Below are 144,179 nucleotides of genomic sequence, written 5' to 3'. Positions count from 1 at the left end.
TTTGAAAAAGGCAATGTAGGAGTTACGCCACCCAGTGGAACAACTACGAAAAAAATACTGTGTACAGAAAGTTCTACAGTGCTTAAGCTGCAGAGTACTTTCCATGGTATCATTCAGACCATGGCTGTTAATTCAACTCTATTATTTATTGTTCTTCCGTAAACTCAGTGGGAGCTGCCAATACTTCTTTGCCAAAGTAGAGAAAATAAGACTTTAAGCAGTATACAGAAAGCTAGTTGATGGGAGGTGTGCTCCTTTACCTTATTCTGTATCTTTCATGGGTGTATATAGATTTGAGTTCTGAAAGATTCCCTTGTAATAAATTAAAATGTTCTGCCTCAGCCATGTAACTTCTCTCTTGCTATTTGGCAGTTTATTCATTTCTACAAAGTATTTCTACAAGAGATTAATTGGGGCTGCCACTGAGAAGCCAATGAGTAAACACTATAGCTCTGGTCTCAGCAAATAACTGTAATTCTATTATGCAAAGTGCGAGCAATCTCAGTCCCCATACCCAACAATCAAACTAGCACAGGGGGACTGTCTGACCGGGAAACACTCATTAAGGATGTCTAGCAAGAGCAGGCTCAGGAGGTGCATTTCAAACAAAAGTCTCTAACCTTGGGGCAAGAACTTAAGTGAATAAGCTGTACTTAACCTGTGCTTGTGGTAAAGTCTTTTCCTATCCTACTATTTAGCAAGACATCCTCTGCCCCACTCATTTGAGAAAATGGTTTGGGGAAAAAAAAAACTGAGAAAGGCATTCTAAATCTCTTACAGGCATTTTCAGGTAAAAGCAAACCGTGACTCCCTTTAAGCCTCCTTACTGTAAACTGAAGGACTGGGAGAACCTAAGCAAAGGTGCAGCATGGGAAAAATGCCTTCTGTCTTGCATGGGGTATCAAAGTGGGAGCCAGTCAATGCTTTAGCAAGTGCCAAGGGTAACACTCAGAATCCTTCTGCTGTGGAGACAATAAATGGCTAGAATCCCTCTCTCCAACAGCTATCAAAGCCCAAACTCCAATATCTGCTGATGCGTGGTAATAAGCTAACACTATATTTGTCAATGTGCACATTTGGTATGAGGTAGAGCCTTCTACATAAACATTAAATGCTTGTTATAGTCAATGTCAATTTCTGATGTAACCCTCTAAGTCATCTTAGTGATGAACATCAGGATGGGACAGTTTTGCTTAAATAATGATAGGTCTTTGTTTTAAAAGGCCTCCAAATACAATGCCATAACACCAGGCACAGAGGAACACTAGGCCTTTTTTCAGAATCCTTGAGAAGCATGTTAAATTATCTTATTCTTGGTACATTAAACAAGTTGCCATACTGCCATGTGACCTTTCATTTGCAAATCTCTTTTCAAAACTGGTTTTTCTTGCATCAGTTATTCAGTACGTTCTCAGAATGCAGACATTTGTCTTGATTCCCTTATCATTTGATAGTCATCACAAAACATAGGATAAAAAGGACCATGTTTATTAAGATGAAAGGTAATGTGAATGTGTTCCTTTTCGGTATGTATCTAAATATTCACTGTCAAATACGAGACTAACATCTAGCTTCAAAAACTGTAAGCTTTGCATTTTGGGGGCTTTCCATAAGTGCATTTAAGCTTTGCATGTATTTGTGTGCATGCATCCACCAACACAGGACAAAAATACATCAAGAAAAACATCCAAATACATGCAAATATTTTTTGAATGAAAGCATCAGCCTGATTTAATGAGCACATTTGTAACAGCGGTATCTTCCCCTCTTTCAGTATAGATAAGGATCCTGTCATGAGGAGGGGCCCAGTTACAGAGATGAAATCACCAGCTGCTCTTCTCAGCCTTTTCACTGCTTATGCAAGACAAGTAAAAAATAGCAGAAGGATCCATGATGATAAATACACTGTCAGTGACCACTGTCTTATTCTTAAACTTTCACCTGTATGATGATTTCAGGGCTCCTGAGACCTCATGTAACTTGCAAATATACACATAGCTATGATCACATAAGAGGTAGTAAGTTTTCAGATTGTGCCCATGATGAAAAAAATCTGAAGATGGTTAAATATCAGAAGTATAGAGCATTTTTTGTTTATTTTTACTTCACAATTATGAGTTCAAACATAGGAAGTATATTCTTTCAGGACAGAGGTTTCCTTAGCAGACTCACTGGAAATACTGAGGATTGCAAATACAAGTGATCAAAGACACAGGAGAATTTCATTTTGGACAATCCATATGTAATTTACATAGACAGTTTATGCATTTATGGACAAGTTAGAATTATGTATTTGCAAATAGGTTGTTATGCCTTTCACTTCTGAAAAAAAGTCAAACAGTTGGCAAAAATCATTTGTTACTAATCCATTCTTTAGACACATTACCTTCATTCCAATATTACCCCTGTAGCTTTCAATTTAAACCATGCATCTTTCATCTTCATATACAAAGTCTTAAATGTTTTGCATTTTTTTTGTTCAAAAAATTACCAGTCTTTCAAAGCTGCATGTTACCAGCATGTTCAAGTGTCTGTGCACTGACTCTAATGAACCTTGGCAATATTACAGCCAACAGAAATGGATTTTTCTGTTTACACGGTGTTAGCCAAGAGAAGTTGTTGGGCTGACTCAGATGTTTTGTATTATTATCTTGCAAGAGAGTTATGAATCTCAATTAAAGGAGCTTGTATTCTAGAAAACAGCTAGCATAGATTCCAGGCTAAGGTCACACATATGTGTAGATTGTCTGCTTGGAGGAAGAGCCAACAGGAAACAGCCAGGCAGCAGCGACCATCTTAGAAAGACCATGCCAGAGATAGTTGGACCGTAGAACTTTCTCTGGGAACATCCTCTTAAGTCGCGTATTAGGAGTTACTTGGAGTGATACAACCAAATTTTGCTCTAATGTTTCATATTTGTGAGAGAGGGATATTGGGGTGACTACTCTAGAATCTTCCATTTCTATTCACCTAGCTCAAAATATCCTTGGTCTTACTGAATTATTAAGGTGGTACTAAGTGGTTCTGACTAAGTGACTCGGAACTCAGCAGTTAGTCTGGTTTTCTGTGATCTGCTAGTCTCTTCCTCCAGTATCTGCTACCCACACTCCTCTTTATCTCAGCCCTTGAAGAGCGAAGAGACGGTTGGCTGAATTTAGCATCTTACAAGTGTGATTATGCACTGGAGCATGCTTACGTGAATCTGACTTGGTGAGCTGGTAGAAGAGTGCAGCTGGTTTAGCAATCGCAACAAAATAATCTTTCAAGTCAACCATGCTGTTCCTCTAGGCTCCTATTTCCAGAGGATCCCAACTAGAGGGTTGGCAACAAAACCAAAGCAAATGTGCATTGCCAGGAAGCAAAGCAGAACACCTTAATGTGGGTCAGTACACCCACCACCTCATGACCGAGCTGGGGCTCTCACTGCTTGAAAGCATGTATCCTTTCAACTACCAACAGCTACTTCGATTAGATATTCTACCTTGTGCTGCGATCTTGATTTTCTTATAGTCTCCAGTTGCATTTTCACATTTTCTTTGGAGCATCTGGGAGAAGGAAGGGGTAGAATAACCACTGTTAAAAGCAAAGTTTGGAGTGAAACTTTATGAAAAATTATTTATTTTTCAGATCTGCCAGGTAAGACAAATAGCAGACTGTCACTCCTGTTAAAACCATATAGCATCCCATCACCAACTGTCAGCATGAATAATTAAGGAAGTGCTCTTCCAACCACATAAATTGGGCTGGAATCATGTCCTAAGCTCATTTAACTACATTTCTACATGAAACTAAGCACACCTTTTAGTCTGTTCAGGGCTTGGGCTGAAATTGCAACCTTAGATTTTTCATTTGTTTTTCTCTTTTTAATGAAATAATGGATAACAATGGATAAGCCAGAAGGAACACAGACTTCCAGATCTGAAATTCACCTGGCAATACTGGCAGCTCAAGACTAAACATGATTCTGCTTGAAAACTGACTAGCTTTTACAGTTCTTTACTCAGATTTCTGTAAGGTAGGAAAAGACCTCTGTCCCAAGGCTCCTTATACACTAAGAATAAAAAATGAGCAAAGCAGCTGCCCTTTATCAGAGAAGGAGAAATAACTCCTTTATTCCAGCCAATGATTTACATAATAATCATGGATTCTTCTTTTTTTTCACATTATATAGGATTCTTCTTTTTTCACATTATATAGAGGCTTAACTTACTCTATACTTTCAAGTACTTTGAGGACCCTTTTGGAAAGACAGCTGGTATTTATTGTGAAATACTGATGTATAGAAATAGAGGGGTGGGGAAGAGCTGATCATAACTTAAAAGTAGTTTTCATTTTACTGTGGAAAGACATGGTTCCTCAACTGGAAGAGAACATCTCCTCTTTCTGTTTTAGTCCAGGTATACTTCCTACCTACGTATGCTCCCCTGTGCTCTCAGCCCTCCAAGGTATATAGTGCTGCTTTAAGCAGGAGGCTGGACTAGATGACCTGCGGGATCCCTTCTGACCACCATTTCTGTGATTCTGTCTCTCATTTCTATCATAGTATTCCTTGCCCTCTCCACCCCACCCAAGCTTCTATGGCAGATATTTAATTTTTAAATTGTCCTAGAGCAATTTCCTTTGCTTGCAACTATTGTCAGCTAGCTATGTCCAGCTGTGCCAATATGTCATAAACTGGCCATTCAGCAAGAGCAGAAGCAACGATCTGCACTAAGGTTCTGTTCAAGAGAGAAGACCAGGAGGCACACACAGAAAAAAAATTTAAGATCTCTACCACAAGGCCAAAAAGAGAGGTCTGCTCTAATTCATGAGGGGCCTTGTGCAGTCCACCTGCCCTTGCTAGCAAAAGCCTAAGGAATGATGTGACAACAGCCAGCCAACATTAAGACATCGCGAAGTAACTAAGGTCAAGAGGCATCTACGGTCACATCTGTTATCATGATAAACTAACTAGAATAAACTCACTTAGATAAGTGTGTTTGTGCCAAGAAAACTGATCTGACAGCAATCCCAGTTACTGTACAGAACCTCACCATTAGTCTATGCAATAAAAAATGTAACTTACTAGTCACTGTCCTCCCTGCTCCAGAAGTGACCAGTGTAAATCAAGAGCTTGCTGTATCACAGATGAGCTGAGTGACTTTAATGAGAAATCTCATCCTTACGGATTACTGTTCCCTTGCCACATCTTGTCAGCAATTCTTCAGAAAATTATTCTACCATTCCCAATTGCAAGGAAACAGATGGCGCATGGAGGGAACCTCTCTGATGTGTAGTCTCTTGGTAAAACAAGAATAAATAAATTAAAGACCAGAGGCCAACACTAATATTGTCTTCTACCAAAATGCTGCTTAACTAGGCTACATTTATTTTCTGTTTAGCAGTCAGATAGGACAGTCATCATTTGATCTGCATTTAGTTGATTCCTGCAATAACTGCCTAAGCAATACACACTGTTTTCACAATGTGGAATACCAACAATAAAACAATCTACTGTAAGGCATAGAAACAGGTGAAGTAATATCACTAGGAATACATGATTTTCCTTGGATTTCCAAGTATCTGAACAAATATCAGGGCATCTATACTTTAGTCATAATTTATACATAGGCATACTGCATATGCATCTATGCATATGAAATCCATACAAGAGGTAATAAATACTCAGTAAAGCACATTTATAACAACTCTTGCTAGTACAATGAATCCCAACCCTTAAGAATTAATGTGGCATGTAACAAAAATGAATATCTGAGTAGCAGTGAATGGATACAAAATGTATTCTTCATTTGTTTCCATGGTTCTTAGCTATGTAACAGAAAAAAGAGGGGAAAATTTTCCTAAGGGCAAGAGTTATACACAAACTTGCAAATAACATCTTTAGCAACTTACAGTTGGAGAACAAGCAGAGAAATAGCATTTTTTTCTTATTGAGGTATTATGGGAAAGTTTGGTTCAATTCTTGCATATAAATAACAGAGATGGCTCCCTGAGAGAAAGTAATTCATTCGAACATACTTGGCATAATGTTCAACAACCTTTACTTCTGCAAGCTGCAGCCAAGTAAAGTCACTGAGTAAAGCAACTGGATAGATATGTAACTCGTGAACATACTACTAAAGCCATCAAAAATTTGCCATCAAAAATAGTAAGCTCCTGGAACTGTTTCTATACTAGTATGCTATTCCTTTGGTCAAAAGCACGGTGCTGTGGAGGGAGACTGGGTGCTGTTTATAGGGCAAGGAATAATTCAGAGGATGCCCTAAGAACCTGCACCATTGACTATTATGTGGCTGGTCTTTGGCTGTTGTTCTGAAAAACTCTACACTCGTGTAGAAAATTAAAGCAAATCAAGTACTGGTTCAGCCTTGCAGACCTTCACTCCCTCTCCAAGGACTCTCTGCTGCAGAGCATAAAGTTGGGATAAATGACTGATTTTCCTGTTAGATGAAATTCCTTTTAAAGTACTGAGGAGATTTTCACACAATGTTGAGTTCCCAGCCCCACTATGCAAGCCTCTCAGGCAGGTGCAGCCAACAGCCTCCCGCCGACATAGCTGTCACTGGAAGAGTTCAGGTTCCCCAGCCAGTGGCAAGAAAAACAAAACAGAGAATACATAAAAATTTAAGAAACAAAAGCCAAAAATGGGATACAAAGAGCTATCTGAAGTCTGTCTGAACAGTGTTTATCTCATTGACAATGCCATGAAGGCCAACAGCCACTAAACCATCCATGCCACCATGAAAAAGAACTTCTCTGGAAAAACTCCTGGATCTGCAAATCATACACAAAAGAACAAGACATAGCTTTTGCTAGAACCAGCCCAGTAGCCTAGCAGTTGGCATTAAGTGTATGAAAGTTTTGATGAAGGCAGACTGAGAACGTTTGCTGTTTATAGAAAATGAACAGCTTTGATGTTACCTTTCATATTTCATAAGCTTTAAATAAATAATCTAAATAATTACATCCAGTCTTGCCTTCCGTGTCACAATCTGTTACTTTTCACCTAAACACAGCTCTGCTGACACCTTCAGCCCATCAAAAAAACCCACTATTCTGGTGGCAGTTAAGATGACCAATTTGTACCTTCTCTTATTTTGTGCTGGCTATATGGTAGCTGCTATGATGCAAACAACCACTTATCTTGCAGAGCTAAATGGAGAGGCTATGACTCACATGTTCTGATACAGGTTGTTTATTAGTCATGACCACAAGACCATGGTTTTGTGCTACGATAAGCTCTGACTCCTGCTATTCCTATTAAGCCCATGAGTTTTTGATGATGATACATGGGAACATTCAGTTGTGAATGAGAACAAGGTGGCCTGTACTGCGATATTATCTGCTGTACTACTGTGCATTTTTACAGATGCTGATGGATTTCCAGGAACAACTGAGCAAACAAACCCAGAGCTGTGATCAAATTTGCTGCTGCATATGCAGCTGCCCCAGTTCTAAGCCATGCAGAACTGTCTGAATGTGGATTTCAATACCTTTTGTAAGGCAAAAAGGATAGCTGGATGTTCTACAACTTTTTCATCCTACTTTCAGCCAGTAATTCTCCAGCCACTGTTCTTAAGGCTGTCATTGCTACAGTTGATGCCATTTTCAAGCAAGGAGATGGACCCCATGTCACTATCAAACCCATCTTTTATTTTCTGTAGTCTGTGAAGGAAACTAGAGACAGCAAGCAATTATACAACTTCCATGAACCTGGCATGGGACTGCTGCCCATCAGACTACAACGAGTCAGATGTGTAATGCTTTAAGACAAACATACCATAAACACAAATGGCTACTCTGAAAATGTAAGGCCTGACAGTGGTTTGTAAATCCTGAGCTATAAGATTTTATCGCTGATGGCTCACCACTGCAGGTTCTCCAGAACCTGCAGAATCTTCAGGTGCATAAGGGATATCTACACCGTATTTGGGGCATGAGTTCCAACTCACACCCATCCCTGAGCTTAAGCTCTTCTCCCGCCTCTGTTATTTCAGTGATGTCCAAGGCATGCTGTGTCCTGTTCTACCCTGGAGGTGAGCCCAGAAGCACATTTTATGCAGTGTGAATGTAGGGGCACACTGTGCCCAGTCCCATTTCTCCTATCTACCCTTGCTGCGTTGTGACACGGTCACTGGCAGGCACCTGAGTCTGCCACAGAACTCTTCACTGAAGAGATAGTGGGGTTTTGAAGGCTTTCAGTGCTTTTATAATTTTATGGCCTTGTATCACTTAGTCACAAGCATTTTACATGTAGCAATATGGATAAAAATAGCCAGATGAATTTTAACTTATTCTTTGACCTGATGTATATAATGTTCATGACTGCAGGAGCCAAAGATCATTTAATATGGTCTCTGAAATAAACATCATATAGTTCCCCATCCTACTACTATATTGCTGACAACATTGCTGTTTGTCCAAATATTTTTCAGAAGGCACCCAGACAAGATTAAATACACCAAGAGGTAGAGAATCCATCACTTTACTTAGTATTTTACTGTAACAGGCTCACTTTCATTTTCGAAGTTTGTTTCCAGCTCACCAAGTCATTGATTCTTACATCTTTCCTCATCAGACTTGGATGAAGATTCTGGATAACAATAGCTTCAGTGTCACTGTTGAGTTATCTTCTACTGTCAGTAGATCAGAGAAATACATTTGTTCCCATCTTCCAGGAGCAGAACCTCATTGAAGACTCCTAGGTTTTAGTTGATACATTTGTTACCAAGAAATTGCAATACGAGATAAAGGTCTTACTTGTGCTAATGGATATTTATGACATAAAAAGTATTAGTAGCCACTACATTTATACCAGTTATCATACTTTTCAAGCATTCTAAAATGTAAAATAACTTACATATGTGTGTGTATATATATGAATGTAAAAATATATATATGAAAAACACATTAGTTGCACGATAAAGGCCTGATTCTGCAGAAACTCAAACTTTCTGTTCAACTTTACCCTTTGTAAACAGGACCATGGATTAGAAGGAAAGTGCATTAGATCAAGTGCTCACATAGCTCTTTAGGGGCTATGAGCAGATTATGTGTTAGCATCATTTGGCCATTGGTCTAATTTGTAACTTCTCCCAAAGACAGCAAATTAACATTACCTAAGCAATACACAACCCATGTCAATACTTCTGCAGATTTCACTGTATTGTCTGACTGAGGTCACTGGGTAAGCGTTCAAAACAAAAATCTGACGAAGGTTTACATATATGCAATGAAAAACTGTTATTCCAGTTGTTTTTAACTTGCTTGAACTGCTAGTTTAACACATTCAGATACAAGTAGCAGATTTTCCAGGGTTACGCTATATATATATTGCCATATAATGCAAATAGTCATACCATCCTTGGATCAAAACTTACTGATTTTTATAACATAAACTGTATGAGCACAGTCACTACTCAGTGGTTTGACCTCTTCCTGCCACAGCAAGTCTGCACTATACTTGTTCCCCATGTAGAAGTGGCCTTTTAGAGTGGCTGTACATAAATTCTCATGCCCTGATATAGTTTTTCCTGACATCTTGAAGCACTACAGCTACATGCTCAAGGAAAGACTTCAGAAAGGCAACATTCTTTGAAAAATCAGTGAGATCAGACGTCCCGGCTTGAGAAAGCAAGGAAGTAATAACAAGACCAGAAAACTTACATCATGGTTTTATTATTCAAAGCATTATGTATTATTGCACCTAAACCATTTTTGTACATTACTGTTTTTAATGAATTTGTAAGACTTTTCAGATGCACAGCACTGATCTCACCTGAAAAGCTTACATGTTAAAGATATATCACTTTTCTCAAATTTTTTTCCACAGCGGGGATTGTTCTCTAAGGGTTGTACTTGAGATATGGTGACAAGCTCTCTTCTATGGAAACAGCAATATAAATAAATATAAATAGCCATGTAAATAGCCAGATAAAAAATAATAAACAATGTTTTATTTTACGGCAGATTTTAGGGAAGTAATATTTTCTTTAACATGCCATATGTTGTTCTCTCAATTGCATGTTTCTACTGCCCTCAAAGATACAGCGCATAAGGCATACTCATACTTTCCATTTATTATTTAAAATGGAAATTATTATAGCTTTTATACTTTTCAAAGCAATCTCTGAATTTCTCCGTTTCACAGAACTGAACCAATTTTGTAATTGATCTGTTATCTAAACAATTAACCTTTTAATACATACAAGTGTTAATCTGAACCTCAGCCTTAACCGAATCAATCTATCAGGCCTAAGTTTGCTTGTGTGTGGGAAAACAGTCTTTCAGCTGCAGCATTTGAATGTACGAATTGACAGAAGAAATTCTTCAAATGATAATAAACTGAAAGAACTAGGATATGAAGATGGAGAATGAGATCATAAAACATTTGGTCATGTTCTAATCCAAGATTTCTCAAGTGTGAGAACATGTTCTACTGAATCTCTCAGGACATAATAGTCCTCAAATAATCCATATCCACTTTTTTGTAAAGTTACAATTTTCTAAAACATAAACCTTTCTTTAAGGGACTAGCTGAATCAGGCTAAGATAATTTTATTCACTGAAATTAAAAATAAAAGTCAGGTATTTGAGAGCTCTGAATAAAATAAATTTCAGCTTTTTCACTTCTCTATTTGTTTCCAGAAGAAGTTACATAAAAAAATTTATCAACCGTTATTTTCTGCAAACTTACCTTTCAAGGAATGTGGAACGTCATAGATCTCAGCACAAGTAGTATCAGATTGTTCTAATTTTATGATCATCATAAAAAATGTAGCACTTTGTGAAACAGGAACTAATCAATTCATACCTAATGTACAAAATTACTTTGTGAGGACATGCCTCAACATTTCTGTGTATTCAAAGCTGACAAAACAAACATCTGTACTTTTGGAAAACATTGGTAGCTAAGGAAAAGTGCTTGAAAGTTTTTATCAAGATGACATCACATACCTTATCAGTAACATACATTGTTGGATCATGCATTATAGAAATCCTTCAGACTGAGATCTGCAATGGAAACAAACATTAATCAACAGTTACTTTGCTTAGTATGGCAAGGAACATTATGTTGCCTTGATAATTAATTAATTCAGTATTCCCAGGGGAACCTTCAAAATAAGGAATTATGGTTAACCTTCTCTCTGTAATAGTCCTTTAAGTACACAGAGTCCTGGGATGCCAAACGGCCTATCGAAACAGTGGTCCTGTGCAGTCACCGACGTCTCTCACACACTGGCGGCTATGGCCCAGCTCTGAAGTAAGTTCCAGGGGATTCTGCAGATCTTTCATTCCTATTTGTTCGGACCCTACAGCCTGTGCAATAGGAGATCTCTTACCTAGCCGCATCATTAGTACCTCAACGGAAGAATATGGCATGAAATCCTCAAAGAAGTCCTCAGACAAGACATTTCCAGCAGACTGTATCCTATCTCATCTGTTACTTACCTTATACACTTTGACACTTTATTAATAAATCCTAGTATTAGTTGACTATGATTTTTCAACAGCAGATAATGTCATAAGTTCATTTTAACAAAACAAATTATGTTTTCCAGCCTTTCCACAGCACATAAGTAACTGAGTTCATGGTTCAAAATGTTCTTCACCCTGTGGTCCAGAGATAACTGGCAGACCTTAACCCGTCATAAAGTAGTCTATGAAAAGAATACAAAAGAAATCCAACAAAGAAACTATGCATACATATTCCCACATGTGCAAGGAAGCAACCAAAGAAGTACAGGGAAGAAACAAATGTAACAAATATTCAGAGTTCAGCAGGTTGTGGCCATTATACACAAGATTTTCCAGTACTAAGGGAATAACATTATCATTGCATGTATTTAAAATAGCAAAGTCAAAATACCAACGTCAAAACAACCAAGGGGCAGGAAATCACGTTAGATCCCAAACCCAACAGACAGTTATTAAGCCACTTACACGCCGATCAAACCTCATTTTAACGTCTAATATCCTACAGATGGCTTTGTACAGGCTTTTCTCACTGTTGTAGGATGAGCCTCACCACGTAATGCTTTCAGTCTCTTCAGTGGCAAATTCTTTATTGGCAGATCTAATCCAAAAGCTGGTCACTTATCTCCTATAAAATTTATTTTTAAAAAAGTCCCTAAGCTTTTAAATTCAAAGCCAAGAAATATATTTGCTTCCACTCTCATTTTGTTTCAAAATGCCAGAATCCCCTAAAACTACCGTGAGGGATTCTGTATCAGTAGTGATGCCTGAACATTTAAAAGGGCAAACAAAGGTGATATAAAATTAAGCAAGGAGTTATATTTGTATAATTGGGAAAGTTCCAGTTTTGGACTTTATTATGCTTTGCACTCCACGGGCCTCCACTTGCACCATAAGACAGTGTAGGGACTGTTCTCTTGTACGAGATGTGTGTGTTCACCCTGCATCCTGTGTGAATCTGTCGGGATATATGACAGTGACATAAATAGTGCTTTTCTCCCTCTTGGAGCTTTGTGCTGAATAACTTGGCCAAACCTCAGAATCGTGCCGTTGGCGTTCAAATAGCACTGGAAACTGTATCACACTAAACTCCACTGCTGTGTTTCCTGTGCTGCTTTAGAACATCAAAGGAATCTTTTTATCATTTTGAGTCTAATTGAAGTGAGACAGGGACAACTCTAAAGGTTATATCTTGTGTTCTGTTCACAGTCCTGACCTCCTTACCTCATTTCCACTATTAATAGATTTGCATTCCTTAAGACAGTAATAAATGAGGCTAGTCTTGTGAGGGGAGTAGTATCTTTTAATAGCTCCACTGAAGTAATGGAAGAAAACAGAAGCTTGCAGAACCTAAAGGAGTGGGTTGTGTGCTGAATGCTCTTCCATTTTCTCCTGCTAGAGTAGCAAGTCTAATGAAAGGTAATATAATGTTACCTGTCACAAATCATGCTTCATTTGTATCCCCAGACCATCACAACTGCAACAAATCTACTTTAGACAGGTGACAGTTAACAAGCCAGTTTAAAACTGAGAGGAATGGCTTAACATGAGAAGATATATGTATATCTTCCAGTAGCACTGTGGAATAAAGTTGCCCTGGTTGATTAAACAAATAAAAGCCTTTCTGTATTTCTTTAAATACCAACTAATTCTAGGAAAAAAGTTATAATTCAGCTTTTCAGTTGCATCTTTAATTCACATGAGTCTTAGCTAGTTTCGTCCTCAGGACTTCCTACAGTTCATCTATAAGTGATAAATCTCAGCAACACTATTAAATCAAATTCTTTATATTAAAAGCCCATAATTTCCGTATTTTTTTGTTCACAAAGGACAAGATTCACCACAACTCACTTCTGCTGTCCACAGATTAGAATCCTAAACTTACCTTGTCACCTGGGCTCCCTGGTAGAAGAAGAGACAAAGACTTTGAGGGGATGACTGACTTGTCTAGATGCCTAAGACAGACATGCACAACCATCTTCTGAAGGAGCCAACCTCTCTCTTCTCTGACCACACAAGGAGCCAAGATAATTTGTTTAGGCTATGGTCTAAATGCAAGGGTCTAGTCCCATGTGAGATGCCCTAGCATAACCACTACTGCTCCAGAAGAGCAAAGATTTGCCTTAAGTCCTGTGTCATACCTGCCAGCCCTATGTCAGTATCTTACAAAATGTAGGGCATCTGAAATGTCACTATATGCCTTTGTTTAGGCAACTGATTCCTGCTATAGACATCTAACCAGAAGCAGCTAAAATTAAACGAGAAATTTCAGCCACAGGAAAAATAGTGAACTATGTAACGTTAAAAGATTTTCAGGTTAGCGGTGTAAAGATGAGACACAGAAAAGGACAGAAAGCAATGAAGGTAACTCCTTTTTTTCTGCTAAGGCAAAAGGAGGCCTTTTTCTCCTACCACTTCTATGCTCAAACCTGCCTTTCTCCCCAGCATTCCCTACTTTGGATGCTAAGGAAAGAGATTGCCTCATTTCTATCTACTTTAACCAGGGTCAAAACAAACTTATGTGAAAGCTGAGGAACGCATTAATTTTCACAGGGGTAGAACATAATTTGTGTTTGTGTCCTGCAGCAGTCTCGCTGTCACTAAAAGTGGTTTCAAACACTTGCATTTGCAAATCCACAAAGCCACACAAAGCCTTCATGAGGTCTAGCTTTCCACCACAATCGAAAGCATGTTTATAATTACTCATAATCAGCTGACTTGATGTGAATGGATAGCACATGAGATGGCACGTTTGTGTCTGCACTTGCAATTGCTTTCAATGTTTACTTTTAAAGCAGGATTTTGCAAAAACACAGCATTTGCATACTGTTAGAATTTTAAATATCTCACATTTTCTCTGCCCACTAAAAGAAGGAAATCTGGGTTGTACGTTGCTTTATTTGAGAGCTTCATGGATGTGCATTTCCTGAACGCAAGAAGTTGGATTCAGCATAGATTTCATTCCATACTTTGGACATACATCTTGATTAGATTATTCTGCATCTACCTCATTTTAAAAGAGGTGTTAAAAACCACTATCAGATTTCCAAATCTGGTTCACACCCTTTGGTATGCTAAGAATTTTAATATGTCTCACACTCTACTGTAAGAGTTATGAATTTCACATTCACAATCTATGCTTGTTACTAGGTATGTGATTTAATAGTTAAAAAGAGAATTGCTCTATATCATTTTATACAGTATGAGCCATGTAACAACCATTTCTGCCCTGCAAAATGCATCAGGAAAGTCTGCTTTTATTTATTGCAACATGAGTGTTTGAAGGCCCTGGAATTATAATCCCATTTTAAAACCACGTTTGTCTGAAAATATGTTTCTTTTCTAATATATGGTAAGAATGCAGTAAATCTAACAGACGGTAAATAAAGCAGATGTGAAGCATGAACACTTACTTAGAAAATGTGGGATGAGGTAGGATGAGATGATGCTATCTTTCAAGCTTCACGGACACTTGCCCCAGCTCAAGAATAGATGTTTTAAAATGCAAGTATTTATTCTGAATTGGTTGGTCCTCCTTGACTCTCAGACCCATTCAGCTGTAGTACAAGCCTTTCATATAGAATCATAGAATCATATGCCTCCATATGCTCATTTTAAATCAGCTTTGCATCTGATGAATGGTACAAAACAGCTCCATTTGCACAGTTGGAACTCCTTAAATTTGAAGATGCACGTTCGAAAGTAACAGGACATGTCTTTTTTGCCAAGAACAAGGGGAGTCTTATTTGAAATAACTCATGTGATGAAAGGGTCACAGGAAGGCACACCACACCAGTTTAGCCAGGCCACATTTTCCTTCCAGAATCACATCTCCCAAGGTGAAACCAGAGCGGATTGGTCTAGACCACAACTGCGCTCTAGAAGCAATAACCAGTACAGACCAAATTGACATTGGCAATACACATATGGGTTGTTATCTTGTCAGCGAATATATTCAAAGCTAGCGCCAATCCATCAAATACCTTCAGGCTCCATTACCCTTTCCTTTCACCCAGCTGCTGTTCACAGACAAAAGGAATCCATTCTGTTTTGCTGAGCAGATCAAAGTGTAACAGGCTATATATGGCCTGCAGTGGAGGAAAACAGCGTGGCATGCCATACTGCTACACTGACGTAAGGTAATTACAGGCATCAACAGTGACACATTGACTTTTGCACCTACTGCAATATTTTAAGCCTCTTTCCACCATGTCATCAAGTACAGAGTTCAGCCACCAGCAGCCCCAGGCAAAATGTGCCAGTGCCAGCCAAAGCAGGCTGGGACACAGAGGACAACTCTAGACATCTACTGGCAAGTTAAGGTCTGACTCAGCACTAAGCCTCCTGGGCAAGTGACTGACAGGCAAGGGTGTGCTAGCAAAGAAGATTCAGTACCCAGCAGGAGACAGAAAGGAGAAATAGCAGCTTTCAACCATAGATAACAGTTGATAGAAAACTTGTGGAAGCTGCTCCCCTTGCTAATGGATTCTTAAAACGCATTTATTGCAGAAGAGTTTTTAATTACTCTCTAAAATCCTTGATTTCTGAATTTAGCTAGTTTGGGTACTGCCAACATAGAAAGAGAACTGTGCTCAACTCTCTGCCAGGCTATGTGAGCACAGAGGAGGAGGAGGTGGTTTATCCCAGTCCCCATATTCTCATCCTGAAAGCAGAGAAGAGAATTCCAAGCTCTCTACCAGGTCTTGCAAAGCACAGGAGCAGACACGTGGTTCTTCATGAAGAATCTACTGCTCCATCAACTATTGCCAGTCTCCTTCAGAGAAATACAGCCAGAGAGATTTTGTCCATGGACTACTTCAAACTAGTTTCTGTAGTCCTGTGGGATAAACAGCACAGCTTGGGAGGACCTGCTGTGGAAAGTGAAGTGACATTTTAGAAAATTCACAGTAGCAAAGAATTTTGACCTGCAACCTTTCTGTCATCAAAGCATCATGAAGCACCTGGACTGGAGAACCTGGCCCCTACACAGTATAAACTCCATAGGGGTGGGTTCACATCTTTGCCTATTTTGTAACTCAAAGCTGGCACAGTAGTCACAAATAAAGTATCATTGCACTGCAAAATGGAATTCTCCTCTTCCTTTCTTAAGGTGTTAATCCAATCACTGAGACACGTGACACTCATTCCCTTCAGTATAATTCTGTGCATGAATTATGGAAACAGTTTGGTCGTAGTCATGAGTATCATTAAAAAAAAAGTGTAACTGTTTTGCACTTAATTTCATTTTCACTGGCAAGCCCCAATTCCTGGGGTCTACAGATTTAATAAAACGTTATTTTGTTCATCCAGTCCTTTTTTTTTTCTCCACATCCGACATGTCTTCTTGGCTTATAAGGCTGTAACAGAATATCATAATATGAAGCTCTCTTTAACAGTCGGACCTATTAGTCCTCCACTCAGACTACTGTACAGGTTCAGCATGATGCACAATACAAACCTTGCTCCTCATCTGACAATGGCAGAAAGCATGCACAGCCACTGTGCATAAAGAGGGTACATTGTACTATTCTTTTGCAATTACACCTGGTCCCTTCCTGACCAGCATAAAGAAAAGTATTGCTGGCTTTGGAGAAGCCCAAATATGTATAAAGGGATAGGACTATATCAATGAGGGTATGTACAGATCTGTCTAGAAATGGCTGGAATATTTTAAACCACTTTAAACTTATCTGAAATTTTTTTTTGCATAACCATTGAATCTAAAAGGAAGACAAGATTTTTGGCCATGACATCAGTAAATATAGAAACAGTTACTATCTAACGAGGTTCACATCAGCACATACAGGTTGTTAGGAACTGATCCAGACCACTCTTATGTATTTCTCACGATTCCCTATATTGTAAGGTACCATACTATCGTACTGTAACATGCATGGTAGTTTGTAACAGTACACAGTTTGTTCTTTTGCTTTCCATAAACATGATATAACAGTTACCTACAGTAGGACAAGTATGTCAAAAGAGCAGAAAAAAGATGCAATAAAACAAAAGATGTGATGCGATAAACACACCTCTTGGAATGAAATAGGCATTACTTGAAGATTTATATCACTGGAGAATCTAAGCTAGGCTAAAAACAGTGAAATTGCAAGCTAGCTAGCATACCCCATGCAGAGAAACATAATATTGTTTTATAGACTGGCTTATGATTAATAACACTATGGGAATGGTACACTCCAGCTGACATGCGCAACTTCAGCTTAAAAGATTACCTTTTTTTCCCAGTCATCATTATAGTAAAAGTTTGTGTTAGTCAAGCTAACAAAAAGGAAAGAGGATTTGTTTTAAGGGAGAAAACATCTCTCACAATGAATGTTTAAGAACATTTTAGCTTTCTGGTTTTGATCTACATGGCTGGGTTATAAACTGCTTTTAAAACTGACATAGCAAACAAATCTTGTCAGAGAATAATACAACACACCACTAAGCTGTAGCAAATGATTTCCCTTAGGGTTAGGTTTTGCCATGTGTCCAGAAAAGACCAAATAAAAACATGTCCTCGCTAAAATAAAGTAGTTTTTCAAAATTCAGCATCCCTCCCATATACAAAGCTTTTATTTCTGAAGCAAGGTTTTGCTCTCTTCTTGGTTTATGTGCAGAGTACGGCTTTCAACAAATGTCAGTAAGAACAGAGCAACTTCACCAGACTCCTCAGACGATGTTTCATCTGGCTGTATAACAGCTGTATATGCTATTTAAAGCTGAGAAGCCAGAGGTTTATGATTAACAATTTAATGTAAGTTACATCATGGGAGAGGCACCTTGTGCAATCTTCTTACATAATTTACTGTACACGGTATTCGTTCCAATGTGAGTTATAAGTCATCCATGAATAAGTCCTGAAGAATTACAGGAAGCTGTAAGCAATACACAGGGAAGCCTGACAACAATGAGCATTTGTGATTCGTTAATAACTTGGTATTAACCTTTAAGTTTTGGGTTTCCAAACTTCCAGAAACCTCAGAAATCTCCAGACTGATGTAATGTCTCACATTCCCAAGACACAGAATGAGCCTTTCAGCCAAATTTTTTCCAAACTGCTGTTTTTGTTAGTGCTTGCTGCAGAAAATTACTATGGATGCATTCATAGCTTTTGATGGCAGAACAATGAACTCCTGACAAAGCTGGGCTTGTGCATGATCATGATCATGATCACGTTCACTCTTTATGTGTGAATGACCTCACTAGACTCTTATCTTTTATGACTTCTTATTTTCACTCAACTGGGACTACTTTTGTCTTATATCTATAAGGTTGCTAATGCATTTGAACGATTGAGGGTTTCATCGAAATTAGTAGTTTGCAGTAACATTCGTAATACTGTAGCTACTTCCTAAGCATACCAGCAACAGTCTACACTCAGTGGAGTTAAGTGTTAGGCAACAGTACAAATAGAGGTAGAGAAAAGAAAAACAAAATATCCATAAATGCAGCAGTTGTGTCAGAGGCTTTCAGGGGGCCTTTTAAATGGAGGGTTGTTGATGAACTGAGGGAGAATGAACCATGCTTGGGGGCTACGGTAACGAGACACAAATATTTGCCATCAGTAATAAATCCCGTAAATGTACCATTCAGTAAAGATGGGCATCACTAATACAAGTGCAAAGCTTTCTCACTCACCTCATTTGAAAAAAAATGAAAAATTCTCAAATCCTATCCCATGTGTGGAGGACACATGCCTACAGCTACTCTCCACTCATAGGCCTGTGAATTTTTTTTGCTCTTGGTTTTTGGACACTCTTTGAATTAGAAGCCTGATGGGAGTAGGAACTTCCTTTATTTAGCTCTGCATACAAAAGGTGATTTACACATAACAGTATCAGCAATGCATTGTATGCCTACTATATATTATGTATTAAGCGTTATGCTACAGCAGAGAAAGGAGATCTTTCCATTTAAAACCTGCAGGCGGACTCCAAATATTACTGCAGTTTCTTAATGGAAGCAGGAATAGCCAAAGTTGTTTTGAGCTGTTGTGCCCCCTTCATCCATAAAATGCTTAATTCAAACATCTCTTTTCACACCAAATTTATCAGGCCCCAGGGATTCCCTTGGCATCAGGAATTCTGGCTCTATAAAGCAATCAAATGGAATGGAAGAACTGGGTCACTGATCAATTTGTTCTCTGGGATGCTCAAAGCATCCTTTAGTCTGCTGAATTTGACTATGTGAGTGATCTTTGTTGTACAGAGGAAATTCTCAGAGGGCATGGAGCTGCCAGAGCAGCTTCTTTCACCATATCCTCCAATGGCCCTCTTTTATTGCGAGAGGCACAGATAGGAGAAGGCGGTGTGCACTCTCTGCTGGTACAGATCCCAAGGGCCAGGGCTGTTATCACGTGTGCTAGTGACCAGCCTGACATGGGGATGGCTGCAGCTCTGCAGCCACAAAGTGGAGCTTTCTACCAGCCTCAACAAGACTGTGGACTACCCTGCTGCAATGTTTGTGCAAATTGCCAAATAACCAGTTCTCCTTTATACTCAGTTGATATTAATCATAGTAGGTGGGATTGTCAGGAATGATTTATGGCACACCTGCACAGCCAGAGTACAGTGATAGAAATCTGCACATGAAAAGTGTGGCATTGCTGGTGGTTTTTTTTCCAGGAAGCAACTGATTCTCTGTGCATGGATCTATTTTTCCTTTACATAATTACTTTAAATGTAGGGGGGTTTGGCTGAAGTTGCCATCTGCAGCTATACACTATATTTCACAAAACCCAAATTCTGATCTGATAATTTAGCTCAATTTTCCACTGCCTGTTCACTGACCTATGTCTTCCACATCATTTCCCTTAAAGGCTTAATGTAGTTGTGATCTTACGGTATAAGATCACATAACATAACAGTGTATGTAGTGGAACCACAAATGAATACAGCAGGATATTGCATACAGACATACATAGAACTTGTATGTACATATACGAAGACTGACAGAGCCAGGTATATAGGATAAACCCTAAGAATCACAGCCAGGAATTAGGATTGTATCAGTATCAAGGGATCGCACAGCCAGGCGTTGTGGTGGAGGAAAATTTTATGACCACATTCAGAGTTCTTCTTTCAAATGGCCTGTTCACTATGGCAGAGATGGAAGATGGTCATCTTAAGTCCTAACAGAATTAGATGCAAGACCTGCATCTCGAGGAAAGTATAAGCTATCTTCTTCTCAGTCTGATATTCCTGTTACCAATGGATCCCAAGGACCATAGTTTATTGGAGTAGGACTGTATTTCACTCATTCTGCTCCTGGGCTCAAAGTAATTCCCTATTTTGCATAAAAAATTGTATTTGTGAGTCCGAAGGATTATACTGTAGTATCAGTAATTAAGCAAGTGAGGTGCTAGGTAAGGCTACTAAAGGTACAAGACATATGTGTGTTCTATATATCTCCAGTGCACCTAAGATATTTAATTAGCTTTAACCAGATTAATAATGCTGAGAAAAAAATAAGGTTGGTAAGAGATCCCCACAGCCACAAATGTTTTCTGACCTATTACTACAAGAGTTCCTTTCCTCATTATTCTGAAGTACGTTCTTTCCAGGTAACATTATTTCTGCCTGGGATCACAAAGTACAAAGTATGTAAGTAAGGAAATTACATGCTGTTTTATAGAATAACATTTGGGAAAAATTGGATTTGGAATGTAATTTCAAGCTTATGGAGTCAAACTGCCATGTTCATTCTGGATTCATGAGCACTGCCTTAGGTTTGGCTAATGTGGTTTTGTATTTTAATACGGAATAGAACAATAGTAACAGCTCTGCCTGAGAGAGATTTAAGACTTAACCCGAAATTCATGATAAGGAAATTCCCCATGGTGCAATGTGTGGTCACCTGGGCTGAGTAAAGATAATAGCCAGGATTCTGAAGAGTACCTTAATTTTGGGATGTCAAATTTGAGACATCTTGAAAAGACTGGGTTGTCAAAAGACAGGTGTTCCACACTTTTCAGAAAGAAGGCAGCATGAGTGCCACTAAAAGCAATGAGCCAGTAAATCCTGGAAAAAGTGCTTTATTCAAAGAAGAAAGACTGTTTACATTAAGGGCAAATGTCCTTTTTCCATTTTGCATTAGGCATTTGAAAACCCTGCCAGCATCTGCAAAACATATGTGTTTTAATGATTGTACGGGAAGAGGCAGCTGTAAGGAAACTGATGGCTATGAAATCCTAAATTAAATTCTACATAAGATACTTTTATTAGTGGCTGGAAGCTTCTGTATTTAGAGGAAATTCTCTCCCTTGCTGTGTCCATTGGAGTAGACAACTTTTCATAAAGCTGCCTTAGAATCATGATACAGCAACAACTAGAGCAGATGTCACTAGACCTACACAGAGGAGGATTATGTTATTTCCCTAGTTAGTTTATATCTGCTTTCTGCTGTGCTGCACCCAGTTATTGTGTGCAACTAAAAAAATGTAATCAAAGACCTCCCTCTGTGATGGTACATGGTGCTAAAAAGGTATGTGGTTTATTGGAGGGTGGGGAGGGGCAGGGCAGGTTGAGGGGTGCAAGCCACCTTTAATGTCTTTCTAAGATAAACTGTATTTACACTTCCCTAGCTTCTGGTGTGCAATGACCTCAGAGCCCGACTGTTCTCTCAGTAACTGTCTGTCAGTTGTGAAGGCTAAGTACTCAGGTAGCTGCACTCTCTGCTGCAGCAAGCTAGAAAGCAAAGGAGAACACAGGCTATCCTTCACTCTTGAAGAGGATAATGTACCAGATTATACATCCCTTTGCCTGTGTGCCTTTCTTTTTGTATCTCTTACTCCTTGTACAGAACTGCAGAACTGCTTAGGAATGCATTGCCATCCACAGCTGCCTCATTGCCTCTGTGTCCCACCTCTCCTCAGATTCTAAATCACTCTTGGAATCCCTCCAAAGGCCTATGGAGACATGAAGTTCCATGTCCCATGCCCCTTCTATTAACGTCCTCCACTACCTCCTCTCCCTCAGAAAGAGTTGGGGGTTTTTTTGCAATCGGGTATACATTTGTAAACATTAGTTGTACAAAACTACTTGATCTGCTCCTTTCTACCATGCTGTTTTTAATGTGTAACTGCCCAGTTGCACAAACATCATATATCCCAAATGTCCAAAAGAAAGAATTTATACCTAGGTATCTTCTATATATGACACGACATGCAATTCCTGTCCCCTGATGACAGACATTCCTTTATCATATGAAATAGCCTAGATATTCAAGACTTTGAATATCACTAATATCACTAACTCCAAGATAGCAGAAATTGGCATTCACCTATATATCTTGGATGTACAAGACTACAAAAAGGGATATTGCTTTCCAATTTTACGTGAAGGGCAGCCAGAAAGAACAGAAATTGGGTGAAGCCCAGTCATTTCAGGAAAACCAATGTTCTAGCACCACAAGAAAACATTGATAGTGAGCCAGCAAATGTGGTTTGTGGATGAACTTGTAATTGGAAGTGCACTTGACTGAGTGCTTCTCAGGAACATCATATACAAAATAAACAACAAAAGATTTCCAATCGTAATGGCAAGAATATGAACTTTGGGCAAACCATTAAGTAGCTACCAATATGCTGAGAGCACTTCATTGACTGAAACAGGAACTGAAGAAGAATGCAAAGAGGTTCTCTGCTTCCCAGCTTAAGGTTTAAACTAATTTCTTTTAACTACTGTACAATGATACTTGTGTGGATATCATTGCTAGAACTGGCCCATTAAACCCCGAGTTCCATGCTGAAAAGAATCTCTAAATCACCCTTATCATCATCTTTGGACTATCTAAACATTGGCTATCTTGTGTATTTATGAACATCAAAATTTTTGACACATTTCAGCATCTTACTGCAGACAAAGGAACAGATTTTCTTTCTTGTTAAACTCTCTTGCTTTGCTACACAAGTATGAAATGCATAAAGCAAATATATCTGGCCCTTCTATGATGATGCAAGGAAACAGTCACTATTTTACAGGATACAGGCAAGGTCCCAGCTCTGACCATCTGCCTGCCACCTCAGGAAGAGTATGAACAGAGAGATTCTGGGTTCCAGCCCTTGCCTTCCTGAACAATTGGACGAGCACTCAGCCCATCCTCATACCTGCTAGGGACCCAGCTGCAGCTAAGAATCAAAGCCCAGGTCTTTTTTTTCTAATGCAACATTGGAAGACACATTCAAGAGCCTCGCCTTCACCTTCCCCCTCCCTTTTCTTCTTCCCATGACTGTCAACTCTTTTGACTGAGTATGGTATCACTGAGATTGATTGCACAAGACTCACCTGAATGCCAGTCAAAATGTTTAACCTTCCATTCACCCACACACTCTGAGACACGTGATCTTCTTCAAACAGTCACCCTATGATTTGCAGGTACGGAAAAAGCGAACAGTGAGGCAGCAAAGTAAGTACAGGGCTTAAAATGAACTGAACTGAAATGTTCCATATATGCAGGCGTTGCTAAACAGCATATGATACACCTTATTTTACCTTCAACCCACAGTGACTTTATCACACCTCATTTGTAAAGTCTGGGTATGAATTCTTACAAACTCAATGTATTTCATTTATTCATATTGGTAAATCTTTCCTTAAGGAAGCTGTTCTGCTAAATATGTTAGGGCTGAGACAATGCCTGTAACTGTGCATCAGTATAAATAAAGGCCCTAAGAATGCGCCAGTTATTCCCACAGAACATGGACAAGAGATGAGCACCACACATAGCCAGGAAGCCTACCCTGCCCCAGAACCAAAAGCAATGTAACCACATTGGCCCAAAACAGCATTTGAGCTAATGGCAATTTGAGCCTATGGCAATACCCTTATTGATACCTAAACTATTTGGCAGGCTGCTGCTGCTGCTGCATTATACCAGGGGACAAAAAAAAAGGGCTTTAGTTCAGAAGCCCCAATCCATTGCACAGCAGAGAAGTAAGACACAGCATATTTTACAGAAAACCAGGCTAGTAAGAAAAGAATCCCTTAAAAAACAATTACTCTTACGGCATGACACTTTCTTTATGTGCACACACCCAGTCCCATTGTAATATCTAGCCAATTTCAGCCAATGAATATCCCAACTGTGGGGAAAATTTTGGTCATGGTGCAGACACTATTAGATCCCCAGAAGATGCAAATGTGAAATTGGATCTTCCTCAGTCCTACTACTCACAGAACTATTTGTAATTCAAGAGAGAGACATAAACTAGACAAGGTGTCCTGGCAGATCCACAAAAATGCTCACTTACTTCCTTTCCTGGTAGCCTTCTAGTTGCAAAAATGACAGCTCTGTTTTCCAGGCATGTGATACAGCAACTGCTGAAGACATTGAGTTTACCAAAGATACTCATTCCAGACAAAAAATCTCCATGCTACAGAATTTCTCAGATTTCCACCAATTCGTGCCATGGGCTTTTTCACTTTCATTGTCTCATTCTGCCACTAAAAAGTAGATATGAATCCATATTATTCTCACTATCCAGTTAGCAGTGCTCCTTGCTTTTAATTCCCAGCAGGATCAATTATCAATGAATAATTAACAAGAGTGCTTGAAAGCTCAGAAATACAGCCTAAGAACTCAAACGTTTTCAGATGAATGTATGTGCTTTATTAATCAATTTTACAGTGGCCAATCACAAACTACTTAGTTCTCTTTCTAATGGCCCAGATTAATACCAAAATATAAATGCCCTTGACAAATAATTCAGAAAGCCAATCATGTCACTGAGGCTACAGCTTTTTTTACCTCAGGATCAGCTTCAGCCTAAAAAATTAAGAAGTCATATATTTTCCACAAAACAACCCCAAAATTTAAAAATAACCTGGCTTTTAACTATGGATTTTGTCAAGTTTTTCCACTGTATTTTCTGTTCTTCGGAGCCACAATATGTAACAGTAGAAGTGATATGATAGAACAGATGACAGGACAGATTGCCATGTTATCTTTCAAAGAGCCAAAATAGATTCAGGGGTGGAAAGGAAGGAAACTTTCTACAGTCAGAAGTACTGACACTGATTTCCTATCTATGACTTACTTGGTAGGGTAGGTCCTTGTAACTGACTTGCTACCAGTAACATGGTCTATGACCTGCTGATGAGTAGTCTTAAAATAAGACCCTGCAGAAGTGCTCCTTCTCTGTACTAGGTAGGGAAAGTGCGTGTCACTGTACAGCTGCAAGTTCAAATCCCTTTTGATGGAACTGAATCTTGACGCCCTGTAGGCTCCGCTGGTGACTGTAGTACGAGGGTTGCCAGGCCTTCAACCCTGAAGCTGGAAGTCTGACTGTTTATTGAAGATGCACTGACAGCCTTAAACCCTCCCCGCCGGCCTTGTGTCTCAGAAGTTTTCTTTAGGGAAATTGAGAATAACTGAGGTTTATGCAGATAACTTGTAACAACTTCTCTTAGCAACTCCAGCTGCTGCCATCTAAACTGGCAGGACTCTTCTTTTAGATTATTTTGCTGTTTCAGCATTTGTGGCCAGATTTGATTCTTCAGTTTCCCCTGTATCTTCTGTGTATCGGCTAGTGGTTTTGTGTACCGTCCCAGCTGAACGAAATGGTGCATACTTGTGTTGAGAGACACAAGCATCAGTTGATCCCTTCTAGTGCTGGTGGATTGTGTTAACCCTAACCACTGACAAGTTCCAGGGTACAAATAGTGAGTCACATCATAAATGTTGTTCTGCAGTTTCAGAACATGGAAATACTGTCAAGAATTTTTTTCAGAAGTTGTCAAGAAGTTTTCAAAACTCAGGTTGGTGAGACATTAGGAAATATTTCTAAACTCTGTATGTCAGTCAAATGGCAACATTTGTGCTTGGAGGTCTACTGGACAAGGAACAGAGAAATTAAAGGTGGTGTTCTTCATAATAGACTGTAATTGGAGGGGCAAAAATATTTCAGAAATTTATCACTAAATTTATAGAATCCTTAAAAGAAAACCAAAATAGTTCATAGTTTCTGAACTATATAGAAATACATAATATTCAAAAGTTCAGCGAATGATTAATATATGTTTTAAGCATGTCGTGGACAAAAAAGTATTATCAGTGGTTATAACTGTAATGGCTCAACCAAAATATTAAGTACTTATGAAGACGTATGTTAACTCTTTACAAACTGCTGAAAGTTTACTTTAGTGCACCTGCTTAAGAGCTGGTAGTTAAATAACAATAACAACATTGTCTACACCAACTGGTCTGTACCTTTCTCAGATTTCAAAGCATCTGAATTTTCCTGGAATATTTCAAACTATGATTCTTCAAACATTCTGGTGGTTCCTGAAAGTTCTAGCAGAGTAGCAATCAATATCTAGAAACAGTGATGGAGCTTTGACAGTGATTGATCTCATTAAGGACAATGGAAAACTTTCTTGAGTTTAGTGGCATATGCACTCAGTCTGAAAAGAGTAAGTACTTGGTAACAAAACACAGGAAGTTGCCAAAATTTTCTATCTGTACTAAAAACATCTTCATGCTTTTTCTTTTTTAATCTCCAAGCACGGTATGCAATGTTTACAGGAGCTAGTTATGTATTCAGAAAACGACCTTTCTATGGCTATCAAGACATATCCAGCCCAAGTGAAGCTCTTCACAGATGAAATGCAAGTTTGGCATTATTTACTTAATTATTTCCATTAAAATGTAAATCTGAAAATTTGAAAGTAATACTCATTTTCCCTTTTTCTCCATATTTTCAAATTTTGTTATATTTTTAATAGGTTCATTTAAATGCATCTGGCATCTTTTCAATACCTCTCCTGTTGGAAAACACACAGAGAAAATCTGAAAGTTTTCTCATGCAGTATACCACAATCTTCAAATGTAGAGGTAATACAAGAATCATAACCCTCTTTCTTGATCCTCCTTTGCTCTCCAGCTCCACAAACAATTAAAATCCAGACCATTTGGAGGCATTCATCTGATCCAACATCTTGCTAGAACAAAGAGGTCAGAATCTGAATCCATACACAAGGGCTGTTTACTGAAACTGCCATTGTAGCAGACATTTCTTATTTACAGTGAGACAACTCTGGTCTCCACTGGTCATAGCCTGGTGATGCACTGCAAGGTGATTTCTCAACCAAATGCTACTGTTAGAGTCTCATAAGCTAATGGCAAATTAGGGATTCCAACTGCACGTGCAGCAAAGGAGAAGGCCTACTCCACACTCAGGTCTTCTGCCTTCTCAGAGATGGCTTTGTGCTGTGTTGGCTTTGGCTTTTGAGGAACCCCGATACGTACAGCCCATGGCAGAAGGTAGTACATAAACTTGAGGTTTGGTTTTGGGCCTTTTTAAAAGCAAAAACTTGTGTTGAAAAATTTTATAAACACCTACATTTTATTTTAGCTGATAAATGGGAGACAGAACAAAGAAGTGAAACCAGACAGCAAGCAGATTAAACGGCAAGAAGAAATACTATTTATAGTTAAATTTCCTTTTATGGACAGTAGCCTATTACTAAGTCTGGAAAAGGATGTTTACATGAGGTTCAAACACTCAACAACTAAACATAATTACAATAACATATTGTACCAGCTTGAGAACTATCAAAATTGCCAGTGCGGCCATTTCAGATATGTGTGTATCCATTTTTGCATGCACATCGTAATCTGAGACATCAGAAGGCACTGTTTTTCCTGTAATTATACAGACTGGCTTGTTTTGGCCAAAGTCCTTTGGTACTGTGAGCGGTATTTGTGGGGATAGAAACAAGTCGTATTTCATATCCTTAATTGCTCGTTCTAATTTATGAACAGGCTAAATGGGGGGTGGGAGGGAGCAAGCATGGCAGCTCCAGTACGTGCACCATAGTTCTTTTACAGCAACCAGCATTTGAACTGATGTATACAGCCACTACAAAAATTATGCTTATGTGAGAGTGATGCTTATGAGAGACTCCCACACATATTACACAAGAGGAGTTTGGTCCTAGATGGTAAGTGTTGGAGGTAGTGTGCTCATTCTCATCTTCCTCGCTGGTCCCAGACTTCAAGATCAGGAGTGAAGGCACACAAAACAATTTGACATTTGAATTGTGCTAAACTTAGGAAGGGTGATAAAATTGTATCTTTTTCTTGGAAACTGATGGTCACCAGAAGAATTTGTGCCAGCAAACAAGTAATTTGAGTAAGTCCAATGTATGTTTTCAGCTAACCAGCATTTAATTCACTATGGGCCTGCTCTCCATTACTTACCTCTCATCACTTAAGCTTTCCAAAGCAGAGTAAAACTGTGCTGTTCTAGTTTGGTAGCATTTCACATTCACTGCATGGTGAAAGGTTATGGTGAAAGGTTGCTGAGACCTAAGTCCAGGTGGTATCACAGGCCTTGGCTTGTTACACTGAGGATTTGCTAGGAATGCAGCTACATTGGTGCAAGTCCTCTGTATTGGCAGAGTAAACAACCGCACACAGTATGCATTGTTGCAATCCACCTTGGTTTCAAGCAGGAATTAAATTCTGCAACTCAGGCTAGGCAGAGGAATACTATACGGACACAATCCTTCTACCAAACATTGCAGGAGCACACAGCCCCACACAAATGGAGGGACTTAGCCCCTTCTCCTTCCCCATAGTAAACCCATCCCTGAGCTCTCTAGTTACAGTGTAGAAAAAGGATAGGATAGGATAGGATAGGATAGGATAGGATAGGATAGGATAGGATAGAATAGGAATTTTTGGTCAGTTCTTGCTCTGTCTCAGTTTTACATCTGAACATGAGGATGGATAAGCTTCAGACAGTTTAACGTTCTACATTACTTTATGATCCGTTTTTGCCTGGATCAATTTTGTTTAATTATAAAGTCATATAAGCTTTCCTTGCTGAATTTTGTGCTTTCCAAAAGACTAGTTGGGTGTGGCTAAATGTATTCATTGACTGTGTTTAATGAAACTGTGGAAATTAATGAGGGAAAAGGTTTGTCTTCTCTATCCTCCTTCCATAGCACTATTGCTCTTTCCAGTGTTCTTTGGAGTGTATTCTTCATAGGTTTGTCCAACCTGGTTATAAGCTTTTTTATTTAAAAAGAAGGAGCTGTACGAGGACACCACTTTGAGTGATGCTGGATAAATAGAGACTGTCTGTCAAAGCAGAGTTAACAAAAGTTTATTTGTTAGAACCACTAGACCTCAGGAATTCTGCTATTTCTGAGCCCCAAAGCAATGGGAACTTCACGTAGGTTTGCCAAAATTAGGAATGGATTCCCTCTGCATGACTTTTGTATATCATAGATTTGGCATTTCCACAACCTAACTAATATTTCTGCTCAAGCTAAAATATTTCACTGTTACAACAATGTGCCAGTGAAATCCCTTCTTTCTCATGTAGTTTCCAAGCCACTCTCTTTACCCAGACAAACCTCCACCAGTCTTATGTAGAAGATTTGTCTAGTATGAACACAAAGTGATTCACAGTGGTGATTGTTTCAGTGTTTAGCATATTATGTTTATAACAGCCTATAAAGATGACGTAAACCTTCAGCAAAAGTTTATAGCATGCCTTCTGACATTTTATTCAGCTGTTGCTCTGCTCACAACTCCCACTGAACTATGTATAGTGTTTTAGGTGTGGGCTTGCCAAAGCCTCGTAGGAAAGAACTAAAACCTCTCACTACTCTGGAATGATTTGTTGTATTACAGCTTAAAGCCATAATAAGGCCTTCAAGAAAGGCTCTGGAAGTCCTCAGTAGCTAAATCACTGTGATTCTGATGTCTCTTGGGACAAAGCAGCAGCCACAACGCCAGTACAATCTTTGCCACACAGAGGTGTGGAGAACAGGAGTTCCACCTGCCCTAATACCAAATGACAAGGAATTTGGTAAGCCAGAGCTGGCCACAGCCTGCTGGAGGCTGTGGGCAGAGTCAGAGAATACTCAACAATGCAATGCCACTATCTGAAGCCTGTTCCTGTCCAACATGGCAGCAAAGGTCTACAGTAACCACAGCCATAACCCTAAGACAATAGAAAGTAAAGTATCAAAAGCATCTATTTGTGACAATAGAGGGTAAAATATTAAAAACATCTCAATAAATTGTAGCATGACCCATTGGCTTCCAGGCCTAGCTGGAAAGGCCAGGAACATTACTTCCCCGACCCGCTCATCGCCACCTCCTATATGACCTCCCTTGTCACCACAGCTCAGTTAGCAGAACTGAGTGCACGAACACTCCCTATTCCACCACAGCACAAAAGCCTACGCTCTATTAACCGTCAGTGAGACCTAATGCTTCCAGGCACTGTTTGAAAACAGGTGCTAGGACTTTCAGAAAGTTCAGGCAGTCTAACTCCATCCTATACGTTTAGTGCGTGCTGAAGAGGACAAATGCACCAACCATCACAGAACAGATTTTGTATCACTTTTCTGCAGAACAAAAGCCTCTCCCAAATCTATTATCCTTTAAGAACTCAGATGTATAATGGAAGACATGAGTCATCTGGAGCTAATATAGTCAGAATAGTCAGAATAATGTAACTGCAGCTCACGTACAATGGTGCAACAATAAAAAGACTCACAACCATAAATATTTTTGTCACCACAGTATCTTCTGTGAATGCGGAGCAATGTAATCACATTCTTGACATCATGACTGGTATCAGTCTGTCTTATGACTGGGTTCAAGAGATATTGTCATAAAAGTTACACAACTGTCAGCCAACAATTATTCTTAACAGCAAATTTAATAAAATACTTTGGCATCCATTCCTGAAAGCCTAGAACTTACACAGCTTCTCCTCATCTATTCCATATGCACTTTGAAGGATAATATCACACTCTCCATCTCTGCTTATAGCTTCAACACCTGCAATTTTGCACAAAAAGAAGCTGCATCTTAAAGGCATAAGTGAATTTGTTTACAAAAATCAATAAAGACATGAAATCGAAGTTGGTGAAAACAGAGCAAGTGTGCTGTAAAGACCATTAGCTTTCCATACTACTGCCTAACTAATTTAAGGCTGAAACAGAATAATCATACTTTAAAAAGCAGATGACTTAATAAATACTTGCTTTTTCTGAATTAAACATGCAGTCTTAGTATCCAAGGCATAGTTTTAATATAACAAAAATATCCTAGACCCAGTGACTACAGGTCAGCGAAGAAATAGGAAATCCTGCCTTTGCTGGCATGAGAAAGTAAGTGAATGGGACTGTCCCCAGCCTAGCAAAGTTTCCTCCCTGGTAGCATTGAGAAGCTTCCTTGTGCTGAACCCAGTCTGGGATTAAACATGGGAGTTCAATTTCCAAAACTGTCAGTCAAGAACCTTTCACACAACCTAAACTCATTTTGAAGTGTTAAAGGAAATGTATGAAATAGAAGCAAGTCATTCAATGTTCACAAAATGCAGCTGATTTAAAGCGAACTCTATAACCTGTTGCGTGGGTTGACTTTTATCTCATGTGGGTTTACTTAGCAGAGCTAAAAATGTTAGCCAATACAAGGTTTGAGGCTGTCTCCTGAACAGATGCAGATGATAACCTTGTGAGCTCAGCTGTCTGCTCCAATCGCCTTGCAAACGATAGTGTGTTTCCAGCACAAGTTACAGGAATTTAGGCAGTTTGTTTGTACTAATAGAAATTGCACAACTATACACTTCTGCACGCAAATGCTGTGGAAGCACTGTGGAGGCTTCCTCACTGGGGCTCTAAATATGAGTTACCAGAACTCTGAATAAACTCTTCCCAAACAAAATAATCCTTCCATTCCTAGGGAGTAACTATGGCCCAGCAGTCTTTCTTTGCCCTTGGTACCACACATGCAACAAAGGTCATTCTCTTTCAGGATTTATTCAAAATCTTAAAATTTAGCCAAGTTGTTAACACTTTTTCTTTTTGTTCCCTTAACGAGGGGCTCACAATACCAAGTGTCATTTATTTTAAAGGCCCAGCTCCTGGAATCCTGTGATTATCCTCCCACATTTCCTTTACAAAGTTAAAGCACAGCGTATGCCAGTGCTTGGCAGTACTCTAAACCGATGATTTACGTGCTGAAGGCAGTCTATCCACAACAGCATGGAGTTCCACACAGGCTAATTCACCCTGCTGCACAGTTCAGCATATTGACATAGCATGTATTTACACAGTATGCATGTATGTATACAGCAGTATTGATACAGTATACAGCAGGTAAAGTTCGGGCCTTCGTGACTCCACAGGAAAGCACATGAAATAAAAATCATCAAAAGAAGAAAGCAAATTCAACGAACCCCACTTTTCTTCTGGTTTTCATGATCAGGGGGCTAGATTCATTAGTTCTAAACCGGATGCTTGATTCTCTGCCATTCAAATAGGAGAGCATTTTGACAGCAAGCCCAGCCTGCCTCTACCTGCAATACTGCCAGCTCCTGCTGTCTTTAGGCCCTGTATCACTTTTTCTTTAGCCTAGAAGAGCTATGTTGTCAGAAACTCTCCATAACCAACATTAAATGTCACTGCTGAGTGACATGAAGTACTGGCAACTGCACAAAGGCTGAGTACCTGGTCTCCACAGTCCTCCAAACTCCTCCTGAACCCACAAACAGAAAGGCCCAGGGCGGAAAATCAAGTCCAAGACACTGAGTAAGCAGAGAATTCCTTCAATACCAGGCTACTGGGCCATTCCCCAAACTTTACCTAAGCATTTCAGCAATATGCTCTACAACCCTTTTAAATACCATACGGCTCTGGATTACTTATGACTTCCCACTATTGTTCTCTTTACAGAGTTCTGTTAGTGTACTATTGATACAGAGGTCAGACGCCCGGAGGACAGTGTAAATGGGAAGCATCCTGGTAGGAAAATGGGCTTAACGTTGCTTTTTAGCTACAACTCAGCATGAGAATTCTTTGTGGGGAAACTGAGGTGACCCGTGCAGTGTGATTTACTCAGCAGACAGAAATGTTAAACACATAAGTATACACACTCCATAGAAACATACAGACCCTGATCCCGCAATTGGATTCAACATTTCATCATGCATGTGTCCTTGCTAGTCATACTGAAGAGGGGGACAGGGGACCTCCCTGCTGCGGGGACGCCCGAGCCCGGCCCTGCCAGCACGGCCGCTCCCCTCACAGGGCCCCGCAGGATTTCCTGCCTCGGCAGCCCCTCAATTCCTGGAAACGATTTCTCCCGAGGGCAGGAAGGGCGGTGCGCTGCTGCCCGCCGCCCGAGGGGGCGAAAAGCCCCGTGGGGGCCACGGCGACACCCGTGCCGGGGCCGCAGGAGCCATCACACCTCACCTGAGCGGCGGCGCACACCACCACAGAGCGCAGCACCGCCCCGCCCCCTCCCTCCCCCCTTCCCGCCGCCGCCGCGCGCGGCTGCAACGGCCGTAACGGCACCGCGTGCTCGAGCGCGCCCACGTGACAGCCCGGCGCAGCCCGCCCCGGGGGGCTGGTTGGCTGGCTGGGGCGCGCTGGCCGCTCCGCTCCCCGCCGGCCGGGCAGGGCAGGGCGGGCCGCACCGCTGAGGAGGCGGGCCACGCCGGGCAGAGCGCTGCGGGCGGCGGCGGCTGGCACTTCTACCCTGTCCCCAGCGGGTCCCGCTCCCCGCTCAGGTGAGACGCGCGGCCCCGGTCGCGCTCCCGCGAGGTGGGCGAGCGGGCAGGCAGGGAGGCAGGCAGGCGCCGCCGTCGTCAGGCGCTGCCCAAGTCTCTCCGGGGCGCTTGCCGGGCCGGGGGCGTCGGGACGCGGGCGCGGGTGACCCAGCGGGGCTGGGGCCCGACAGGGCGGCAAGCTCTGCTGGACCCGAGGGGAGCGGGAAGCTGCCGCGGAGGACGGAGCGGCAGGCGGCTGAGGCACCGCGGGGCTCGGGGCGGCGCTGCCCAGCGGGCCGGGGACGCCGGCTGCCGCCGCCCCTCTTCGAGGGCAGATCCTGACCGGAGCCCCCGGCTCCTCCGGGCCGCTGAGCGGGCCGCCGCGTCCCGCCCCGGGGGAGACCCGGCACCTGTCTGGCCCGACCTGGTGTCCCGTTCCCTTCCCCGGTAAGGCTAAAAATGCTGACAGCTCCCTTGGGTGTGCAGGCGCTCCCGCTGCAACGCTATTGAGCTATTAAATACCGTTAGATGTATTTATTATTTCTCTGGTTGAACACGGTGTAAATAGTGCACTGGGATACTTATCGCTATACCTGATACCACTTTTACTTGTTCGTGCAGAGGGCTTCTTTATACGATTTATTCTGGCTACCCCCTCTTTTTGAAAACTTGATGGACAAAACTAAAATCTGTCCGTATTTCTCTTTCTGGATATTGATCTGGCACATTTGCCATAAAAATTAAACTTTCCTCTCACATGGATTCTCCAGGCACTTTCTGAATGCACTTTGTTTGAAAAGCAATTTACTGAATTAATGTAGCATGCACAAAGATAACTTGAGTTGACGTACTAGCAAAGTAACATCTATTGCATGAGGGAAAAATGGAATATTCCTGCCCTTAGGTTCCTTTTTAATCTTAAATTATTAATGGCTCTCTGCATTACATGAATGAAATTTGCAATTGGTATGGAGTGCAAATGCATGTAGAGAACCGGATACAAGAGGAGCTGGTTATGAAGAAGGGTGTGTCTCCAAAAAGACTAGCAGGAGGATGAAGTTAGAGACCACCTTCTTTTCCTTACAGTTGTTGAGGACCTCTGGGGGAGAAGCAGTGGGCCGGACCCTGCCCTGTGGCAACAACTACCCGCTCCTCCCTTTCCCGCCCATTTAAAGGAAGCTCCTCACCTTGGAGAATTAGACCATATTAAGTACATCCCTCACTGAATTACTCTTTGTTCCAAGCGGCTTTAGTTTTCCCTCAGCTTACGGTGGCCTTACTGCATGTCCTGCAGACAGCACCATAGGGTGCTTGCTGTTGTGGGTGAGCAGGTTCAGGTAATGCCTGCCTGGGTGAGGAGCGGATGGGAGAGAGAAGGAATTGCGCTGCCACGGCCAGAACTGATGCTCTCTGGTGCAGGCACACAGGGTAAGAGTCGCATAAAGCCAGCTGTCTTTTCAGCTGTGAGCTCCTTAAGACTCAGATAAGGAAGCTGCACTTAAGGTTTAGCTGCTCTATTCTTCTGAGCGTAGGTCATCATCACAGAAATAGAAGATCTGCCTCCACTACCATGGGAGGGAAGATGTTTATAATTTGGAGTTGTAATCAGGCAGCACAATGCTAATTAAGATTAGAACCTTTCTTTTGAGGTCCCAACTATCTTCAAAACCAGGAAGCGGAAGTAAGATTGAGGGGCAAGGGGATGGAGGCCAGAAACTTTTTTTCTGTGAAGTGGAACTTTTAGGCTTATGCTTTAGTAATGATGAAAATCAGGTTTAACTACATTTCTATCTGTTTACACTCTTCAAACAACTGGTCTGACTTTACAGTGTAACAATTAAAGAAATCTCTCAGCAAGCAGGAGAGTCTCAATGTGGCCTTTAATAGGACAATAATGTAAATAATTAATGATTTCTGAAAAAGAATTATGAATGAGCTGGTGGAAGGGCTTTGCATGTCTGTTTGAGCGTGAGGAGGATCTCGGTGTATCCGTGGAGGCCATGTCTGTGGATTTTAATGAGGGCAAAGCAGGGAAAGGCTGGTTGAAATGTATGAGATCTCAATGAAATAAAAACAGAGAAAGCTCTGAGTTTATGATCAGATAAACCAGATCCCTTTTTTTTTTTTTTTGAAAAGGGATGTTCTGAAAGAAGCTGTAAATAACTTCTAATCTGCCATCAGTACTGAGGAAACAAATGAACAGTTATGAATGGCACAGTATCACATAAATAGGTATTTAAACAGTTTGAGAGCCCCTGTGTATGCTAATGCCACTATTTAATTCATTATTTGGGGGGTTGTTTCATTGTGGGATAAGGCTGTTATTTGTAGGGCTTACAAAGGGAGCTATGTGTGGAGGCTGTAAGGGCCTGCCTTGGAGAAAGTCAGGGTGAAGACAATAGAAAAGATGGTGAAAAGATTCTCAACAGTTGCAGCTGCATGAAACATGGCAGTTAAGGAAGACTGTTATGGTCTTTGCCACTAAAATGCTTATGGATAAGTAGCAAAGGTGCTTCTAGGGAAGGGAAGGACTTCTAGAGGGATATAAAGATCATGCCTCTAGCTCTAGTGTCAATTCCAGTGGCTTGTCTATTCCACAAAGGTGAAATGAGGTATTATTTCATTTTCTATGTTTGCCCTCACTGTTGTCTTGTGCAGGGTATCTACAGAAGGTGGATATTTCTGTGAGAAACTAACTTCAGTCCTAAATTCAACTCTTGAAATGTTGCTGATAAGGACGGAGAAATGCCTAGAAAAGCTAAGGAGGCCGCTAGTCTCTTCAGCTGAAGAATCTGCACTTCACTTCTGCTTTTCAAGCTAGCATGAAACCTCTGAAAGCTACTCGTGTCATTGAGCTTTGCTTTTAGGGCAGCATCTGAGGTGAAATCAATGTTGCTACCACCTTAGGTTCTTGGAAAACCTCAGCCTTGCTCCTGGATGGGAACCAAGCCACAGTAATGCAGACATTTTTCAAACCCAACAAAGCACTTCTATAATTAATTTCATTTGGGACCAAAGGTGGAAGCAACACAGAAGTCCCAGTTCATATGTCGTCAGGCTGTCAACTCATACTTTAGAGTCTTGTCACCTTCTTGAAGGTGGGCAAAAACCCCCTCCTCAGAGTCTGTTAGCTAACCTATGAAGAGCTGGTTAACTGTGATACAGCAGTGTTTGGTTCTGACACGTAAGGTGGTTTTTTTATCTAAATCCAGAGGAAAATTATTCAAGAACAAGCTTTATTTGACAGAGCTGTGTCAATCTTCAGTTATGCTCAAAAGCTCATCTATCTACCCATGATTTCTTCAGTGCATTGGGGTGAACAGTTAGTATTTTAATGCACATATTCAATTTACCTGTTTGAAACTTTGAAAGACTGTTTTGTTGACCAAGCAGGCCTGTTTTACAATATAAAATGGATCATAAGAGATGTCTTTGGTATTGCATGTGTTTTAATTTTAGGTTGAAAATAGTAAGGTTTATTCTCTCTCTTTTTTTTTTTTTCCCCCCCTCCTTTCCCTCCTTTTCCCTTCAGGAACACCACAGTAAGAGACAGACATGAAATACCTTTAACGGAATTCTGCTTTTGATCAAGCTTTTAAAAATGGATATGAACATTGTTTTCTCCTGTGAGGTAAGTATTCCCAGGGAGGAAGAAAAAAAAAGAAAAAAAAAAAAAACACCTGACTCATTTCACTTAGTGTTCCCTGTCACCGCTGCTGTTCTGTCCAGAAGCTTTTGGTCAGGCATTTTAAAGTTATAACATCTGTGACTTGGAGAACTTTGTACTGAAAGTCTTAACTGAAAAGTCCTAGAATTAATCCTTTCACTTACAGGATTAGTCAGCTTTGTTCTGATATTCCAGTAGATAAAAACAAACGTATAAAGGATCTGTGTTGTTGCAGTTAGTGTAATGGATGGCTTCTGCACATAGTAGCTTTTGACCCAATGTCAAGCTTTTCTTCAAAGCGTCAAAGAAATGGAAGCTGCTAAGTCTAATTTTCAAGAGTGAATACTTACATAGACTAACTGCAGATGCAGGAAATGAGTGAGATCCTGGGATGAAGAAAGAGCTTGTACCACAAATATGCAGGTACTCTTTCATGCAACCAGGCAGCTTTCTCTGTTCCTGCTCTGTGCAGCCTAGGGAAAAGGTGGGGCTGTTGCCAGCCTGAATTACAGGTGCATATTAATAATGCTTTTGCCAAGTCCCACACCCAGATCTTCACAGGTTCATACAGTAAGCATGTAAGTTAGTAAAACCAAGTACATCTCCTTAATTTAGGTTCACAGGAAAATTCAGGTTGTAAGGAATCTCAGGAGGTCATATAGTCCAGCCCCCTGCTCAAATTTTGGACTAGTCAATGAAATTAGGTCGTTTTCACCCATTGGCCTTCCCAGTCTGCTACACGTTCAGAAGCATTAACAAAAGGTAGATTTATATCTTGCCATATATATTAAACGTACGTTATAATAATGCAGATAGGAACATAACATGCTACTAAAATTTGTCAGAAGGGAAAATATTTTAATTAAGACAGGATTGTACAAGAATGGTGTGTTTCTCTGCACAAAGGAAACAATAAATCTCTGATGTATTAATTTCTTGCAATTACAAATGAAACCTCTACAGGTCACGTAACAGTGACATGCTGCCAGTATTTTCAAGACGGGTTCCCTGTAAGAATGACCCCTTCCCAGGCATCTCTAGGGAATCTATTTATTTACTTTCTCATGTAAGCAAAATTGCTTTCTCATAATAAAGGGAAGGGAAGTGAACACGTTGCTTATCCTGCCTGATACATGTTACTGAAACATTTCCTCTGAAGTATAAATATTTGTTCATGGGAAAACATAGTGACAATGTGAATAAAAATAAGCATCTTGTCAGGAAGCTTAGGGAGCAATCTCTCCCCCGGGCTCTCAAAGTAAACACAAACCAAGTGTTCCCCGCCCATCATTATGTACTACCAAACAGAATGTTTTGTGAGCCCTAGGAGTAACTACTTCAGTGTTTTGTCCAGGGAGGCTTATACAAAGAAGGGGTTAATGCTGTCAGGAGAAAGAGATTTCAGCATGCAGAGCCTCATAGGAGGGTCATTGAAGTGAAGAGACACTTGGTTTACTTGGGATTTATGCTTATCTCAATGTGCCTTGAATCGATCCCTCAAAATTGGTAATTTAATAGCTTTGATAGTTATATTAGTAATTTAATGAGCCCCCTCCAGCACATCATCAAAGACAAACATATACTTTGTGAACAAAAATAGAAGTCATTTTATAGGTAATGCAGTTCCTGAAAGCCAGCATATAATATTACATGTATGCAGGTTGTGATGCTATGAATTATTTAATATACACCGAGAGTGATCTCAGCATCACAAAGTACTTATTAAGGCAAACAGCACACCTAAGAACCCCAATATCTCTCTTCACCTCTGCTCCCAGTGTCAAGTCTCACTTCCCAGCCTGATTTTCTGTCTCTAAATGAATTTCTGAGTAACGTGCATAGCGTGTAATGTAATTAAGTTACAGAATAACGTTCTTGGAAACTCGCTGTTTCCACACCAGTTTCCGTTGCTTGTGTGATTGTGTCTCACTTCTTGAAGAGAATATATCTGCAGGTCTGGATAAAAGTTAACTTACACATTATCATGTGCTTGAGTCAGAAAATGCTACATCTGTGGAAGGCACGTCTTTGTAGAGGTGTTATTTGCTCCTTAATATCCCGGTCACAGCTTATTTGCTTATGGGCTTCTGTGTCACTTGAGGCATTATGAGACAAGTAGTAGTAAATTTAGCTCTCTGGTTAAAGAAGCTACTGCTCTCTCAGAGATTATTTTCTCCACAGTCAGTGGAATAAAGTAGGTACATGTGTGTTAGCTGCTACAGCACAGAGTCTGGCAATTTAATTTAGCTGACTTCAGATAGGTAAAAACAAAGTTCTGGACTGTGCAAAACCAACTAGAGGTGTGTGTGTGAAACAGTAACCTTCAGTAGAATTAAATGTAGCAGAGCAAATTTTAAATTTTAAAACTGCTTGAGCTAGTTCTTTGCAAGCTTATGATTGCTTATGACTAAAGATTAGAAAATTGGGGGACCGCTGTGTGTCTGTGGTTGTGGTATGGGGGGAAAGGGCAGCGTTGCTGTTTGTTGCTTTTAATCTTTAAATTTATGTTCTCTAGCACTGTCTATCACAGACTGTTGAAATCCTGTACTAAGCACGTTTCTAACTTCATCGTGGGATTTCCTCTGCTTTTGGTAAAGGAGAATGAATGAGTCTCACAACACCTATGCACAATCAGGAAACACTTCTTTGTTATTGTTAGGTGGCAAATGAAGAAAGAAACGATGCAGTTCTGAAATGTCCATTAATTCAGGGAGCTTAAGCAACAAGGTACCCAACACAAGAAATCCAAGTTGTGATATAAAAGCAGTGCTGTCACCCCAGAGCATCCTCTTGCCAACTGGAATTACCTGTGTCTCACACTTTTGGAAGCAAGGGCCTAGCACTCTCAAGATGAGGATTTGCAGCAATAAAAACATACTTAGTATGGTAACGGTACCTCAGCTTTAGATACTTGCTTGTTTTCACCATGTTGTCAGTGGTGAAATGTGCTTCTATACGGGCTCCTAAATGGGCAGATGTTCCAATAACTGTCCTGAGCAACAGGTACCGTTTACACCTGAGACAGCTATATATGTTGTGGCCCTTATGACTATCCACGTTTCAGTTCTTGATTTATGGCTATTGCTTAACACTTGAACTCCTTAAATTTGGCTCTTCTATTTCAGAGACATGTTTTCAACTGTCATATGTGCTTAGGCATACATGTAGATTATTGGTCACTAAATAAAGAGGAAGGTTTCAAAAAATACTTCCCAGTCTTCTAAGGAAAATACCTGTGGGTCAGACTTTTCTTGAGGCAATGCAACTGTTTCTATTGGATTTTCTCCAGGGGTGAATCTGGTTCTTTTACTCCTCCTTTTTTTGTGTGTTTGCAACAGTGGTTCCCACTGGCAGCACTATAATTAAGGAACTCTCAACATTTCTCTTACAATAATAGTACAATAGTATTTTAGTTGTAGTTCTGAATTTCAGCTAGAAGCCTAATGTAAAAAATAAGTGCTGTTCACCTGTTTTAAATTGGAATGGTGGAGAAATGTTTATCTTCTGTAACAGATATAGTTTAACAAAATTTTATAGGCAGTTGCTTCTGTAAATAATTCATACTTTTTCCCGCAAAAATATTTTGGAGATGAGTTGGTGGAGGCATTCAGTTCACTTGAGGCTTCTATAATGCTACAAAATGCACGCTGCTCTAGCACTTTTGCCAATATGTATGGGAGCAAATGAGATTAATACCTTTGTAGTTCTTCTTCTACCCTTACCCAGGAAAACAACTCTTGCCTGACCCAGAAAAGACTGTAAAGGGTTCTTTAAAAATAAAAAGCTACATGCCTTGATACTTTATTGAAAAACAAAAAAACCTGTTAGTAGAATTCATGATGCTTTGGCAAGCAATGAGTGCATGAGAAATTTCAAGGCACTGGAATACTTTTGATCTTGTTACAGCTCCCTGAATGCCTGATTAAGTTCAAAACCACTGCTGGTGGTTCTAGTTTGTTTTTAATTTTACAAAGGTAAATTCTGCTCCTGACATATTTAAATGCTGCAGTTATCTTTTTGTGTATGTGTAATTGGAAAGCGCTTTCTTTTTCTCCATACTTTGCAAATCACACAGTATACGTAGTAGCTTGAATCCTTTAAGCTCTCTGTCTTTTGCCTAATCTGTATTTCAAGCCTGTAAGGATACTTTGACAGCTCCTGGAGGTAGTATGTTCCACACCTTCTGTAAAAACTGCAAATATATGCAAGAAAGATGTGTTTTCATGGTTGATGGCTTTTGAATGGTAGCATTAAAAAAAGAATAGAATCCTTTTTGGTAACTATTCCTAATAAACATCATTTGGGAAAGTCTCATCAAACAGCCTGTGGTGAAACATGCAAACTGTCTTCATTCCCTGCTTCTTAGACTTTGAATTGCTTGTGTGCATTTGCTTGTATGGATCACTTGTGTGCGTTCCTCTGCAGTTACCGTTATCCTTCAGCAACACAGTTTTGCTAGAATTTATAGAAAGTGTTTCAGGGGGAGAAAGATGTCCATCAGAACCAACCCTGGTAATATTCTTTCTGCATATAACCTAAGGTCTTGACTCATTGGGGAAACAAAAAAGTGGTAACTAGATTGCTTAGACATATTGAAGTAAACTGCTAAAAGAGGTGAGCAGTGTTTGGACAGTAGAAACCTTGTGTTGAGATAATCCAGTCTAACCCACTGAATTTAAGTTTGTGTTGCAAAAGTGCAGTCTTTGCAAGGCAGTCTGTGCTAGCATAACTAAATCATGTCATTAAATTGGTGTAAATGGTTGTAAGAGGCACAAGGTCTTACCTTCCTGGAAAACCTTTCCCTTTCAAAAAATGTATGGTTCAAAAGTAGAGAATGTGCAGATTGTAACAGGAGTTTCAGACTTAGAATTTGGATCTTGAATGATTAAAGCCACGGTGTTGCTACTGGGCAGAATCACAGTGTTCAAAATAAATGAAGAATTGTACTGTAATCTGGGGGGGGGAAGGTGTAATCCAAACCAGTACATTCTTTGAACAACCTAGTGGAAAAAATATTAAAGTGATAGGTGTTTCTTTCAGCGCTGTTTTGTTTCAGCTACTTTAAGTTATATGTCTTCATCTTTCTAAGACACGCATGTTGCAACTAATTCTATGGACTTTTTCTTCTTGAATTATTATCTGAATTGAAGCTCAGAGGAGTCAATGGAAGCTTTTCCCCATCAGTTTCAGTAGGATTTAGATCAGGCTCTTAAACCGTAATTGGGATCTTTTACTTTCGCGTCTAGCTAACTACGGGACAGAGGTGCAGAAGAGTAAGTTGTAGTTAATAAGGCGGTTTCTCAAAGATTAATGATGGTGAGATTAAGCTACCCTTGATTCTACTATTTAATCCTGCTCTGTTGGTTTGACACCCTATAAAGATCAGAATATAGCTGTTGGCTGCTGTTCTTGTATATAAGCAGCGGCTGAGAGACCAATAATACTAGTCTTTGGCAACTGTGAAAAAGGAGAGAAAATCCACTTTGCTTCTCTTCCCCTCACCACCCCTACCCTACACCTTCCAGTTCCTGTAGTTAGAGATCGGTGTTCAAGACTTGTCCTCGTGATCTCTTTACAGCACCAGTATAAGCAACTCAGAGCAGTAATGGCATGTCATTGCAGAGATCTCTATTTAGGTATTGCTCCTGTAGAATTTATGCAATCTTTGACCAATATTTCGGCTTCTAAAATTTGGTCTACATTTTGTATCCTTCTGCATATAAAGCTACTAGGCTTTTAATACATTAGGTGATTTTTACAAGCCTCAAAAGGCAGGGAGAGCATTTATAATGCTTTAAAGAACAAGAGCTGATCCATTTATATATGGCTTTTAAAGCTCAATAGCTCAGATCAAGAGTGAGAGGCAAAGACTGTGTTTGCCATTGAAAACCTCCTCTTGCAGTCTAAAGGGGTTCCAAGATATCACTGTCTCTTTGAAACTCAGTACTCAGACAGAAGTGCATTTTGACTGATCTACATAGAGGAGGGACAGAGACCGACAGCTAGCCAGAAAGTCAGACAGACAAAATCTTCCCCAGCTGCCTGTTTGCTATGACTCTCATTTCATTCCACAAAGAAGTTCTTTCCATTCCATTAACATCTGATTAGATGGCAGAAACATTTTAAGAAACTGAACAGTTATGCAGGTGCTAACACTACAGGTGAGATAATTGGATGGACAGACATGAAATCGGTTCTTCACAGTGAGGATTTGCTCCTGGGATTAGCATTTCATATATGTGTGAATGTTGTCCTGTGAAGTGGCAATAAAGAGTTATTCTGGGCTGAAAATGTATTTCTGGTATGTCCCAGTCTGCGAACAGAGACAGTAGCTAGGGACAGAATTGTCAAGAAATTAGACTAATTCTTCTCATATTAGTCAAACTTTCACTGCTGCATTAAGTATGGCATTACCCTTAATTTTGGTTAGTGAGCTTTATAAAATATAACACTCCAATAGATTGCCATAAAGGGCAAATCATTGATTTTGAAGATGAATCTCCTGTACCTTGGAAAACCCCTTAATACTGGAAATATCTGATAAAGCAGGCATGCTTTGGGTAGTTGGGAAGAAGTCTTATGACACTTTGGTGCAATTACTTCCAATTTCATTCCCTTGCCAAACAGCAAAATGACACACATTCAAGAAGAAATCCTCCTACTAGTCAGTTCCTCCCATTTAGCTTCTGTTTGGAACTGGTCTTGTAAGGTGATTAAATCTTTCTTACCCATGTTGTAGTTCTGAGGATCTAGAAGCAGGGAATATAGCAAATACAAGCTGTTGCAAACTTGTTACCGTTAAAAAAAAATTACACATCTAATATAAAACTGTGCTGTACAACAAATTCTTAATACAGCCTTGTCCTCTCTGGGTTGTGAATGCAGCAAGCCGTAACTCTGCCACTTCTTCCCTTGGGAGACATATATAACTGCTCAGCTGTTTCTCTTGCTGTTCTTCATATTAAGCCAAAATTTTATTTTGCTTAATTGTATCCTGGTATACCTAACTTTGCAAACTGGGACTATTCAAATGAATCCACTCCCTTTTAAGACCAGACTATGCAGCCTGTAGAAAGAGAAGTGCAGCAGCAAGGGCAGTAAGAGTGTTATAAGGCTTTGTGAGAGAGACTGACAGCGCAAGTGAACAGGCTGAGACATACCTGAGTCAGCAGAGTGCCCTTCCAGCAACGAAGGCTAACCACATACTGGGCTGCGTTAGGATGAGTGTAGTGAGGAGGTCAATGGCAGTGATTATTCCCCTCTACTCAGCACTTGTGAGGCTGCATCTGAAGTACTGTATCCAGTTTCAGGCTTCACAGTACTGAAGAGAGATTGACCACCTGAAGAGAGTGTGATGAAGGGCCACTAATACAGTCGGGGACTGAAACACAAGATGTACACAGAGGGACTGAGGGAGCTGTTTATCTGGCCTGGTTCTAAGAGGGCATCTAATTACTATCTCAGGCGCCTAACAAGGGGTTATAAGGGAAACTAGACTCTTCTCACTGTTGCACAATAAAAGGACAAGAGGCAGCAGTCACAAGTAGCAGCATGGTGAATTCTCACTGGGTGTAAAGAAAAACATTTTCATAGTGAGTGGCTAAGCAATAGAACAGGCAGGTTGGAGACTCTGGACTTACCATCCTTGACCTGATCAAGCTTTGAAGTTAGCTGTGCATTGAGGAGGAGGTTGGACTAGATGACCTCCAGAGGCCCCTTCCCACCTAAATTGCGATTCTGTTGTGGGGTGCAGTGGGGAGAGCAGGGTCTTATAGTTAACGGTTAAATATGGAAGCGGGGAAGGCAAAAGCCAACATCCTACATGTGATAGACCAAAAACCAAAGCATTGTTGAAATATAACCCTCTGAAAAAGTGGTAGGTATCTAATTTTTATTCCAAATTACAAGTATTGGTGTTTTCCTTCTCTAGATAGTCCCTTTCTTGTTTACCCAGCTGTTTAAAATGTATGCATATATTAAGCATTTTATATCCCTCTGCTAGTGAAAAAGAATGTGGGAATACAATTCATAAGGTAAACAACTGGTGCTTTATATCATTCATAGAATGCTCTAATAAAATCTGGTGCATTGAAGGCTTCTTAAGTGATGATGGTCTTGCACTGTATTTAGGGTTTTTTTCATCATTATTTCATTGTTAGCATTCACTGAATGCTAACAAATAAATGCATAGTGGTCTATGTTAGTGTCTAATGCACACCATGAAGATATCGTTGTATATGTTACATGTCTCCATCTCTGAGAATCGAGACAATTGTGTGGGATAGTATGAAAAGGGATGCAACTGGCCGAATCAATTTGCACAGTTGGCTGAGAATAGATGTTGACATGACTAAATAGAAGCACCTTACGTGAAATGCTAAACTCTGTCCTTATTACACCAAAGAGAAAAAAAGACTGCGTACAATAGTTTTGGAAAGAAAGCTAATTTGAATGCATAAGCATTTGGCATGGGTACATTACAGTTCTGAATGCAAACCCATTATTCAACAACTTGAATTTTATTTCAATGTGTATAGAATATGCATTTACATAGGTTTTTTTCAAGGCATTTATTCTCTTTATGAATTTTTTATGGATAAAATCTAATGGAATATGTACTAATCCATTACAGAAGTAGTTAGCAATGATTTTGATCTACCCACATAATTAAAGCCTCTAAGCCTAATTGTGGGGAAAAAGTAGACTTCAACGACAGGATCTGAGTAATTCTGATATTTCAATTCACATGCTGCCAGTTGGCTGAGACTATGTATATCACATACAATGGGTGGACGGTGAAGTCCATAACTGAAGTACCACATCTCCTTATTTTGGTTGTACATCATTCATTCATGTTCTTTTGTATTGTTGAAAGCAGGTTTCATGGACTGTAGAGAGCACCTTCTGTCCCTGTGAGATTGCCATATGCAACATGGAGCCCTTACGGGATAATTTAACTTTGTTTTACTTAATTCCTTGTGCATTTAAACTTATTTCCACTAACAATCTTTTAATCTTAACATGCTCTTAAAGTCTTCTAATATGAAGGGCCCCTGCATTCAGGGATAAGGGAGAGAGAGGAACTCTATTTTGTCCTGTACTACCAAGTTTCGGTCTTGGACTGTCCCAGGCTGCCTCTGCAACATCAGATCTGCCCTCTCTCAGTGCACACTCAAGCCCAGTCCTGTAACTGTCCATGCTGACTGTTGTCAGTGTGTGTAACGTCTTAGGAAACGGCGTTCATGCTTGGGTGTCACTACCTAAATCAGAGGGGAAATAATCTCCGTTGTCCTGAATTAAAAGCTTGAGTGGGTCCTCAGAGGGAGCAAGGGACCACATCGCTAGATTAATTTTTTGTTTTGTTTTGTTTTTTTTGTTTAAGGAGGCATCTATGATAGACCCTACCTAGACCTCTAATACAGGGAAGAACCCCTTGCTTCCACATGGCCTCAAGTCTGGATGGGTCTGGGACGTAGACTTCCTCAGAAGGCTGGTAAACAGTAATATAAAAACTAAACCCCAGATTTACCATGCTTAGACTATTATTCTTCTGCAGAAACAGCAGACTTAGATTATGATGGGCTGGTAAGAAGCATGGGCTAGTCCATTTCCTCCTCTTCTGGAAGAGTTTTGACAAAGAAGCTGAAGTAAATGCTTATAGTCCCCTCTTCCTGCACCTCCTGTTATCCTTGATTGACATTTTTTCCACCTATCTACTCCTGAGCCTTTCTCTGGAGTCTCAGGAGTGCAGAGGATGGAAGGGCCTGAGGGCACTGAGCTTCAGCATTTCTGAGCTGGTAGAAAGCTCCCTAAGGAGTTCTGCTAACACTGCATGTTGGAGCAGCCTCTGAAGTTAAACTAACTCTCCAGACCCAGGAGGAGAAAGGTTATTTGTAAATTCAGTTACGGTTTATGCACAACTGATGTTCTCTCCTGATGTTTTTTAATCGTCTGAGAAATATATTCTCAAAAACAAAAGGTTAATTTAGCCCCAGAGTAACAAATAAGATGTTGGAGCATATGGGAATATATCTTTACATTTGCACTTCCAAATGCCTTTTGTGATTTAGCAAAACTAAAATAATTTTAAGTAGAATTCTCCATGGGTGTGAATGCATTTTTTAATTATTATTTTATTCTTTTTTATCCAGTTATTCTCTAAGTTGTGTGATAGTGTTAAAAAGCACATAACGGAGATGCAATGATGGGGCACACTTGGCAGCCCATAATCATGTTTTGGAAAGCTGTATGGACTTGGCAAAAGCAGACTGTAGTTAAATGCTAGCCATGGTCCAATGCCATGTCCTTTAGGATTGCTTGCAAAGATGGAACTTTTTTCCTTCTCCCTTTCCCTCTAGCTGTTATTCTCCCCTGAAAACAAACAAATAAAAAAGAAAAATCCAAGCTGGCTACCTGGAATGCTTAAACATCTAATTGAGTAAAGCTTTACCACGCATATATTTTTAATGCTTATGCAAAGTCCGTGGGAATACTTGTGGTTTATTACTGTGCTTTCTTGTATCAAAGCCTAGAAACTGTCAGTTGCTCTATACCCTATTAGAGATGCATTCCAGCCACTTCTCAAGGTGTGTCACTCAAGTTTATGGTCAAAACTCAACTGTTTGTTTAAAAGTTTGGGAAAACATAAATACGGTTCGATAGGATTATGTCTCGGAGAACAGACAGCTTCTAGCTGTCCTGGGGTTTTATTTTATACTTTGCTGGAAAAGCTGCAATCTGAATTATATAAAAAGTTATATGTTTGTGGTGGGAAAGCAGTGAATGGTAAAAGTTGCTGTAGATGGTCATTAAAATGGAAACTACATAGTAGCATGTAGCTGTTTCCACAGCTGCAGAAGCCTTCAGGCTCTGGGTACCCTTTGATGAAACAGGAAAAAGAAAGAGACACTTGAGACCTTTTCTTTATCCCCATCAAAAGCAAAGCCCCGTTTCTCTTTTTCCCATTTTAACCACCTTACTAATCTTTGTCATTGCTGTATTCTGCTAAATTTACTGTTGTGCACTACAAAGAACACTTTCTCCCTTCTTCCTGCCCTCTTCCTTTATTCCTGTAGAAAAACTCTGTAACAAGCTTGCAAGCGGATCTAAAGGTTGGGGTTTTTATTGCAGTCCAACACTTCTTGAGTCAGGATCAGAGCAGGTCTGGTTGCTTTGTATCAGTTTTCTCCCACATGATGCTAACTTACCTGTTCTGACAGTAACATTCACTCTGTTTGCAGCAGTGATAGTCTAGGTGTGTTTAATAGAGACATGGGGTTCTAGCTCTGTGATTTGTCTTCAGAAAGTGATAATTTAGACTGTAAAACAAAGGTACTGATAAGGAATTAAGATTTGCCATACTGAAAGAGTCCAGTAAAAGGAATACCCTTTTTATGACCCTGCCATTTTTTTATCACCCTGCTTTGCTCAGCCCCCTGAATTAAGTGGGATGAACCTGTGCCTTATTGTTTTCCTAAAAGTTGCGTGTCCTAGAAACAAGTGAATGCACAGGGATTGTTGTTCTTGCATAGAAGGAAAATTTTTAACTCTCATTTGTGGAGAAAAAATAGCTCATGTAGAGCTTGAAACTTAAAAAATGGAAGGTAATTATACTATAAATTTTAAATCTGTTGACTTTTTTTTTACTTTTTGTTGCCTGCATTATCAATTCGATATTTCTTTGATTGCAAGCAGATGTCTGAGTGAGAGTTGTTTTAGTTTCTGATGCATTTGTCTTGTCCATCCAAACTCTATGCAAACACACTTAGTATTTGCAATGATGCACATTGTTGTTCTCCACCTAATAGCCTCCTGTGCTATGAAGTTGCAAATTGTAATTTTTCCTGACATCAATGTACTCAATTGAAAATTGTTGCAGTCTGACCTGGTTAAGGTGAGCTTGGCTTCTGGGTATTTGAAAAATGTAAATAATTGACTATAACCAAATGCAGTTGGATGCTGTTAACCTGTTCTTGGTACTGTTAACTGTTATTGGAAGTGGTGTTTTTAAAACAACTTTATAACATGTTTTCCAAAAAATGACTGTATTATTGCTACAAGACTGTGCAATCTGTGAGTCCAGGTTGCTGTAAAAGAATATTTTCTTTCCAACAGTCACAACTATGTAAAAAAAGTTCCCTTAGCTGTAGCCGTTGTGCCCATGCCCCGTACTGGTTAGTTACATTTTTGTTGATGTCACGTGGTAAATAGAAGGGCCGGAGATCAGTGTTTTAGCAGGGAGCCTGGTCTGAATTGTGAGTGCTTTTCCCAGTTACAGGCAGGGCCTTGAGCCATTTTCACTGGTTAGAAAACTCCAAGTCTAGATGGTCAGCTTAAGAGAAGGGGGGGGCTGTGGTTTAATTGTGTGTGTCTGTTTTGTGTGAAGGGTTCAAATATTAGTGAAAATTGAGAGGAGTAATTTCAAAACATAACAGCAGCCCCTGCATTAAGAAATTGCGGGCCCCATTTAGGGGATTATCCAGGGAGGCCTTCAGGACCTTTGCATTCTTTGGGCATACACAGTATTTATAGCGTGTATTTATACGTGTGGGGGGGGGTATTCATTTATTTTTGATTAGTTTCGTGCCCGACCTCTTCCCGTGCGAGGCCGTGGCAGAAAGCCCCTCCCCTGTGTGCTAGTGCCGGGACGGAGAAGGAGGGTGCGCCCCTGGGCTGCCCCCCGCTTGCGGTTGCGCTTTCTGCGCTGCCGGCGGGCGCCGTGAGACGGGCCGGGCCGGGCGGAGGCGGCGGGCGCGGCTTCAGCCGCCGCCTCTTTACGCGCGGCCCCGGTTTCATGAATGAAATCCAGTCGCCGCGCTAAAAATAGAACGCGGGGCTGCAGACGTCACAATGCGCGCGGCTCCCGCCGGCCCTGCCGCCGCCCGAGTCAGCGCCGCGGGGCGGGCCGGGGCGGGTGGGGAGCCCGCCGCACGCCGCGGGGCCGGGCGGGCAGAGCCGCGCCGGCGGCATGCTGCCTCCCTGCCAAGTCGGGCCGGCTCCTGGCGCTGCCCCGCCGCCGTAAGGAGCAGCGGGAAGGGGGCGCGGCGGCGGCTGCCATCCCCCTGCCGTCCCGCCGGGGCCGGGGGGTCGGCCCCGCTGCGCGCACCCCGGCTGCCGGGCATCCCGCCCACCCGGGTAGGTCCCGCGTCGCCCGGGCGCGATCGTGCTCCGACCTGCCGCCGCGGCCTCCGCGGCTGCGTGTGCGGGGCCGGGTCGGGCTGGCAGCCAGCGGCTCCGCAGGGCGCGCCCTGCGCGTCCCGTCTCCCCGCAGGTGCGCTCCCGCCTCGTCGGGAGAGAGAGGAGGAGGCATCCTCCCCTCCCCCGAGGACAGAGAGGGCTGAGTCCTTGATGAAGCAGATCTGTCTGGCTTCCTCTTCCAGCGAGGCCATAAGGTGCAAGGCAAAAATAGCGGGGTACGATGTGTACGGGAAGCAGAAACCTCCTGGCGCTTGGTAGTTCTGAGTGTCGTTTACTAAAAACCTGAAGGATTTCTCTTTGTCCCTCTTCCCTCTTCCCTCTTCCCCCCCCCCCCTTCCTTCCCCCCGCTGTGTCTGTGGAATCTGTTGTGGGTTGCTGTGACAACAGCAGGAGGCTGCTGGGGGGATCTTGCAGCACACAGATTATCAGGTGTCTGTGTCGGGACCTGTTTAGGGGCCATAGAAAGGGGCTGTAGAGACAAACAGTAGTAGACTTTAACTTGTTAAGTCAACCTTTAGTGGGTATTGTGGCCTCCAACGTCTAGAGCGAAGAGAAATCAGTCACCGGACAGACTGAGGCAGACTAGTCAGAGAGCTCCGAATTGCCTTCTGTTGGTCAAGGCACTACTCAGACCTCTGAAGGCAGCAATATACTTGTTTAAAAAATGATAATAAGAAAAGAAAGCCCTTGAAGCTCCGCATATGGTCACAGCGAGAGCAAGGAAGTGATGCCAGAATATTCTCAATGACTTTGTTCATCCTCAGTTTGTGTACTATTTCAGGACACACAGCTGACTCAAAGCCAACGTTCAGCTTGAGCTGTAATAGAAGCTGAGGTGGAAATTAGTTTGTTCAGTGTGCTTGAGGGGGTTTCTTAAGCTCCTGATCTTTCTAGGCAAAAGTAAAGCATGTGGGGAGAAAAACACCGTTGTTAGGACTACATTAAAGAGTTGCCATATGACTGCTCAGTGTAAGTAGCAATTGAATGGCACATATCTCTGTACAGGCTGTATTTCAGGATTGGGAGTCACAGTACATGGAAACAGAACAGCTTAATTTCTTTTCAATATTTTTCTGAGGTCCTCTCCCATTAGGTTTTGCTTTTCTTTTATATGCACATTGGATTTGTATGCCTGATTCTGTGTCTCAGGTATGCAACGTATCTATACACTATAGATATATATATATATAGATATATATATTCACACTATATATAACAGAAAAAAAAAAAACAACCTTGGTGAGTTCAGTATTTGTACTAGGGTTCTTTATCTAAGTGACATAATACTTCAGGAGCATAAGATCTGGGACAGGCTCAGATGCATAGAAGTATTTTTATCGAAGAAGAAATAAACATCAATTTTAGCTCTGGGGAGCTTTCTAAAACTCCTGCCCTTTTAAAACTCCAAGCTTCACAAATACTGTAGAGCATTAGGCTGAGAGGAAGAGCTGATCGCTTGACCAGTAAATCCCGATGCTTGATTCTTTGCTGATACATTTTATTCACTGGAAAAATGCTTAAGTCCTGCATCCAGATGTTGCCCTGTGCTGAAGGAGGTGAAAGGACAGAGAAGCCTTGAAGGAGGAGAAGCAAAGGAGCAACAGGTGTTTGACATGCTCCTCCCTTGCTCCCATCTATCCTGCCAGAAGAGTGTGCAAATGTTGTAGAACAAAGTATGTGTTTGGGAGGGGGGGAAAGGAAAGGCCGAGCAGTCCTTGCTGCATGCAGCAGACTTGCAGAGCAGCTCATAGCAAGACTAGTCAGACTGGTGTGAATGTACCCTTGGATCATTGATTGGGTTTCCATAAAAGACCTCAAAACCTTGTGCTGAAGGAGTGAATGGTGGCACAGTGTGTGAGCTAGAATTGGTGCAGCCTGCAGTACATGTGGTGATAGTTGGGCCCTTTGTTACTAGGGGTAGGTTCATGAAATAAAGTACGGATTTGCTTTGGTTCCCATCCAACACCATTCTACTTTTCTGTTTTCCTCTCCTTTTTGTGTGACATGAAAGACACAAGATGGCAATTTCTGTCTTCTAATTTTTTTTTCTTCACAAATGAGCCTCTGTGTGGCACTAGACATTCCAAGTAAACTCCACATCTACTTGCTTCCTGCACAATTCAGTTAACGTCACTGGATTTGCATTTGAGACATAAATGCAGAACTTGACCCAAGATCTGAAAGTAGCATTTATCTGAAGTCTGCCATCCTGAAGTATTTACTATTCTAGTCATTGTTTAGGTCTTTGGGGGGGTTTACCTGCTGTCATTATGAGGTCTCACTCTCCTTGTGTAGTTTCCTTGTAGCAGTCACATGTGGGAGTGGATAAAATCACATATAATATCTTTCTAACATCACTGATTAACAAAGAGGAGAATGCATGAGAAATGTCACATAAAGTTCAAGAAACAAGAGCCTGATTCTGTCTTTTGGAAGGAAAACAAGCACAGAAAGTGAATTCAACAGCTCTCTGTGCTAGAATGTCACCAGTGTCTCTGGAATATTTTTCTTTGTAGCTCTAGCAAAACTTGATAAATATTTTCCCCACAGAAATGTGCGAAAGTTGGGAGAATGCCTTGTTTGGTGGTTATTGTTGGTTTTTTTCCTTCTGTACTGTTGGGAACACTGCTCAGAATAATGTCCTTAGCAAACAGAGCATACGATGTCAACACCTGTCTTTATAAATGGGTAAAATCAGTAACAACCTATGCTACAGTGTCAGTAGTTTAATGCTGTACAAGCTTCTGATGCTCTTAATTACATAAGAGTAAAATCAGGGATTTCATGGAGTTTATTACCATGAAAGCCAGTAGTGTTGAATCAGGCTTTTCCAGTGATCCTTCTCCCTTTAATCTCGAGTTTTATATGTTATCCCAGATACCGTTGAGCATCGCAGTCACTAAGGATTCAGCTGCAGCTTTGCCCCAGTTATGTTGATCCTAATAACAAACCAGGAGCCAGAGCATCTAATGCTCTATCTACGTTAGCGGGTTGTGTGGTGCAGTAGCAGGGGACCTTGGGATGAAACAGTTGGTGCTGAGGACCCAGTGTCCACACTGCACACATTTCAGGGGCAAAGGGCATTACTTCAGATTACCTTTAATCTGGTCCTATAGACTGAACACTCGCTCATTAGTGGTGGGTGGCACATGTTTCACTTCAGATTCATCTGAAAGGAATTCAGTTTGTGCAGTCTGTGGCTGCACCTGATATGAACCAAAGCATGGTAAGTGGCAACGACTGGGATATTTGCTTCAAAAATGTATTCTTGATCTGAACTAAAATGCTAGTAGAGGTGCACCCTTAATCTGCTCCTGCAGTGTAATCTTTTGTTGCAGGAAGAGGACTAATCTAAGGACTCGGTGCACAATGGCATTTTATGGGTGGCTGCTTTATAAAGTACCAGCTGTTTAGTGATGGTTATCACCATCAATGGGTATTGTCCGTTCCTCAGTTACTTGGTTCTCAGCCACTTTTATTAATGTCAGCCACAGTTAATTTCAGTTTGTGATGATATTACAGATTATGACCCAGAGCAATGCCAGATCTTGGTCACTGCCTAGTCCCCTGTGTCTGCTGTGGTCATCTCTGGTGAAAGGAAAGAGCAGTCAGTTGTAGCCAGGTGTATCTAGAACCCTAACAAAATGCATCTGCAAAGCCAAAGTGTGAGCCTTAAATCAGTCGTGTATCGGCTATGGATTACTTCCCTCTTTCCAGGGGTGGGTCCAGTGTGGTCACCCTTCCTCACATCTCTCTGCACAGCAAGACAGAAGAAACAAAAGGAGGCACAAGGGACTGCCCTGTGTTGTGGCCTGTTCTTGAGGCAGACTCTGAAGAATTGGTGAAGGGAGGGGTGGCAGTGTTGCAGGCTCTCCCACCATATAGAAAACACTCATCCCAGATTCTCACACACGAGGTTCTGAAATGGTTAAATGTCCTTCACCTGCTGTATGGATTAATTTCTAGAGAGAGGACCTCATCACAAAGGGTATCGCAAGGTATGTCACAGGTCAAAATAATACCTAAGCTGCTCAGTGTAATCAGCTTGTTGATTTCTGCCCTTCAGGTCTTCCAGAACTTGTCAGAAACTTGACATAGTTCAAGTCTAATGCTGAGCTTTGCATTTGGATCTCTATTTGCTCTGATAGACTGTGAGTGTGTATAACACAAAGACAGGTCCTTGTAGACTGCACATTTTCAGGAGGCTCAAGAGAATCGGTTATTGTACCTAAAATTGGATGTTTTCATGCTCAGCTATTGAGCTTCAGGGCAGTCTGTTTTATACAGTAATGTGGGAAGAATTTGTATTTTGCTAGTATCTCTGATTTTTGTTCATCTAAGGAAGCGCTCATTCTTACTGATCAAAAGGTGTTGTGTCATCACAGAGGTAGGTCGGGCTTGACAAAGTGTCCTAATAACTAGCCTTTAGAAACAAACAAATCTGGAGTCAAGCATGCTGAGAAAGAGCAGACTGAGAGGCTTCTGATGTTACAAGCCATGAATTATTATTCCCTGTCTCTACAGTTTCTACAAAAGTTGTGGCGATGATCTGACTGAGAAGTTTTCTAGGTAAACATAGAGACATCTGTTCTGGCTTCAACTTTACATCTTCCTTAGAGGCTGTTCCTTTCATTTCTGTATGTGGCCATGGTCAATTTTTTGCTCCCTTTTAAACTTGAGGGATAGAGCAGAGATTATGGCAGCTGAATGGAGGCTTCTGAGAACTTTTCTTCCAGCAGGTAATACAAAGTAAGGGGTAGCATCCAGGATTAAATCTGATGCTTGTTGGCCAAAAGCTGTCGTGAAAGAAGCTGGTTCAGGCAAGCTAAGTGGAGTCTGTCTTGATGACAACCTCAGTACTTACCTTCTCCAGCTGTATCCAATTTTAGCAGCGTTCTGTGGGATTTATTTCTTTGTTGATACTGGCCCTAAGCTGAAACACCCCAGCTATCCCAGAACAGCTGAAAAAGGGTAGAACCAGGTTTTGCCCTTCTGGAAGATAAAGGTGTTCCTGCTCACCTGCACTCTTCTTTAGTGGGCAGCAACAGCCAGGGTTATCTCATTTATCGCCTCCTGCAGTGAAGCAACATTTCAGTCAGCTACCCTTCTCTTTCTACCCATGGTAGATCCAAGGGTCTCACGTTTGAGATCAGGTTAACTTTAGAATATAAGGGCTTTTCTCCATTCCCAGTCATTGGCTGTATCTGTTGTTGTCTTCTGTTGATAGACCAGGTAGGGCAAGTAGTTGATAGATTCCAGAGTTAATCTCGAATTTCTTTCTCCCATGTCAGTCTCTTCCTTTTCAGTCTTTCCATGTAAGCTGCCAGAACTTTAAATAACGGCAGATGGGCAATGCCTCTTCATCCTGGGTGAGAATCCAGCCTGATACGCATTATGCCCATCTTTGTCCCCTGGTGACCTAGTGATCTGATCCCACCTTGAGTCTTATTACCCTTTGTCACCAGCTGGTTCTTTGATGCTGACAAGGAATAGTTTTTCTTTTTAAAGCAACCTCCCCATCGTCCCTCCTGCAATTTAATAAAATACCAGTATTAATTTATACCTTGAGAAAAATGTTTTGTGATGGTTTTTCAGCAGCTGGTATAGTTTATCTGTTACTTGATACCACGTTGTGATTTATTTCACAAATATACATGGTGGGGCCCTAAATTCATTGATTAAATTGAGCCAAACCACAAAACAGTCTTTTGGCCCTTAACCTTTCCCCAAATCAGAGCTGTCTGTGAATTCTATGCTCTTGCACAAATGAACAGTAAGTCCCCCTGCTTTTTCCCCTGGCATATATGTGTTAATCCATTAAGATTCTGAAACAACACATGGCAGGTTATATATTGAGAACGAACACTTCACACACTTGTTCTGGCTCATGTGCTCTTTGGTCCTTGCCAGCATGCTGGTGCCTTGGGATTCTGCACTGTAAGGTAGTGACTTCAGTGCTTGAAGAACTTGGCATTCTGCATCTCCTTTTCCAGTTTCCATGGTTGCAAGCAGTAATTTTGCAACTTGGGGATGGAGGTAAGAGCATTGGGTAGTCTTGTAAATTTTTTTGTACTCCATTTGGTATGTTTTTGCATAATGGCTCTCTGAAGGAGTCACTCCAAAACTACACTGAAAAATATGTCTCCAGAATAGATTGAAATATGGAGTATCTACAAATGCCCTTTCATATAGTTTCAAAAGACTCTGTTTATCAGGGATAAATGTTGATGGTCTTGCTACCTTACTGGTGGCCTGAGTTTTTCAGATAATTCCCACTTACACCATTCATATTAAGTGGTGGTAGATTTTGGCATCTCTTTCCATTAGATTCCTTTAATAAAATTGTGACATTGTAATTGTGATTGGCAACCTGTTTGTTTGAAGGACTTCCCGGTTTGCATGTTTGGTCAGATTACTTGAGACAGATTGGAATTATTAATTTTTTTGCATGGAATAACTTAAAGAAAAACTTCACTGAGCGGGCAAGGTTCTTACATGCTGTCACTCTGAACCTTCAGCTGAAGAGTTTGCTTTTAACACAAGAACTAAGTAACATGCTTGCTTGTTCTCATGCTAAGAGGTGCTATCTCAGTCTTAGAGGACGTGTTTAAGTACTGAGCTAAGGAGTAAATGCCTGCAGGATCACTCCATAATCACTGATTAATGTAGACACTCTTAGTGGTTTGTTTGTAGTGTTTTGCTGAAGAGAAAAGGGTTGATAATTAAGCTACTGCTCTTTGAAAAAAATCTTGGTTATGTTTTGTATATGCTAAGTGATGATTTAAAATATCTGGAAATTTCAAAATGTGCAGTTAGCTGCATAGGCAGTGAGATCCATAGGGGTGGATTCCTGATCCTGCACAGGGAACTCACTGTTGGGTTTGGATCTTCATCCACTTTCTTTCCAGCAGAGAAAAATGCAATTATAGCTTTAAATATATTACACTGCATTCTTAAAACAAGACAAGTTCATGATTAGGATCTGGCTATCTTGTATATGAATACACCTACATTAATACAGAGAGAGAGAGAGAGATTGTGTGTGTCTGTTGTGTTTAATCTGCGTACCAGTGGACTAGATAATCAAGTTATATGCTTCATCTACAGATCTTTTGGAAAATTTCTCTAGAAAGGCAGTGTTTCATTACTGAGGCTGACTAGCCAGAAGGACCTTCATGCTATGGCAACCACAACTGTTTTTTAGTGATAATAATAACAACTCATTCAGCAATGAGGAAAAACTAAACAAAAAACCAAGCACCCTACAGCAATTTGAGGTGAAGCAACAGAGAAAGAAATCAGTGACTGTAACCATCTGCAAGCCATGATTCAGAACAGTAACCTTATACGTCTTTGGAAATAAATCAGCTTTATTTGGAATAGTTCTTTTCTGCTAATCAAGTGAATTAATTAAATGGCTTTATCTTAGATCTTGAGTCTACTCACATCTCCTGATTTTTGGCTGCCTCTGTCTCCTCTTCTGTCTGCAAACAATCACAGGTGACAATGTAGAAATAGAAACATCCTAAGAGATTTTTGAGATCCTGTGTTATTCTTGTGGGTATCTTTTTTCATTTCCATCCATCTGCTCATCTTTCTTTAGAACTGGATTAAGCAGCTGAATCTTTCGCTGCTTTCTTTTGGGAACAGCCATATTTGATCAGATCTTCCCCCTAGTAGATTTCTCGCTGCTCCTCATTTGATCGCCTTTCTGTCTTTCTCTGGCTTTTTTGGCAGTTTCCTCTCTGAGACTGGTCACACTTCCAGTAACTTTCTTCTTACTTTACCCTATTTTGTTTTGCTGGTAAACTAAACTATTGCAGGTTGTAGGTTGGTTTTAGCAAGTTTTTCATTGGTCTTGGAATTTTGTGCTGGTTTTTTTAACTAAGCTTTATACACGCTGGTTTGCTCTTGTCTAACCAGTTTTGTTTCAGTTCCAGTTGGTCTTCCCAGATGATACCGGACTTTCAGAGCTCAAATCTAGATTTTTTTTTTAAGTTTTGTAAATACATGTTTAGCATTTTTAATCAGTGTGATTATATAATAGGTTTAGCACAAGCTTAACTTAGAGGCTACCTTAAAAAAACTAACCGTGGCTGTATTTTTGAGATCTTGTAAATACTCCTGGCTTTAATCATTCTAGTAGCCAGAAGGCTTCTGGCTACATTTGTAAGCATTTAATCCACACGTTTTACTAATTGTTTATACTGTAATTTGTTGTTAGCATCTGTTTTTACTTGAGGTGTCTAAATATCTGTCCAGGCTTCTGTCTGTCAGTCTTTTCAGGAGTTATTTCTGGTTTAATCCCTTTCTGAAAACGAGTGAACAATATTAAAATGATATGCATTTTTAATACATAGATACTCTATATATACTGGAGTGGATTTAAGAACTTTCCTTAACATAGCCACAAAGCTCTAGTTTTGTTTTTATTCCCAGTTTATTTTAATCTCTGTCCTGTGCAGTATTGAGTCACACTAAAAATATCTTCGTTAGACTGCCATTGATCTATGACAGGGCATTTGGGCATGCTGTGTCTGAGTTCTGTGATAACTTTGCTTTAATTAAGTTAGTAAGTATATCGGAAATTTAAAAAAATAATAATTTTAAAATTTTCATGTGTTCCTTTTCTAGGATTCTCAAATAATTGCATTGATTTATCTTGTTACTTTTATTTAGATTTGCCTATTAATTTTAAACTCGCTTTGTTATCCTCTTGGAAATTTTTTTAAGATTCCAGACTCTGTACTTAATACGTATTTTGTGACTGACTGAAGTGCATTTTTGCAGAACTAGCATTTAAGAACTTTTGAAGACTTTTAAAATCAGATTGTTATATAAAACCTCAGCTAATCTGTGTAACAGCATTTTAATGGAATATTGGGTTGGAAGAAAAATTGGTTTGGCATCTCTCTGCTTGGTAGTTTAAAACCAACCAGACACACTGGCTAGCCACGCTCCTTCATTTTGTTTTCTAGCCTTTTAAACTTTTCCACATTCCATCTGTGATGTCTAGTCCGTGTATGAATAAAATATGAAGTAATTTAATACCACATATTATGTCAGGGGGTTGCTGTTTATTCTCAGACTTGAAATGAAACTTTTTTACATTACATACTGAAACCTCTTGGGTTTTTGCTACTCATTCAGGGCCCTGCCTTTGAGGCCGTGGTGTACAAATATGTCTTATTCTCTGTAATGTGGAAAAAAACCACATTGGTTTTGTACTTTTATTTATATCATGACTGTATTCTTGGAAAGGATGTGGAGGAGGAAAGAGGAGTTAGCTCTCATTTCTGTTCTTGTATTTGGACTCATGGAGATGGTACAGAGCCCATGGGCCATCCCAGGTATCAGCCTTGTGGGAGCTTGCATCCAACAAGCAGCTGTGGTTGGATCGCAGACAGGTAACTGGAAGTCTCTGTAGTCCTTTACCTCAAGACTAGTAACCTTCCAGGATGCAGGTTACAGCTCAGATGAAGGGATAAAGGCAATATCCTAATAGCTTTGTTTTCTTATCAGCTAAAACCTCTGTGCTAACATAGCAGGTTGGTATCACAAGGCCATTAGGGTTTACATGCAGTAGATATTGTGCATGTATGTTTGAAGCCATGTTACTTGCTCTACATTTGGCAGATTGCAAAGCTCTAGTCGTGCAACCATGAACTTGTGCCAGGATGAAGAGTTTCTGGACCCATGTTTCAGTCTAGTGTAGGACAGCTCTCTAAAATGTATTCTTACAAGCTCATCTGTGCTGTAGCATTTCCAGAAGCATTCAATGTCTGTGAAAACATATCAGTGTGACACAGTAGTGGTGTAAACTCACCCTTGCACCTTGCTGTCTATGTGGTCCCGAACTCCTTCCGTCCACACGTAAATAAAGATTATAACTATACTTCAGCCATTATAGCTATTAGCATGCATTCCATGCTTAAAATTTTAAATAAATGGGTAACGTATTTCTAACACTGACTTTTGTTTCTTGGTTTACATCACTTTAAATAACGAAAGAATGCAGTTAAAATTAGTGTTTGGCTAGTAATTACTAAACATGCTTTTTCTTAAATCAGAACGTAGTGCCTCTGACAGTGAAAAATGGACACCAAAACAGCTTGTATCTATTATTTTAAACAGCCTGACAGTTAATATATATTCTATATTTATGTGCGAATGAGATGTGAATATTAAAAAAGGTATTAAAGCAAATAATTTGGTTTCTTTGTCTGTAGTACTTTCTTCTCAGGAAAAAGGACGACACCACTCCACATGATGACCTGTGTTTTGTCAATTAAATTGCTGTAGGTTTCCTTGCTGAAATAATTATTAGGAAAGCCTTCCTGAATATATTTGTGCCTTGCATTTTCCCTTTTCTCCCTCCTTGATTACAATTCCCTGGCAGAGACCCGATTTCTCAGCAGACTACTAGACATTAGAAAACCAAAATCAGATATATCAAATTATGATCCCACATTTCTTTATATGAAAATCCCACATTCCTTTATATGAAAATGACAGACTGTAGTAAACATGCAGGAGTTGTTTTTAGTTTTTCAAATAACCATTTTTTCCAGCTTACATTCGTATCCAGGCATTTGTTCAGTATGTTGCCATAGAATATCTAAGTAAATGTTTTCAATAATAACTTTCCATGAGGATAGTATCTTCAAAAATCTCTTTCTCTTCACTTTCCATTGTCATGTGAAAAAGAACTTGTAGGTATAGATATGTGTATTTGCAAGTTCCTGCTGGGCTGCTTGGTTTCATTTTAGCCCATGATCTGTACAAACTTCTCCTTGGAAAATTAAGAGTGTGTGATACATGCAGGATATAGTGGGAGTTGTGGTTTGTAGAGAACAGAGTCTCTGGAGTCATCTTACAAGTCAGTTTTATTGTGTGCATATAACTAAAACCATCTGTGTGACTTGCTGTTAGCAATATTGTTTGGACAGCCCTAAATCAAATCCTGAATGGGCAAGATTACAGAAGGCAGGTTTGTACTGGTATCCTTCAGGTTAAACCCACTGTTGTCCAGTCTTTTCTCCTTCTTGGCATAAAAAGTATTAGTAAGAGGTAAGTTTGTGCTAGCTGTCCTTGTTTCACCAAGATCTATCTTCTGCAAACAGGCTTGTGTTTACAGAAACCAAAGTGAAAATAGCATGTGAGCAGTATAAACCAACTGCGGTCAAAATAGTTGTGCATTTGCATAACTGTGCGGTATTTAAAGGAAAGGCTAGCTTACTTTGGTACAGTTTACTACTAGCTTTTCCTTAAGAGTTTGTCCTCTTCATGCATCTCAAGAAGTGGAAGTAGAAGGCTCTGACTCTAAATAGCATTGGTTTTGCACAGTAGTAGAAAACAAGTTTAACTGTCTTGTTACAGTTTTTGATAAATGGACACTGACATGGACTACGAAAGACCCAACGTTGAAACTATCAAGTGCGTGGTGGTTGGAGATAATGCAGTGGGAAAGACTCGTCTAATTTGTGCAAGAGCATGCAATACAACCTTGACTCAGTATCAGCTGCTGGCAACTCACGTACCAACAGTCTGGGCCATTGATCAGTACCGTGTCTGCCAAGAGGTAAGGACTGCAGGTGTACAAAATATGGAGCACATGCTGTGAGGTTGTACTGTTATTTATTGGCAAGCCTTTCTTTCTCAGGATGCAGCAATGAGCTCACAAGTATTTTATGCACGGTCTCTACTGCAGCCATGGTCTGATATGCATCTCCCCGAGTCTCTCATTCCAAAGTAATCTTTTTATCAAACCTATTTTTAGGAAGATGCATGTTCTGCCTGTTTTATAAAATACAGTATTTGCTGAAAACTATATGTGATAGAATCTTGGTCTAGTATGCTTTGGACCTTCTTACGGGGTGAATTAGAAATGTACTTGTTTGATGGAGGGAAAGAGAATGTTATGTGTGTTCTGTTCTAGGTCCTTGAACGCTCAAGAGATGTTGTGGATGAAGTGAGTGTTTCTCTCAGGTTGTGGGATACATTTGGGGACCACCACAAAGACAGGCGCTTTGCTTACGGAAGGTAAATTGATCCAAGCAAAATTTAAAGTAATATTTGTAGTAAAATTTTAGGGCAGAAAAAAATTGCAAATCTTAATTTTGAAAAGGAATGATTTAACAATCAAGGGTATTCATATTCCTGCCTACTGTGAAGAGGATTATCTACAGGAAGGATTAAAAAGATATAAATATTTTAAAAGCAGCATAGTTTTATTACGCTACATTTCCTTGAACAGCCTGCTAAGCTCTCTCAACAACTGTTGTCCTATTTGAATTTTAAAGAACATTCCCCAAAATAAGATTGTAGTTTTGCAAAATTTAACATTAGCATTCCCTGCCTGTATAAGCAGTGTATGATATAATTGCCTAACAAGCAACTAACAAGGAGAGATATTGGGAAACATCACTCTCACTCAATGAAATATTTATTTTATTAAAACCGGTGATGTTGAATGGGCAGCTAACCTCTTGAGAGTAGAGCCAATTTCATGAAAGGTGAGGAGGATCTGTATTTTCTTAATTAAAGCTGAGGAAAAGAAAGGTTTTTCTTCTATAAATATCAAGTGTCTGCTAGTGAATCGATTAACCCTGGAAATTCTAAAAAAAAAAAAAAATTAAAAAAAAGAAGTAATTAGATTTTTCCAGCATGTATAATATGTATAATATAACTTCAGCATAGTTTCAACAAGGACTGAAGCCAGTGATAGTCTTTCTGTTTTGTTTAATGGTAATTAGATCTGGCCTTGTGACAGTACAGACAGCAGAACAGCTGAGTAACAGACATTTGAATACACATATAATGAGAACAGATTACCTGTATTGGGCACATACTGAGCTGAAGATGGATTTTGGACAGATATTTTCATAACTGACATTTGAGGGAGGTCTCGGTCCTCGCACGTTTTTTCATCTTCTTGAACTTTTTCGTATCCTTTTCATACCTGCTTCAGTCACTGCAGATGATCAAACTTCCATAGACAGATATTTATTTTTTTTTCCATCTGGGAACACCCTTTGTAGAGTGTCTGTCCCAGCTTTGGATTCCATGTTGCCAAAATGTACTGTCTTACTGTTTTCGTTCTCTCTGTGCTACCTCATGAAACAAATGACTTGGAAGGATGACAGTCTTTTCTTTTCTCTACCCCTTAGAACCGCTGGAGAGGGTTCTGTTGATGGAATCCACCAGTTGAATTTTCACACTGTAAAACTCTGTATGGCAGTTTGTACAAACCCTCCTTTGTATATAGCACTGTGTTAATTGTGTTTTCACAGAGTCATGAATTACCTTGAATTTTGTGTCAGGAGCTGAAGTAACAAGACATCTGGGCTACACAACCTGTACTATTTGTAAATAAGCTTTGTGAGTGGGGGAAGTTACTGATTTTAAGGTAGTATTGACTTTAATATTTAGTGCTACTTGAGTATGTTAATAGATATTGTTTTACCTTTTGTCAGCATATGGAGCCTACTTTGATAAATATGGATCAACTTAACGTTTCCACTAACTGTTCCTCTTTGATGTGGCCTCCTGATATTCTGCAACAGATACTGTGTCACTGAGAAGATTACTAGAGATTAGGAGAACAAAATCAGGCATGTTCTGAACTCTGATCCCACGTTTACTGACAGGACAGGAGAGGGGGGAAACAACATACTTAGATTCTAATCCTGCAAACACCAAGGAGGATGTGAATAACTTGAGATCTCGTGGGATTAAGGATATAAACACAGTGATTCATTCGTGATGTTAGCAGAACTGAACCTGTGTAGAATCAGGTTTGCTATACCCTGATTAACTTAAAAAGGCTGTTCTGGAAATCTGCTGTTCTGTTAGTGGTTTTTCTGCAAGTCTGTTAATGCAGAAAGTAACTGGAAACTCTAAAGAAACTATTTTATAAATAGAATTTCAGTTGTAAAATTTCCTAATTGTAGGCCCTGATTAGGTACTTCATTGTTTTGAAAGGTATTAATGTTTCATTTAAAACTAACTGTTTAGTATTTTATCTATTTTAGCATTTGAAAAAGAGATTTCCAACACTGAATGTTCACATTTATAGGAATTTATTTTAAATCACCTCTGTACATTGAACTGCAGTCTACTCATAGCTGAGTCAAATCTTGCAGTACAGTGAAAGACATATTTTATGCCAAACTCTCAAGGCTACACCTACAAGTGCCCCATGTTTCTGATTGTCTGAAGGATCTTATAATAACATAACTCTTTGGTTCCCTTCAACATTTTTTATGCATATGCCCTTTGTGCAGGGAAAGGCTTATTTCAGCCAAACACTCAGCCAAGACCTCTAATTGTTCTAAACGTGGTGTAACAAGAACCAGCAGGTCATTAATTGACCTGCTGATCGTTGGAAAAGATTGTTCCATACAGTTTTACACAATGTTACATAAATAGGTTATGCTATAGATGACAGGGTGAACAGTTAATAGGGCTTGCAGCAAAGATCAATCCTTCTTAATTCTTTATTTTTCACAGATAGAAACATGAAAGGAGAATGACAAAAGGAATGTGTTTTCCGTTATTTTTGTGTGACAGAAAGAGAGAAACGTTTGAATGCCACTGAGGATGACATAGTTAATGTTTCTACTGCCATCCTTTAAAATGGGAGTATGGAGAGTGAGATCCAGCTTGCATTCTGCTGTGTGGTGTTTAGTTTAATAATCACAGTCCTCGGGGAGCTTTGAGAAACAGTTCCTGACAGCTTGAGGGAGGGAGGGGGATGTGGCTGGAGGGACTTGTGGAAATATTTGCTGCAGTTTTATAGCATGACATTTCTTTTTCCTTAAACTAGAGTATGCACTTTAGTTTTGGAAGTATCCTGTTCAGTTCAGCTTCGGCGCTATCTGATGCCAAACAGTCATTTGCTGATATTGTCCCACAGGGTTTCATTTGATGCAAAATCACTCCAGAATGTTGTAAAATGACAATGTCTTTGTTATGATTAGCATACTGATTTCCAGCTCCTAGTCACCCCTTTGTTTAATAACAGTCTAGTCTCAGTGCTATTGTATTCTCTAAGCCTGCAAATAAGGTGGGAACTTCATATAAAGCTCAAGTTGTTATTATGTACCAGTTTCCCTGGGAGGCACAAAATTGCGTGTGTAAAGACATGAAAACATCTTAATTTACATTTCAACTTGTCAGGATTCACTATCCTCTGTCCTCCTGTCCAATCTGGTTTTGAATGAGAGTGTCAACATATCATCATGTTCAAACTAATTCTAACAGCAAAATGGGAAGAAGACTGGCTTGCACTTTTTTTCCTTTTGCATCCTTTTCTTTTTTATTTTTTTCAGGTAAACATGTTTGACTACAATTTGATTAATATCCTACGTATCCTGTTTTTTTTATACATGCAGCTCTAGTATGTGTAAACATGAGCACAAATCTGCAAAGAGTTAATTCAGTCCCAATCAAATATTTATTCTCAATACCGTGGATGTGGTTTGTCAGCTAATTCAGCCAGAATGATTTATTTACTTGCAACTTAAATATGAGCTGTAGACCAAACAAAATCTGTTCATACAGCACGGACAGAAAACAGCTTTTTCCTCGTGACTTACAAATGTGAATGAGCCTTGCTGTGAGACTGCTGACAGAGCCTCTTAAAATATGTTTAGAGTATTTCCTCTGTTGTGAATGGATTTCATAAGCCTTGTGGGTATTGTATGTACACAGAGGGATATGTGCATTCATCTTTTTCTGTGTGATTACAATTCCCTTGACCAGTTACTTCAATGTAATTGAATCCATAGCAATATACCTTCTGAACACAGCTGAAAAGGGTCCATGAGAATAGGGGTTTATCACTGATATTTGAAGACTTCCACCGATCTCTTTAGGGTTGTTTTGTTTTCTGTTTCTTTTTCTTAAAGGACAGTGATGATGATATTTCTATAAAAACAAAACCCTGCTAGCTTTGATGTAAAATAGTATTTGCATTCAGCAAACTCAGTGAGATTAGGGCGAGGTGGGTGTCTTCATAGAGTTACTCAATTTGCCTTTAGTTAGATCAGTGCCCTCTGTCACTCACCGCCTGTGCCTAAGCTGAGAATAGGCCAGCAGCTCCTCTCCTTTCTTCAGAGGAGGTCCAAGGTTTCAGAAGTGCTTTGAATGAAAGTCCACACTTTCCCCTGCAGTCTTGCTATCCTTGTTTTTATGTTACAATAATTCTCCACCTTCCATGTGCCTTACGAGCCATTTGCTGGCATGGGTTGGAGGGGATCATCAGAGATGTGTCTGATGTGTCTTCACAACAGTAGCACTTAAGAGACACAAGACAGTCTTTTGCTTTGTTAGCAAAGGGTCAGCTGATGGGCAATCCAGTTGTTTTCAGATGTCCCTCACCTTGGCCACTTCCTTTTGCTACGTTTTGCTGCCACAAAAAGTGATATGCAGTATCTTCGAATCATCTTCAAATACCAAAATTTGTGAGCCTCCCCATCTACTTTAGTGGTTTATAAGCTATTCAGGTTCTTCATCAAGCAATCCTGAAGAACTCCTGTAAAAAAACTTTTTTTTTATATTTATTATTTTTTTTCTGTTTTGAGTTTGAGTCAGATCAGCCCCAAGAAAGACTAGAATAAGCAGAGAGGTTCACAGAGATAGATTTCTCAGGTAATTTTATTCTGATATGGTGTGTGTATGCACTAGTTTTTTCTTCTTTGTTATCTACATTAACATTTGAGGCTTTTTCACTTAGTCGATGGGAAAGTATATGCTTTATATACTTAAACCAGTAAAATTAATGCAGATCTACCACTTTTCTTCTCTGCATCCCACCACGGTTCCATATCGTGGGTAGAAAGAGGTTGCTGTGGAATTGCTGTTAGGAATCCTTCCTTCTTTAAAAAGGTATGTGCCAAATGACTGTTGGTAGGGTCTGAGGCTCAACTTGATATGCAATCTATCTATAATAGAGAGACACCTGTAAATGCTTTAAGCCTTCCTTGACTGGAGTGAAAAAGTATGTATCAAATGTTATTTGTGGTATTTCATAATTTTCCATTTTTCCTTGCTCTCCTAAGTCAGTGGCTGAGTGGCTGGGTGGGAAGAGGGCATTTGGGCTCTATCCTAAAAGACTGCAAGGCAACATCAAAATCTTTTGGAAATGCTAAACCTGGGAAGTGACTTTCCATCAAAATCTTGATCTTAGTGAATTATTTCTTTGTGAATAGGTGCTAGGTGGATAGCTTGAGCTGTTTTCTACTCCAAGGGTCTCAGGATCTCAGTCTGGATTTCCTCATGCATATTGCAGAATATGGAAACCACTCTGCACAACCAGATACAACTGTTTTAAACTGAGTTCTTATTAATAACTTTGTGACATCAACTTGCCAGTTAAATTTGTTGACAGGTTTTTTTAAATAAAAAAGAGGAGGAGGCTGGTTTTGGTGATAGCCCAAAGAAAGTCCGTATTTTCTCCCCAGAGAAAGAGATGCATCTAGCACTTGTTAATGTTCAGTTTTCATGTCTTCTGTGACTTCAGAAGTCACTCTCATACTGGATGCAAACCAAACCCTATCATTCTTTCATCTTCTCTGGATTTTTACCTCCCTTTGTCTTGTCCCTGGCTTCCTATCTGTGTTCTTCATCAGTACCTATACGGAATCACGCTTTTACTGATTTTTGGGACCTAGCTTTGGATCTTCCTTTTTCTTCCCCCCCTCCCAACGTTGAAATATTTTTTTTTATTCTAAACATGTTGCTTCAAATGATGTTTTAACTAAATCTCTTCTTACTTCTTTTAAACTCAATATGTTTTTCTGACTGATCATTGGTTCCTGGGGTTTTTTTAGAGGATGGGGCCGGGAGTAAAGAAAGGGTTCATTTCTTCTTTCGTTTATTCTCCTGCAGTATCTTTGATGAAAGTTAGTTGGTTCTCTGTAGAGAGATAGCATGTAGTTCTCATCTGTAAGCTGCCTCCTTACAATAGCAGAAAATTAGCTAAAAAAGCCCACCTTTCCCTATGTTTCTGGTCTCTCCATTGTTTTGTGGATTTATTTCTCATTATTTTATTTTCTGACTGCTGTCTGGTGACAGCAGTCATCTGATATGTCTTACAAAAGCATTTTTAACTATATTCTTATCAGTCCCTTTGTATGATATTGTGAGTTTTGGTGTTTGCCTCGGGTTGATCATATGTGTTCCAGCTAGCCCTGTACCTTCTCTGGCTCTATCATTTTCTTTCATCCTTCTCCATTGATTTGGTGTTCAGGCTTTGTGTCTTACTTTTATAAACCCTGACTTTGCATGTGATACACAGAGTATTTCAGTCTCAATTAACTATCTCTAGAATTCTATTTATCATAGAATTTTTATTCCTGGGTTAGAGATGCAGTAATCGAGATCTCTGCTCCAGGGAAGGGAAAAGGCATGTATTGGTATGTTATGGTGGATGTGTATGCTGCAAACATACCTGATTCGAAAGATAGTTTTACTGAGTCTACCGGCAAAATTTGGCCCAGAATCATGCTAGGGTACCTAGCAGGCAGCCTGTTTCAATTGCAAAGTTCTATTTAGCACTAAGATGGAATTTTTCTTATGTAAATGCTGAACCAGAATTATGGGTGAATTTACTTCTTATAGCCAGCAATAAAAAGAACTAAATTCCAAGACTGTGTAAGCAGTCCTTTAAATGAAAAATAAAATTGTTTTCCTCTTGTTACATTGTTCCACACGACTTTGCCATTCTTTTTAGCACTATTGCTGGTTAGGCATTTGTACAGTAAGAGCAGCTCATACACGCTTCTGCAATGGAAAATGAGATATTTTAATCATTCTTTGTGATATCAAAACATTTTTTGTCATTCTCTGTAAATGCACCACTGGTTTCCCAGGAGTACCTGAAAGGAAATAGAAGAGATTTTAAAATATGCTTAACATTTAAGAATGATGTATTGTTTGTAAGAAATGTATGGGAAAACTCTTTCCACTTTTGAAGCACAGTCTTGAACTATGCAATTTTCTTAAAGGTAGCTTTATCTTCTTTTTTTATTACTGTTGTTTCCTACTAAAAATGATGTTATAGAAATTTTAGAAACAGATCTGCATGCTACTCACCACAAAATCTGAATATATTTCAGGGCATTTTGACAGTTTCGCACATTACACCAGTACTTAAGAAGCTTCACTGCTGTCGGTAAAGTATAGAACTAATTGATTCTCCTGCTCACATCCAGGGCACTGCATGGTCTTGCCCTGCCTTACCTGGATATCTTCAGTTCTTCACATGCCAGGCACCCCCTGCATTTTAGTTTTCCTAGCCTCTCATCTGTTTTGAGTGTGTGCACATAAGTCCTGTGTCTTATGTGTCATTTTGTTATGCTCACCAGTTACTTAATGAATTTCTTCTCATTTCATGTGATGGCTGCAACTGCATTTCCTAAAAACTGAGTCCACTTAAAACATTATCAGCCTTGCTTATCTGCACAATTTTTTTTTCAGCTCAGTGAGATGCATGCATGAAAAATGTTGTGTAACTGAGTGAACCTCTCTCTTCAAAATGTACCTCTCTCTTCAAAATGTATCTGGATTGACACGGAGATGTAGCAGGGTTTTGTTCAGCCATAAACGAGATTCTCAATTTAATTCTTAGATGGCCTTCTACTGCCTGAACCTACTGTGTTTGGGAACTTGGGAGCTGGTACTTGCACTCAGGCTGCTTCCCTACACAATCTTTCCTTTCAGGTGGTTGAAGGACTACGCAGGCGGACACTAGAGATAGCTCTTGTCAAATTCTGGTCTCAAGTGGGATAAGTTCAGCTGTGATGCAGGTGTCTGAGGAATCTTGGGTAAATTATGGGAAGTGTGTAAGGAAAAAAAACGAGGGCAGAAGGACTAAAAGCAAAACAACTTTTTATTGATAAATAAATGTCTAAGGATTAGCTGTTCTGGTAAAGTCAAGAGAGTCTAACAATTTGGATGAACCTCTACCAAATTGTTTTCTCTGTAAAATTCTAATAGACTCCCTTACTTCAACCTTGCTTCTCAGAGAAAGCTGATGTCTAAAAAGAGAGAAGAATAAAGACTATAATAGGACAAATCCACTGGGGTTTTTTTCCCCTCCCCCCCAAGTCTATTCTTAAAGTTTGATTTGATTAAATATGTGCAACAGACTTCTTGTCAACCAAAATATAATTTGTCTATCCTTAAACTGATTCTGTCAGATTTAACTCTTGGGTCTTGTTTGAGCTCTTTAAAACAAAATACGTACTTTTGACTTGTCCTCTAGATCCTAGAAAGATGAGAAGATAGCATGGCAATACAGTTCAGTCTTCCTCCTTTTCCTCTTTTCCACTCCCTGCATTGATTTCCAGAGCAGAGACATCTCCTCTTCATATTCTGTATTCCTCACAGCTTTATTTCTTCCCCTTTCCAAACTCAACAGTATTAGTCCATGACTGTATGGCAAATGATACCCCTTACACATGACCAGCAATTCTTGCGTGCAGCATTTTTTCCCAGTAACTTGTAAATTATAAACTAGGGGGAACAACTTCTTCCTAGGTAATGCAGTGTGTGTATTTCAGAAGGCAGCCTGTTTCTTTAATGAGACATAAATCCATGTTAGCCTACCTGCAGCCAGCACTACAGTTTATAACTCTAGATTCAGACTATGAAACATTAAACTTTTAAACACACTTGCCATGGAATATATGAGATATCATTTAATATTGCTGTTTCCTTGAAGTTCTGTCTATAATAAGAGTATTAGTGAAGATGGAAAGTATGTAGCAGTTTCTCGCTGAGAGATGGATCGGCAATGTGGTGTGTAGGTACATCTGCAGTGCAGCTCTTTACACCAGCTCTGGAACACACATAGCGTGTAAGCAGATGAGTCTTTCAAAATCTGTCCCAAACCAATGGAGTGCTCTGGAGTGCTCAGCTCCAGCTAGAAAACATTAACTTCTCTGCTGCTTCTAACAGCTCCATCCGAAAGGCTTGTTACATAGCTAATATACTGCTTTTCTCCCCCATCTCACAAGTTTCTCATTGTAGTGATTGCAGAGTAACTTCCAGATGGTTACAATGGTTGCCTGTAGCTTGACTACTGCTGAAGCCTGAGGTTGATAATTTAAAGTTGTCTTGTCTTTGTCAGTGCTATACTGCTTGCTTTTCGGCAGTGACTTGGACTGCTCTCTGTACATCTGATACAGTCCATAACTCATACACTAGGAGCTCACAGGATGGCAGCATGCCATGTGCTGATTCCTGCACAATCTGATTTGGTTGTCTAGAGGGCTTCTTTTCATTCTGTGAAGTCTAAAATGGGGTAGTTGCTTCCATCAAAAGTTCTTCTTACCCAAGTTTGGGAAAATATCACTGAATGCATTGAGGTAATACCTACATTAGGTAGATGGGTTGCTTCTCAAAATGGTGGTAAGGTTCTTTCTTTGCCCACAGGAGCCTCCTACAGGAAGTCCATAGCTATGTTTAGACCAAGCTGGGCTGACTTCAGATGTGTATGTTTTGCATTAAGAATTACTTCTGCGACTCCAAGGGGAGCATTTGAAGTGCTCTTACGCTGCTCTTACGCTTTAATGTGAGACTCCAATGCTGGAGTCTGGTCAGCCAGGAAGTGACAAACATGTTGAGTGGTGGTTGATTTGCCTACAGCTGAGAGAATCTGTTTCCCTTTTCCACCTGCCAAGTCCCACACATCTACGTTGTGTTCTCCCCTGTTTGGAGCCCCAGTGAGTAGAAAGAAACCTTTTTTTCTTATATTGGTGATGCAGAGTGTTTCACTGGTGGTTGATCACATGCTAGAGCAAGTCACACAAGTTATGAGTTTTGGTGATACTTAAGCATGTTCAGATGTTTCAAATAATAAGAGTAGATGATTCACAGTTTCTTCTGATAAACCTTTGAAAAGCAGAATGTAAGAATGACTGAGTTATGCATTTCCAATATGTACCACTGAATCAACAAGACAATCTGTTGGATATCCAAGCTACCATTTCTCTTTGCTGAGTTATTTGTAATACTTATCTTTGTTTCTTGTGATACTTCAGTATCAAACATCAGTATATGCTGTAAGTGTAATCATATGCTTTTGTTGTATTTAACGAAGGTGGATGCCCACAGTGCCTTATCTATTGCCCATCTCAATTGGATGGTGCTCTAGGAGGAATGTGATGGAGAAGTTCTAAAGCACTTTTTGGTATTCAAGTCCATGGAAATGTTTCTCGAATCATTCCTGAATTTTACTGCGAAATGGTTATGAAATTTCTTTTCAGAAAAAAGCTGTTTGTGAATATATTGCTGCAGAGAGAAAGAAGAAAGCAGAAGTAAACCTGATTCATCCTTTCTCATTCTCCAAGTAACCAAACCACACAAAAATGGCAATAAATTTTTTTTTTTTTTTAATCCTATCCTTTTATGTTCCCTGAGAATATGAAAATGGCATTGGTAAATTTTTAATGTTTTGGAAATATTAATGCATTATTTTAACCTGACAGGTTCTTGCTTTTATGAACAAATGTCAAACCAAACTTTATACTGAGGTAAATGTGCCTTTGACATTAAAAGGAATTGTAGGTATTTTAATTAAAGTTTCCGAAGGACAGTTTTCCCCAAATGTTCAGTCCTATGTAGACAGTTAATCTTCCTCATATATTACTGTCTCCAGTTTGTACTAATAGTGGAAATCGTGCTTATGACTTCAATGAAAATTTAATTTATTATGATAAGGTGGATGTATTTTGTGAGCTAGCAGACCCAGCTGTGGTGCTGGTTCAGCGTGTGAACTACGTCACTACCCAGTGATTTCCTATCCGTCCTGCTTATGGCAGAGGACTATTTATTTCTCCCTGTTCAGTACAGAACTCTCAGGATATTCATTTTATGGGGAAGTCCAGGTTTTCACACAGGATAAATAATATGCAAATCATATTTTTTTGTCTCTTTATTCTGTTTTTCACTTCATTCGGAAGGCAGTAAGATGGAAATGTCCTGTTAGTGCAACACTCTGTGTGTTGTGAGTTACGAGTAAAGAAACCAGCTTTCCCCAGCTCAGTTTTATGGTCGCCCAGGGAAGGTCAGAGGTGATGAGTTGCTCAAGAACCACATGTAGCTCTGTGGCAAAAATGTGAGACTCCCTTGGCAAGGGCTGTAACACAATCAGGGCTGTGCTGGGGCCAGTCTGCTGGATAGTCTGGGCCTGTCCTGTCCAAGGAAACAGATCATTACTGGCTCTTCTCAGGAGCCCAGATCTGTGGCCAGCCCAGCATCAGTCAGCAGCAGCGCCATGGGGGAGCTGTTATCATCTGCAGCCTGTGAACTCCTGCTGGAGCTCTGTTTCCTTTTGGTTTTCTGAGAGGTGTGATGTGTGTCTTGTGGTTTGTAGAGTCAGGAGGGTTGGATACTCGTGACTGCAATTACTTGGCTTAGGTATTAATTTCTGAAGGATGCAAGACAGTGTGTCTCTCTAAGATGCTTAGTTATAGTTAGCACCAGCCAGACAGCCAATGCTTGCCTCTCCAGCAGTCCTGATGATCTTGAATTAAACAACAATTGACCAGATTAGAATATGCGTAACACAATTTTTTTTATTTTAGCTGTACATTGATTTCTCCTTTCTGGAAGCTAAGCAAATGTCTGCTGGGGCCTAGGTTTTACTCTTACGTGACCTTGAATAGAGCAAGTTTGAGTTTAAAGGGTGTTTGCCTCAGTTATGTAGAAGACATAACTGAGCTGCTTACCACTTTGCTATTTAGTAGATAGCTTTCCAATTTGAAAAGGCCTTGTTTCTAGATATGACAGATGTGTTGCAGTTTATATAAGATACAGACTTGGAGCAGGAGCATTTTTCTTGCATTAAATTTATGCTCACAGCAGTACCTGTATTGTATGCAGCTATCTTTAGAAACGGTCTTGCTGGATATATCTGTGCCCTCAGTGAAATGTAGAAAGCAGCAGTACTGAGGACGTATTTCATTATTTAAAAGGTGAATGTTAAGATTCACTGCTGCTGCTCTATACATTACACAAACTGCAGACACAACACATTTGTGCTAAATTAAAGAATAATAGAAGTGAGATAGACATGATATTGCTGAGCTTATCCTGCTGACAATTTTGTAGCAGTAAGTTGCCTCCTCAAAATGTCCCTTCCCCTCAATTTTTCTTACGAGTTTCAATTCAACTTTTTTTCTTCTTTTCTTTTTTTCCCCATGAGAGACCCAAGAGCTTGAGAATTGTTTTGTAACATCCCATCCCAGTTTATAAATAATGAAATTGCCTGAAGTTAGGAATGCCCTGAGACAAGTATTCAAGCATTTCTCTGCCTTAGGGTGCTAGCTCTGACAAGAGTTAGGTGGTGGTTTAGTGGATGAACTGTCAACCTTCATCCTCATACTTACAATTTATAAAGCAAGTTTATTTAGTGAAGTACTTTTTGTTTTCTTAAAGCCTTTAAAAGCCTGCAAATATTGTCATGCTTACTCTGATATAAGCCACTGTCCTATTCTACACTTTACTGACCTTATTTTCATCGTAATGTTTATTTTTGCTTATATTGTAGAAGCAGTTATTCTGCAGTAATTTGCCCTTCTAACAGGTTATTTATTAAAGATGTTAGAGAATTGCTGTGCAAAGTGCATTGCAAAGGAGACCACCTCAGTGTCTAAAACAGTGCAGTAAAGGTATTTCTCCATGACAAGTTCAGAAGTGATCTGTGTCTGCCTGTGTGGCTGTTCTGAAGTCTTGCGTAACTCCTTTCTTAATTCCTAAGCACCAACGATCTTTGAATTGCAATTTAGGTGTCCAGTCAGCAGAATTATTTCTTGAGCCATGACAGCCTGTGAATAACTGTAGCGTTAAAGTAGAGAATGGCAAGCCCTACCTCTCTTCTTAGTGCTCTCTTCATACGTGCAGGGATCATCTCTCAGCATAGAGGGGCAGTGCTTCCTAGGTATGTGGCTTTGTGCTGCCATGCTTTTGTGGTGAAATGTGTAGCTTCTAGCAAACCTCTGCACAAACAACATGTATTCTGAGATCTGGGTGTCAGTGCATTTTTTCAAAGTGTAGAGTGGAGTAGCTTTAAGCTGGAGTGATGAAAATAGGTGAAGCTACAGCGGAAAGCATGTTTGGTGGGTTTTAATTGGATATTTTCTTGTTGCCTTTCTAGGTCTGATGTTGTTGTTCTGTGCTTTTCAATTGCTAATCCTAATTCCCTGAATCATGTGAAAACGATGTGGTATCAAGAAATCAAGCACTTCTGTCCTCGCACACCTGTCATTCTGGTAGGCTGCCAACTAGATCTCCGCTATGCAGATCTTGAGGCTGTTAACAGAGCCAGGCGGCCTTTGGCAAGGTAAAGTTTAAACAAAAATAAGAATTTTAAAAAATCACCTTGGTAATCAGGTACAATACTTTCAAAAGAGAAATGATAAAGCCTAGTTTCCTTTTTTTGTAAAATGAGAATATATGTGCTTTCTTCTTTTTAATTCTGTTGTCTGGGTTGGTTAGTTCTTTAACACATGCAGTTATTATATGTTTCCCACAATATTTTTGCACATTGGACTTCTAAACTTGTTTGGGTGCCTGAACACTATGATAATATAGAGATAATAATGGTTGCTGGAGGTTTTCATGTATGTCTTTCTCCATCTGAACATGTGTATCGTGTCCTACCCTGTCACTACTGTCAGGTACTGTTTTAAACTGACAGATTCTACTCAAGTTTTCGTAATTCTCAATTACTATTTTTTTGTAGACGTAATCCTAGATCATGACAGAAAATAAAGTGGTTGCAAATTAAATTTTTTAAAGTTTTGAGATTAAAAGAGAGTTTGAGATCATTCTGGAGAAGCTTTGTTTTTCCCAGATTCAAAAGACAAGCATTTACATGTTTAAGCAAAACAGTCCCACAATTACCTGCTCACTTCTAATTTCCTCCTTTTATGTGAATTTGAATGAGACCACATTCATGGAAATAATATCTGTGATCTTGTAATTAAAGACTGTATTGTAACAAATTTCCATAAAGGGATTGAATTAGTATTTCATGGGCTCTTAGAAAACTTTGCATTGCATCGCATTCAAATTCTTGACTCGGCAATATGATTTTCATAGGTTGGTTTGTTTATTAAACATTTCTTCATTGTGTGGGTGGGGTGGGCTTTTTGGTTGAGTCTTCAAAAGGAAATGTTTTTTCAAAACTCAAAATTCTTCTTCTGTCCTAATCCTCCTTTCTGATTTCACCATTAATAAAGTTTGAATCAGTAGTCTGCATGTCTAGCACAGACTTCTGCCACCTGAACTGATTATTAGCTGGCAACTAAAGCAAGCTGTTGTCTGGAGTGTGTTAAGTCTGTGCCAGCTTGTGTCTGCCCAATATGGTATGCTCAGAGAACGCACTGTTGGGTCATGTCTTCTGGTGAGCTGATTTTTTGTTGCGAAAATGGATCCTAGCCCAGACTTTTTTCTGGTTTGTTTACCCTACGTCGTGTATTAGAGCTGCTCTGGAAATTCATGAGTTCCCACATAATGCTTCTACAGCCAAAACAGGCCTATCTCTTGAAGGGTACGTTCAGTTACACTTTTGTCATAGGCTACTATGATTTTCTTTAAAAAGCATAAGGTTAAGAAATATTTCTCATTTCATATTTAGCTATATTTGTGGCGTTTCTATGTCATGAGAATTTCCATTTGAGTTTAAATGATGGATACAAAGAAAGATACTGACAGAATATCTGAGTAGAAAGGCATGTTAGGAGGTTTTTTAAATAATGAAAGTTCTCAAGCATCCTATCAACTTTTTTACTGTAAATTTCCCTTTAACAGAGAGAAGCCTTGCTCCATTTTGTGCAAATGATTTCTACGTTTATTTAGTAACATTGCAAAGACACCACCAAACTTAAAATTACAAGTATGTGCTATTCTAAAACTCTCTGGAGTCACGGTTGTAGATTTCCAAAGGGCTTTGTGGGCTTAATTTTATACTTTGTTTCATTTGAATTATATTTATCTCAGAATTGGTGCTGAGACATTTTGTAAAATTCCATGCTTTCTGGAGTAACTTTGTGATGATCATTGTGTGTGAGAAGGTTTGTTTTTTGTTTAACCCTAGGCCGATAAAAAGAGGAGATATTTTGCCACCAGAAAGAGGCAGAGAGGTTGCCAAGGAACTTGGGATACCATACTATGAAACCAGTGTATTTGACCAGTTTGGGATTAAGGATGTGTTTGACAATGCAATTAGAGCTGCCCTGATCTCCAGAAGACACCTACAGTTCTGGAAATCTCATTTGAAGAAGGTCCAAAAACCTTTGCTTCAGGCTCCATTCCTACCTCCAAAAGCCCCTCCTCCAGTTATCAAAATTCCTGAGTGTCCCATACCGAGCATGAATGAAGCTGGATATTTATTGGACAGCCCACTGTGTGCAGATGTTATGTTTGTTCTCCAGGAGCAGGACTACATTTTTGCTCACAAGATTTACCTAGCTACCTCCTCTTCAAAGTTTTATGACCTTTTCTTAATGGAACGTGAGGAAAGTCCAGACTTGGATGAAACACAGTGTAATAAAGAAAATACAAATAAGGATGTTCTGACAAGTCACCTTGAGACAAATGGTGACAGCGATGAGACATCCTTGAAATCTGCTGATGTTAAAATTCCCCCACCAGAAAGTACTGACTCTTTAAACATGCTAGAACCCGAACCTGGTGAAACAAATTCTGCAGCAAGATCTCTGTCATCCTGGGGTAAGGGGTTTGTTAGTGTGCATAAGGAAATGCAAGTGAATCCTGTCTCGAATAGGACGTGTCCTGTAACTGTGGTAAAAATGGATTCATCTGTGCAGGCCGGACCTTTTAAAACTGTTTTGCAGTTTTTATACACAGGGCAACTGGATGAAAATGAGAAAGATCTCACAAGACTAGCTCAGATTGCTGAAATCTTGGAAGTATTTGATTTGCGAATGATGGTGGAGAATATTATGAATAAAGAAGCCTTCATGAATCAAGAGATTACTAAAGCATTTCATGTCAGAAAAGCTAATCGGATAAAAGAGTGCCTTTGCAAAGGGACATTTTCTGGTAAGTAAATACATGCTTTAACAGGAAAAGCAGTAATTCTTTTCTCATTCATGTTACTGTTGCTTCAGAGACTTCAAAAACTGTGACAGCTTACGTTTTTCTGAGAGGAGGGATGAGCCCAAAATTATAGTGTTACTCAGGGCCAACTGTTCCAACCTGGGATTCTGCAGTTTAATTTCTCAAAATCTACACACAAGCTTTTAAATAAGTGACTGAATTTTCCAAAGTGTTGAACATCCAATATCCACCTTTTAAGTGAGGCTTTTTATTTAACCGTATAAAACGCTAGAGTTATCTTCGGGGTGGGGGTTGTGGGAAGTGAAAGAAGTCCTTGGTTAACAATGTGCAAGTGAAACATACGTTCTTGAGACGCAGTTTCACTTTAAACGCAGATTTGCAGCATGCCTGTTTCTTTGTTCCCATGGCAGATGTGACATTTAAATTGGATGATGGAACCATAAATGCCCACAAGCCACTGCTGATCTGTAGCTGTGAATGGATGTCTGCTATGTTTGGAGGATCATTTATTGAAAGCTCAAACAGTGAGGTATTTGTCCATTTTTGTCCATTTTGCTTATAATGTCTGACGGATTTAGGGTGATGGAAGCATCATTTTGTATCTATTTGAAGGGTTGCAATAATCCCTGGAATGATTCTTTATTCTTCCCTTGCAGACCTGGGATGCTTTTCTTCTTAAGGCATTAAATTAGGATGCCTAGGAGGATAACATATTTTCTGCAAGGCATGAGACTTCCTCCAATGCTGGAGTGTGTGTTTAAACCTGAAATCCTTCAAAATATTAAATATGGTGGGGGAATTAAATATGGATTTGTGAATTTCTTTAAAATACGTTTTAAAGTTGTACGAATATATATTTATACAATCAGAAGCATTACAAAGAATACTTGGAGCAGGGGCATCAAGAAAGGAATTAAAGGGAAAAAAGGTTAAAGAACATGGAGTGCTAAACTAGAAAAGGGGGCTGACTTCACAGTACTTCAGTAGAAACTAAGCTCAGATTCTCTAGTGCATCAGCTTGTCCTCTTGAGTAAAGCAGGTATAAAGTACAGTATAAAAGATCTCAATGCTTTGAATTAAGATTTTGCAGCAGAAGCCTTGTATTTTCAGGTGCCTTAATGGTCTGGTTTTCAAATTCTAAACACTCTGCTAATATTCTTTTCTTGTGTCTTATCCATACCCAGGTTTTGATTTTTGTTTTGATTTTTCTTGTTCCTTTCCATACTTACGGGTCTTGTTTATATGAAGAGTTCAGATTTTGTGTGTTTAATATTCTGGAAGATTGTGTTCTACTTAGATATTTCTTGCTTCGTCTAATACAGCTGTAAACATAATTCCTTTCCCAGAGGCATGCTCGACAAGTGGCTCATTAAAAATACATAGTTTGATTCTAGTAAGCAACATTTGGCAATGAAGAATATAAATTTATTTTCTACCAGCCTATTTCTAATGATTAACTTAACAGTCTTAGCTCATCTTTCCAATTTAAAATATTTAGCTTCCATTTTGTAGAGTTTAAAGCATTCAGTAATGCTTTCAGAAGTTTTAAAATATAGGCAGATATGAATTGAATTTTTGGTTTCCTTTGACTGATTTACAAAAAATAAAACCATCTACTTTTTACTTATTACTTTTTCTGTATTTGGGACACAACATTTTATAAACTCATTCACTGAATTTACTGTTCTCTGCACTAACAAAAATGTATTAATAATGAATGAGTTTCACAACTAGCTCCTCTTACTTGGAGAACTGAGCTGCTTCCCAGAGTGGCTGATATGCATAAGAGGTTCGTGCTGTAGCATTAACAGATCTGGGTTTGAATCACACCCATCCAGGCAGAGCTGAAAGAAAAATTCACAAGCCCTCAAAGGTTAACAACCATCTACATGACAACAATTAACCCCCTTCTAGCAGGAAGTATGTGCTGACTGCTTCCAAGCAGTCAGATTAAGTTGCATGTACATTTAATTCCTCATAATAATTTTATTATTATTTTTCTGCTCTGCCTCTTTTTTTTTTTACTGCAAGTTCTTCAGAATACCACAGTGCATTCTTCAGTGCCAGCATCTCATAGAATCATAGAATCATAGAGGTTGGAAAAGACCTCTAAGATCATCGAGTCCAACCGTCAACCCAACACCACCATGCCCACTAAACCATGTCCCTAAGCGCCTCATCTACACGTCTTTTAAATACCTCCAGGGATGGGGACTCAACCACTTCCCTGGGCAGCCGGTTCCAATGTTTCACCACTCTTTCAGTAAAGAAATTTTTCCTTACATCCAATCTAAACCTCCCCTGGCGCAACTTGAGGCTGTTTCCTCTCGTCCTATCACTTGTTACTTTGGAGAAAAGACCGACACCCACCTCGCTACCACCTCCTTTCAGGTAGTTGTAGAGAGCGATGAGGTCTCCCCTCAGCCTCCTTTTCTCCAGGCTAAACAGCCCCAGTTCCCTCAGCCGCTCCTCGTAAGACTTGTTCTCCAGACCCCTCACCAGCCTCGTTGCCCTTCTCTGGACACGCTCCAGCACCTCAACGTCCTTCTTGTAGTGAGGGGCCCAAAACTGAGCACAGTATTCGAGGTGCGGCCTCACCAGTGCCGAGTACAGGGGCACGATCACTTCCCTACTCCTGCTGGCCACACTATTTCTGATACAGGCCAGGATGCCATTGGCCTTCTTGGCCGCCTGGGCACACTGCCGGCTCATGTTCAGCCGGCTGTCGACCAACACCCCCAGGTCCTTCTCTGCTGGGCAGCTTTCCAGCCACTCTTCCCCAAGCCTGTAGCGCTGCATGGGGTTGTTGTGGCCGAAGTGCAGGACCCGGCACTTTGCCTTGTTGAACCTCATACAGTTGGCCTGGGCCCATCGATCCAGCCTGTCCAGGTCCCTCTGCAGAGCCTTCCTACCCTCGAGCAGATCAACACTCCCGCCCAGCTTGGTGTCGTCTGCAAACTTACTGAGGGTGCACTCAATCCCCTCATCCAGATCATCAATAAAGATATTAAACAAGACCGGCCCCAGTACTGAGCCCTGGGGAACACCGCTCGTGACCGGCCGCCAACTGGATTGAACTCCATTCACCACAACTCTCTGGGCCCGGCCGTCCAGCCAGTTTTTGACCCAGCGCAGAGTACACCCGTCTAAGCCGTGAGCCGCCAGCTTCTCTAGGAGAATGCTGTGGGAGACAGTGTCAAAGGCCTTACTGAAGTCCAGGTAGACCACATCCACAGCCTTTCCCTCATCCACTAGGCGGGTCACCTGGTCATAGAAGGAGATCAGGTTGGTCAAGCAGGACCTGCCTTTCATGAATCCGTGCTGGCTAGGCCGGATCCCCTGGTTGTCCCGCTCATGCCTTGTGAGCGCCCTCAAGATGAACCGCTCCATAATCTTCCCCGGCACCGAGGTCAGGCTGACAGGCCTGTAGTTCCCCGGATCCTCCTTCCAGCCCTTCTTGTGGATGGGCGTCACATTGGCAAGCCTAAATCTCTTGAGTTACAAAGATGTACGTTACAAACTGCTGATTAATGGGATTGACTAGCTTGGGTATTGGAAGCAGACTTACCTGCCGCAACCTTGAGCCCTGCAAGAATCAGTTTTACCCTGTTCTTTGGTGGCGTGATTGTGTGTGCAAACTGTAGTTGAGATGCTACAGTGATAGGTTACAGTTAGGGTTGTGCTGGCAAGAAATTAGATAGCTTTTGTCCTCATCTTAGTAGTTTCATTTCACAGTGGTTACACTTAATTATACATGTGTGGCAGAAATGGTTTACATTTTCTTTGCCTCATTTCTTCAGTTCTCAGTCCCTTCCCAACCATCATTTACTTGGATAATTTGGTTATTTATAAACAGACTGAGAGGGGTGGGGGTTTTGTTATCCTTTGGTTTCTGTTATTCTCGGAATCCCCAGAATATCCCGTGCCAGGAGCAGATAGATTGCATTCCTCAAGAAGTCTACCAAGAGAGGTTGGCATGGGAAGTGCTCAGTGGCTTTATGTATCCCACAAAGCTGTCCATTCGCAGGCTAGAAAGCATTGAACAGATTCACTGTTTGATGTGGATCCAACTCCAGTAACTTGGTAGAGTTGCTTGTATGTAAACTGGCAAAGGATCTGACTCTAGAGGTATGCTTACCTGTTGGCAGCTTCTTAACTTTAATAGAAATTTCTTTTTTGAAAAATGTTTTCCCTGCATTTCTAAAATGACTTGAAGAGAAAAAGAGACAGTCCAGCAAAGTGGCAGAAGTGAAATGTGGCCTCTGTATGAAAATTTCTTGATTATTAGAGACTCTTTTCTTAAATATCTTTTCCAGGTAGTTCTTCCCAACATAAACAAGACTTCCATGCAAGCGGTTTTAGATTACTTGTATACCAAGCAACTGTCCTCCAGTCAGGAACTGGACACGCTTGAGTTAATCGCATTGGCAAATAGGTTTTGCCTTCCTCACCTGGTTGCACTAGCAGGTAAGAATTTGTGGCCTTGTCCAATGCAGTATCTTCTGCAATGGCTGAAACATGTTTTAACGGCTTTGGAATGCACAGGATTTTCTCAAGTGTCAGGAAAAATAAATATATTTTTTTTCTGAAAGGGATATTGTAATACAAATTGGTATTTTCACTTAGAAAAACTTATTTGCCTTTCTCTTGCCTTTTTTAGTTTTGTGCTAAACCAGCTCAGAACATTGAAGTATTCTGTGCTTTAAAAACAGAAAGAATAAACCTTCTCTTTAGCATTAATATAATGTCTCTGGTTTGTAATATCTATTCTGTTGTTAATTTACCTGAAAACAGGATGGACCCCAGGCTTTCTATTATGTAATGAATGAAGTGCTCCATTATACATTTCTATTCCAAGAGAGTAACTGAGCCAATTCAAAACTGATCTAGATGATCATGTTTTCAGAAATGCTGTCTGGATCCCTTTTGATTGCCTAGATGGGAATTGGATATTTTGGTATATACGTGGGGATTCAACCCTCACTTCAGGAAGAAAAACTTTTCAATCACGTATTTAGAGAAAAATTACAGGATAGGATACTACTTAGTTTTAAAATTAAATCCATACACACCCCAGACCTCCAGGTTTTGTTGTTGTTGTTTATTTGTTTCTCTCTATCTATGTGACTTGGCATTGCTCTGAAGACATGGCCAAGGCCAAAACTCAGAGACAGATGAAGCAAAGCTACACGTATTTACAGGACAACATTTAGGCAAAATTTAATCACATACCGAATCCTAGCTCTCCTTCAGCTGTGCATCAGGACTGTGTACCTTGTCTTCACTGGTTCTGACAGACCAAAACTTTATTGCTTGATTTTATACGCACATTTTAACTGAAGTCTTGGTTCTTTTTTTAAGTAGTAGCAGCATAAACATACATATAGTATTAAGAATATTTCATTCCATTTAATTCTCGATGGAATAATTTTGAGTCCAAAGGCGATTGCCAACAACTGAACCCAATAGAATCAAATCAGCTGACAGCATTTCCCAAAAAACACTCAAACCTCTAAGATTCTAGGAAATAGTTCTAGGAAAGAGTTAAAGAGACTCTTGAACTGAAGTGACTTTTGGGGGAGCTGGTCAGCCTTCATCTGGATCCCTAGGAACGACTAATCTGGGGGCCTGAAGTGAACTTTTCTGTATCAGTGCTGTGGGTATACATATTAATAAATCCACAGTGCAATGGCAAGTGCACCGTTGCCTAAAAACTTGGCTATTGCTTTTGTATTACCCAAAAGAGACAGCTGATCCATATTTCTAATTTATATTGAATATTGCACCCATCAATTCTGCCAGAAAGAGACTAGTGGCTGCTGAACTTTGTCATTCTATAAGTCGTTATTAATTGCAGGCTCACTTTCCGTAAGAAAGAGATAAGAATTGTGTGTGAAACCAGAAATAGATAGTTTGGGTTGAGGCAAAGGGACAAATCCTCATATGGACTGTGCTCCACTGGAGCAAGACAATTTATACCTGTGATGCAGAATCTCCAGCCACAACTCTAAAGGGCAGAATTTGACTTCGCCCAAATCTGAAATTGCTCAGGATATCTGGGTGAATATGCCACTTGCATAATGCTATACTTAACACTAGGAGGAGGGAGAACATGCCTTCTTGGTTCTTTGTTACTTGTGGATGATCTGACCTTGAAATGTGACTGTTTCCCATGTGAGTGATGAGTTTTCTCCTCTAACAGAACAGCATGCAGTACAAGAGCTGACAAAAGCCTCCATGAGCGGCATTGCAATAGATGGAGAAGTACTGTCCTATTTGGAATTGGCACAGGTCAGTGTGCACTGTTTTTTAAAGATATTCTGGCCAACTGCAGGACTTGCTTTTAGCACCTTACTAGTTCTGAGCATTGCTTCTAAGTGGCTCAAAGTTTGCAGTTCTGAGAGTGACTGACAATAAAACTTAGTGTTATTTCTATTTTAAAGGAGGTTTTTCCATTAGTTCAAAGGTGAAACATATATTTAAGTAATCTTGGAGGAGTTGTCTTTCAAATATATATTTTAGTTTTCTTGATTGTGGAGCTTCCAAGTTCCACTTTCTCATGGCCATGCTTCAGTAACATGAAATGCAACGTAATGAAGCCGTTCAGGTTTGTAATGGTGACTGATTCTTGGGTTCCCTTCAATTCAGTTCCTGTAGATACTTTTAGACTGTTATTGCAAAGGCAACATTTTTTGTATTCTTAGACTTGACACTTAGACTGGCTACTCAGAGCCAGTCATCTGATAGTTCAGAGTGAGTGCAAATCTTACTACTTTATGTTCAAACATGTTTCAGTGTTTCTTGAGGCCCAGAAACCATGAAAAGAGAGAGACCCCAGGTCACAGTTAAACTGTATACCTCTGTTTTCCACAAGGAGTGATACAGCAGTCTCCCAGATACAGTAGTACAAGCTAAAATATTTGTTAAATTTTCTTATTCTTGATTTCACACTAATGATGAGTCTGGCTGCAGCTTGGCTTGAAGTCTGGTTTTTAACTAGCACTGAAATACAGCACAAGCTGGCCACCATGCAAGATTTCCTGCAGCTGCTTTCAAGTGCCTCTCTTGCAATACCTATAATGCTATTGCAAAACCAGGACTGAACCCCTTCCAAGAAAAGGCAGCTCACTTCACTTAATTTTGATTTTATGAAGGGTGTTTGTTCTTTTTTTTTCTCCTGGTTGAAGACAGAAGTGATGTGTTTAACTACTGTTCGGATATCCTCTGTGCCCAGTACCTACATCAATATGATGTGTTTATAACCTGAGAAGAGCATAGTAGACAGTCAGAACACCAAAATAGGTACACATGCTATACAGTCTGACTCGCATTATAGCTATGCTTCCTTACAACCATGGGAATCTTGTACAAGATTTTGTATTGAGCTTTCAGTAATGCTTGAATTCTGTCAACGAGCAGAGTTTTCCAGGGACTTACTTCAGAGCATGGTTTGCAGTAACTGATAGGGGTATATGACTGGTACAGTCATACCAGAAAATTCAGGTCCAGCATGCCTTGGGTTCAGATCCTGTGTGGGACCGAATGCAGTTTGCCAGATGCTGTGCATGCTAAGCGCCTATTCATGAGCCTTTTGGGCCACTGATTGTTCCAGCAGAATTGTGCAACAAGGTCTAGGGCATCTAGAGGCCACTTCAGCCTCAAAAGCTCCCCTGTATGCTTGGGAGAGTGCTGCCAGATACAATCTGCTGGGGACCATTCTAGCTTTAGTTGCTAATTGGGGCTGCAAAATGAATGATAACCTCAGGAAATGGAATAAGCTCTTTGTTTTTCTTTACAGTTTCACAATGCTAACCAGCTGGCAGCTTGGTGCTTGCACTACATCTGCACCAATTACAACAGTGTTTGCTCCAAATTCCGCAAGGAAATCAAAGCTAAATCTTCAGGTACGGGCAACTTTCCTCCCCAGTTTTCATGAGGTTTCCCCTTCTTTCTCCCCACCCAGCTGATTAAACATGAAGACAGTGAGCTCAGATGGCTAAGCCGTGAGACTGAACCTCTGCACTATCTTGAGTAGCATTCATAAATTCTTCTTATCTGCAAAGAAAGGTCGTAATCATTAGCCTGATTCCTGGGCAAGTATTATGTTCTATACCTATTTCAGTGATGCTAAAAGGAACAGAGCTGTTTTCAGGCTCCACAATGAAAAATATACTCTGTAAAGGGCTTGCTTTTTTACACTCCTTGGTGCGGACTAAGGCCTCTTGAGTGCAACCACTTTCAAAGTCTTTTCACCCTGTAAGTAAGGCATATGAGGAAACTGGGGGAATCCCCAATAAGCCAGCTAACAGAAAGACCGGATAAATGATTAGCGGCATAGCTTTTTGCAGACATTTCCGGGATTTGTGTATCTTATTGGCTTGTTTGGGGGCTTTTTGGTTGTTTCTTTTTAATCAGATAATCAAGAATATTTTGAGAGGCATCGCTGGCCGCCTGTGTGGTATTTGAAGGAAGAAGATCACTACCAGCGAGTTAAGAAAGAAAGAGAAAAGGAAGATGTTGCACTGAATAAACATCATTCAAAGCGGAAGTGGTGCTTCTGGAATTCCTCTGCTGTAGTTGCCTGAACAAAGCAAATAAGTGGAAATCCATAGCCACTGTCAGAAATTAGTCTTATTGTTAGAAATAAGATGTAGTTCAGGTTTTCAGGAAACTTTGTTCCATGTGTGCATTTATTATTGCTAGGGTCAAAAGCACAAGCTCACTGAAAGTGAGCCTGGAACAGCTCCTCGAAGTCATATGTATATTTTTGGCTAGTAAGCAGATAAATGTCTACCATTATTACATTTCTTTTTATATTAAAAAAAAATCTCCAGCATTAATGTTTCAATCTCCAGTTGGGAAATATTTTTATACTGTCTGGTGTATTTTGTTCAGATAAAAGTCGGGATACCGTTTTATTTTACAGACCACAAAATAACCATGTAGCAGCTTTGTAATTAGATTTTAACTATTTTTACTATGTGAGTACAGTGAAATAGACAATCTTCAGTCATAAGAGACCGCTTTTAGAGTATCTCATAAAAAGTCACCTTAGGAGAAAATCTAGTTGCCTAGTATAGGTTGTCTTTTTTAAACTAAGTACTGTGCACTGGTAATATCATTAGATGGTTATTTCCCCTTTCTAAAGTAAAGGGTTAGAATAAGATCCAATACTGCAAGATATAGAGTGCTTGATCTTTGCTCAGCTGAATAATAGGCAGTGTAATTACCTGTTCAAGTGCGGGCAAATGTATTTCTAATATTTGCCATGTAAGTGCAAATAATTATGACTATGTGGGCCATGTGAAATCTAGTGATTCTAAGTATTCAGAGGTTTTATATGTCTAGATCAAAGAGAATATTTCTAAAATCATTTAGAAGGGCTTATTAATTTATATCCTTATACAAGTATGGATCTGAATACAAAAAGCAGTTTCACTGCTTGCATTTGAATTACTGCATGGCAGTTACCTTGTTCTGTGGGATCTTAACCATGCAGCCGTTCCTCATGCTGAATTCCTTTTTGCTTCAGTGCAAGCAAATGAAAGGGCTGCAAAAACAAGTAGGAGTTATCTAGTGTTACAGCATTTTGTAAATGAAGAAGGGTCTTCACACACAAGATCACTTCAGTTTGATCCAAATTGTTTTATAGCTTTTCCCAGGCAGAACTCAAAATGTTAGATTATTTTTAAGTAGATCATATATTTCCCCTAGAAGTAGGTATTCCCAGAAAGCTGGGGGCAAAATGATGGCAGAAAGGCAGGAATTCTGCACAAGTGGTGCAAGAAAAAAAAAAAGCCTCCAGTGTTTTCAAATAGCCTGTCTGTTTATGACTTTTTATCAACCATTACTCTAAAGCTGCAGTGTTACACTAGATTACATAAGGTTGAGAGCATTTTTCAAAAGACCAAAACTAAAATACATAGACTGTAGAACATACACATGCAATCCTGTACAGTGTCTCAGGCACAACTCTGTAACCGAGGTAGTATTGTGTATTAGGTTTGTTAATATTGTTTTGTGCTGGCAGCTCAGCATGCCAATGTGAAAAGCTGTTTGTTTGGTGTTTTTTTTCTGTATTCAAAGGCAAGGCAGTACAGTCAAACCCCAGTACTGTAGGTCAGGAAAGGCTTTGGACTGAAAGCCATATACATCTTTATATATTTGCGTTCTGAATGGACTAATTCTTGGCAGATGCTACCACAGGATGGTAGAAGCCACCCAGCATGGAAAGAGATGCTGCTCTACAAACTTTTATAAGGAAAGCAGGTGACAGATTCCTACCCCTATGAGATTTATCACCATACGGTGATAAAGAAGGGCTATAAATGATGGTTGCAAATATGTCTCCTTAATTCTTGGTCAGTGATAACGTATATTGTGGAGGAGAAGAATGAATGAGAGAAGACGTGTCAAGACTAAGATGAGATAAATACCTGTTGTCATAAAATGTTAACCAGTCACATTTTAAGTAAGTATTGCTACTAGGTTTTACACAACCAAAGCTACTGTATGATTGTAATCTTGCCAAACTGTAATGGATACATGAACCTGAGGTATATGCAATAATATCCAGTTGTGCTAGTTATCAGCTACTATAACCAAGTGGCTGGTTCATTTGGTTAATGCTGTCTATGGCCTTTAATCTTGGTGGTTATTTTGTGTTTTTTATTTTGCAAAAAAAAAGTCAATAAAACTGTTTAGTTACAAATTGTTTTCCAGCTCTTTGAAGAAGCTTCCTAAATTTTGCATTAGGTGTCGCCCTTTTTAGTGCTGCTTGTAAGCATTCAGTTGTGGTATCATTCATTGAATTTTACTGAACTGATACTTGCATGGCATATTAGGATTTACGGTTAGGAACGTCACAAGGAAATCCTACAGTGTTTGTATATGATGGTGGAAGGTTGGTGCTTGTCACTTACTGTTAAACTGCATAGCAAAAAAAATCTCTTGCCAGTTTTCCCCATGGTTTCTGATATTTAATTACCATGATATTACCCAAGGGACATGAAACTAATTAGTCATGACAGACGTGGGGAGGAAAAATGCAGGTAAACAGCAGGAAGTCCGTAAGGTTTTCAGTATGCTCTAAACTTTGTACAGACACTGTTTTCCCTGCTTTCTCACTGCCTCAGTTGTCAACCATTATACAGAATCTCTCATTACCTGTTAGTGGACTCAGCAACTACCTCCCTGAATATAGGTTGTTTAATTGATAGAGGTAGAAAGTTGGTGTTTTTCTGGAGGATTTTTGCAAGATGTCATGCAAAGAATGCCATGTTTGTGACTTTTTTAAAGCTTTTAAGCAATACCAAGGACATTGAAAGTAAGCACATTCAGCACACTGTACATTTTTTTAACATGCTGATTTATGAGAATGTTACATACCTCTGATTTATTTTTTGGAAGCAAAATTTTATTTCTTTGATCTTACCATTAGAAAAGGTAATGGGCTCAACAGAAAAAGTGGCGACACATGTAAAAATGTTTCTCTTGATTGATTATGATAAAGCCAGTAGCATGGAAGGAAGGAGGAAATCAGAAGTATTGCTCTTCAGGGCATTCTTTTTTAAATATTATGACCGTTTAGAAGAATCATAGAATCATAGAATCATTGAGGTTGGAAAAGACCTCTAAGATCATCGAGTCCAACCGTCAACCCAACGCCACCATGCCCACTAAACCATGTCCCTAAGTGCCTCATCTACACGTCTTTTAAATACCTCCAGGGATGGGGACTCCACCACTTCCCTGGGCAGCCTGTTCCAATGTTTCACCACTCTTTCAGTAAAGAAATTTTTCCTTACATCCAATCTAAACCTCCCCTGCCGCAACTTGAGGCTGTTTCCTCTTGTCCTATTGCTTGTTACTTGGGAGAAGAGACTGACACCCACCTCGCTACAACCTCCTTTCAGGTAGTTGTAGAGAGCGATGAGGTCTCCCCTCAGCCTCCTTTTCTCCAGGCTAAACAACCCCAGTTCCCTCAGCCGCTCCTCGTAAGACTTGTTCTCCAGACCCCTCACCAGCCTCGTTGCCCTTCTCTGGACACGCTCCAGCACCTCAACGTCCTTCTTGTAGTGAGGGGCCCAAAACTGAGCACAGTATTCGAGGTGCGGCCTCACCAGGGCCGAGTACAGGGGCACGATCACTTCCCTACTCCTGCTGGCACACTGCCGGCTCATGTTCAGCCGGCTGTCGACCAACACCCCCAGATCATTCTCTGCTGGGCAGCTTTCCAGCCACTCTTCCCCAAGCCTGTAGCGCTGCATGGGGTTGTTGTGGCCGAAGTGCAGGACCCGGCACTTGGCCTTGTTGAACCTCATACAGTTGGCCTGGGCCCATCGATCCAGCCTGTCCAGGTCCCTCTGCAGAGCCTTCCTACCCTCGAGCAGATCAACACTCCCACCCAGCTTGGTGTCGTCTGCAAACTTACTGAGGGTGCACTCAATCCCCTCATCCAGATCATCAATAAAGATATTAAACAAGACCGGCCCCAGTACTGAGCCCTGGGGAACACCGCTCGTGACCGACCGCCGACTGGATGTAACTCCATTCACCACAACTCTCTGGGCCCGGCCATCCAGCCAGTTTTTGACCCAGCGCAGAGTCCACCTGTCTAAGCCGTGAGCCGCCAGCTTCTCTAGGAGAATGCTGTGGGAGACAGTATCAAAGGCCTTGCTGAAGTCCAGGTAGACCACATCCACAGCCTTTCCCTCATCCACTAGGCGGGTCACCTGGTCATAGAAGGAGATCAGGTTGGTCAAGCAGGACCTGCCTTTCATGAATCCGTGCTGGCTAGGCCGGATCCCCTGGTAGAAGTTACATGTCCTTTGTTTCTGGGGAGTCTCATTCAGCTTATTTCTTAGAAACAGTGTTTTTCTATTTGTTCTTTAAGACAGAATTTCTGTGAGCAAGTTCCTCTGTGTCACACACAAACCAGTTTCTGTGGCTTCCCACCCACAAATAGCACACCAAAGCCAGAAACAGAAGTGTTTTGTGAGTAAGATGGGATTGGCCACACTTCAGCCACAACTCACTAATTTCATTCACTGAAGACCTACTCATCACTGTCTTTTAGTCAGATCAGGCCTCAAAGTGTGTAACGGTAAGCTAGATAGTACTAAATAGTGGGTACATTAGGAAGGGTTGCCTAGTAGAAGAGACTAATCTGGACATCCCTTCTGAGCACTGAAAGCAGGATTGTACCAGAGCAAGTAAGGCAGGAGCAGCACAGTACTTTATTGCCCTAATTCTTCAGCAACTTACCCACAGGTATCCCTCAAGAATAACTTATGCCTAAAAGTGTTTGATTTGTAAAATCAGGGAGTTTTTCCATGTTCCAGTAACAAAAACTGGGAGACCAGCTGAAGTCATCTTGGAAATCCTGCTCTGAGGGCCAAGTCTTCCATCTTCGGTACAAAGAGGTTTAGGTAAAGATCTAATGTACTAAATAGGATTAATTTTGGTACCTAAACTCTAGGATGGTCAAATATTTCAGTTCTTCCAGACTTTTTAAGATTACAGTCTGGTGAAGAGATTTGCTTTGTCAGATGAAACTAGTTTTGTCCCTATTCTATCTCTTTTTTTCCTAGATCACAGTCTTTATACTCTTATCACTGGATAAGCCAGCATTTTTTTACTCTGGGTTGGAATCCAAGGTATGTACTATGCAGTGAGGTGTCTTTAAGGTGGCTGCTTGCCGCTCCTGAATCCCCTTAGATTTTTGGTCTATTAAAATGATCTAACAGCATTTGCATGAGTCTGCTTCTCCTGCAGGCAAAATTCCTATTGAAATGGATGTGATAGCCCACACACACACTTTGGGCTTTGAGATGCCACCTAATGAATTTACACATTATCGCTTGCCTGTGTTCCAAAGCTGCTAATAGAAGTTTGCTCTATATGTACTGCATGCAGGATAAGACAGTGTGTTAGCAGCAATAGTCCCCATCCTGCAGGCTCTACAATAGGATAATTCATTGTCAGTTAACGTATGCCTTTGCCTTTAGCTAAGAGAAGATAACCTGTGTCATGGATTCACTTTGCACTAGCAGCCAGAGTAGTGAGACTATTGTATATTTATACATGCAAACTAAATCCCTCACTGCTGCTTACATAAAAATCTTGATTCCTGGAAGAAATATGAAAAGCTTTTGGAACAAGGCTGCAGGAGACTAAGAAGAAAATTTGAACATCAGAGGATGCAAGGATGATTATGCTAATGTATCCCAGCTCTAGAGAAAGTCAAACTGAGATAAAGATGTGATTCAGGGAGAGCAGTTAGCATGGGACAACAGAATTGTAATGGTTCCTTTATAATCCTTCAGCCTCATTATTTCATTTGTAAGCAGGCCATACAGTTACAACATCCCACTGGGCTGTTCTCCAGCAATAGATGTTCTCATCATGCAGGTCCTGCATCCCCCCTCCACAGGGTGGGGGAGACACAGGTTACCGTGAAAACATTATATTGCTCATTCATCTCAAGTCCTTTCCTGTATAGCACTGATACCCCACAATCTGTCCTTTGGCCTGCAGAGGAGCTCAGTACCACCTGCTGGACATGGTATATCTATTTTTGTCTCATGTTGAAGGATATTCCAGAACAGCGAGGACCTTACCCCAACGTATGAAGGATCTCCAGCCAGTCTCCTTCACTGGGACAGCACACAGTAGAAGAACAAAGCTCTGTGGCAGCCAGGTATTGGCCTGTTTAGGGATTTCAAGATAAAAAATATAAAATAAACAACTTTCAAAAAACACTCAAAGTCAGAGACCAAGTCACAGAACACACAGGGACCAGCTGCGTGACAGCCTGGACAGCAGTATTTCAGGTACCATTTAAAGATGCTAAACTGGGGAGGGGTAGATTCCCTGTAGATAGCAGCTCTGGTTTTCATCTTTAAAGAAAAGCAGCCTTCACCATTAGATAAGATTAGCAAGCAGTGTGCCATCCCTCCGTATTGCACAGGTCTGAGCAGCCACACTGGAGGACTGTCTCTTCCCCCCACCTCATTCTGGCTGCTCTGAAGTTTTAGATAAGCAGCCAGGTGATGATACTTCACAGGAAGGATTTTCTTAAGAAATTTTCTTGCCTTTAACATTTTTAAAAAAGGATTCTTTATTCCCCATGCGGATTTTTTTTTTTTAAGTTATGGCTGTATAATGAGGATTACATGGCATTCCAGGTATTAGTGCTCAGTAGTCAAATTATCCTCACAGATTAAAAAAAAAACCCTCCAATTAGCAGCAGTTTAAGAGTATGTGATTAAATTTGCATCTTAGTCATTAAATATAAGCCGGTCATTCTGACTGGATGATCAGATGTGATTGCCCCCACCTCCCAGCTACTACAAATATTAGTTGTGCGCTACATATTACAAAGAAATTTCTTTAAGATTTCTCTCCTGGGTTCTCAGTTAGACTTACAGCCTGCTTGCAAAGTTTTGTGGATCCCTGTGCTGATTATATCACATCTACATTTTCAATTGTAGAGTGTCTGGGGCTATTTTTTAAATAATTAACAGATCTCATCATGTGATGAAAGTTTGTTAGATGATGATGCCTTTTCCCACAAGCAGTATAAAGAAAGGGGGTTTCTAAGGAGCCCCTGGGAACTCTGAGGCCAGGGAAGCTCGGTGAATCCTCCCCGTTCCTGCACAGCAGAGTCCATGGGAAGAGCTGCTTTGGCTTGCAGGGGATGTGATCAAGTGTCACTAGTCCTGCGGTCTAGTAAGACGTCTGACAGCACTCTGTAAAACAACCTCAGTCAAGCGCAAGTACTCACACACTTCTATTCATCTTCAGAGATTAAGATCTGCCTCTACTTCATAACTGTCCAAGGGGTACACAGAGATTTTCCTGCCTTTCAGGCTGGCCTGCTGAGGCAGGTCCTCCCTAGCTTTGTTCCCCCTTCATTTTGGCTGGCCAAGGGCAGTAAAGCTTGAGTACATTGAAGTGATGTCTGGCCTGCGGGACAGAGTGCGTCTCTCTGGCAAGCGCTGCAGTCAGTGGAGGACTGCAGTTCCCACAGCTGCACAGCCTTTCCTTTCTCAAGTTTACCAGGCTAGAAAAGGAACACTGGTAATGAGCTGTAGAGACTGATGTCTGCACTTAATGGGGTTTTTTATTTGCGCAGGGGGGGCCTGTTTGTTTGTTTGCTGTAGTCACAGCAAGGTTTGTTTTGTGGAAGCTAATTTGTTAAGAACATAGGAGGAATAAGAAATAAAAAGGACTGCAGCAAAAGATAATTGAGTGATTATCAAAAGGTAATTGGGTAATTAAGTTAAAGACTTGCTTTCCTTTCTTCTTAGGCCTCTCCAGTATATCTGAAGGTGAGGAGGGAACTGAAGTTTGGTGCAGGGGTTGCTGGGCAGAATTTTCCTAACGGATAATAGAACTGATATTGCTCCTCCATAGCTGAACAGAGGGGCAAGGAGGTTGGTGCCTCAGAGTCTGTTAGAAGCCATAAAACGATTCACCTTCAATCTTTTCTGCTACCTACTGGCTAGACACTACAATAGGTGTTGTTGGTCTGAGCTTGCTGTAGGGCTCCAGGAAGGGTTCTGTGGCCTGCACTGAGTAGTGGTACATGGAACACACATGCCATGCACCTGTAAGAGGCAGGCACTTGCTGCATAAGCTGCAACTATAGGGACAGCATTTGATGACCTTGCTGTTCTCTTCTAGCTCCACAGCTTTTGTTTTTCTCTAGGAAAAGATACCAAGGATACCCTGTGTTAATGGGCTGGGAGCGCAAGGTGAGACTTGGACCAGGGAGGTAACTTCTTAGTTAGAACTACATTCTCCCCTCAGGCTCCAAAAGCTTGTTTCCTTAAAGCTGGTACACACACACCAAAGAGAAATCCAGCAGTTCTGCCCATTGCGCATCCCTTCCTTCTAAGCTCTTTTTCAGTCCTTGTCAGCCAGGCTGCCCACGCAGAGCAACCGAGCTGCAGAACTTGCCACGTGACACTGGGGATGTGAAGAGCTTGCACGAGTTCCCAGGTAATCTGGCAAGGTTCACGGATGAGAAGTTTACTGGGAGTTAATAAATACATTGGAAATTGCTCGGTCAGGCATACTTTCCAAGTCAAACAAATAGCTAGGAGTTTTCAGGAGAGGTATCGCTAAGTGGTCATGCTGTTCTTTATTTCTCTGGGCATCAGGTTTTGGGTGCTGTCAGAGATAGCGTAAGGGACAGATGAATCCTTGGTCTGGTATAGCACTGCTGATCTCTACGCTCCAAAAAATGTTGGGATGGAGGATTCAGTGGAGCGGGGAGCTTTTCCCACCTACCCACACACTCCTTTGCAATGAGCTATCTAATAGGGTACTTTCCATGCCATTTTGCTGATCACCTTCCATTATTGGAAGTTCTTATGATGCTCTAATGCAAATAATAAATCCAGGTGGCATTGATGGTAGCATGCATTAAAAAAACCAGTCAGCTGTGCTTTTTGCAGGTTAACATGCAGCACTTCAGTGTGCCTTTACTGCATCACCTGCACTTAATGGGATTATTGCCCATTCACTAAGCCACATCTTGGCAGGCTGTCCACCATCCACAAGAGTTCATAACTGCTCTAGCACACCCTACATCTCCTGGATGTTTATCCAAAAAGCTGTACCATATTGGCTCTGGATTGTTATCTTTATTTTGCAGCAGAGTTGAAACAGAAATGGTTTTGCCAGGGTCATGCAAGTGATCAAGACCTGCCCCTGATCTCTCTCGTTTAGGTGCACAGCTAATCATAATCGATTCTTGAATAGACTGTCAGCTGTAAGCTACAAATTCAACTAATTCACTCTTTCACCATTTCATCCACTGCTATTTTCTTTCAGGGACCCATCAGTGTAAGACAGATCTTCTTTGAATTCCTTTTTGGTTTTAATTGCAATACCTAGGGAGAAAAATGCAGCCACAACATTTTCCCCTTGTCCCTTCAGTAGTCAGCTACACTGTCATCTTCTGATTTGGCAGCATTTGAGTGAAGCACTGATCAAGTCAAAACCATTTGATATGGGCACTTGACATTTCATGAGCATCCTCATTCTTTGATACAGGCTATAATTGGGCATAGGGAAAGCAGGCTGGCACAATCACTATATTTGTGCTGAGTTGTCTGCACATTTGTAGGGAGTGGCGTACTCTAGGAAACCAGAAGGTTTTTCAGGAAGAGTTAGTCCTTCTAGCCTGCTAAGAAAGCAGGCATCTATTACATTAAGGGCTGTGTTCAGCCTGGGGGAGGGGGGAATTGGAGAAGCCCAAACTCATGGAAGGTGGAAAGGCTATCAGGGAGCAACTAAGCACTCCTGTAGTATGACAGTTGAATGGCATCAAATGAAACTAGCACATGGCAAGTTCACAATCTCTCCACACCAGTGTTAGTTGAGCTGCAGAATTTCTTGCCAGAGGACACTGGCTGGAAGCTCACACAGCTCCCAAAAGAAACCTTTGGGGAAGAAAGCTGTCCAATACAAGATCATCACCTCTGCTTCAGGGACTTAAGCCCAAGGCACTGAAAGTTGGGAGTATAGCACCAAATACCATTTCATGCTTACCTTTGCTTTATGTTTCCCAAAGCATCTGCTGTTGGCCACTGACAGTGGCAGGATTTGGGGCTGAGCAGACCTTTGGTGATCTGCTTGTGGCTGTTCCTGTGACCCTCATTAAGGACACTCCTACTTCACTGCAGAAATACCCAAGTCTGCTCTTTCTCTCCCTGTGCTGCAGGCAGAGTCCCTTGTATTTGAACAGGTTGGTCTTCTATCTATCTGGTGTCAGTTCAAGAGCTCATCACTTACCTGTTGGCAAGTACAGGCTCAGCCCATGAAGGGGGAGAAGGGAAAGCAGAGTAATTTATCCTTCATCCATTCCTGGAAGATTATAGTGTTCCTGCATTGTTCTGTGCAAAGGATTAGTCTTTTAGAAGAGGCCAGATCCATGAAGAGATTGTGTCTACAGACAGAAAGACTGCAAAACAGCAGCCCCTTTGAGCACAGCAGTCAGACCCAGGTACCAGCTCCTGGGGGTAAGATAGACTAGTCCTGCCCAATGTACTTAATGATGAAAACTGGCCTCACAATCTACAGCAAATGCCGGTCATTGCTCTGGATGATGCTAAATCACATGAGAATACACAGCATGAACACAGTGTCTGTCAGGGATTTTAAAGCATCTTGAATCATGTCACCCTAACCAAGTACCTAAGTAACATGTTAGATTAAGCTCTTTGTGTTCTGATCCCCAGAGTCACCTACGCTGCCCTGCTCTTCAGGAGGCCCTTTTGCCTGTTGGGAGTTAATCAGTTTCCAGTTCTGGAGTTGCACAGTAGCATATGTAAAAAAAAAAAAATCACTCTGATGTGATCATTGATAGTAGAGAGATGTGGAAATATGTCTTACCTTAAATGTAGCCATCAGCCTGTTGCTGACTGTAGAGAGCCAAGGTAAATACTGTGTTCAGCCACCACTTCTGCCTACCCTCTTTGTCTTGCTTCTTACCCACTTTGCTTATTTTCACACACAAGGCTGACAAAGTACTGTCACTTAGTGTGATACACATTTCTTCTATTGCACTGGGAATAATCTTTCATTATTATAAGCTTTTTCAATTTTCTTAAGGCCTTTTACCACTTTGCCAGTGTAGCATAATTTGTTTTGTTGAATGGTTTACACATTAAAGTGTGTGAAGTTGTATTTATATGTCTCTGATGAGTTCTTTGCTAGCTAGTGGATCAGTGTTGTGCTTTTTTTTTTTTTAATATTGTAGCTCCCTGCTTTCACAGTGCAATTTTTCACCCAAAAATGAGGCTTCAAACCTGCTGACTTCTGCTACCTCACACCAGTTCAATCACCAGTTCAGTTCTCAGCTCCAGATAGACAGTGTAGGGCCTGGCATCCTCCCTGCAGCAGGAGCTTCTTCACATCTGTCCAGAGCAGCTGAGGACCCTTCAAACAGCAAGCTGCAGCTGTCCCTCTGAGTTGCTGTCCTTTGGTTTTCTGGCTCCATGCCATATTTTTATACATATATATATATTATACATAGTGTAAAAAGTTTAGGCTCTATTGTTGCCTTTAAAATCGAAATGGTTCTTTCCTCGCCATACATCCTCTTCCCTCTTTTAGCTTAAGCTTTTCTTTAGCTATGTAGCAAAGTGTGGGCATTGAGTGTGATTAAAGATAACTGGGTATACTCACATCAGAGTTCAAGGAAAAACTTAACTCAGTTTTACGCAAGCGCCACTAGTGATGGAGAGCTTATGCAGCACTTCAGGTAGGACAGAACAAAACGGAGTCAGAGCCATCAGGCATAGACCAGTCCTCACTTTCTTGTGAAAGAAGAAAAAAGGGGCAACACACTCCTCCCAGATATGCCAATACCAGATTGCGGTCACAGCACATCACTTGATCTACCATAAATGCCTTTTGGGAAGTGCCCAGATTCAGCTGAGAACTATGTTTATGTAAGGCTTAGTGCCAGATTTTTTACTAGAGACCCAAACCTTAGGCACAAAACTTATATTGGTCAATAGAGTAAACACTGAGTCTATTGGTACTAAGGTGGCTAGCAAAAAACACAGCTTTCCCAAAAAATAGGTTCAGAGGATTTCAAGTTCTGGGAGAGCAGTGTCTTTTGTCCTTACCCTGTGTCAGTGGCATCCTGTTTTGCAGACAGGGCCCTTGGAAATACTGTGCGTACTTCACTGCCTTTTAGACTGGGGAGAGGAAAAAGGAAAATACTATTTAGAGGAGGCTGAAGAGGCAACGCCAGGAGAAACCGGGGCTTGTTATTACATGCACAATCATCACAACGAGTGGATTCACCTGCATTCACCTTAGCTGAGAAGGGTGCTAGCAAGCCTCCTGCATACGCACAGCTCCTAATCCTTCCTCTTGCACCATCACCCTCTGACCTCCAGCTGCAGGAAAGCACTGGAGCAGCTCATTAGGCAGTACCACAGATGAGCTGTTAAGACAACCTTTACACCATTCCCTTTGGATGTGTGCCAGCTGTGCAGATGGCTTCTTTTTGGCTCTGCTTTCTGCTGAGTTGTACGTATTAAAGCCTGCCTCAGGTCAAATCTGCCTTTGCATAGCTAGCTAGAACATAGCTGTGTTGCTAGTTGTGAAAGAGCATCGCATTCCCTCATAAATATGAGGCTCAGTTCCTCTGTTTTGGGATATTTTACCCACCTGCTGAGGGTTTTGAAGGTTGCCAGGAGCTGAGGAAAACGTGTCAAACAATAAAATGCATTACAACATCTAAAAAGGGTAAATTAAAAGCTGAATGGGCTGTTGAAAGTCTGATGCAAGCAGTAGGAGTGGCTGATCATTAACTTTTCTGTAGTAGATGAGGCAGTGCTATAAAAGCGTATTACTAAGATTAATTAATTTAGCACCACAACACCACTTTTAAGTAGGTGGATTACCCCACTGAACAGGGAAAAGTAGTAGATAAAAACACTCTGTGGAAGCTAATTGTAAGCACATCAGCTGCACAGAGAGCCCCGCGCCTATTTGTCCTCAATCATTGTACGAAGCTACAGCAGCAATACACTCTGTAACTTTGAGCAAGGCATTTTCCCTGCTATTAGTGATCAGCTAGGATTCACGGTCAAGATATCCCACATGACAACTCATCCCTACAGTTGTTAGATGTTTTACTACTCGTTCCTTAATTAAATATCTCTTTCTTTCACACAATAGTGTAGTGCAGCAGCAGGAACCAGAGACTGAAGTCTAAAGACAACAGGAGCTTACAACTGTTTCCTTACAAGAAGCATCCTACGGTGTTACAAACTAGCACAAGGCCAACCCCAATGAAACCAGGAAGAGAAGGTTTCTAGCAGACCAAGGTCTTGGATGCCAAAAAAGGACAGAGGAAGCTGCAAGGAACCCTTAGTTCAAGTCTATGAGTAAACATACAGGTTAAACAAACACGGACCTGAACTGCTAACAGCATGTAACCACTGACTTCCATCCAACCACAGATAGAAGATTTCATGCAAAGGCAGAAAGGTTCTGATAGACCTTAGAAGCTATAGATCTCATTTTCTAGCTTACACTTCTTACACAACAGAAAAAAACCATCAGTTTAAGCCAGGTAAGCGTGAAGCACTTTACCTTTTGCTTCCTTTAGCTCCAAGTACTACTTCTCCCCTCCATCAACAAGCTCTGAACCAGCCAGCTCTGCTGCTGCTTCGGGTTTTATAGCGCCTCCCGTCCCCCAGAAGCCTTTGCAGCCTCTCCTCCTCTTCCTCCTCCCCTGGCCTTCATTTCAGTGGGCTTTAATGGGCTAGGAGAGAAGATTTATTTCAGATGCAGCATGGATTTTAATTCTTGTTTCTTTCCATCTTTCTCTGCTGAAATTGTGTTCTATTAAGCATAGTAATGTCTTCTTGCTTTCATTGTGCAAGATAAAAGAGTTTACATGAAAAAAATATTTTTAAGCTTATTTTTTTTTGTAGAGTCTATTTATAAGCTTTGACATGTTCTTCTGTAAGGAGTCGTCTACTATAGCCCTACATAAAATTTAGAGCTTGGATCTCGAAGAGGGCCTCAAACAGGATCTTGAGGAAAAAAGGTGAGAGAATTCTGCTGACCAGAAAAGAAAGAGATTAGTGGTGTTTAGTCCTTTTCTGTGTGCTGCTGCTTCTCCTTCAGTCTCCAGCTGAAGTTTTCCTCAAGTTGTTCAAGTATAACCTTTTTTTCTTGGTTCCATTAGGCAGCAAAGTGTGAGGAAAAAGTGTGTTTCAGTGTCATTGTCCTTTGCACAATAAAAGGAAAAAAATCCTTCATAGTTGTTCTGTGACCTACTGTACAGGTGACAGGTTCACCACTTCCTTGGTGAAGCATTTCCTTTGATGCTCTATCTACATGGGTATCATACATACAGCATTTGTTAACAACCTACAGTTTTGTAGGGAATATACTGTCCCAGTTTCGGCAGGGATAGAGTTAATTTCCTTCCTAGTAGCTGGTACAGTGCTGTGTTTTGGATTTAGGGTGAGAACAAAGTTGATAACACACCGGTGTTTTAGTTGTTGCTAGGCAATGCTTACACTAGCCAAGGGCTTTTCAGCTTCCCATGCTCTACCGACTGAGAAGGCTGGAGGTGCACCAGAAGCTGGGAGGGGGCACAGCCAAACTGGCCAAAGGGACATTCCATACCATGTCATGTCATGCTCAGTACATAAACTGGGGGAAAGCTGGCCGGGGGGGCCGCTGCTCGGGGACTGGCTGGACATCGGTCAGCGGGTGGTGAGCAATTGCATCGTGCATCACTTGCTTTGTCTATTCTTTTATTATTATTATTATTGTTACTTTTATTTTATTTCAATTATTAAACTGTTCTAATCTCAACCCACAAGTTTCCTCACTTTTACTCTTCTGATTCTCTCCCCCATCCCACCGGGAGGGGGAGGAGAGTGAGCGAGCGGCTGTGTGGTGCTCAGTTGTCGGCTGAGGTTAAACCACGACACATATGCACATGACTAAATAGGTGAAGAAAATATTAGGGACATTCACGTTTTAGATGTGTTCATCTGAGACTCTCTGGGGCTATATATTTTCTTCAGCATGATGAAGCTCTCAGGGATGCTCTGTCAATCTGGTATGTGGTCTAAGTGAACACTCCTCACGCTGTAATTTTACCTGCTGTAGGGAAGATGCCTCCTGCTGTGAAAGTGATTGTTTGGTAGTTTATAAAACAGGTCTGTATGGGTTTGTCTGGGTCTCTTCCCTTTGCCTGCTCCTGCCGGCCCCTTTCTTGCCACACCAGGGTTTGCTGGTGCGGCAGCCACCTCCAGAGAGCACCGCTGCTGTCGGACGTGAGACAGTCCCGGGTGGCAGCTGGGAGCGAGATGCTCATGAACATCGGAGCAAGAGCGCTGGGGCAGTCAGTCCCTGTGCATGGATGGGGGCAGCTGAGCCAAGCCCCACACCCTCCTCTCGGCCTTTGCAGAGGGCTGGTGTGGGGTCGTGGGTTTGCATGTCAGCGTGGTACCTGAGGCGCTCTGCACAAGGCAGTGGCCGTGTCCTGCCAGCAGATCCAAGCTGACAAGCCGGAATCCAGTACAGTTGGTTAGTATAATGGTGGAGCTTTTTGCCTTCCGGTCCCTCTGTGAGGCCTAGAGACTTCAAAATGAAACAAGAAGCCTTTTAAATGAGAGCAGAGGCACTGATAATCCCATGTAGCCATAGGACATTAAGCCTACAGTATTGAGGTCTCAGTTTGGCTCTTGTAACTGGTCAGAAAGTCTTATGGGGCCGATAAAGATCACATAGCTCATAATTTTATAGCCAGAAATTATTAAAATAATTATAATAAAGTAATAATAATAAACCTTCACTTACTTTAATGTCAAATCTTTCTGACGCTGACTGATTCCTCCGGCTTGCATATAACTCCCATAGCCTGAACCTCTTCTGAATGAGTCCCACGCTCTCGTTCCACAATCCCATGGGTAAAATCTAAAGAGCTGACTTTACCTCCTCAATAGGTGAAAGGCTTTTTGGGCCCTTATAAGAGATTTCACTGAATGGGAAAAGCTTTCCTTTGGAAGCCAACTTATTAAAATGGCAAAGTCAAGCACTGTCAAAATCATGGCAAATGCTGTGAGCCTGTCACTTTGAAATTGTAGGGGCAGATGGTGAGAAACTTTCCTGCTGGTCAGGGAACCTTCTGAAGGCTCAGTTACTTAGACCAGACTGATTTTTTAAAAACATTTTTTTTGTAAGAACTAAACTTGGATTACCTCCCATTTGTCACAGGCTAAAAGCATGCATCACCTAGTATAGGCCAGCTGCTTCACGGTAATGTCACGTCCCAGAATAACCTTTTCATTTGATCGTGCCTTTGGTAAAGCAAGGAAGCCTGTGAGCTTATTCCTTGTTCTGTGTTCCTCCTCAATCTTAGCAAGCCAGAATTGAAATGCAGCGGCATGTTGGTTTTGTTTTCTTTGGTTTTTTTTTCCCCAAGAGACTTGAAGTAACAGAATACTTTCAGGACAGGGCTTAAGAGCTAGACAGCAAGACAGTGCCTATTCAAACACAAAGAATGACTGGAAGAATAACCATTGCTGAATGTGGGCTCGCTACTGAACGGACAGCTGCCTTGAATATGCCGATAACACGCCTCGAGGCTGTTCAGAATTTTTGGGTTTCGGTTTGGTTTTGTTTAGTTGGTTGCTGCTGAAGAAGCTTTCCTTTCCCTGGTATTCTAAAGGCATGTGTTGTGACCTGTCACTTGCTAGATGTATTTGATGTGAAATTTGAGTCTGGCCATGGAAAAGCACACTGCAGGATTGTGTTTATTTTGCTCTCTGCTGGAGGTAACACTGAACAACTTAGTTTCCAGTTTTGTTGAAGTTTCAGCTCAGATTTGTGTTGTAAATGTAATAATCACATTTTAGGAGGAAAATATGGCACGCATGGTCTACAAATAGAAGGTCCAGAGCCTCCAACTTTGCTTTAGCTTCTCCCAGACTGTGGCTTTCCCCAGGCGAACAGCCATGTTCACATGAAGCTCATTGCAGAAACTGTGCTAGAAACTCCAAAGCCCAAATTCACAGCTAATGTAAATCTTCCCTAGACACTAAGGGGCTTCTCTAAATCACTTCTGCTGAGACTGTTGGCTTCGTCAGCTAGGACATACTCTCCAGATTTCAAAATACCAAATGGATTTGAAGTCCGTTTACTCCTATCCTAAGAATTAAAGAAATCAAATCAAACAAACAATGGAACCAAAACAAAAACATTTTTCAGTGCTGCTTGGTTGCAGAGAGATTGCAAAACAGAATCTTTTGCTTTGCAAACACTCTGTTTAAAATAACTGGTAGATATATGCAGAGAATACTCTCAATTTCAGTTCAAATGACAATATAGAGGTGTTGAGGGCTAATTAAAGCAGCTGATGTTTGTTCAAAGCTTGAAGAAGGGAAAACCTGGACAACCACTGCTTTTTATTATCCATAAACTTTGCCTTTTTCTAAGCCAGGGCTATTCTTAACTAAGAAAGTATTTTCAAGCTGTGTGACATGCATTACATGAGAAAATTATACATAGCGATTTACTCACCTATATAAAATGTTTTTAATTGCAGTAGTCCATAATGTCAGAGCTAAAACTTATTCTTCTTACTGACACGAGGGCAAATTAAACTCCACCTTATTTCTCTAGTTTTTTTGCTTTGAAGAGACCAGCCTAGTTTTTGCTGTATGTGGCAGGAGCAGTCAGAGGACTCTAATTAAGTTAGGATATGTCTAATCATTTCCTAAGAAAAAAAGCATCTTCCGTAGATTTCTTTCCTGTAGCCTTTCAGTAAGAAGTTGAGTGATGTCTTGAGCTCCCCAAACACAGGGTCGTTCCTACCTGCAGCGCTTACCTCTCCTGCACCTGATTTTGTGTGCGGTGTTCATTGCGTTGCAATGTATTGTGACTGAGAACACATCTCTCAAACCGAAGATGTGAAGCTGCGAGGCTTAGCATTCCTGCTGGAAAGGAGCACAGCCTGGCTTACGGTCTGGGGTTTTGAAGATGAGCAGAAAGAGCTAAATCACACAGTCGGTCTTTGGCAGGGTTTCCATGAGTTGAAGAACGATGTACGGCGACTCTCTGAGTTAAGCCAATGACAGATTTTACTGAAGACTCCCTTTTTCTTTGTACTTAGTCTCTGTCCTTAGAATTGATGTTACTTGTGGAGATGGGTACGTCGCGTGTGATTTTACATCTTTCACTGAAAAACGCCCCGTTATAAAGCAGCAGCATTAGTATTTTCCCCACTTACCAGAACAAGTACTTTGACAGGGCCACATGCCATAAGGGAAGACACCTGCTGTATATTTACATTTATTTATGCTCTTTGACTATGTGTAAAATGCACTTTTACTTAGACCATATTATAAACACTCGAATGAGAATTGGGAAGTGATTAGTGTATTTTTCCATTCCCAAGGATAACTATCAAAGTATGTCTCCTACACGTTAGCACCTGCATTTCTGCCTCAAGCAGCTCAGAAGAACTATTAGTGCAAACTTGTATTAGTTATGTATCTGTATGTCACTCCGTACATTGAGAGAGGAGAGAGAAAAAATCCTAACGCTTCATGCAGCAGCACTGAGGTGAATTTTACCAGGCATGTGACTGTATAATCCCATGCCTCTGAGAGCAGATCAAGACATCTGGGAAGTATTTTACATAGTTCTGCTTTTAGCCAAAAGCTTTTGCATTTAGGAGAACACCATTATCAACAAATAAAATCAAGACCCTATATTTAAAGTCAGTGTTGAGGACCAGATTCTCAACTGCTATAAACTTGACTTTATTATTATTATTTTTTTTTACTAGCAGAGAATCTGGTCAGGCTTATGAAAGGTACTTAGGAAATGACAGACTGCAAAACAAAAATAGAGGCACAATTTTGCACACACGTATCAAGTACAGAATGGGAAATCTAGAGATTAAGCATGCAGACTTCAAAAAATCCACTGTAAAACTGGCCCCTGTGGACAATTGGTAGGGATTTGAGAGACTGATTATGAGCCTGTTGTAGTTTAACTATTTTGACTGGCACTTCTGTGACACTTGCTTTATTAAGCGTAGTCATTCTCATCATTAATTTCAGCATGAAATAGTTTTACAGAGGCTTTTGTGCATTAGCCTAAATGATTCTTCACTAAAGAAAGAAATCAGTATGTCAGTATGGTACTGGACATCTTTGAAGTTAGCAAAATTTAACTGCCCAGATGTTTCATGAAAGGCTTTCAATTCAGATAGTATTTTCAGCCTGGCTGCCTACCAGAAAATAAATACCCTTCAATTTTTCATGGAGCCAGGAGAGTCTGATAGAGTTTTTCTCCTCTTCCCTGCCCACCTGCAGTGGCTGTCAGTACTGAGGTACCAGAGTGACACCTCGTGGTCAAGAGGGAGGCAGAACAAAGAAACTTTAGGAATAATTGGCATAAAAATTATATTCTCTTAATACACATCAGGACTTTACTACATTCATCTACAATAATGTTTCCTACAGCTCCGTTGTTTTTATTTTCATGTATTTATGTATTAAACCCCAAATACTAAGAAAGAATATAAAATTTATTAATTACTGATCCAGGGAAAAGTACCAGATTTCTGCAATGAGATAAAAAAAAAAATCACACTTCCCCAAGGTTTTTAAAATTTTGTTTTACTATTAAAATCATGATTATTTCTCAAAAAACTTTTAAGAAATGCTTCCCTGTAAGCCCCTCCCCCCCCCCCTTACGGGAACATAAAATAGTTTAAGCTTTCTCAGCCATTTGCCAATTTTATACGTTCTACACTGTTTCACTTCTTCCTTTTATCCTTTTGCCTATCACCAAAGGATGCTGAGTAACTATTAACTTCCCAGCAAGTCAGTAGTTCCAGTACATCTCAGGATGAGAGGCTGAGCTGGGTGAGGTAATTCACAGAAGCTGTAATTCCTCATCCTCAGATTATAGTTTTAAAACAAGATCAAGACAAATCTAATAAAGAGAACCCCGCCTCCTTCTTTGCAGCCAGTGAGTTAGAAGATATTTCAGAAACACATGCCTGCATTGGGGGAAAAAAATTGGCAGGTGTCAGGCACATTTGTAGTACAAATTATTATATGTTCAGAGCCCAGAGCAAACACAGTTCAGTAAACAGCTGTGAAATATTTACATTCCTGTCCACAGTTTACACAGCAAGGGGTTGAAATGGAGCATAGAAGCTCAGGGACTTGCTCACGCTGAGTGATGAGCGACTGTTCTGAGATAACACAAAAAAGATCAAGATCCTGTGGGAAGCAACCAAAGATGAACCATGAAGATGGACACTAAGAGGTCTTTTCCCTGCCTTCCTTCAACTAGTCAAATCCTTTCTGATCCCCATAGGTGTCTGAAGACCTGCTAGGTCACAGCATTAAGCTGTTCACAGTATGATCTATTAAGAGAGCCTATAGGGTGAAGAGGACTGGCCTTTCCTTTTAGCCCCCCATGCCACCAACTGGGAGCATTTTAGAGCCTGAGCTCTCCTCTGATATTAACAAGTCAAGATAGGACAACCTTAGGTATTAGATAACTCTCCTCATTGTCTTTAAGTCCCCATTGGAAGCAAGACAGGCAGGGCCAGCCCTTGGTTTGGTTATGATGTTCTTCCTCTAATAACTGTCAAGGAGAATGGCCTTGAAAAAGGTCCATCTCTGATGCCGCTTAAGTCAATAGACTCAGGTAACAGAGGGGAAGAAAAAGTGCACTGAAGGGCAGTTGGAGGTGGAGGGAATAGCAGTGAGGGCTTTTAATGATACAGGCACAAAAAAAAAAAAGATTTTTTTAGGCAAAAATAACTCTTCTGAAAGACTGACAATTGGCAGGAAAAGTGATAATTAATGGGTCTTGTATAAAGAAAAGTAGCAGGTGCAGAGCAAACAAAAAAACCAGGGAAGCTCCTTTAGCCCCACTTGGATTAGAGGCCCATGGGGCATTGCTAGCAAAGCAAGTCTCAGCTGTCATGGGAAAAGCATATTGCTCTAGGACTAAGGATCCATGCTACAAGTTACCAAGATCACAGGTTTTGAGTCTGTCACAAACACGTTGCCTTGCACGTACTGGATATTTTGAGAGTTGTAGGCAGGGCCTTTTAAAAGTAAAATTCAATAGGTTACCACTTAAAATAGCTTCGGAAAATATCTTCTTAAGAAACCTCCTCCAACAGTCTAGTCTAAACCCTACAGAGATCAGCAGAAAGGCTTTTACTAAATTCAAAGAACTGAATATAACTAATCCTTTAAAGCCCCTAATTATCCCCAAAGGCATAATACCTGTCATTTTAGCAACTAGGAGAGACCAGCTACCACTTCCAATTCTTCCATTAAAGGCAGCCAGCCACCTATACTGGATATATATGTTTGAGATCATTCAATTAATCAGTTAGCAGCAGCATCAATAGGGACTGCTATTGATTCAAACACAATGAAAACATTTTAATAGCCAGTAGACCACGCTGAAGTAAAATATGCCCAACAACAGAGGTGAACACCCAGTACCCTGCTGACATTTACATGTGAGGAGACAATACTTTCTACAGGAATACACAGTGGGAGCAAAACCAAGAGTCATTACCTGAAGTCAGCCATTGACACAGATGTAAACCACAGCAGCTGGTGGTCAAAGCAACGGGAAGTTTTTACATTACCCCATAAATTGATGCAGCTTGTCAGAAAATAAGGCAAAGAGCTTGGTTGAGAATGAATAGTCAATCTTAATGAAGTATGGCCTCTGTATCAATGTTTCCTTATTCTCACTCAGTCTTTATAAAGCTGATGCAAAATAAAATCAAATAGAGCCAGTAGTAGTGCTATGTCTTCATGCAGGTCTGTAGACATCAAGCAGGAAATACTGCTGTTTGAAACTGGCTGTTCAGAAGTAACCCCAGATACTGATACAGGAATGCTAGTAAGTTCAGTCATTCATTGCAGAAGAGTTTTATTTGCTACTTAAAAGTAGCTTTAAGTGTAGCAAATGCAGCTGCAATCTTGCTGAATAGATATTTTCTTGAAAGTGGTTTATGACTCCAGCAGGTACATTTCCCATCCCCTCTCAGAGAATATAAATCTTACACCTACCCCATCTTTCAACAGATGGAAGTAGCAAAGGAGCACTTTGTAGTGCATGTTCCAGGACAAACAGGAGGTTCCTTAGGTAATTAATAGAGGGGAAGGTTATTTACATGATCCTTTTTAGCAAGGTCACGATAGCTTGACATCCTCTCCCTCCTGGAGAAAACTGATTATAGACACTGAAAACAGATCTACACGCAGCAGTGAAAAAGCTAAAGTCAGTCCTCTTTTAGCACCATAGGAATTAGATCAAACACGCATTTACCAGCTGCTGCAGGACCGTCCCAAGACAGGGCCTATTCAGCCCCTAAAAGCTTGGTACCTCCCTGAGCAGCTCTATTGATTTAGTTAACAGCAGCTTTAGTCTTCAGTCAGAAACCAACTTATGCATAAGGGACATTTTCCAACTTTAATTGTTCAGAGGTGTGCAGCATTTTCCTTCATTTAATAAGATCTTTTTTTAATCATTAATCTCCTTCCTTTTGTCACACACATCATTACCTTAACCTCGTTCCCTTTGGCACTAACTCCGCACGCAGCGTAAAGCGGCATGTAACATTCTCATTTCCTGGCAAATAGCGTGGTGTTCCAGTGGAGTCGGCTTTGCCAGTCATAATAAGTGCACTCTTCTGGTTCTAGTAACTGCAGTTTCATTAAGTGTTGAAGTTTTTCTTTAGCAGCTCAAATTGAGAATAGTCCTCTCCTAGCACCGATAGATTGCCACTAGTTGTAACGTGGGGTTAGGACAGACATTTAACATATTTCTACAGCACCTAAGGCGGATATTATCGGACCCTCTAGGTGCAACTATAATCCACCTAGTGAGGGACATGGATAGGGATTATGAGATACCATGCTTAGTAGCCTTGCTCTTTCAGAGCTGGGTAGGTAGACAAAAGGGGGGGAGGGGTGTGCTCCCCCCCAAATCAAATACTACCAGATGGCCTGGTAGAGCCAACAGAGCAGGTTACAAATGAGTCAGCTGCAACATGCTGACCAGGCTCAGAACAGTCATATCAGACCAAGCCTTAGAGACACTGCTTTGGGAACAGGAAGTTAGCTGGTTAGAGCAGAGGTCAGCCCCCTGCAGTGTGGGTCCCAAAGACAGCACACAGACACATTTGGACAAGCAAAGCACAAGGCTGGTGAACAAGAGCCAGAGCAGCTCAGGAGGGCCAGCAGTTCCCAACTCAGCTCTGAGGAGCTTCTGTTTTCCAGAGGAAAAAACCTGAGTCTTCTTCTCCATGAGGTGCTTCCCGTCTCCCACTGAGATTTAAATAGTGCTGGATTTTTTCTTAATTAGAGATCAATTCTGCTACACTGCCCTTAGAAGCGTTCTGACATCAGGTTTAGATCAGTAAGGAGAAAGCAAAAGTCTCAAACTGAAAGCATTCTCCATTGAAAAAGTGTTTAGGAAACTTCTCATGTGTCTTTTACTCTATTCATTGCCTTCAGATCACCCTTTTTCCCTAGCATTATTTCTGCTGCTTGCATTTCTTTTGTCCTGTGCTCTGAGCAGCCGCTTACCTGCTTACAAAGACCCCTTCTTTCTCATCCATCACAGTTCCTCCTTCAGATCCTCGCTCCTCCCCCCTGACCCCCCCCAAGAACTCTTCCTGGCTCTTCTCACAAGAAAGGGGGGGCCAGAAATCACAGGACTCGAGTGAAAATGTTGTTCTCCAGACAAGTCACCAGACCTCTCTCTGCCTTGGCCCCTGACTGATACTCTAAGATGGCACATGCTAATGCAGAGCATTCCAACCTATGGGTGGGAAGTGCTAGGTATTAATCTTCTTGGACTTGCCTTCACCTGAAACATTGTCTTTTCTTTTTCATGTAACTTCTTGCATCTCCTACCCCAGTAAATACTGGGAAGAGAATACGATTTGTAACACAGCACATAGCCAATGGGTTTTAAGAATGAGAGCGTCTGAGAAAGTTAGAGACTTACACTTTCAAAAGCAAACACGACTCTAGAAGTGGCTGATGTATGACAGGGAAAATATTTAAGACAAGAAAATAAGCAGAGAGGGATACCACAGTTACAATCAGATTGCTAGGGACTGTCAAGTGAGAAAGAATCTGGATAAAGGAAAATGCATGCAGAGATGAGTTCTGCATGTTTGGTAGCAGCACTTTCAGGAAGAGATACCTGCTGACACTGTTCCATCTCCAGATGCCATAAAGGCACATAAACACTGATAGGAAAACACCCAGAAGTCACTAGGAAAGAACAGAGTGTAAATGAAACTTTGTTTGAAACAGGGTAAGTCTGCAGCAGAGCATGCCTATCAGCTAACCCTGCTCTACCTGTCCAAATTAAAAAGAGGATGGATTCACTGAACACTGCAGCATAAAGGCATTGCTAGAAGTACCAGTCCCCTCTGACCCTGACATTTGCACCAGAACATGAAGATGTATAGGTTTGTTTTTACACCAGCTTTTACAACATTTACCCCATTCAAGGATTTAGAAAGCAAAATTCTTCCTCTTTTCTTTGTTCCCTGTAAAATCTCTACTTTTAAGAGCCACTTATTTTAAAAGCAGCAGATGGTAATACCATATTCTCACTAAAATGAATTATGTCTGAGTAAAATAAAAGCAGCTGAGTTCAGTCTACAAGCATCTAGTAGGTGGCTGGCTATTTTGAAAAGAACAAAACTCACTAGTGCTTGGAAACTTTAAAAAAACCTCACCAAAACCCTAATTTGATCCTGTGTAAAATACCATTCTTGTATACACCAAACCTTTTCATCTGCACTACTTTTTAATAGGATGGAGGACAAGCAAGTTAAGTAAAACAGCAAGTTAACTTTATCATTCCCTGCTGGGGTTTGCCTATGCTCTAGTAAACATGTTACTGAACAGCAGCCATAGCACCAGAGGTAATACTGATGCAACATTATGGAACTTCATTTAAAAGCAGTCTGCTCTTGGTTGAAATAAAGTAACTCCTCCTTCTCCTCCCCCCCCCCCCCCAAGTTCTTACAACATTCAGAAGAAAGCTACTGCAAACTCATGGAGCTTTTACAGATGCTCACTATCACTATAAAAGCTCATAAAGGTAACTTTAAATTCAACATAGTTACATTATTTACTAGTAATAACAGTAAGCGGGCACTTAGTAACTTAATTACTAAGTAACTTAGTACTAAATCTACTGCACATATGGAGTGGGGGAAAACACACTTAAATGCATTGCCTTCTAGTCACTTCAGAAAAGGTACAATGTTTTCTATTTTCAGCTAATCATTCTCCATCTGCAGCTATGAAACATACGCTGGCTATTGCCTGGTACATCCATATCCAACTGTTAGTTTAGTACAATTCAATTGTCTAAACATCTTAATAAAAATTATAAGCCAGTGAAACCCTGCCAAGCACTACAATGTCCTCAACTGAAGGACGAGTAATGTAGTACTACAGCAATTCAATTCTCACAGTACATAGCCAAAGCACTATCAATAAACAGGGCTGCCAATTATTACCCACAGTACAAGGCACCTCAAGTTTTCACCAGTATAAAATGGAGTTCCAGATGGCCAAAACTTGACCACCGCAAACCTTCCACACACTAGATCTAAGCAGCAGGGCAGTTAGAGTGTAGGTGATGTATTTTTCCTTAACGTAAGTTATGTGCATCATTAATAACTTAGCACTGTATTGCAGAATGGAGCTATTGAAATGAGTCATGTTTTTGGGTATAATATTCGCCACCTTATCTGACCTCAGACACTGATGGGACAGCGTTATGTTTCTTTCTCTGTCCTATTTGCTAGGAGTACTATAATAGTTCATTCAGAGCTACAGTGGTAGCTGTGTCACAACACCAGCCATAACAGTGCCTGGGTAAACAAGGAAGACTGCAGACTTGTAGTAAATTATTGTTTAAAATGAAGCTTTCTCTAGAAATTTTAGTACTGAAATCTTTTAGTTAAGATGGGTAACGCGTTCACTGCATCACATGAAACTGAGACAGACACCAGTACTTACGTGCTAAAGATAGGGCTTTATTAGTATTGCAAGCAACAAAAATCTTGAGTTTGCCTAGCTGAAGTCTTTTCCACACAAAGAACTTAAGTAAAAGTCTGTCCACTACGAAGAGACAAACTAAGTGTTAAGGTCCCCAGTATTTGCTTAAACAGATTTAAGTTCTGATTTTCAGAGCAGTTGCTAGCAGGTTCCCCTTGTCTTTCTACACTGATGTAACCAGCTAGCACCAGCAATACTATCCCTTGGCCTGTAAAGCTCATGTCAAATTACTACATTCAAAAGCAGATAATTAGGTCCCTAGTTTAATTTGAAATTGCATCCTATCACTGATGTTAATAGAAAGGAGTCAGCCATAGCAGTCTTCTTCCCCTCCCCCTTCAATTAAGAAGTAATTTTCTGTATAAGCAATTAAAAAAAAAATCTCTCCTCCTTGGCTCTCCACTACTAAATGATTCCATTAAGCTGACAGTATCCAGATACTTCTGGAAATTAAGAACCATTCTGCAGAAAACAATGCTAACCCCAACTGGTAGTCACATCTAAATGCTACTTGTTAACAAAAACTAGGTCTAACCCTAATACTTTCAGCTATTCATCAACAGACACAATAAGCAGCGAGGGACAGGATGTCAGCATCTCCACTGCTTTTGTTTCGAAGTCTCACTCTTCAGCAGCTGGTAGGACAGGGCTCTTGCAAACCTCACTGTTTACGAACAGTTCATTTTGTTCCTTTCACATGCCTGATTTAGAAACTTAAATACCTTCATTACTATTCCACACTTCGCTGCACGCTTTGGCCCCTAACCAGCAAGGAGCACCATGGTGCTTAGATCCAATAGTATTAAGACAGATGTGCACCCTGTCCCTATTGATGTATCTGAAAGCCAAGAATAGAGATAGCAATTGGAAATCTAACATACAATAAATAATTAGTATATACCTTTGTGAATTTTGTTTGAACCTTTTACAATACTCTCACCTGTAAAGTTAAATGCTGGGGAGCTTTAGAAAGCTCCTGCTTTAATCGTGGGAGAGTCTGTAGACACATAGCATCTCAGTCGATGATTACAATTCCTAGCAGTCATTTACTTGACTATTCCTATATGAAGATGGACTAGTTTTCAAATTCAAGCATAATCCAGGGGCTCTACCTTTAATAAGAATCAGAGGACCGTATTATTAGCAGTTGGAAGGGACCCTGTTAAGCAGTTACACATTGGTATATAGAATCCATGTAAAATTTAAGATCTCATACCTTAACTAGTCCAGGAGCTGGAACTATGCCAATTCACAAGTTCACATGCCGATGTCTAGGTAAATTCTTGGGCCTTCAAGATAACAGAAAAGTATACAGAGCAAGGATTTTTCCAAATGCTGATTTGCAAATACCTTCACAAACACAAACCCTAAAATAAGTTTGACCATCTACTTGGCTTAAGTAGTAATCCACAGTTCTTCAGTTCAAAAATACCTCATTTACACATCCTTTGGCACATTGATTGCCACACTCAAGTAAAATTTTAAACTGACATTATACTAAAACAACTCAAACTTCAGAGGAATTTCCTACCATATCTTCCGGTCATATCAAGAACAGCAATTTAGTAGTTTAGGTTACCTGCCTGCCCCCCCCCCCTTTTTTTTTTTTAAGACAAGTGGTACCTTACCAGCACATTCCAAAGAAAACAGAGTCCTTTTGTAGAGCACCCATAGTCTGGAAATAAGTTCAGTCCTTCACTGGATTTAAAGCTTTATTTATAGAAAGTTCACTGCATTAATGGCAGCAATATTTGCACTGTATTTGAACTCAGCACTAATAGGTTAATATTTACATTTAGATAACATTTAAACCAAAACAAACTAAACACAGCCACAGTTTTAGAGCAGAAAGACAGACATACAAGTTACAGACAGACTTAATAGTAAAAGTAATCACAATTATTTCACTCTGGTTGATTTAGTCCAAAGGTCTATTGTTTCTTAATCAGATTAGCAGGAAGAGTGGATTTGTCCAAATCATCAAAATATGGATGGTTCAAGGCCATTTTGCCAGAAATTCTTTTTGCGGGATCATAAATTAACATTTTCTGGAAGAAAAAAAACAATATATTGACTCCCTTATAAAATGGGAACTAAAATCACGTTAAATAGGTAGGTATTTAACTACAGTAATAATCAAGTAGCCATAAAGATAAATTTTCCCCCTATGTTCCATGATTTCTCAGAGAGGGAGAGGTCATTTCCACCTACAAGTCAGTAGGAGGCCAGTAGTAACGCCTAACATCTCAGAAAGTGAAGAAACATTTGTTTTCCCATTCAATAACGAAGCCCATGCATGTGTCAGGGTACCACATGCACAGAACTAATCCAGAACCAGGCATCAAGTGGCAGTGATTATTAGTCTCAGCTTCTCAACTAAGGGAAATTAATAAGCCTTAGACTGTTAAAGCCCAAAACACTTACAAGGACAAGTGGTCCTATGCTTGTTTTGTTAAGCCAACATTGAAGAAACTGATGTCAAATTGCTCCTACTCAGCTTGGTGCAGCAGTTTACAGTTAAAATGAGTGATCACTCAGTCTGAAAACTTGAGTTTCTTTGCAATAAGTTACTTCAACGGAAGACATCCATAATAAAGTTGATGAGAGCAAATAGAGGGGATGCCATAGCACTAAAATAGCCCCCAGAACTTTCTAGAACAGGCAAGAGTTGTTTTGCTAGCAGTTTTAAAAAAAAGCATCTACAGTTTATATCATACAGCCAGGGGCCAAAAAAGAGGAAAGGAATGAAGCATTTTGCTAGTTTTAGGTCTAGTAGAAAACTGCTAAGTCTCTACAAAGTCTTTTTGCTTTTGTTTCTCCTCACTAAAGGAGAGTACATTTCAAACTCAAGTAATCAGGATTCTACCAGCTGCTTCTCCCCCATCCCCACAACAAATTTATCTTCCAGAAAAAAGCTTAACCAGTATGACTGTGCCCAGTATCCAGTCTTGACAGTTAACTATCTTTAGACTTCATCCTACAGGGAATCTTCCAAGTTGATGTAAACCACTGAATTTGCATTTATATTCTCTGAACTCCTGCCAAATGCAACGCTATCTCTAGATTTAACCTTGTATATCCTATTTTACCTTAAGTGACAGGTTCCCATTAGCTATACCCCAGAACAACAGTATCCTATAGCTAATACTGATATCAAAGGTTCTCTTAAAATTCACTCAGACAAAAAAGGACAAATTTCTCTGAAAAAGGAATGCTGTGACATTGAGACTACAGCACTTCAGCTGCTAGATTAAGTGACCATTTCTTCTCTGAGCAGTCTGGAACAGTTTTTCCTGAAGCTTAGTGTCTGATAGACCAGAGCTTTTGATGACAGCCATTAAGTGCTTTGAAATGCTGGCCACAGAAGTTATTTGGCTTATGAAGGTCTTAAGACCAATTCCTTGAGTGAGGTTGTAAACTTAACACAGAAATTTGCAACCCCTTTTCAAAGACGGCTATTTTATATACTGCTTCCATCCACAAGTCTATAGAAGGAGAAATTAACATTTTCATTGACACATCTGAACTTGTGCTCTAGAATGAAATATTCAGTTTTGTTGCCTTTAAAGTTATATTACTGCTTCAGGCTTAAAAGTGCCATAGGAAACTTAAATGGATTCCAGATGCCTAAGAACTCTGCCATACCCCTGTCACCAGGCATTAATAAGAAGCTAAAATTTCAATGTTAATTAAGGCAAAACTATACAAGATTTTACAGAATTTAATATTCCTTGAGATTAGTATTGTGTTAACACTATTTGAGGAATAGTAATTTTTTTTGCCTTTATTAGCAGCAGCCCAAAACATCGGTTTTTACACAATGAAGCCACAACTAAGCTCAGATGAGTACTTAGCAGGCCAGTTACATGACTAACAACATTCACTTGCCTGTTCAACTGTTTTTATTTTGTAAACACAATCAGTAACAATTCTACTGCAAACTGATTTAATAACAATGCTGTCAGTGGACACAGAGGAATTATTCCCAACTTAAGTCAGTTACCTCTGTAAAACAATACTGCTACAAGGTTCAGAGGGCTATCCAAAATAACTATGTGTTTGACAACTGTTGTTCAGGTTGTCAGTCTGAACTGTGGCTCTGTTCTTACAAAAATTGTGAGAAATTGTGCTCATTTGAGTTTCTTGGGTAACACTGCTTCAGAGTATTTTGCCATAGCCATACCAATATAGGTAATAAACTACTTTTTGACTGCTTAAAAACATGAGCCAGCTACACAGGTAATTGCTGTACAAGGTTCCCCTTGTACCAAGATAGTTCTGAAGTTCCAGCTTCTCTTAAGACACACCCCCATCTGCAAGTCTGCACTGTATAAATGCAGCTTTAGGATAAGTCACCAAGGTACATTCTTATATTTAGGTGCACCTAAGATCACACCTAAGATGTGATCTAAATTAGTCCACAGTGGCAGCATGTGAGCTGGAAGAGCACTAAATGGAAAAGTCTGATGAAGAACTTGTCAAATAAAAGCTTAGTGTGGTAGTTCAACTGCATGGCCACAGAACTAAAGTAAACTCACACTAGACACAAAATACACCAATTAAAAGTTAATCCACCACAGCCAAAAAACTAACTCAAAATTTAAAGGCAATTGAGACAGACACTGCAGACTGACTTAAACTAAGCCCCTGGTTTCACAGCTAATCAATAAATTCAGCTGTTTCCATTATTGTTTATTCAGTTAAGACCACCATGAAAGCTTAACCAAGATGAGCTCACCAAGATTAATCCACATGTTACCACAAAAGAAAAACATTTCCAACTGGATCAAGCAGTCATACAAGCCACATCATAATTAGTGCTGGCACCAGGAAGGTGACAGCTACAGTTTGTGGGCAGGAGCCTTTACTTAGACCTGTTTGTAAAAGCTCATCTTCACTTTCAAGTTGTACCTGGCTTATTAGTATAAAAAAGCTGAGGCATAATTGCTTAATGAGAAGAGTAGTCTAGTCATCTATTATTTATGAAAGGAGTGAGTGTCACACAAGGTGTCAGTTCCACAAGAATGACAGCCCATACCACTGCTGATAGTTTGAAGATCGCCATATCTTCATTCTAGCCAAGACTGATTAGTATAGCTTTATGTATTCTAGCATATTTAAAATGACCTGTTCAATTTCTTAACCAGCAGTTTAAGAAAGACTACTTACAGACAGCAGATCAAGTCCATCTTCATCTAAGTTTTTGACATGTGTTCCCAGGCTGCCAGGTTTCCATTTGGGGAATGTGTTTTTATAGTCTTGCAGTGATTCCACTTCAGGCCATACATCATTGTTGGGGGTACCTAAAGCTCTATGGAAGCATAAGCAAAATACTGAGTGGTTTAGTCTGAAATCTGTATGCACTACTATGATTTTAGTAAGCACACAGCACTGTTGTGCAATGCTGCACAAGTAGCAAGGAAAGGTTCAGCCTGACATACCTGAAGATTCTGAAGAGCTGGTCAATCTCCGAGTCCCCATGGAAAAGTGGCTTTTTAGTTGCCAGCTCAGCAAATATGGTACCTATGCTCCATATATCTACAGGAGTAGAGTAACGAGCAGATCCTAGCAACACCTCTGGAGACCTGTACCACAGTGTCACTACCTATTGGACAAGGAAATTTTTTTTTTTTATAAGTTTACAGAATCAGGTCCTCTAATTGACTGCAAGCACAATGGCTCATTCATTATTAAGCAGCATTCACAGTTTTTTGGTTAAAATAATAGCCAGTGCTAGAAGTTTTAGTGAAAATACTGGTTTTGAACTTCATTTACAGATAAGCTTAACAAACTCCATTGCAGTAGTCTCTACTGCAAGCAAAGCAGTTGCCTACACTACTTCCCAAAGAGTCAGAAGCCTTTAGCAACCAGCCACTAAAACCCTCAAACTCAAGTACTTTGTGAAGCAAAAATGCCCTTACGAGACAATGAGCAATAAGTTCTGGCCTATCTGATTCATTGTCAAGGTAATAGTGGGATTCATAAGATGCTTTGGAACCTTAGAGTAAAACCACAGTCAGGGAGATGGAAAGCCATTGAATAAAACAAAACCAAAATACAACTTTTTGATACTGCTGGTTTATGACTTCAAAAGATCCATGATTCTTTTTTAGCTGTTTCGTATTCAGTTATTACCAGGAAGCTAGTAAGCATTGTCCAAATCACCAAGAGGATGTTCCAACTCACTCACTTCATGAGTGTATACCCGCACTGGAATTCCAAAGGCTCGAGCCAATCCAAAGTCCGCCAGTTTAATCACTCCTTTGTCATCTATTAAGAGATTCTGAGGCTTTAAGTCTCTGTGCAGAACTCTTCTTGAATGGCAGAAGACAATACCTTGCAAGATTTGATACAAGTAACTCTGTAGAAAGGATGAAGTGGGAGGAAAAAAAAAAGGAGTAACCTTTAGTACAAGTTAGTGTTCTGCAACATAAAGCTGTTCCCTTACATTAGCTCTCCCCATAGTAGTAGGAAGTGGAGATCCAAAGCATTGCAGATATTGAGTTAATATCAATCAAGCCACACAAATTAATTCTTTACTTAAGCTTAATTTAAGGCAATTTAATTTCAGTAATTAAAAGAATTTGAAGTGGCATTTGAGAGCAAAACTCACATTCATCTTATCCACAGCTGCTTCTTTAACCTTTCATTTCTCCTGAAGGAATTGTTTATACTGAAAATAAAAGCTGCTTATAGCTTTGTAGGTCATCTTCTTTAGATTAATTTCTCTCTTTTATTAAGAAATTGCCCTCATTACCTTAACACGTGAACGATCCAAATATTGGCCAGATGGAATAGTATCCAAGTATTTCTTGAGATCCATGGAAAGGAATTCAAAGACGAGGTACAGTCTTGAATCCTGCATAAGAACATCCTGAAGACTAAAAATTGAGCATACAATCAACTCCGTTGCAAAATGCATGGACTCACGGTCACATTTCCCCTCTCAACAGGAATACAGGCTGAATTTCCAGGTTCCTGTTGTGAAAGCCTTAAAAAGCTTTCAGATTTCAAAGATTAACAGACCTAGTGAGTTATACTTGATTTTCCAGATGACAGTGTATCTGAAATAGTGCCAGACTGAGATAAACACCCTATATGCTTCCTCTTAAACTTATGCTCCCTCATGCCTAGTATCAGACACAGGTAGTCTGAGGAAAAAATATTGTTGCCTTTAAAAAAAAAAAAAGACTGTGGGTGTTGGTGCCTAGCTTCCATTTGAAGCTGGCTTATTAGAGCAGAGCCTGAATTACTAGGAGGGTTTAAGGGAATTTTGTAATAGGAACCTAGACACAGCAGGATTTGCACAGGTTTTTAAGTATCTCCTTCATCCTTAATAGATAAGGGATCCTAAACCCAAGCATACATACATTGAGACACTACATGGCTGGAACTCAGCCAGTTTTAAGGCACATTAGAGAAAGTATTTTGCTGCATCAAAGAGCAAGTAAATATTTTGTGGTGAAGACAACAGCTGCGATCAATTCTACATGTCAAATAGTCACTGATAGAAGTTTCACCCATAGCTTAGATGTGCCAGCTGTGACAGCATCATAATGCAACACGTAAATCTCTGCTACAAAACAGCAAGGAAGTGATTGATGACAGAGGCTCACATAAGAACACTAAGGTCAAATGGTCTATTCCAAGGCGCAAACAAAGTTCTGAGAGTGACTAAAGTAACAGTGTACCTTATGAAAACTGGCTGAAGCTGTCTCCATTCTGACAATAACCACTCTGAAGATAATTTACATAAATTACAAAATCAACAAATAAATTTGTTAGAGTCCTAGAATGGGAACAGGCAGCGCAAGGAAGTCTTAATTAGAAAACTGGCATAAAGATAGGCTTTGGGACTATAGCTATTTGCTGCAAAGCAGACACTGTATTAAGCAGAGTAGCTTTCACCTCACTAGAATGGTAGAAAAATAAATTTCTTGTCTGAAGGGACCTAGTGCCCTTCAAAGAGTTTAGCTAAATACCAGTATATGCATACCAGACTATATTGGGATGATGCAGCTCTTTTAATAAAGAAATTTCTCGGATAGCAGTACTTGGAACACCTTCCTCCTCACTTTCTAGACGTATTTTCTTCATTGCAACCACTTGGCCTGTGATTTTGTGCCGACCTTTATACACAACACCATAGGTACCTGAACAAAAAGACAGTGAAATGCATGTAGGAAATACCAGCTTCAGGTGCAGATAAGTCACTGCAAATAAGAATTGCTAACATAGGCAAGAGTCCTTGCAATCAAGTATTTTTTAAGTATTTGGCTTGATTAAGAACTACTATTTAGTTTTGGCAGTTTAACCGTGCAATAGTTTAGTTTGTTTAAAGCATGCCACCCATAAACAGTATCATTTGTTAGGACAGTGTACTTAGTAGCCCAAGAGTAAAACTTGAATATTTGGAAGATGTAGTCACAAAATCAGATGCTATTTGAGTTTCAGGTTGATTAACTTTCAGGCAAGATCACTATACCTCTTCATCCCCAAGGGGTTATGATTTTGCCATTGATACATCATATTAAAAGGCTAAAAGTTTAGCTGCAAAAAAAGTCACACTCCCTCTGCAATCAGAGATCTATCCATCTGTTGGTCAGATCTATAGAAATACCTCTAGCACAATCCTCAGTGCAGGGGAGAGGGCAGTGCTGCGAGTCTCAGCATAAGCCAAAACTGTAACCAGTAGTAAATCTCAAATCAATAATCTACCTTAATCATCAGTGTTCACAGAAGTAGAACCCTCAACATACCAAGACAGTTTAAGTATTCTCTTTTCACCCTTCTCGAAGCATGAATCCCTCAGATTAAGCTCAAACTAGTTTCTTTCAGGGAGAAAGATTCATGCACAAGGCTTCAGTTACGAAGCTTTGTTGTAAGATCCAAGCCCACACATTTTGCTATTACTTTAGAGAGCGCCTTCTTAGAGGAACATACTGCAAATTCTCAAGTCTACATTAAGGCTAAAGCATTATAAAACACACTGACTTCCGCATTTAACACAGGCTGGATTTTCAGTAAAAGGGGGGTTGTGACTAACATCTGCATTGAAGCAATCTTTTTAGTGCCTTATAGTAAATTAATCGTTAAAATTCACTTCTCCACAGAGGTGTACAATCTGCTCTTTCCCTTGTCAGGCATAGCGACCAGATATAATCCAAGCAGAACAATCCACAAACCACTACTCCCTACCAGCAGCTCCGAGCAAAGTAAGTATGCCACATAGTACAACTTCAGGAGCAACTGGTACACAAGTTCATACACAAAGGAATGGAGGAGCTTCCTAAATTGAAAAGCTGGTTTCAGGCCTCGGAACATTTCCCCACCCCACCCCCCCCGGAGGAAAATTACACCATTAGCCATCAATATGAAGGCAGATGATTCAACACTGATCAGTTGTTTCAAATAGACCATGTCATCTTCAAAAGAAGGGCAGTCTGAAAACTTGTACGTATAGAGATAATTACCGCAGTTAACCACAGGCTTATTTTGCCAGTTAGTTGAATCTCAGTAGTTCCTCTAATAGCCAGAGTGCACAGAGCTTCCATGCCACTTGATAACTCAAACTGTGGAGCGTTACAAGGCTCACGGTTGTCCATACTTACCTTCCCCAATCTTCTCTATTTTTGTGTAATCATCCATTGCTACAGTTATCCCTGAAATGAACAGGAAAAAAAAATAAACCATGAGGGTGAATAGTTGCTGTCCTGAACACAGCCAAGTCACTGAAATTATGCCAGGTCTTTGAAGCTAGTTTTGTCTTACATAATTAGGATGTAACATGGAACTCTTACCGTTCTCCTCAACAAAAACACAGGTTTTTATTCAGGGTTCCAACTAGAAAACTGCATCCCAAAGTATGATTAGGCATCAACTCAAAGGATTAAGATGCTTTTGTGAAGAAAGCTCCTCCAAGCAACTGAAAAAATACACCCTACTCATTATTTTTATATAGTTTCTCATTAGCAGGAACCCTGCTATCTAAAATCACAAGGTTTCATGTTAGCGAAGTAAGGGAACACCAGCCCCGTATCATTTGATAAGTACACAGCACAGTCTTCAGAGCTACAAACCTAAACTACATTAACGGGCACAAGACACTAGGAGGCCTTCGCACCTGGTGGGAATAGCAGTTCACACCTTCCATGCTGCTCTTGGCCTCCTTCATTGAGCGCAGCTGAACTTTAATACCGGCTTCGGAAGTGTTACGAGCTAACAAGCAAATCTGTAGTTCCTACAGCTCCAGAGGAGGCTTCCGAACCCAGGCAGTCGCTAAGCAAGCGAGGAAGGGCAGCGAGCGCTCGCCCCTAGCCCGCTAACCGTGCAACCGAGGTCAGGAGCACGCTTCCATTTCGGTTCAAGTGCTGCCCCGCTGTCACAGGTCGCATCACCTCGAAACCGCCCCCGGTTCAGGGCCCATCGAAGGGAGAAGCCCCGAGTACCCGCTCGAGGCGCTGGCGCCCTGCCCACCTCCCTCTCCAGGTCTCAAGGGCGGTGTTGCCCCGATCAGGAAGGGGCGGGGGGCCGCGGCGTGCCCCAGCACACTGCCCCGCTGGGGAGCGGGACCCCCTCCGCCGCCCGGCCGGCGGAGCGAGGGCTAAGCGCGGCAGAAGCGGAGAAAGGGCCGACCCCGCGCCAGCCTGTCAGCCGCTCGCCCCGCCGCCGGGCCGGGCGGGGAGCGGCGAGCTCAGCCCGCGACCCGGCGCGAGGGGAGGAGAAGAACAACCTCCCCCCGCAGCCGTTACGCGGCCGCACGCACCAACGACCGCGGAAAAGCGGCTCCCCGGCCCCTCCGCGGGGCCAGCGCCGGCCTGCCCGGGCTCAAGCCCCCGCACCTTCCCGCCAGCGCTCCGCCGGCCCCGCTCCCCCTCACCTGAGCCGCCGCCGCCGAGCCCGCTCCCCGCCGTAAGGACGTCCCCAGGCTCGCGCAGGGGCGGGCACAGCGCGTTCGAACTAGCCGCGCGCCGCCGCGCTCCGCCAATGGCGCCGCGCTGAGATGATTCAAAGCGGCCAATCAGCGCGCGCCGCTCCGGCGGCGCCAAAGCGAGGCCGAAAGGCGGCTTCTGCCTCCGCGCTGGAAGCGGCGCGGCCGGGCGCGTCAAGCTGAGGATGCGCCGGGCGTCCGCTTGGTTCGCGGCCGGTGCGGGGTGAGGCAGGACCCGTGGCGCGGGCGGGTGGTTCCTTATAGGCTAAAGCCTTTTCGCCCAAATGGTGAGATACGAGGGCACTCCTGCAGTGGGTGCGCTGGGACGGCGCCCATGGGTAAACTGGTCGCTGCTCAAATAACACATTAGGCTGTTCGCTTGGTATGGGGAATATACTCGTATTCGGATCAAGCTAGGCTTGTGGCTGCAGCGCTCCTTTTAATCGAGCAAGTCTTTTAGATTTAGATGCCATAGCCGGCCAAAGCATGAATTCATTATTTCTGGCTGCAAGGATGCTGATCTGTGAAGTACTACTGTGACTTTTGAAGCTGATTTTAAAGTACACGCATTAATAAAAGGTCATTGGATAACTTAATTCCCCAGAAGCCGGGACATACGTCTGTAGGCAAATTGAAGTTCTGTGTCACTGCTCCCAGATTAAGAACAATTAGTCCCTATGCTATCACAGCTTCTGAAAGAAGGGTCGGGGTCGTAACTAGAGAGGCACCTGCGGGCTTTGCTCAGGGAGTGCTCTGGCAGTTGCAACCTCACTCCGTTGGTACCCGGGGAAGTAGTAATGCAATACACATATAAAAAAAAAAGCCTGGGAAAATACTATTCTAAACATTGCAAAATTGTGTTACTTAGAAGCTTCAATGCTAAATAGATTTGCAAAGCAAATGTGTTTCTAGTTTTATAGGTCTTTCCCCTACAGGATAGTTTCGCTGTGGATTCTGCGATGCTGCTGACCCACTCTGGCACCCATTTCTCATCGGCACTGACAGTCCTGGGCCAACGCACTCCTGTGGAAACCTACAGTCCCTGCAGGAGTGAGGTACAAGCACCACGCCACACTGTTGAAGTAACTGTATTTTTTAATTACTTCATTGCACTGATTTACAACATCCTTGAAGGATGGCATTGCTGCTCCCCTTAAATGTAAGCAGGGCGGGCTGCTGTATACAGAAACGTACAGCTTCTCCCCTAAAAGCACTTCTTTGGGAGGGTGATTCCAGCAGGCAGCACTGTTTATGGTGCACTTCCTTCTTCTCTTCCCCAGCCCATGGCAAAGGCAAGAGGCAGCTTGTCCAGCTCCTCCCTTCCAACACACGTACGTTTCAGGGGTAAAAATCCTCCACTTTCCCCTCCCTCCTGGGGAATTTTTGCAGCATACGGTGCGCATGCTCGCAGGTTTCTATTTACCTTGAATTGTGTATTCCCAGCACTTGCTGGAGATTCACCGGTCTAGAACAAGGCTTTTGTATCTCTGGGAAATCCCAGATGGAAATACAGCCTCACATCTTGTGCAATTCATAGGAAAAGGGTCCGACGTGCTCTGCCCTGCACAGCCACAGAAAAACTCTTCCCTATGTGTGTAACAAGTCCAACACAGCCAGGGCAGCCCAAGCTCAGTAATGCACGTGGACCAGCTGCACAGCTCGGGCAAAGCGTGTGTGACACATCCCTCAGGCCTGACTCCACATGGGCAGCACCATCAGGCTGTGCACGCTCGACAGCTTTGGGGTGATTGCTTTCTATAGCCAACATAGGACCAGAGCTACTGCTGCCGACTCTGCTGGACTAATCCTTGTCCAGAGACCTTAGGAAGGTGGCCAAATTCCACCTTTTCCTTCAGATGAAAACATGTCTAGGAAATCCCAGACATATGGTAACCTTAGTTAATTGGGGGGGGGGGGGGGGGCGGGTAGCAGTATCATGAATGTTTAGTACTATAAATTAATATAAATTATATTAAAATATATACAGATTATATTTATATATAAAATAAACTGTGTCTGAAAGTACTGAATACACTTATCTGAATTTTCTTGAAAGCAACATTTTCTTTTTTTCTGGTTTTAACCAGCTTTAGGTTAAATACACACAAATATTTCTTAGTTGTGCTCATACAGTCATTTCTGTTGGACACTAACCATTCATTCTCAGAGTGCTCACTGAATTTTCAAATTCTTTGAGAATATGTCTTTTGCCATATATCCCATTGCCTCATGAGTTTTGAGTGGTGAAGACCAGGAGGCACCGGAAGGAAATCTGGTGGAATGAGAACAGAAGCCCAGTAGCCTTACTTCTGTTTCACACGTAAGGAGGTGCTCAACGAGCCAGCGGCATACAACGCTGTGATCTCTGCGAGGCAGTGGTCCCCTTGACTGGTGCCTGAGATGACAAGTTTAGCCTTTTCTGATACCTTTAGAAAAAAACTAGGTGGATGGCTTTGAGATCTGTTTGATTGCCATTGCACTCAAAGCCCAGCATAACTGCCCCTGCCTTCGTGTCTGCTCTTGTGACTCTGCCTCTGCAAAAATTGTGCTGGCTGAATCACAGGTAAGCAGCTCAGGGAAATTATTTTGCCACGGTCTCCACGTTTGGTGGACTAGCAACTGTGTACCAACACCTCATAGCAACAGAATATGCCGTTGTGTGCGGTGGTTTCCTTCAAGAACAGCAGTGGTTGCTTTGCCCTTAGTGCGTGCTAAGAGTGCTCAGGGGCTGTGACGGTGAGTATTGGCCGAAAGCAGCTTACACCAATTTCAGCTTGTCCTTGTCACTTCACAGCACAGTTGTGCACAGCATAACTCCACGTACACTAACAGAGGTGCTACGTGCTCCATGCCCACACTCTCCACGCTCGCTTTCTCTGTCCCTCTCTGTATAACAGTAAGCTCTAGTTAGCTTGCTTATAAGGCAGAGTACATGTAAGTATAGACCTGTCATGGCATTAATTTGCCAAATGTCAGTCTGACAGTTCTGCTTATCTAGCATTTTCCTCCCTCTCACTGTTGTCTGTGTATCCTTAGGATATAAATCATGTCTCCTTTCTGACTGGATAGTGCTTATCTCGGGTTGATCGTTGCTTTAGTCATGGCAGTAGCTAATGATACTGCTTGAGACGAGTGAAACAACTACATTTGTATTGACTTTTGTGTTTGAAGGGATTTACTGTTCTGCTTGAAGAAAAAGTAGCAGTGAGCCTGCTGACAACTGAGTCACAGATGGACATAGATGTACAGATGTGGGAATCCCTAGGACTGCTGCTCCCCTTTACAGCAAAACATGGATCCAAGTGCAAAACCGAGGGAAAACTCAAAGGCAAACAGCAAAGGAATCTAGGTCTACCTTGACAATACGATGTTGATTACCATTTTGTTTATATAAATGGGCAAAGGGCACTTATATTAAAACCTCTTTGGCATCCAAAACTTCCACTTGCTTGAACTGCAATGCTATTTGTGCAAGGCATATAGGATCAGACCTCCAATGCCAAGCTCGGATTATAGTATTACAGTTGTATTCGTGGCTAAGAACCCAGTGTAATACTCTGAACAACTCCTTCTATGCTGAGTAGAGGGCAGCTGCAAGAGTCAACATCGTCTTGTTTTTCATATATTAATCATCTTCTCCTCAGCAATAATGTCACTGTAAGGAAGAGAGAAAGTGTATTCTGTCTTTTACATAATGATGTGATTAAAAAAGGTCAACTGGTTTGTGAATACCAATGAGGGTGTCTAAAATAGGTTGCGTTCACTATACTCAGAAGCCGATAAATACAAACATTGATTGGCTTCTTTCAACATTTATTAAAAACAAAAGATTATTTTGTCAGTATGACAATGCAAAAGTACTGTAGGAGAGATTTAGTAGCATTTAGGAAAGCAAGAAAATATTAGAGGGATGATATCTCTTTAACGCATAGCTCAGGTGATGCATTTAACCTGTTAAATGCCTCTTGTTATGCAGGACAGTTCCCACTATCAAGAAACATGGAAAACTCCTCTGCTGCTCTTATCTTATCCTGTATTAGCATTTTGACATAATGTCAGAAAGCAAAAAGCTCCTGAGAACTGTTTGAAAATAAAGCAAAAGGATGGAAGCTGCTAAGAAAAAAGAATTAAATTGTCACTGTCTCCTGAAAGCATGAATATAAATATTTAAAATGCATTTAAAGTACTTGAATTTAGGTTCAAATTACTTTTAAGTATCATTTTTTGTAGCATAATATGTAGCATGCACTAAACCACTTTACCTAAAAAACCCAAACATTGATATGATTACAATAATGAAAATATCATAAACCATCGTTTCATTTCAAATAATGAAATTGTAGATAGAAGGAAATGTCAGTGTGGTGGTTATTCATGGGCTTGTATTTTCCTGGATAACCTTAGCTGAATTTGAAATCAGGGGAAGTTTTACCATGAACTTTGCAGCAGCACACGAAGAGGAGCGAGTGGAGCATGCGGTGGCAGGGAGCTTGGGGGAGGGAGCAGAGGGATGCGCAGAGTCCCAGGCGAGCGCGTTGGGGTTGGCCTCCAGAGGCTGCAACATGTGTGATGCCTGGATGTAAAGTCTGAAACCTTCCCTCAGCTCCGGCTTTGCCGAGCTCCTGTCCCACAGTAGAGCATGCTTCACTGTCACTGGAGCTCTTCCTTTATCGTGGGACACACAGCTGCTTACATACAAACCTCTAGAGAAATACCTACAAACACCCAACCTGGATTTTATTTTAATAATTGTAATTAAATGAGAAAGGTCAACAGGGCATATGTACCAAGCCGGGGGGGGGGGGGAAGAAAAAGAAAAAAAAAAGTGCCTTTTGTTTCTCTAGAGCATCTGGGCAAAAATCCAGGCTCCGCCAAAGTCATTGGCAAAACTCCCATTAACTTCAGTTGGACAAAGCTTTCACTCCTGACCCCTGTAAAACCAACCTTACGAAAGGTAGCTGCTTCCTGATTTTAGGTTTTGCATTTTACATGGCTTACAAACCAAGAAGAAAAATGGCAGAACCCAATAAACTGCTTTTTAATGGCTGTTTGGATGTATGAGAGCAGGAGAGGTACATTCAGAGTTACATTTGGAGTTCAGCCCTCAGCACTGATGCAGGTGAGCAGCATCCCCATGGCTGGAAGAGAATGGTTTTGAGGTAAATGTGGAGGGCTGGTTAGCAGAGCCCTCCAGCTGAACAAGGCAACCTCAAGCCCCATTCCCTTAGGCTTTGTCCAAATTTAAGGTCCTGTCAGTATAGCCATAGCAATATAACTCTATCAGCAACCTTCCTCAGGTGGAGACAGTTACGCTAGCTAAAAATCTGTTTGCTGGTATGGCTGTTTCATTTCAACAAATAATACTCTTTTTTCCAATTACCTCAGGTTTTCTCTGTGCTTCTTATCTGTTTATCCTTTTTCATCTTACGACAACCACCTGCTACTGTGCTCTATCAGATCAAATGCACTGCAATAGCATATTTATATTCCAAACCTCCTTTGGGAAAGCCTGACCTGAAACCTCTCCTGAAGTAAGGGAAGTTAACTTTTTCTTCCCTACGGGAATCATTCCAGCTGCCAAAAAAGAAGGTATACGCTTCCAGGTGAGAGTATAGATGAGACAAGTGAGGTATGTAAGCCCATGGAAATGGACTCTGGATTTACATGTACACGTCACACTTGAATTTGTTTAAAAATGCCTCCTCCTATCAATTGTGACAGTAGAATTACAGAACACTTTTCACTTCCAGTAAAAATGATTTTTTTTTCCTTAAGGTGTTATTTTCTTTTACAATCTACAAATTCCATTTAAGTCTTTATAATTTTCCTTCCCAAAGAGCAATGGAAGGTGGTAAGCAGTGATGGCACGATATGTGAGTCGTATAAAAATAGTGTGTGGCCCAGCCACAGAGCTGCTAATTGCCACTGCCAGCGATAGTACCGCTCATCTGTAAACGTGACCAGCCTTGCTTCACGCTTTCTTTTAGCCAACGTAGAGGTTGTGATCCTTTTTTTTCCCATCTCCTCTGGCTCCCTGTTCCCTGAGTGGGCTGAGGAAATGAGTCACATCCCAAATAAGAGGGATAAAGACATTCTGGGGAATTAACTTCTTCATATGAGACACAGCCAAAGTCTTTGGTTAAATATTTTTATTTGGCTCTATATACAGAGAAAATAAGTATACACTTTATAGAGAGTGACAAGCAATTAGTTACACAGTATCACAAAGATGTATAAACACCTATAGTCAGTTTATACAGCTGGGTATTCCCTTTGTAAATTGCACCTACAACACTAAGGCCTATGGTAGTAAAAAGTAACTGGATTAAGCTGTTACCGGCAATATTTCTAGGTAAATTAGTGCCTAATAGCATTTGTTGTGTTTAACCGCTGCTAACTGGTAAATCAAGTTCTAATGAAAACAGGCAAATAGGTTGGTGCACCAGAACAGGCTTTTGAGAGGGAAGGAAAAGTAAGATGATGGGATAAAGTCATTTTAGTCAAAATGAAAATAATCTTAATTACTTTTACAATACTTTCACAATTTCAAGTCCTGTGATAAAACACACTTTAATGAGATCGATTAAAATATTTTATTAGACATTTGAAGACTGTAAAAACTAAGATAATGTACAAGCAGAACTGCTGGTTTGATCAATGCAGCAGCTCATGTGTGAGGTGTGCACAGCCTTCAGCTTTGACGGGGGTGGGAGGAGGGGACGGGGGGAAGGGGACCCCGGCTGACTCACCCAGGCTCAAGCACGTTATGAGTGAGTGTCAGCTAATCGTTATCCATAGGAGCAGCTACTGGTTGCACTCAGGGTGTGAGGTATTCTCCTGTTGCTTTTCATATGTGAACGACTTGGAATTTGCATTATAGTAAATATACTACACCTGTAGTACTCATTAGGGAAAACCAACGGCTACCCTTTAACTGTGGTAAGGAATGCCTTAGTGCCAAGCTAGAGGATTTAGCCGGCGTTTTAATTTTGTGTAACAAACTTCAGCTGGGCTCCCCAAACTGCATTCTCCAGAGTGATCTACAGGCAGAAAGGAGCAGCAACTCCCCGACCTGCCCTCGGGGCTGGCGCTGACAGCCGGAGGCTGCCTTCTCCAGGTGACCCGCGGTGCAGGTGCGGGCGGCCCGGCCCCGGCCGGGGGGCCCTTCAAAGCAGCCGCCCTCCTAGTTTTCCCGCGGGGGGGACCTCGGGGAGCTCATGAGGGCGGGCATCGCCCAATCGTTCCCGGTGTTGGGGGCCGCGGCCGCCAGGCCGCGCCCCGCTGCCCAGCGACGGGGCGGGACGGGACGGCAGTGGCCCCCGGAGCGGGCGGCCGGGAGCCGAGCGCGCCCGCCCCGCCCCTCCCTCCCTGCCTGCCGCGGGAGGAGAGGCACCGGCGGGGCCCGGCTCCACCTGAGGGGGCGGCGGCGGCGAGGGGCAGGCCCGCCCGCCGGTGGGGGTGAGCCCGGGACGGCTCTGCCCCCGCGCCGGGCGAGGTGAGGAGAGGTGCCTGGGAGCGCTGCAACATGGCCTCCTCCTCCTCCTCCCGTCCCGCGGGACGGGGCGGCAGAGACCAGGTGAGCGCGCAGCCCTCGGTCCCGCACCGCTGCCGTCGGGCGGGGTGAGGGCAGGGGTACCGCTGGTACCGGCGGCTCCTTCTGCTTTTCGTCCTTTTTACTTCCTTCCTCCCTCCTCCTCCTCGCCGCTCCCGGGCAGAGCGGGGTCAGCGGCCGCCGGGCTGCGAGCGGCGACGCCGACGGCGGCTCCGGGTGGCGGCTGCGGCGGGGCGCGCGCCGGGCAGGGTGGGGGATGGCTCGCGCTGCTGTGGCCGTTAACGGTCGCCGCCTGTCAGCGCCGGCCCCGGGGAAGCCCGCCGGCTCTGCCCCCACCCTGCCCAGGTGCGAAGGCTGGAAGCGGGTGCAGCGAGCCGCCTCTCCCCGCCGCGAACGGGAGCCCTAGCCCTCTGGCCGGGTCCGGCCTCCCCCGCTGCCCGGATCTGGGCCGGCGGCCGCCCTGCCTGTGAGGGAGGGTCGCGCTGCTTTGCGTCTCCTGGGGTGAAAGATGACAAGAGCACCTTTCAAAATAACAGCGTGCCCACACGTTAATGCTTAACGCTGTTGGGAGTAAGGTGCTTCAACGCGCTGGTAACGAGTTAGTGTATTGCATGTGCTTTGCTTGTCTGGCTTGCTTGTTTTTCACACCTCAGTCATGAAGCAGCGATGTGCTTGTGGGATGGAGGCTGAAAACCCCTCAGGTAAGGGCTGGAGTCGTCTCCGTCCGCACCTGGCACCTGGCCGTGGATCCAGGCCTGTGGGTCGCTGCTGGGGAAGATGGTGGCTGGCTTACACCCTGTCTTGGGGGGCATCGAAGGGGCATCTGCGGCAGGCCAGCTTCAGCACTGCTTTCCCTAGCAGCGGGGCAGGTAAAGAGAAGGTGCTGTCACAAAGTCTCCGCCACAATGCGCAAGGTAACATCATAGGCAGCCACGGGAGTTGGTTTTCTCCCCAGTTCTTCCTCCTCCACACTAGTTAGACCCAGGACACAGGGTCAGGTGAAGGAGCTTTACTACCATGTTGTGTGTCCCTTAGGTATTCGATGTGATAGCTTTCTGTTTATTGCTCTGACAAACGCTGCCTTGTATCATGAGTGAGTGGACTGGTCCAACATTCTTTCAGCTGAACACAAACGGCATAATAAATTTTAACTGCAAATACTTGTGTTCTCAGGGTAGAAAAAGAGCACGTTTTGGCCTATTACACAATGTCTGACCAGCAAAATGACACTTCTCCCAGTAGAAGTAAGTTTTAAGGGATTGGGAAAGTATGATAAATGGGAATTACTTTTTTGGGAGGCGACATATGCCCAGAACTCCTGAAACTAAAACTGAAAACTGTAAGGTTAAAGCTATAATTAATCAAGGATGAATAAGTTCTATCCTTTGTTCCTTTTTTTTTTTTTTTTGGGTGAAGTTGGTATCTTTTGAATCATTAAACCTCCCTGCTTTTAACACCACTTTTTCTGCTACTTGAAACACTTAATATCCCATCCAGTTATCTCTTTCATTGTAGAATGCTATGGTTTCTCATGTTTCTTCCTCAAATCTGTCCAGTGTTCATGCTTTAAAATGGAATGTAAATTAACACCCCAAGAGGACTGATCAACTAGAAGTAAAGCACTTGCTCTGGCAGTCAGGTCCTCTAAGTTCTGGCTCAGCAAGCTGCTCTTCCCCCTGCCCGTCACTACTTCATTTCATGAGACCTGTGTTTGAAGGAGAGCTCCTAGGATGTGAAGACAGCATTTCTTACTGTGGTGTTGGTACTCCCAGCATTTTGGCTTCCTCTCTTTCCACAGCTGGCTTGAGGATAAATGGGGAAAATGTGGCCTCTTGTGTGTTCACAAAGTGGGCAGCTTCCAAACTTATTCTGAAAGGTTTGTAACCTAGGCTGTTGAAAGTGTTTTGAAGCACTGAGTCCTTAAAGAAGATGACTGTTCTCAGTCTCCATACTGCCTATGTTACATCTTGGCCTTGGAGTAGTCTCAGAATTGTTGTGGAGTCTCAGCTTTTTCCTCTGGACTCTGATCTCTTCAGACCATCAAGGGCAGCAGATTTCCCATTGGTTTGAGAAGACTGTTAGGTCAGGCTCTAAGCTTTTAGGGTGTCTTTTTGTGTGGTGGGGTTGGGTCCCGTCCCCCCCCCCCCCCCCCCCCCCCCCCCAAAAAGGGTGGTGGGTGTGTAAGATGCTCAGATCTTGAGACAATTCTAATGCCCAGTGTTAGTAATTTTGGCATATTTTGAAACAGTCAGTGTGTTGACTGAGTTCCTTTCAAGAATCTTTTCTGCCATCGTAAATCTCACTCTGATGTCCTGGATACTTTCCGTGGGAACTTGTTAATGCTCATTGCTTGACTTCTGTTACAAAATGATACTGTACTATCATGTGCCATTGCTCTGTTGATACTTGCCAGAGGATAAGGTTGCGGATTTTTGTTACTGAAAAAATTATCACCTCTCACATCTTTCCCGGATGCTAATTTTTTGGCCATGTGCTTTTTTTTTTTTTTAAGATAATGAGGGATATCTGTTATAATGCAGTGATTTGCAAATTCATGTGAATAATTGTGTGGATAAATATTTTCCTTTTTTTTTTTTTTTTAAATTCTATTTCCAGTTTTTCCTGAGATAACTTCTAAGCTTTGCAGAGGGAGTGAAAATTGCTGTAATGGCATAGGAAAGAAAATAATTTGCTATTAAAGATATTTTTGTATTACTGTACTACTTTGCTGTTAATTATTAGGATGCTTCTGTTTGCTCTTTATTTCCCTTTAATGTATTCAAAAGGTTTTGTTCAGAAGTTTGTTTTTTTTTAAAAAAAGCAATAGGAAGAGTAGAATGTACTTTAGTTTTAGTTCTTTTGCTATGATAATTCTGAGCATCAATACTATGAGTGCTACTAAAAGTCAACACCTAAAAGTAAGTTAATTATGCTTGTAGGTCACTGACAGTGCTGTGTTTTGTTCTGTAGTGTTTATATCAGGTCAATTTACAGCACTGAAAGTTTGGGGATTGTCTACGGCTTGTAGGAGATCTGACTTTGAATTTTAGAAATGAGAAATTTTTATACTTTTTTTTTTTTTTCCACTTACCAGCAAGGCCCTGGTTTTAAGTTAAGAGAGGAGACAGTGGTCATGTTGTTGTGCAGGGGAAGAAAAAACCCATTGTTGGTTGGTTTGGTTGTTTTTTTTAAAACTGTAAAACTACCATTTTCCTCAAAGTTTTCAATGACTGAAGAAAATTTAGGTTGATTATTGTTTTTGAGAGCAGCTGTGATTGGACTTGTGGTCTTACAGATCACATTTGAAAGCTTATTCTGTGAAATAAGTTTTCTACTTCAACAGTAATCAGACTATGTGAGTCTCAATTCTAGATAAATGTTCAGTATAGGCAATTTCTGCTGCTGTCCATTCTGGTTTTATCCTACATTTTTACCAGTTTAACTTTGCTTTTGTTTTTCCACTCCAAAGTTCTTGGAGTTCTGTTCTTACATAGTCTGTTTCTCAAAATTCAGTGCTCTTGATACCATGTAAAAAATGTTGACGTACTAATCCAGTGGTTGATTATCCATTAAAAGTTATTTTTGCCACTCTGTGTTGTCTGAAGTGTGAATATTTCCCATATATATTAGGTTTCGTGATAAACTGTTGACAATAGTACTTGTACTCCTGTTGGCATGGCTCTCAGAATGACAAAATAAGACCTGGCATGTTGCATTAATTCTGGGAAAAACACAGTTTTGCAATCTTTAATCAGGCAAAGTTTCATTAGCTCTTTGAGGGAGTTTGACAATGACTTGGCCCAAGGAAGCCTTTTTTTTTTAAACAGCTCATGGCACTTGTTAGCTTTTTCCAGAGAAGCAGAGTGGCATAGAACCTGGGGCATGAGGGTAATATAAAATATTTCTGTGGGTTTTATACTTGCATTCCAAAATGCATAATGTTAAATAGGTATTTATGATACTGACATGTCTAAGAAGGAAAATGAGAGTTTTGAAGTTTGAATTTTCCAAACCAAATCCTTCAAGATAGTTTTAAACATTTTTTTTTTTCTTTCATGTGATAAAACTAATTTGGATTCCATTCCTTTCTTCCCTGACAAATTTGAGAAATTAAGCAAAACTTTGAAATAAAATTTCTTTCTCTTTTTCTTTTTTTATCTAGGGAGGAGGGGGAAAAGAAGGAACTCCAAACTGTTACTCTCATCTTCAGTAGTTCAGAAATGCCAAAACTTTGCTGCTCTTCTGATAACTTGCATGTACTACCTAATAGTTGGCGCAAGTAGCGCTTGCTCCCAACTATTGAATTACATCAGCATTCACGTAAAATACATGGAAAATAACAGTTGCTTGCACTGTGTTTCTGCTGTCCTTGCCATTGGGATGCAGTATGACTATGTAGAGAAGATATGTTACAGGTTGAGAATAATGGGTGAGGAAGATGAGGAGGACAACAAAGAAAATGGCTTTATTAAAATATTGACTAGTGTGATGGTGAAATTCTGAGGAACCTTGCTCTGCTTGTGTCAATCATTGCCTCATTGTTCATGTGATGATTGTGTACTCTTACAATCTTGCCCAGTTTTAGTAGTGTCTTGAGCAAAAACTGTCCTATTTAGTCTTGGAGTAGTGGCTGCTCTTCCTTCTATGCTCCCCTGTGACAATGCACAAAAAAGGATTCAGTATTAGCTACTTAATTATGTTGTAATTTCTTCTATTAAATTCATTTAAAACTTCAGTTCCCACTGACTTGTTGAAGAGAAAAAGGTACCATATTTCCTTTAATCTCCTTTTAAAATTCAGAAAGTTATTCTCCAAGGGCATACTTAGGTTGGTGCCCTTCAAAGGAGAAGTTGTTCAAAGTTTCCATATAATATCTGATGTATGCATCGTGACTTTATCAGTATGTGTTATGGATTCTATCTGATAATGACTTAGAAAATGTTATGATCTAATGAAAGGAGTTCTGCATAGCTGTAGTTGAGAGAGTTCATGGGCTGAAACCTTCCCATCCACCTTGTGTGCTAGTGCTAAAGCAAGAGCTGGCTAAGCTTCTGCACTGATCTTCTGTATTATTTTAAACAGGTTGTGATGACAGCTCCTTTTAGAAGGAGAAACTAAAGTAATGTTCTGCAATGACAGAGTAGTTGATAGCGCATGTGTGTCATATGAGAGCTTGTTTCTTAATGAGAGCCTTCATAGAGACTTGATTTTAGGTTTTAAAACCTCTGTGATATAGCAATCCTTATAGAGGTCACTTGCAGATAATTTGCATAGAACAGATGCAAGTTAGTCTTATGATCTTTGCGTGCTACAGTTACTAGTACTATATTTTAAGTGTGTGTGTTTGGTTTTTTTCTTTTAAAGAAAGGAATGTGGATTCTCTAGTTTCCATGACAATTAGTTTGCTCTCTGAAAAAGTAGAAATTGGAAAGATTATGAATGACCACGCCCTGACGTAATAATCAACAGAAGTTCTTCTGCTTTTATTTTTTGTGGGGTCAAAATTTCTGCCTGTTACTGTATTGAGGGTGCTGATAATGCAGTTGGTGAGGAATTACTTAGCATTAGGAAGATGTTCAGGCAGTTGTCTATTTTTCTTCTGAATTGGAAAGTTAGTAGTCTGAAGTTCTCTGTGGTGGGAAACATCCATTTTTATAGAAACACTATATGCAAATGACTTGTGTTTTTGTCTCAGTTTACTATTCTGTAGATTTTCATTGTGTGTCTCTTGCTCTTAAAAAATTATCTGCTTTTCTGTTTCTTGTCCTCACTTTTCTGGGGGGAAGATTTTATTTAATTTCTCTTTTCCACCCTGTAATCTCATAGTCATTTCTGTCACTTTAATAGTTTAGTGCTGCCTCAGGCAACAGAGCAGTTTTTGTGCAGGTTCAGTTTCCTCAAAACACCTGTTTAGCTTTAGGACTGGTTCAAAGAAAATTCATCCTGAAATTGCTGGACTTACTGTGCAAAGAACTCCCAGTCACACCAGAGAATAGATCTGACAAAGCTGAAAATTTGATAATTAGTTTTCACCTTCTCTTGCTGAGATGAGCCTAGTCTATATGTGAACACACAGTAGATATTTAAAAGCACAAAAGTCAGGCTCCTGTAATGGGAAAGCAAGGCTCATGGCGGGGGTGGGGTGGGTAAGCCGCAGATCTGCAGGTGTTGCTTATTGAGTACAGTTAACTTGAGTTAACTTGTTTCTTCACTTCTTTCCCCTTATTTTGGAGCTTTCTGTTTGTGCTGTGGAGAAATCCCAAGAAGCAGACTGCTTTGCTTCTGTACTGCAGGGCTGACCCTTTTGTGAAGGTGTTCTGGGGATTGATGTGTGAAGTTTGAGGCAGTTGTGTGAGGAGGTAAAGAATGAGCCTTGTGAATGGGGAGGGGGAAGTATACAAGGCCAAGTGACCCTAGTATGCTTTTTAAATTATATCTTTGGGGCATAATAAAACATTAAAAACTTAACATAAAAGGTGAGCCAGCTGGCCTTCTAACAATCAATACTGCATTCAGGGAAAGAAAAAAGACTTCTAAGGAAGAGTCATCCAATTACAGGTAGAAATATTCTAGAATATAAAAAAGTAACAGTAGTAACATATAGTAATGATTGTGATCAGTGTGAAGGGAGAGATTAATTAACTTGGCAAAACCAGAAAGAGTAGTAGTGACTTTACAATAATCTTTGAAGGAAAAACTGTAGGAATGAATAAACTTAGTAACTTTCAAAACTTAAAATTATTCATTGCTTTTACCCTCCAGTGACCTCAGTGCTCTTTTGTAAAGGAAAACATTTTATTGACAGCCTTAAAAATAAAAAAGAAGAGTGGGGCTCAGTATGAGTTTTAGAATTTCTTTAAGAAGAGAAACTACATGGTGTGTTTTATTTTGGTGGTGGTTTTGGTTTTCTTTTCTTTTTGTAGATAGCTTAGGCCATTTCTGTATGTGACTTTCTCTCATCAGAGATTAGATTTAAGGCACAGTAATTATGTTATTGCCCCATATCTCTACTCATATGACTCCTTTGTGTAATATCTGAGGTACATAAGCTGGTACATATATCACCCAGAACTGTGGAGCAAGTTGCCTTCAAGGTGTGGTAAGTGCTGAGGTAAAGGAAGTCAAAGATGGAAGATACTCTTAGCAGCCTCTTAAAACACTTCACCTGAGAATATTACATGCACCTAGACTTGCTCTTAGAGTTGTTGGAGATTTTAGGCATAATAGCTACTAAGTAATTGTGTTTGTAAGTTTCATTGGGCTTTAAATTAGGAAAAATTAAATAGCCACATGGCTTCTGAGTATCTGGCCTTAAGCTTTTTGTTATGTGTTTTTTAAGCTGCACCAACATGTCCAAAGTTCTTGCTTTCAGTGTCCTTTCTAGCACAATGTGGAGCAGCTGCTCTGTGCTCTGACTGAAGTAGCATAGGCAGCTTGCTTTTTATTTAACCTCAGCCTCCTTAACGGCACACTTTGCCTCATTGCATTCACGCTGTTGAATAAGAAGCTGCCTCTCTATTTTTTTTCTGCACAGCCTCATAACCCTTCATTACTTTATTTGGGGAATTCAGCTCAAATTCTTACGGTACCGTACCTGCAATCTGACAAAGATGGGAACAAGTTCAGCATGTTTCAGGATGTGGACTTGCTCCTTCTGTGACATCCATTTTTACAAGTAATGACTCGTTGTGCCACAGACGTGACCCCATTTTGTAGGTGAGCGATCCGTAGGTGTGATTCTGTGTTTTGAATCTCTGATGGCAGAGCTGATTTCCTTTCTTCTTCCTCTCTATGCCTTGATTCCGCTTGCTCCTGTTCACAGAATACTGCAGAGAGAGCACATATGCATGTGTCTGAGAAGGCAAATCATTTCACAGGTCATGACTTTGCGAATGCATGAATCAGCCTTACTCTAGGATAGGAGCCTCTGGTGGGAACAAGTTACAGTGAATAAGGAAAAGGCAAGAACCTCCTAAATGGCATCTGCCTCTTAAAAAGTTGCCATGTATAACAGCACCAACCAGTGCAGGTGGTCGGCTTTTATATTCAGGAGCATATGTAGCTCACAAGGCTCAACCTGAGGCTTGCTTGGTCTTAGCCTCGGTGCTTGTATCCTCAGTTGGGAACTCAACCTGTAGCTTCAGCGTCTCAGTCCAGTGCCTCAGTTCCAAATACCCTAACACAGCAGAGAACTTTATCTTTTCTGTGGGGTTTTTTTCCTCCTTCCCTTGGTGCATCAAATCTGCTGTGCTCTGGTGATCCTTGCAATTCTTTGCTAAAAAACTGTCTGTTTACTGTCTTCCTTCCCTCTGATATCACTTTGTGAAATGACTTTAATTCAGTAAGGTGCTCTTGTTCTTGAAGTTACTGATTTGCCTTATATTGATACAGGTTAAACTTTTTTCAGCCTTTAGTCATTTTAGCAATGTGGCTTACAGCACAGTTTTGAAAAGTGTTTTGTTTCTGTAGTTGGGGAGAGATGGACTGTAGTGATGTTGTGGCAGGAAGCAGTAGGGGAGCAGGGCAGGTGCGTTGTTACCTGGTTTCATTGCTGCAGAAGATGTTATGTAAACACATTGAGACTTTCGTCTGGTTTCTGTGATGTAATGTTTCATAAGTAAGCACTGCGTTGTTTAAAACTCAGGTGTCAGAGGTAGCAAGCTAAATACATTCAGAAACAATGTGACAAGTCTGAAGAGTAATATACTTTTCCAATGATCCTCATGTAGGAGCTAATCCTGCATTCTAGGGAAACTCATGGGAAACTATCTTTCTGGAAGGGTATGAAAAATAGTGATGTGTTTACCTGCGTTTGGTTTAGTGGTTGGAAAAGTCTGGGACTAGCAATAAGAGGGTCAGTAAGTCCTAAATGAAGCTGTTTTACCAAGTCTCATGAAAAACAGCAATAGTTTCAATATAAAGATGAGATATACAGTCTACTGTTCTAATTGAGTCATAAATCAAACAAGTACAAAAAAAGGAAGAATGCACATGCATTAGTCTGTGTCAGTTCAGCATACTTTCCTGTGTGTGGCCTGTATTTCTTTTCATGGACTCCATCCCTGCAAAGCTGCTTTGTGATCTCAGTCTTGATGTGGGTCAAAGGGGGAAGATTGTTAACATTCCTCCTGCCCCTCTCTATCACCATCAGCAGCTCTCGGTGGATATCAGCGCTTTGGGCTTGTGTGGGAGAGGACAGTGGAATTCTGTGCTGCTTGTAATCACTCTTCCAAATATTTCTCTCAATCTGTGTCTCTGGACAATAAGCCAGCTCCCAATTTTTGATGATTATTATGAATTGTGATTGATTTAGTAATTGGAATGCCAATATTGCTGGCATACTAGTATTTTCATATTTTATTAATATTCATGTGCCCATCAGGAAGCCTATGACACAGCTAAACAAACAACTTTTCTCCAAGAGAATCATAATTCTAGGTAGTGTTCTTTATAATTGCTCTTTAAAAGTTGTCTTGTCTTGTCCCTGGTTGGCAGCTTTAATACTGTTGCTTATCTATGTGGCTCTTTCTTCCCGCTTTAATGATTGTGCTGTATTTGTTTTGATACTAGTATAGTTTCACTGTGAGAGCTTTGGGTTTATGGGATAGAAATAACCACATTTTTTGAGGGCTAAATTTAAACTGCTTTCAAAGTGAAGTGTCCTTTGTTCTGCAAATGAATTATACTGGATTGTTATAAGCAGTTTAGAATTGCTTGTTACAGTGATACAAGTAGGTAACAACATGCCTCTGAAGAGATTAAGGACTCTTCATTTTATGTTGCATTTGTTCCAGTCATCATAATTCTAATAAAATGCGTGTCTCTTCTGCAGTCTTTCCCTTGTCTTTAATGTGTCTGTCTTCCTAAAGAACTTGCTAAAGAACGTGGTGTTGTCGAACAATGTTCCCTTGATCAAACTGGAACAAAAGAGAATACAATATTCAGTAGTGATCTATAGCTTGAAAAGCAAATGTACAAAGATCATTAACCTCATACTGAGCTCAAATATATTCCCTGCTTGGGGGGGGGGGGGGGGCAATATACCAAATATGGTTATTGCAAAGGTTAGATATTGGGGAGAAAAAAGCTTAGAAACAGAACCTGTTTTATGTATCCACTATAGATAATCTTTACTTAAGAGGAATATGTGTAAAAAGATACTCATAAGTAACAGCAAATTCTAGAAAGCTTGTGCATTTTATGGTTAATGTTTTTTATGCCCTGCTTTTACTACAGCTAACAAAACCAGTGTATTGTAATGAAAGAGTCTAAAATATGACAATTTTTAGTCAAGCTGCATGGTATGTTTAACTGGACTGTGACACTTAAGCAACAAAAAGGAATACCATTCAGATTGCTCAATGGAAGGAGAAGTAATTGTCTTGGACACCTGTAATTTCATCATCTGCTTATTTTTGTGCCAATTCCACACACTGCAGATGATTTTGGCAGTTTAGCATGATAAGCATGTTAAGCTTTCTGCATGAAGGACACTAGTATCTGAAAAAACTTTCAATACTACTGTAAATAAACCACTTGGATGTTTTGTGTTTTATTATGTAAAACCCTTTTGTTCTTGTTTGTGACAGTTGTTGCTGATGTAAGTACAGCAAATCCAGCTGTACTAGTCACTCAAAGTCCTTGCTAGGGTTTTTTGTCAGTTAAAATTATATACAGTACTCTTCAGTAGAACTCCAAACTTTAAGAACCTTGGAATGCACTGATACAAGTTGTGCTTTTAAGTGTAATGTATGAACAAGTTTGACCTTCCTGGAAATATGTCCACACATTACAGTGAGTTTCATATAGCAAATTCTGTTAAAATAACAATAGTGGAACAGCTAAGAAAGAGTAATAAATTTTACTGTGACTGTCTCTAAAGGATGAAAAAAAAAATGTTGTGTGAATGCTGCTATATGTGATCACTTCCATTGGCTGAACCAAAAAATGCATTCCTGTTATTTCTTAGCAATACTTCTGTAAAAAAAGTTGCATACTTGTATTTAATGGGATCACAGCCTTTAGTCGTTGTCATCCATACTCATCACAGTCACTCACTAGTTTATGCCTTTCTCTACTCTTCGTACTGTGGCAGAGTCTGTGCAGTTGAGGAAGTGGAATTGGCTTCATCCCTTGTGTGTGCAGAGCTGCTTACTGGTTTGACTCGTCATAGGTGCTGAATGGCAGTGGTTGTCACCAGAGTTGGAAGAAATGCAGCTCTTCTTAATAACAGACCTTAAGACTATATGATCCTATTGTGGAATACTAATTTAAGTGATATAATGACCAGGGAAAATAGTGATGGCAGTATTGAGGATTGCCAGATTTATTTATTTTTTTTTAAATCCATGTCTATTTTTTTGAAATTTGATTTGAGGAAAGATTGGGATGAAATGTAGAACAGCTTTTCAGAGCTGCTGGGATTCTGGAGTTGAAGTATTTAGAGGAATAAGTGATTGATATATATACATAAAGTGTATATGTTTGAGATTTGCGTAATAATACCTGGGAAAGAAATGTCACAGAGACACGAAACAAAGGGAGCAGATAACCAGTCAGTATATGTGGCCAGATCATTAGGGCAGTAATATTGGTAGGAGGTTTCAGCAGCCAAATTATTGCTACCATAATGATGTTGGTGTCTGAAACTCTGACTCCAGCTGCTAGTCTCTGTCCTACTGGCTTGTATTTTTGGCAGCCACCTTGCAGGTTTTTCGACCTAGAATAGTGGGATGTGTTAAGGAAGGAAGGAGGCGGCCCATGGAGCATGGCCTCTGGAAGATGAGAGATTCGGTAGAAGATGAATTCATTTGAGTCTTTCCTGTCCATCGGTGGTACCTTCAGGGGTTCTGAGTATGCCCTCTGCTAGCACTTCTGTCAGGTCCTGGGTGTTCAGTTGCTGGTTTTGGCAAGGTCCGTCCCATACAGATGCTGTCTTCCATGGTTGCACAGAAGCTTTATTGTTTGTTTTTGCTGCTTGTGATGCAGGTGTTACTGTTCCCCCGTATACCTAAATGTGTTTGGCTGTGATTGCAATTAATCTGGAACAGAAAGCTGGTCATTAAGAAATAGCCTTATATTTAATGAAC

The 144,179-nt window shown here is 40.9% G+C and overlaps 2 protein-coding genes and 1 long non-coding RNA gene across 6 annotated transcripts; 1 reads left to right on the top strand and 2 right to left on the bottom strand.

Moving 5' to 3' along the window:
- The first annotated feature begins 33,953 nt into the window (after nucleotides 1-33,953).
- Nucleotides 33,954-89,663, top strand: RHOBTB1 (Rho related BTB domain containing 1). Of its 3 annotated transcripts, XM_076339320.1 has the most exons (11): nucleotides 33,954-34,015; nucleotides 37,527-37,625; nucleotides 62,238-62,439; nucleotides 62,797-62,900; nucleotides 76,024-76,209; nucleotides 77,968-78,935; nucleotides 79,364-79,482; nucleotides 83,270-83,420; nucleotides 85,156-85,244; nucleotides 86,752-86,857; nucleotides 87,369-89,663. In XM_076339320.1, exons 3-11 carry the CDS (start codon nucleotides 62,248-62,250, stop codon nucleotides 87,536-87,538), a joined length of 2,085 nt encoding a protein of 694 aa, XP_076195435.1. In that variant the 5' UTR covers nucleotides 33,954-34,015; nucleotides 37,527-37,625; nucleotides 62,238-62,247; the 3' UTR covers nucleotides 87,539-89,663. The 3 variants fall into 3 exon arrangements, with proteins under 3 accessions (XP_076195435.1, XP_076195437.1, XP_076195436.1); XM_076339321.1 differs by lacking the exons at nucleotides 33,954-34,015; nucleotides 37,527-37,625 and adding an exon at nucleotides 50,722-50,795; XM_076339322.1 differs by lacking the exons at nucleotides 62,238-62,439; nucleotides 62,797-62,900.
- LOC143160935 (uncharacterized) lies at nucleotides 69,659-93,597 on the bottom strand. The gene is made up of 3 exons (XR_012995454.1): nucleotides 93,575-93,597; nucleotides 88,425-88,503; nucleotides 69,659-69,739 (listed from the first exon to the last, which is right to left on the bottom strand). It is a non-coding gene; the product is annotated as an uncharacterized LOC143160935 (long non-coding RNA).
- Nucleotides 93,598-115,302: 21,705 nt separating this feature from the next.
- CDK1 (cyclin dependent kinase 1) lies at nucleotides 115,303-124,523 on the bottom strand. 2 transcript variants are annotated; one of them, XM_076338150.1, is made up of 8 exons: nucleotides 124,488-124,523; nucleotides 123,220-123,270; nucleotides 121,605-121,761; nucleotides 120,366-120,489; nucleotides 119,799-119,969; nucleotides 119,050-119,213; nucleotides 118,778-118,919; nucleotides 115,303-115,656 (listed from the first exon to the last, which is right to left on the bottom strand). In XM_076338150.1, exons 2-8 carry the CDS (start codon nucleotides 123,254-123,256, stop codon nucleotides 115,540-115,542), a joined length of 912 nt encoding a protein of 303 aa, XP_076194265.1. In that variant the 5' UTR covers nucleotides 123,257-123,270; nucleotides 124,488-124,523; the 3' UTR covers nucleotides 115,303-115,539. The 2 variants fall into 2 exon arrangements, with proteins under 2 accessions (XP_076194265.1, XP_076194266.1); XM_076338151.1 differs by lacking the exons at nucleotides 123,220-123,270; nucleotides 124,488-124,523 and adding an exon at nucleotides 123,082-123,146.
- Between the last annotated feature and the right edge of the window lie 19,656 nt (nucleotides 124,524-144,179).

The sequence above is a fragment of the Aptenodytes patagonicus genome, chromosome 5, assembly GCF_965638725.1.
Source record: "Aptenodytes patagonicus chromosome 5, bAptPat1.pri.cur, whole genome shotgun sequence".
NCBI classification, from domain to species: Eukaryota; Metazoa; Chordata; class Aves; order Sphenisciformes; family Spheniscidae; genus Aptenodytes; species Aptenodytes patagonicus.
The sequence above is the reverse complement of the archived record's forward strand: the minus strand, read 5'-3'. Positions and strand labels throughout refer to the sequence as shown.

What these genes read in the sequence shown, in the direction of transcription:
- RHOBTB1 (XM_076339320.1), top strand. Translation starts at nt 62,248, where the DNA reads ATGGACACTGACATGGACTACGAAAGACCCAACGTTGAAACTATCAAG. An exon ending in AGGCGCTTTGCTTACGGAAG is followed by an intron (nt 62,901 to 76,023) that starts GTAAATTGATCC and finishes TTGCCTTTCTAG; the next exon opens with GTCTGATGTTGTTGTTCTGT. An exon ending in AATCAAAGCTAAATCTTCAG is followed by an intron (nt 86,858 to 87,368) that starts GTACGGGCAACT and finishes CTTTTTAATCAG; the next exon opens with ATAATCAAGAATATTTTGAG.
- CDK1 (XM_076338150.1), bottom strand. Translation starts at nt 123,256, where the DNA reads ATGGATGATTACACAAAAATAGAGAAGATTGGGGAAG. An exon ending in TGGATCGTTCACGTGTTAAG is followed by an intron (nt 119,970 to 120,365) that starts GTAATGAGGGCA and finishes TCCTTTCTACAG; the next exon opens with AGTTACTTGTATCAAATCTT. An exon ending in ATGGACTTGATCTGCTGTCT is followed by an intron (nt 115,657 to 118,777) that starts GTAAGTAGTCTT and finishes TTTTTCTTCCAG; the next exon opens with AAAATGTTAATTTATGATCC.